Below are 144,179 nucleotides of genomic sequence, written 5' to 3' on the forward strand. Positions count from 1 at the left end.
TTTCTCTACAGAGGCCAGCTTGGTTGTCTCTAAGCTTATCATTCCCGAGAGTCCTTAGTCTCTCCATGATGACTCTACAAAGAACCTTTTCCAGTCGCTCGCGCTCACCTCGTGGTTCACTTTGGTTTTGAAATGGCAGACGAATTAACTCGTAATAATACCTAAATTTGATGAAATCATTAGCTGTTCTCATCAAGGCAAAGCAGAATTCGTCCTTGACATTCATGGCAGTACATCGGCCGATCCCAAACGTTAATCCCACGGTTCTATACGAATTTCCAGTAGCTAACCTCCACAAAGCAACAGCCACCCCCTTCTCCACGGTGATTGCTTCACGAAGAATTGTATTCTGCCGCATTAACTGAGGGCCAACGAGACCACAGATGTATTCGAATGTATCCATGCTTACCCTGAAGTGCTCTTGCCATAAATGATCTTGAAATCGGTTTAAAACTAGAGGAGCTGTTCAAACCAAAACTGTGGTCTTCGATAAACCCACACTGTCTTGTGCTTACGGCGATAGCGGGTGTTTTGCTGCTGGATTGCCCTAAGATCAGATTTATTTATTATTACCTCATCAGTAGTATAATAATGTACATCCTGCGCCGATTACGTAAGTGGAAGTCATTGCAAAGTTTGACAAGCGATGACGGGTCATTGATGCGTAACACTCCTTCATCGGAAAATTGAGACATGCATAGTTCTGTTGGTGTTCTGGTTTAATTTATAGTTAAACGACATTTCTGTCACAAAGCGGCGAGATTATGACGCCTTGCGGTAAGCATAATGAAGCAACCTGGAGCGTTACCAGATACTCCTGAAAAAAATCCCATACAAAGCCTTAGAAAAGTTTTCTAAGGCTTTGTATGGGACAACGGGAGGTACTTACAGTGCACGCGTTTTGCTTCCTGTCGTCTGGCCACCCTTAGTGGCAACTAATCGATTATATTTGGATATTCTGGGTATCAGAAACTGTCGGAAAGATGGGATTTGTAAGGAATTTTAGGATCATTGTGAACACCATGACCATTTTTATATGTCAGCAATCTACTGATATGTTCCATCAGCAAGTAGCCACAGACACCTGTCTTATGACCAGTTTTGGTCTGAGCTCTCCGAATTCTTTGTTTTGAAAGTGTTGAATAAGCTCGGTAGGGTTTTTTTTTTTTCTGTCAATAGCTCTGTTGGATATGTAGCCCGTGAAGACTGTGATAGAATGGCTGATGTGAGAGAAAGCGAAGACTATAGTCACAGAATATCAATATCTGAAACCAATCTTAGCGCACATGTCACATTTTTTACTAAATGCTTGTTTTTAAAAATCGTAAGAGAAGGCCACATTAATTTTCCTAAAAAAAAATAAATAAAAACGAATTCTCATAGGATTTAATTGGTTAATTGGTCAAGAGTTTTGACGGAGCTCCCTGTGCAGTATTTTGTCCTCGAGAGTATTCTTCCTCTGTTTGTTTCCTCATTTTAATTGAAGGTCACGGCTGGCAGTGTTGAAATGCACATGGTTTCGACAGTCACGCTTGTGAAATCTCGCAGAGTGATACACGTGGTTAGTAGTCTCGACTCTGGCACCTTCTATCATCTCACTTGGTTCAAAAGTCAATAATTGAAATCATTTTGACGTGCAGCCGAACGGAAAATAATGATTAAACTAATTAAAAACAGCTTTTATCTGTTCACTAAATAGGCACTTTCTTGTGGGTGGAAATGTGACGTCAGTCGTCACTTGATCATCTCAAGTCATATCACTATCCTAGCAATTAAAGTCGGTTCAGTAGAAGCCTAAACAAGAGATAACAAATGTGCTTGAACGTGTCATATATGAAGGTTAACTCTCATGTTTGTTCCACTTCAGTTTAAGATTTTAAACATGATTATAAGCTATGCAGGTCAATCTACTTGTAGTTCTAAACTTTCACGGGCGTCTAACGGTTTTTAAACCTGACGTATATATCAGAATCTGGTCTTTAATTAGTATTTGATTCGCAAGTTTTCCATTGGCAATTTTAGTAGAAAAAAAGAGCTCAGAGTTGTCGTCACCTACAATCCTTTAGCTCCGTTAAGTAATCAAAAGAAGCCGACCTAATTTATCTTCTTCCTGCGTAATGGCCGTCTATCCACGTCATTCATTAACCTGCGAGTGAATCGTAACAGATCAGTTTGTCTCGTAGAGTTGTCAAGATGCATCTATCCGCGAGAAGCTAGACTGCATTCATTACTTATGCTTCGGTACCATTCCGAGCCTTTTTTCACCCGCGAATAAGTGTAACGTCTTGAGCAATACCAGCCGGCGAGAGGTCTGTAAAGGCTGTATCTGTGATACTCTCCCAGATGCCTTTCGGGCCTGCTGGCAGGCTAAGATGTATCAGCGCGTTTGCACTGTGGTTTGAGCAAGTCCATCAATTCAGTTATTGAAATATGGAAAATATAAAGGCGATAGTATCTAATTCTGATGAGTGGATGATATATTTCCCTCCATTAAAACTTCTTTCCTTACGTTAAAAACTAAAACCATCGCGGATAATTTACGTGTATTGTGACTCTAAAGAAATGGTTTTATCTGTGAAATTTTTACAGATCACGGTAATATGAGGACATCTCAACAATCTTTATTCCTTGACTGTTCTTGAGCCTACACTGAGTTCCAATACTTATGATGTGGTAGCTCTGGATTCGGTAGTACATGTATCAGTGAAGCTTCTTAGCAAACAATGTCTTGACAGTCACGCATGACTTTACTATGTGACAACTGAAAATCATTTTGAAAAGTAGTCTTGGTTCTGGCAACTCCACTATTTTAAGAAGCTAAAGTACGAGTAAACTGATGTATGAACTGTGTGCAAAGACACATGGAAATAGTGTGAAATTTTGGTATTTTATCAACAAACGGGCATGAGCACATTCAGCAGTTCCACTTGAATTCCCAAATTCAAAAGACTCCACATCCTGTAATTAAGGCATACGAGAATTGATGTCACTCAGTGATGCTAGCTATGCTGTATAATGCTTAAGGCAGTTTTTAGTTGATGTGTACTCGGTAAGTCAGGTTTTACAGGAAAACTTCTTACAGGAAAACTGTTTTAAGAAGCTAAAGTACGAGTAAACTGATGCATGAACTGTGCAAAGACACATGGAAATAGTGTGCAATTTCGGTATTTTATCAACAAACGGGCATGAGCACATTCCACTTGAATGAATGAGCAGTTCCACTTGAATTCCCAAATTCAAAAGACTCCACGTCCGGTAATTAAGGCATACGAGAATTGATGTCACTCAGTGATGCTAGCTATGCTGCATAATGCTTAAGGCAGTTTTTAGTTGATGTGTACCCGGTCAGTCAGGTTTTACAGGCAAACTTCTTAAATCTGTTTCACGAGGTAACTATATTTTTAAAATTTATGTCCTTTTAAACTAGTGCGACCTTATCCAGTCGATATAGTGCAATCAGGTATTAACTTTGTGCGATAACTTTCGTAATGCCTTGAAGGGATGTATACCAGGAGTTTTTAACACTGACTTTCAAGACATCTTAATCAGATTGTAAAAATTTCTCCCTTAAATTGACGTATTCAGCTCTAAGATAGAAGAGAATCCGGCGCATTTGCCGCTTAAAATTGATAAGGTCGGCACCCACGAGGAGACTAGTCCCAGCGACCAGTTTCATGCGACTAATCCCTTCGTGTGAACTACACATTTCTCTGGTCGCAAGGACCGAAATTTGGTCCCTTCGACTGGTCGCACGAATTCAAATCGGTTTGAATTCGTGCGACCAGTCGCAGGGACTTGTCGCATGAAACCAATGTTTGTCCCTTTGTGTGAACTGTTTGTGCGACCAGTCCCTGCGACTAAACGGTAAAAGAGCCAATCACGGGTCAGTATGGTGCGTGACTTCCGGTATTTGTAAACATTGCAGTTTCTATGAATTTTCCCTGAATTCTAGATTTCTACAACTGAAGAATAAAAAACTATTTCTGGTTTTGTAAACATATACAGATGACTTGAAGCCGTTTTGATGGAATTTTTATCCTATTTGACTATGTGTCTGTTAAAAATAAAAAAACAAAAACAAAAAAGGAACACATAAAAGCATGAATAATCTGACTGAGTAAGTGTAGTTCATTTGCGTTGATGTTTAATAGTGCTACAATGAAAAGTTACCAAATTTTCATTGTTTTCGTGTAACGCCCCAGACTAAGAAACATCTTTTGCCTCTTAATTTTCCTATGTTCTTGTGCAATATTGAGTGCCCTCGTGTGTACTCCTTAAGGGACTAGTCCCTGCTACCGGTCCCCTCGTGTAAACCTTTCAAAGACTTGTCGCCGGGACTAGTCGCACCGACCAGTTGCAGGGACTAGTCCCCTCGTGTGTGCCGACCTTTATGTTTGGTAGGGGTGACGTTGCCATAATGTCGAGATATTTCTCCGCTGTAATGCCCCAACGTTTCCAATGGCTGTTCACTTGATTGTGAGAACTTAACATGACATTATGTATTGTCTCCGCCATCAAATCGCAGGAAAAAGCGACTCGCTTACTATTAAAGGTCTAAGAGATATTCCTACCAAACTGTAATCTTACTTTGTTACCTAGAAAGTCTTTTCTAACTCGGACACAATTAATTAAAAACAAAAGCGAAAATGTTGACTATTCTGCTTGTATATACTTGAAAAACGCTGTTCGTTAAAATTTACAAAAAGGAAACTTGAAAAAAAACTCCAACGAACAACCCGCTCTTAAGTTTAAAAAAGAACTGTTTTGAATGCGGAAACATTTCAAAAGAATGAGAGCCAAATGTATAAGATGCAAACTTAGCATTTTAGTAAGTTAAAGATTATCTTTCATTGTTTGTGCATTGCAGAAGGCGGCTGCAGAAAGAGCTTTAAGGTCGACACACACGAGGGGACTAGTCCCTGCGACTAGTCCGTGCGACTAGTCCCGGCGACAAGTCTTTGAAGGGTTTACACGAGGGGACCGGTAGCAGGGACTAGTCCCTTAAGGTGTTCACACGAGGGCACTCAATTGCACAAGAACATAGGAAAATTAAGAGGCAAAAGATGTTTCTTAGTCTGGGGCGTTACACGAAAACAATGAAAATTTGGCAACTTTTCATTGTAGCACTATTAAACATCAACGCAAATGAACTACACTTATTCAGTCGAATTATTCATGTTTTTACGTTCCGTTTTTTATTTATTTATTTATTTATTTTTAACAGACACAGAGTCAAATAGGGTAAAAATTCCATCAAAACGGCTCCAAGACATCTGTATATGTTTACAAAACTAGAAATAGTTTTTTATTCTTCAGTTGTAGAAATCTAGAATTGAGAGAAAATTCATAGAGACTGCAATGTTTACAAATACCGGAAGTCACGCATCATACTGACCCGTGATTGGCTTATTTACCGTTTAGTCGCAGGGACTGGTCGCACAAACAGTTCACACGAGGGGACAAACATTTGTTTCATGCGACAAGTCCCTGCGACTGGTCGCACGAGTTCAAACAAGTTTGAATTCGTGCGACCAGTCGCGGGGACCAAATTTTGGTCCCTGCGACCACAGAAATGTGTAGTTCACACGAAGGGACTAGTCGCATGAAACTGGTCGCTGTGACTAGTCGCAGGGACTAGTCCCCTCGTGTGTGCCGACCTTTAAAGTTTATTTTGGCAAGTACAAGCTACTCATTTCATCGGCTGAAAGTCAATCAACAAGAATCATCCAGCTGCATCACAAGATAAGAACGGCGAGGGCCAGGTATTTGTGCTCAACTTTTAAACTTCTTCTTCTTCTTTTAACAGTTTCATAAGCATACTAATCCTTTACAGCTGGAACCGCTTCTGCCAGCTTTATGAAGCGACTTAGGGAATTGTTTCAAAACTTCTCGACGCTTGTAACGATCTAGTTTCCCTGAATGTTCGTATATTTGTTTGAAATATCTCACTCGATAAAGTGTGAAGCGAGCGCGAGGGAGATACGGTGTTCATTTTCCCTACTCTGCTTCTATTAGTACAGCATTGGTTTCATTAAGTTGCAGATACATCTATCATGGAAAAAGAAACTAACAGATTAGCAGACTGCTTCGTGGCCAGACATACGACAGACCTTGCCGTACGCCTTGAGCTTACTTCTTGTAATCAAAATGGTTCTCGCCATGACCATGTCAAAGAGATGGGGGCAGTGGTAAGAAAGATTGATTACAACACAATGAGGAGTGTTCAGCCTTTAATTCAGGAGACTGATATTGCTTGTCCGGGACTACGTGGCCGATAGGCTCGGGCACAAAGGGCGTGGCCACGAGTGAATCAAGAAGCTTGAAGCTGAGATCGCACCTTTCATTGACTGTAACCTAAAAACCGAAACAGCAACGAGCCCAGATGATCCGGCTAATTCAATTACACAAGCTCGGTCACTTTTTATTCCCTATATGAAGGTTTCAAGGGGAGTAGGGGGGAGGGAATTTGTCACGTTGACGGTTGACGGTTAAAAATAAGCCCTTTTGACGGTTGACGTTTAAATTTTTAGATAATTTGACGGTTGATAGATAATTTTTTGGAATATCATTTATAAAGCGAGCTGAACGCGCGAATTTGGCTGTAAGTTTTCATAATGACGCGTTTATAAAGAGCTGTTAAGTATAACACCTTTTTTTTATTGAATGACCAACGTTTTAAGATACCGGAAGTGTTTCATAAAATACATAAATGTATTTTTGCGATATATCAAAACTTTTAGTCATAAACAAGAGAACTTGACCCCAATTAAGGCAATCGTTTAATTCTTAATTAAGGATATCTGAGACATCCGACGGCTAACACTGGCTTGCTAATTTGACGTTTGACGATAAAAATATTGCGTTTTTGACAGTTGACGGATAATGTTTTGGTCCGATTGACGATTGACGGTTAACCCCATTGAGACCCTCCCATATGACAAAAGTTACTTTAGGGAATTGAAAAATAAACTCACGAAAACTGTCCCCCAACGGTATTATGAGCAGAAAAATACTGCCGATTTAAATTCTACATGAAACAGATACAGCTTATAGATTAATGAGGTATCTACACTGTTTCAATCTATTTCTCTTAAAACTACGACACAAAAACAAGCATTCCAAGCGATTAAAATGGAATAGAATAAAATAATAAAATGGAAGCTAACCCATCTATACGACAAAATTTTTTTTTAGAATTATCCTATTTCGTTTCATTTTCCAGATTGCAGGGTCAAACAGCATTGCTAACGACTCGCCTGCAGCAGGTTCCCCTCCGGCTGTAGTCTTCTCCTCGAACTCTCCAGATACAAACGTTTTAGCATTATATCCACTGAGCATAAGACCCTGGAATGTTGAGTCTTTAGATTCGACCAATAACAGTCCTATAGCATTGGTCCAAGGAGTTGCCAGAGCAACAGACAAAATGAAGAGGGTGATGCAGGAAAAAAAACAGCGGGAACGATTTCGAATGGACCAGGACAGAAGGGAAACAGATATTAGAATCAGAAGAAATAGAGAGACGAGAGAAAGAGAAAGAGGGGAGATAAGATCTAATGGATGGAGAGAATGGCAAGAGGCAGTTCCTGGATCTTTGTGCTCATGCAGCCTTAATGAGGTGACTAAAATGTTTTTATTTTGTTTATTTCCTTCTAAATTAATCAGGTGATCGTTTTTCCTTGCCCTACTCGGGGAAAGTTGCGGCAGTTTCAAGCGAGTAACAGCGATATTTAAAAATATAAAAACTGCCAACCGATAGATGAGACACACCCCATTTGTAATGTCTTATTAAAGAATTTGTTTGCTTTTTTCAGTTTTTAGGAGACATCATTTGCAGAGGATGTGGCAGACAGAGATACTTGTAAGTCTTTTGACTTGCTCAGCTCACTTATAATAATTAATTATTGTAATAATTATTGTAATAATTAATAATGTTTATAATTTAGCGAAGTTGATGTTACATTTTATGCTGCTGCTGGTTAAACCTAATTTGGCGGGAATTTTGCAATTTTCAAGGTGTTTGATTTTGTGATTGTAAGAAGGACAGAAGTAGTCTCTTGGTACCAGTCAGGAATTCTGGCAGTTTTGCATTTTACTAAAGAAGTGATCCCTTTGGTCTTGTCGCTAACAGAGGAAGAGATGGTGTTATTACCAATACAGAAGAAAATTTTGATCAACGTTCTGGTCAATCTGACGGCTCAGTGAGGAACACAAGCAATCGCAGCTCTCTGCTTGATATGAAACGAAGACTGGAAGAAGCGAGCGCCATAGTGGAAAGAGTGCTGAGGGAGAGAGAAAGGGAAGAGTTTGGTCAGGAAAAGAAAAGAAAAGAGCAAGAAATGCGAGCAGAAAGGGCACGTAAGAAGAGAGAAAGATAGGCAAGAGAGCTCCAGGAAGTCGACGTGTGGCCTCAGCACAATTTTCCTGTACTTCTGTGTCACTTTGATGAGCAGAGTGAGGAGGCAAGTTAACTAAAGGACCAGTCATTATATATTACCCGGCGGGGAGGGGTCGGGGGATTTTGGTTGGCGATCACAGGGTTTTCAGGATCAGTCATCGCTAAGAAAGGAAATAGGGGGCTCTTGAAAATTGAACGCTAACGAGGGGGTAACATGGGGAATACTTCGTGGACTTGGAGGGAAGGGGAGTCAAGTGCATTTTATTGCTACACATCCAAAACCCTCCGCCGTCCACCCTCCACCTCCAGGCGATAAGTAATTACCGGTCACTAAACACCACGATGAGCGAAATGGAAAATATTTTGCACAAGAATTAATTTACGCCTCTTGGTTGCGGCCGTGAAATATTCTCCGTACATGGGTGACTAGAACAGGAGCGGTCATTCTTGAAATCATTCTTTTCACGGATATTTTTATTTCATTTCAGAATTTAAGAGGCGAGGGTTCTACAAGACAGAAGTAAGTACAAGCAGGTTGACTATTGAACTTATGCACGGCCTTTGGTCTCCTTTGGCTGCATCAGTCTTCTCAGTCTGACTCATGTTAAACGTTAATTAATCAGTTTGTTCCTTAATCAGTCTGCTTGGGAATGAAGGAATTTTCATACGCGAGCTGGCTAATTATATCTTTTCCTTTGTTTAGAGGAGAAGAAAAACCCAAATGCAGCTCACAGTCAGGACAAGATGAGTGTTTTATTTTTTTAGAGGTAATTGCTGAGATCAATATCCCTGACTTTAGCAACTGCTTCAAAAAACGTTCGATGAACGCATTAAGAGTTATTATTGGCGATACTAATCTACGAACACCCGTGGATACATCAAAAGCAAAATTTTATTCCTCTGGTCTTTATAATTACAATTATTTTAGACGTTGGCGAACGGACATATAAGCATTGGCGAACTGACATTAAACGATGGCGAATCGACCCCTTAGGTCGGCGAACTGTTCGTTGGCGAACTGACACGTTAGCGAACCGACCGGCCCTCAACTGGTCACTTCACGTGCAGGGAACGAGTCTAATTGTAGTGCCATAAAATTATCATTGACACATGTACTTCATGCATGAACTTCCAAGTATCGGCAAATGAATCGAAGTTTCCTGTCTGAGCAACGGGCCTTCATACCATCATATTGCCTCTCTTAGAGGAAGTACTTTTTGACGTGATTCAGATTTAATGTCAACACTAATTGGTAGCTTAACCCTTCCTTTTTGTCCTCTTTTGAGATCATCTAATCGATCACTCAAACGAAGAACTAATTGTTCCCCTTCCCTCTCATAGTGTCGTACGCTGCATTTGTCTCAACACTAGCTATTGTAACCTACAAAAGTCATTTTCAGGACTGCATCAAGACAATGATTAATTAGGTGCATGAATGACAAAACAAGTCGCTTTTATCCTTAACTTCTTGTTCTTATCTTCAGGACACGTTCAGCGGTTGTCAGATCCTTCCATGCTCACACAAGGTTCACCGAGAGTGCGTTCTTACCACGATACAGAATGGCGTGTAAGTGCACCCGAAAAGTTCTTAGTAATAAGTGAGCGATAAGCATTGCTATTATTTTGAAGAGATTATCTTTTATTTTACTTTCTGATCTGATGTCCAGCCATTCTTTGTCATTTTTCCTTCAGCCGCCGCTGCCCCATTTGCCATCGTCTGCTGTTTGGTCTGACGTAATGCACCAAGTAGAAAGTAGCAGTTGACCCATCATCTGACAGGTTTATTAGGAACCATCATAATGACCAACTCCCAGTTGGCTTGTTAGCTCAGTTAGTAGAGCACTGCACCGGTATCGCAGAGGTCATGGGTTTGGATCCCGTACAGGCCTGAAATTTTTTCAGGTTTTATTTTCCCTACTGCTTAAGTAGTGCTCCTCACTGCGAAGATCGTTCTCATGTGCGTTTCTTTAACCGGAGTTCAAATATATGATTTTCATACATTCCTAGCATTAGTTTGGATATCGTTTTGAAATCACAATCGATTATCAAAAAAGACTTTAATGCTTTCGTATTTAAAATGATTGAAAGCTATTTTTAATAGCATAAAGAAAACATAGTAGTTCAGTATACAATGCTTTCGAGTGTTACACCGACGAAAATGCCCCCAGTTACTTCTATTTTTGCGGAATGGACATGTAATGGGATACTCAACAGTGTACCACGATAAAGTGTGTCAGTTGAAAGAAAGTACAGTTGCTAAAATAATCAATACGACAAGCCCGCAGACTTTATTTTGAACTACTTGGAGCTGATTCCTTATTGTGCATGATCCTGGAAACGCATTCAAAGCTCTTTCAAAGTGGTTTATTGTTTAAAAACTTTGTACTGTGATGGATATTATATAGTGTCCGAAGAAAAAGATTTAATCTCATGTACTAAATTAATCTTAATTTTGTTATGTGATTGGATTAGGCACTATCTTAAAAATACAAACTGTCTTACTTTCCAAATGTGACGATGTTGTCAAGGGGGCCACGGTTTTTGCGCTAAAATTTTCATTTGATTATTTTTTTTAAACTGCTTCACTCAAACATTTCCAAAATTGTATGCATTGAGGAGAAGCTGATGACTTAATAGAAATGCATAAACCGATTACTGCGAAATGTTAACCGTTTAACTACATAGCTAAATTTAACATTCTACTGTCTAAACAACTTGTTTTTAACCACCAATCGTCAAAGATATTTTCCCATTAACCTTTTCACTCGACAATATTCACTTCGCCTTCGACGAATAACTGTTAACTATAAAACATTTGTATGCATCACTTTCCGCTCAGAATGATTTTCGTTTTCATAATTTGTGCAGTCGAGGAATTGAGACTCTGTGAGAATCAAACATTATAAGGAAGTAAATATATGACTTGAGGTACATGTTATTTTGTAGTTACGTCCGGTAGTCCTAAGTAAAAGCCGATCAATTTCTGTTAAAATATTACAGCTAGATGCAATAGTTCTCTCCGAGATGTTGCTCAGAAGATAACATTCTCTCAAAGCTATGCACATTCCACTTGTCTGAAACTTTTGTTGTTGAAAACATTAGATGTAAATATCGCCAAAATATCCAATATCTGATTTTTGAGCTTCGATCACAAATTGCCCCAATCAAAAGTAGAAGCCGACCCCCAGAGAATTTAACATATTAAAAAACTAGAACATTTTATACGATTAGGTGTTTGGTTTCAGTTCCAGAATCGGTGTACATATGGAGATATTCAGATCAACGTTTTCTCTGTTTTTACTCTACATCAAGAATGTTCCAAACTGTACCAACAGTGGTCAGTGCGCTGGACTCTGGGTCAGATGGCCCGGGGCTTGACGTTGTGGCCTTAAGCAAGGCGCTTCACTCACATTGCTTCGTCTTCTCGGATAGGACGTATAGCCGGAGGTCCCGTCTCCTGCATCTATCAATTAGTTAATTTCGACAGGGGACGTTAAAGAACCCACATCACGTAATTACTGTGAGGTGGTCTGGTCTGGTTACTGGGAATGGGGGGGAGGGGGGACATCTGTAGAATTTCTTCTTTATTTATTGTAAACTGCCGCCAGCACTCTGGAAAAGTCCCCCGCACAGTGTTGTAAAGCACATGAGAACATTCCATGGAAATGCGCTGTAGAAATTGATATATGTTATTATTATATTATCATATTACCAAAATAAATATTACTCGATTAGTACTCTGGAAATGCCACCAGGAGGTCCTTTCTGATGAAAATAAAACTTGTTTTTATCTCACGTGAGTATGATAGAATTGATTTTATTAGATCTTGAAATTAATATCGTTTATGATTCAAATGATATTTTTGGCTCCTTCCTCCCTGAGGGGGCAGTACAAAGTAAGCTCTTAATTGCCTTGAATTCAATAGAGAGCGGATATTTGCATGATTGGTAAATACAGCTGACTTTTCGATTCAACTGAAAACGGGTGACGTCTCTCGACACCTCCCTGCAGGGCAGAGAGAGATTGGAACTCCAGCCGTAGTTTCATGAAATTTGGAAACCAAGGTAGTAACTTACTGCAAGAAGCAAAACTATAGAATTTAGGGTCGCTTTTTGCATCTCGCTGGATCACAGATATTTTTTATCTCGCTGAATCACAGTAGAGCGGCCTTTGGTGTTATCTTTGTTTTTCAAAGACTAACTACAATGTGGATATTAGTGACCCTCTATTTTGTAGTCGTTTATACTTCTAAAACGCCATTAGGTTCTGGCGTACGCGTGTAGTCAGTAAGTTTGGGTAGGTAACGGAAAACACCAAACGGATTGATATTAAATATTAGCTTCTTGCATTGCAGGACCGTTTTCCTTTAATCTCAATGGAATTAAGACGTAATCGGTTTCTACATAGGACTAATATAAATTATCTTTTACTGGTTTCTTTGGATCCTACTTTTATAACGGTGAGTTTTTCTCCTATTCCACATCACTCGATTTATCACAGCGGGAATCAGGTTTTAAACGCAGTGAAATAACGAAAGATCAGCTTGAATAATTATTTAAGCTTCATTGCAGTACGTGCCATTGAGGTGGCATATGGATTGCTTTTTTTTCGACCATCGTTTTGCTTCGAGCACACGGCAAAAGAGTTTCCGTAAAAAAAAGGCTTTATGGGACAAACATCAAATTCTCGAATAAGTAATTAGAGTGCATGAAAAATTAAATGGAACTCACGGTATTGTTAACCGCCTCCCGGTTAGCTCAATGGATAGAGCGCTGGACTGTTGTGCGGGAGGTCGAGGCTTCGAGCCCCGGCCGGACCAACACTCAGGGTCTTAAAATAATTGGGAAGAATATGCTGCCTTTCTATAACATCAAGAAATGGTTAGATATTCTAGTCGGATAGGGACGAATAAATGGAGGTCCCGTCTCCTGCAGGGTTAGGGGCAGGAGACGTTAATTTCCCACGCGCGAGATTACTGTGTGATGGATGTCCTCCCCTGGGGTGGGATGGGTGGTTAACAGGACCCCCGTTGATACCAGTGTTCACTACACTGAAGGGGCTATCCTGTATAAATATAGATGTCTACTCTACTCTACTCTACTCTATTGTTTGAATTGTTTTTTAAAGATTATCCCTACCATGAAAAAAAGATATAGTAATCATAAGCGAAAAAGGGAAAAAAAAAGAAAAAAATTTATAATTACAGATAGGTAAAAACAACTTGGAAGTGGAACAATGTCAATTGCAAGATTCCTTCATACGTGTATGTAAACGTAAATATGTCATTTGTACCGGAACGGACCTCTATAAAAAGAGCACCATAGCAAAAAGAGCACAGTATTTCAAAAATCGACGTTTGTTGCTGAAAGTGCCATGCTATGCGAAGAGAAAGACAGTAAGTGAGATTTTTCGCGGACTAGCACCTTCAGCAACTAAAAGACTATTTCCTCTCCGATGCAAAGGGCGAGGAATTTTTTTTCTTTTACCGCTTTTGTCGCTTTTGTCGCTTTTGATGACAGCTTTATGACAACACTTGAATTACAAAAACAATCCCTATTGCTCTCTGAAAGAACTCCAGTAGGTAGGCTAAATAACGAATGGGCGAGTTCGTAAATGTCTAAAAATGTACAGTATGGGTGTGTCATTGTTAATCAAAAGAGGTTTCGTTTATGAGAAGGTGACATGAAGCATCGTCAATCACGCGCTTTTCTTTAGGTGGAAAGTGCTAACCTATGTTTACCTCTGTCATTGTGCTCATCATGGGCCCGGATGGTAGTCAAAGCGTTTTCGTGTGAAGTAACAAATTGCTGTGTTTATATTAGAATCCCAATAGATAAGTTTATGTTATGCAAAGAAATCGCTAAAAATATTCTGAAGACCATTTATTACAAACACCAAGGATGCATCAGTTACGCAAAAAATAACATGACAGACTGAAATGTTATTTACAGTGTACGATAAAGACATATTATACTGAGCTATACTTAAATTTCTGCCTACTTAAAAAATTTTTCCTTATGGGAAAATCACATGCCAATTTTTCAGCAGTACAGTGAAACTTTAGGTAGCTTTGTGCGCCAGTAAAATCTAAATTACTTCCCTCCATTTTACATTTATATATGGAAAAACTTCACCACTAAAATAATTCAGTTCATTACATTTTACAAGGAAAACATTTTGTGTAGTCCAAGAGAACAGATTTAATGGAGAACTAGACTACAGTTTTTGTTTTCTCCCAAGATCCGGTCACAACACCAAAAGAGGTGCTCTATGGTTTCATGTTTACTATCACAGAAAAAGCACTCATCGCGATCCTTAAAATCCACTTTCGTAAACAATACATTTGTGCCAATAGTTCTATGAAATTTCCTAACTTGAAAGCTTTTCAGTACTTGCGCATAAGAAAGGAATACTGTATTGAGTTGAACTGGAGTTCTTATTAATGCACTTCAGATAAAAAAAAAAAAGGTTGGATACAGGAGCCCGTAACATACTAACATCGATGATATTAGTTCCATTTTGTTTTTTTCTTCTGGAGTCTCGTTCCAAATGAGTATCTTATGATCACATTCACTACTAAATGAACCACGACGTTCATTCAGATCAAGAAAAAAAAAAACATGTAGTGAATCCATTCAAGTCATTGAAATAAAACGACCGACTAAATTTTGCTGACTCAAGAAGTGTTTCTGAACAAGAGTCATGTCTGTCACTTCAAGTTATAATTTATGAAAATGAAGTATAGATACATAAGGTTGGGGAGATCTGTCACCAGAATTTCTTCACTGAAGAACAAGATCGACATCGACAAATTATTTTTCCACATCCATCTCAGGGTAGACAGTGAAAAAAATGTCCATATTTGACAACCGGCGATAAACATTTTTGAGTGCTGAGATCCCAAATCACCTGCACATGTTTCACGTAGACCTTTTTTTTTTTTTATTCCTATTTGAAATGTCAAACGTTAATCAGTATAAAAAAAAAGTGCTGATCAGTCCAATTAGATAAAGGTTACACAGTAAATGGATTAGAAACCGGAGTAAAATATGAATATGAAGGCTAATCGTCCGGGTCAGAGAAGTCCCGAGTAGGTACTACTGATATTTTGGCAATCATAGCGTAAGTCGACTCTAATGATGAGTTCTGGTTGTCGAAACGTCAGTTTCTACTGCCACCAACAGTCCTTCTCAGGACTACTCTCACCTGAATGAGCAGACCACCTATCCTCAATCAAAGGCTGTTATAGAATTTTTAACACTATATGAACACGATATGAACATTAAACAATTAAAAAAGGAAATTTCGTGAACATTACTCCTTGGAAAATGCTCACGATTAAAAACATCCACCACGCTTTGTTCCCTGGATCCTCTCTAATTTCTTGAAGGAACAAGAGAAGGGCCTGGGTAGAGGCTGTCAATCACTCATGCCACCTGTCTGACTGTATAGAGGATGACGGCAGATTGGGCAGCTGCGACTGCGAATTAAAAGGAAAGATTTCATGAATCCAACTTTCTTCGAATAAGAGTGAAAAAATATAGGTCATAAAATTAATTGTAACATCACGGTTAAAACTAAAAGAGTCTGCAAAACCATCAAATGACTTAACATTACTTTGAATTTAAAACTGTTCCAAGGCTGCAAACAAAGAGAAATATTTTCTCGAGTGTCGTTGACCAAAACCAACATGATCACAACAGCCAATCAAAAGTGAACATCATAAGGAACCTGTGAGGTTTGATCTAAACAAACCAAAGCTGCCACAGAGAGAGGAAAACGCGAAAAAAATCGAGCAGCTAAACTGATCGGATAGGAAGCTGGGGCAAAATCAATGCGAAACAAAACTAATTTCGACACTCAATAACAAATTGCTTCATGAACACCTCCCGTTGGCCAACTGCTCCTCACCCAAAACTCCACATACAAACCCAATTCAGAGCTAAAGTGGACTTTAAGCGCTTTTCACTACGTTAGTTCATTGATGAAAAAATCATGTCACTTTGAGCATACTTACACGCCATTTTGTATCATTGCTATTGCACACTCTCTGTGAACCTTGTGTGAGCATGGCAGGATTTGACAGCCACTGAACGCATCCTGGAAATACAGGTTCGGAACGTGTTAAGTATACTCAGGTATTATCAAGTTTGTAAAAGCCCGCGCTCCTACTATACGCAAATAAAAGGAAACGTCAACGGTTAAGATTAAGATTGGTACGAAGAACATTTACCTTAATGATGTCCAGACTCAACTGTAGTGACAAGTCTTCAGCTTCTCTATATTAACTGTACATATATAATGATCTAAAACTCTAAATCTATAGATAGGACAAAACAAATAACATAACATTTCACAACGATGCAATATAACCTGTGACAGTACAAACGATGACAAAATCTACAAACATTGACAATTAGCAGACGCGACAAACACAAAACCCGGTGAAACGAACAAAACAGAGAAAACCCCTTCTCTAGAAGTACTGCAGCAATACAGAGTTAATACGAAGAGTAAATCATTACCTCCAAACAGATGCAGCACTCGTCATGTCCAGAATTTTCTCGACAGGAATGTCTGCCTTCCAGCCGTTTGTCCAAACAAACGTTACACACATCACAGTGGAAGGAGCGGTCCTTGAAGATGCTGAACCGAAAATAAAAACATTACTTCGTAGGCAAATACTCGAGCAGAACTCACATGACTCAATGAGAAATTAAATTCTGATGCAAAATAAAACACTTGTATTTTTACTCGATTCGATTTACGAACTGCTGAAAAGGAAACTGGATGCCTATGAGGAAACAAAAGCTGATATTCAGTCATGCTCAATATCTTATGAATAAGACTTCGCAATGGCGAAAGTAAAAAACACTGGTAGTGGTAAGTTTCATGCGCGGATCGATCTGGCGTTCTCTCATGCTAAATTTTGCTCTCGCCCTAAGGCTGGCACCAGAATTCTTCATTCCAACGGTAATACTTGGTATTGAAGCAGGCAGGTCAACAAACAAGCAAAAAACGCGGAATGACGTCTTAAATATCATTTCACGTACCGGCAGATCCCACATTTTGTGCAGTGATATGGATTTTTGTCTGTGCTTGTGAAGTGTTTGCATACAGAGCAGAAATATGCCGAGAACCTTGTTTTACATCTGGCACAGGTGTGGGCGTCCTGGTTGATCTAAAAAAAATCAACCATAAAAAGCAAATCACATAAAGTTTAAATGCGACCCTCTGTACACAATTACAACATTTTGCATCAGTGACATGTCTGCATACCTCTTGTTGATGGCCACAAATAGAGCACTCAAGAAAGTATACCTCTCTTGCTTTGGAATTATCATTTGAACACCCAGAGTTGTTGTGGCAACGATGACAAGGAAAGAACTTTCCGCAGCATGGGAACTTCACACGGCAAAGCCGCTGATAATGTTCACACAACCATTGTTGACCCTCAGCACCAGCCGTGTTTTGCGAAGGTGTTTCTCTTCCACCGCTCGTCGGGTTTCTGGCTTCTTCTGTGTCATTGCTGCATTCCGTTTGTCGTGCTTCCCTTGCCTCCCTCTCTCTTCTTTCACGTGCTTGTTGCTCTTTCCTGGCTCGCTCTTCTTTTTTTCTTCGCTCTTTTTCCTTCATCGCCTTTTCTTTTACTTCCCTTTCTTTCAAGGTTTTTTGGACAAAGGAACAAGTGTCAGCCACTCTTCGCTCCAGGTCAGCTATGGAATCATCACATGACTGTAACGAATTATTGTTCAAGACACCCAATGGCCCTTGGTTATCAGTATCCTGATTTGCAAATGTCCTTTTTTCCCATGTCAGATTTCTGTTCTTGGCTCCTTGTGGTAGAGCAGAGATTTCCATTTCAGGAGAGACCAGGCCTTGTGTAATTGGGGTGGTATTAGATACACGCGCAGGATTTCCATTCATTACTTTAAAATCACAGTTTCTCTCCCGTTGTACCACAGGATCAATACATTGATTATTGACTTTTCTCTGTTGTGGCGAAAGGGGTGTTTGGGCCAACAGCGTGTCATCATTGACCTCAGCATACGGAGGTACCACTACAATTCCCGGGACATCACTGGAAAGGGTTTGGAGATGTCCAGATCCAAACGATGGCGCTTGAAAGGAGTATATACTTTGATAGCCCTCCTCATTGTTGAAACAAGACGACCCTTGATGCCTTGAGCAGGTGTTGGAAGACCATCCATTGGCGTTTTCCTTTGTATTCCCTATATCATCGATAGGAGTGTTAATGCTACTGTCGTCTGTGTGACGAGCAAGAAAGCAAGGATTTATACCAAAGAAATTTGATTCTTTTTCATCCATGGTGTTTTGTATATCACCTCCTCGTGGTCGAACCTTCTCAGGCTTTGCCTCTTTATCGTTCCAGTAAGTAATTGATTCAAGATTCTTGTAACTTAATCGCCTGTCAGAGCAAGATGGATCTTGTCCTCCACCCTCCAAGCCTAGAAACGTCCCATGCCTTGTGTTGTGGCTTCTTTCTGATAGATCCCCTGTATTCGTGCTTTTCCTCTCTTGAGAAACCTTCAGCGACCTCGAATGGGTTTTACGTTCTTTATTTCGTCGGTCTTCATCCATGGCATCATTACACCGACTTGTTATGGCAGCGGCAACAGCACCACCATGTCGCTTCATCTTATCGGTATTCAGTCGTGGGAGGTTGTCAGCTACAGCACCTTCCCCTTGAAAAGGTGGTTCAACAGATCCTGTCGAGGAATAAGGTTGACAGTTTTGGATTTCAGCTATATTACGCACGGCGCTTTTGACTGAACCATCAACTTCATCATCCATAGAATTCCCTAGCCAATCATCGGTGTGAATAGACTTGTCAAGGTGTTTTTTACTCACACGTAATTTACCATCCGTCTGAACTTTCAAGTTTAATGGTGATACTGGTGGTGGTTGATTTGTTTCACCTTTCTCTGTGTCATTGCTAGTGTATTTGAATTCTAAAACACTGGGATAAGCCATGCTAAGGCTCTCTTCCTCTGAATTTGCAAATTTTGGAACTTCTCTTCCGCTTTTCTTCAATTCTGAGGCACAGGAAAAGACGGAATGCACTGAAGATTTACCTTTCTCTGCTGGTTCTGACCTTGGCCCACTTGAGACCTCTTCAGTACTTTCTTCACCGGAAGATGATGATGGTGAAGGTAATGATGACAATGAAGATGATAATGACGATGACGATGAAGGTAATGAGGATGACGAACTTACTTCACTAGATGATGATGTGGGATCTACCGGGTTTTTAGACTCATCAGAGTCACTGAGATCCGTTTGGGTGCTAAGATCAGATGTTGAAGGAATACTCAAGGAATCTGTTTGTGTCCATGATTCCGACAGGAACGATTGTCTGAGAGGCAAGGGTGGAGGAGAAGTAATACGGCCCGGACGTTCGGTTTTATGCTGCAGTTCCAGCGTCTGGTGCCCCTAAGAACGGAACGAATTAAAAATTATAACATAGCCAAACATTAACCTCTGATCTTACTGTGAGGATTTAAGGTAAAGAAAAGCTCTTCCTTCGTTTAAAAGAGAAAAAACTTTGCACGATCCTCGCAGTAAAGCACTATTTAAGCAATAGTGAGAATTAGACCTGAAAAAAATTCAGGCCTGTACGGGATTCGAACCGCGTAACCTCGCTTTACTCCGAGGATCGTGCACATATACGTTTCATAACCGCAGTTCAGATATATGTCTTTCATATATATTCTTTGTGTTTTATTTATCACCTTGCGGGTTTATGTCGAACTAATATTATGGCCTGCTCCCAGTTTACTTGTTAGCTCAATTGGTAGAGCGCTGCACTAGTATCGCAGAGGTCAGTGGTTCGAATCCCGTACAGGCCTTAATTTTTTCAGGTCTGATTCTGACTATTGCTTAAATAGTGCTTTACTGCGAGGATCGTGCACACATACGTTTCATAACCGCAGTTCAGATTATATGTCTTTCATATATTCTTTGTTTTAGAAAAAATTTTAAATTTCTTTGATGTAATGCATAAATCCTGGAGGAAAGCTGATAAAGCCGAAGGAAACATTTTCACTCCGACCTTGTCATTATTGCGATTTTTTTACATCGGTAAGCAGCTGGATTTTGCATTTAGTAAATACACAGTCGTATAACAAGGGTTCGGCGTCACCATTGTTAAAAAACAAATTTTATGCCTACAGTGATAAAGACAACGTTCAAAACACTTACTCTCATTGAAATATCCCTTGCTTTTCCAAGAAGATTTGAAGCAATATACCAGGACTTATCACTTTGTGTCTCGAAATGAATTCCAAAAGCACGAGCACATTTTTCCATTTTGTCAGCGATGACCATCTCAATGAGAGAGCAATTGCACGGTGGAACTTCTTGGACAATCTCATTTTTTCCTCGGTTTTGAGACAAGTGAATAAACTGGGTCCTCACTTTGATGGTGTTTTCATGGCACTGCATTACGATTTGCCCAATGGGTGGACCTTGGACTATCAACACGAGCTGGCTATCTTTGACAACCACATTCAAAACCTCACCAAGCTCGTCCTCGTTGGTTAAAATTCGCTTTAAAAGCTTTGTGAATAATGACTTCACAATTACTTTGTCTTGTAAAATAAATTCTAGGTTTCCTTCGCAAGTAGTCTCTGTGTTGACGAGAAGCGGAGATTGCGTTTCAAATTCTGATCTATCCTTGGCTGCTGATAGCAAGAGTTGCAAAAGGGAAAAACCACCAGAAATCTCAGAAAGAGAGGTCTCCGAAGAGTCAAGGAGTTCCAATTCTATAAAATACTGTGTCGCAAACTCTATATTCTGATGACTGCATAAGATCAAATGAGGCAGACTGTCTTCTGCTGCGTTCACACTACACGCATTTATGTGATTAAGTGCTGAAACATCAACTCCACGAGTTATTGGGCACTCCACGAGGAAACTGGAAGGTCCTTTCCACTTAGTATTGTCCGATTTGAGCAACAAAGTTTTGAAAGTTTTCGTTGATCCCCTTTCTCCCAAGTTGTCATCTTTATGTAGAGATTTTGTAAGCTCCTTACTTTGAAAGTTACGGGGAGCATCTTCATCTTTTTTGCCAGTGATTTTTCGATTGTACATCATGCCAAGAGGCGTCAGAAAAATCAGATCATGCATGAATTTTTTGCCGCCACATTGGATATTTGAGATAAAAAACGCAAACCGAATCTCTTCAACGAGCAATACATGAGCTACCTGCGTAGACTGTTCATTTGACAGTAAAGTAAACAGACTATGCACAGCGTCCATCATCTCGTAAATTTCCATTTCTATAACATACTGAAGGATTACTGCTAAAGAAATCATCAAGTTTGTATTTTCGTCAAAAAATATAGTTTTCCTTTTCAGTTCATCAACCCTCTTCGCTTTTTCTTCGATGAAGTTCTTCAACCGTCCGAATTCAGTTTTTAATCTCTCTTTAACTTCCAGGAGGGTTTGATTCGTCTTGGATTTGAGATGACACACAACAAAAATTACTTTCAGTAAAATGACTTCAGAACACTCACAATTATCATAAAGCATACTTGCATATGTACACGAGAGAAAGAGAAACGCGACACTTTGTTTTGCTCCAAGATTGAACAAACAAAGACCAGCTTTCAGCCAGTTCAAACACAGCTTTGTACATAGATCCTCGCCAAACAGCTGAGAGACGGAGGAATCCAAACAATCCTCACTATCTGAGAGTACTCCTGGACAGTCGTCAAGATCACCCGATTGATGCTGGTTGACAACCCTGGCTATTTCTACCCCAAACTCGGAAACCAGATTTTCACATTTTACTTGCTCTTCGCTTTCTGTATCAGGAGAAAGTGTTCTTCCACTTCTTTGAAACAATTCTATGACTTTTGGCTTCAGTTGACGCTCAAAAGACACCTGGCAAATCCTCTCTACAGTTTCCAGAACTCTTTGACTATGTGTTAAAGATTTTTCTTCAGATCCACATAGCGATTCCAGCCTCGCAAGACCTGCATTACATTTGAGAACATCAGGGTGAACAGCACCAAAAGCTTCGGTGAAAATCTCCAATGCAGCGGTGAAACATTTCCTGGAGTCTGCAACGTTTTCCAAGTGTAGGAAAATATGTCCTTGCTTTGCCAGTATAGAAGCAACTGTTGGGTGATCCGCACCACAACGTTCACGAACAACCGCTTCAAGGTACGAGAAATAGCTACAGACAAGGTCAAGATTGCCTTTATAAAGGTGAATGTCGGCCACAATCTCCACAATCGTGACTAGTAAGTCTAAGGAAAAGTTTACACTCCTATCGACAAGTTCCTTCAGCCCTTGCAAGGTCGAAATCTTAGTATCAATAACTGTCGTGGTCCCACTAGAGGCTTTTAGCATCAAACGAATTAGATACATTTTTAACAAAATGCAGGTTAACACTCTCTTACTTTGGTCTAATTCTGTGTCGCAAAATATTTTCAAGTTCTCCAGTTCGTCCAAAGCTGTTCTTAAATTTCTGTTATTTACAGAGGTTAGGGCTTTATTGTAGTCAACAACTGCAATGATTCTTGGTTGTATGGTGCAGCGGCTTACATTGGAAAGGAGATCACTTTGTAATTGCAAGTCAGCTATGTGGTTCCTCTGAGCCTGATACACCAGTCGTAAGTTATTACCTATTGCTACGATTGTCTCCTCAGCCGTGACACGCTGCTTTCCTTTTTTGACTACCTCAAGAGCTCTTTGAAGACTAACTTTTGCTTTTTGAAAACTTCCTTTGATCATATACACGCAACCTAAGTTATTAAGGGCAACTCCAGGGCTTATAACTGATTCTTCGGCTTGCTCAATGTACTCTTTTGATTGCTCAAGTACATTCTCAGCTATATCTACACAAGTCATATTCAAAGCAACAACGCCAAATGCGTTGGTAAAGCGCACAAATAGGTCAGACGACGTTTGGGGCAACAAAATAGCTCCAGTTCGAAAACTCCACGCCACATTCTCTACCGATATCTTCTCTGCCTTGCTTATTATTTCTATCTCTTGCAAACTGAGGTTTGAAAACTCACGTGGCGCCAAGTGTAGGAAATAACAGTGAGTTTTTTGCAATGATTTCTTCGCTTCAACTAAGTTCCCCTCTTGCAGATCGCTAACTGCTAATGTAAAGAATTTGATAAGCGAACTTCTGTCGCTGACTCTGTCAGTGTGATCCATTTTTTCTTGTTTCTATGACAGAGAAAGAACAGCTGATTCATAAGAGGGAGTAACATCCTTTAACTAAAATGATATTGATCGTGATGTTGATAATTGTAAAGCACATCTAAGGGTTCTTTTCTTCATTATAACATGACACTTATCCTCATTTAAACGCTTGGACTAGTCTCAACTTGATGTAAACCTTCGATTCAAATTAAAGTAAACCTTTCGATTCTTCGAAAGAGTTCCCTATAACTTTTTAAGTGAACGCACCCTCCAAACACTTTGCGTGACCTATCATCAAGTTGTTCCCCCGATGCGGGAAAAGAAAGCGAAAGCCTGAAGAAGGAATACTGTTCTGTAGACGCCATGACAACCATTTATGTTTATTTGAGTGTTAGATTTTACACTGATTTGACGTAGAAACACAAGGCAAAGTATCTTCATTCGCGCTCGTCCACGATTGGACTCCCATTACTCGGCTGTTACGTGCCGTTGGTAGCGAGCAAATTTGTCATAGAAGTATAATGGATTGGATGTCTCGACTATGGCGCGTCAACAGGGTCAAAATTACTATGCTAAATTTGTTTTCAGTATTAATTTCGAAAACCTTATTTCCTCGTCTTTAATAACTTTCGAAACCAGCTTTCTCCAGCCAATTACATAAGCAATAGACAGCACTTTCTATCGGTTTACCGGCGTGATATTGGAAGAAAATTAAAGGGAAAAATCTCAAATCACGAACCGAAAGGCTATGGGTTTAAAGGTGCAATAAACGAGAGGTTCTTGACCCATTGTACGCTCTTAGGATTTGTTATTTCATGATTTCAGTGTAATGGCAGCTATTGTTTCATGCATATTTGCGAATACACTTTTTGATATACTTTTCGACATCTCTCGACATTTCGTATTAAAATTTCCATCTTACGATGTGTTTATCTTGGTGAATGATATAAACGCAAGATCCGCGTTTCGAATTGTAATATCTATTGTCCACGCATGATTGCTTCCGATGCGATCAAAAGTTTCTGCAGACTGATTAACCGATCAAATATCCGGCGGTTGAAAGCCTGTCAAATTTTGTGCGAATTCCCTACTTGATCAGTTGTCTTTTACCGAAAAAATTCAAAAACGCGCGCAGTGCCTGCATCTATCCTACAACAGGCTGAGTGCTAGCAAAGACGTCGTTTTCATCTAGTTGACATCTCCACAAGATTTGAGCAAGATTCAAGTAATTATGTGGCCTATTGCGTGTTGTATATTCTGCAGCAAGAAGGCTGTCATTTGACAGGGATAACAGAATGTATGCGATAACGTTCAACAGCCACATGCTGAAGTGATGTCACTCAGTTCTGGTAGAGGCAGAACGAAATTGGAAGCCTGTGTCCTCGACCTTTGAGCACACATCAGTGTATGGTATAAAAATTCCGTATATCACTCGAGTCCTCGATTTAATCGTCGGCACTTTCAAGAGGCGACTCTGGGAATTCGACATTTTAGTTCGGGGGACTGTGGCGTAAATTACCTATGCTGATCTTTATTCTCTGTTGTGCGGATTGTACATGTACATGCAGAATTTCCAAACGCTGGGTGAAAAGAGTATTTACTGTCCCAGCTAAATTTGCGCTGGGTCGAAGTGTTTTAACGCAAGGTTCGGAATCGTTACAAAGGATTGACCCATACGGTCTGAAAATTTTTATAACGTTCATCTCATCGTTTTGTCAACACGAAGGCGTTTGAATGCATCCACCCGCTATAAAAAATCTGGGATCTGGCTATTTCGTGTATGTTTGATCTCGCCAATCAGCTGCTGTCACGGTTGATGACTGAATGGCAAAGTGTTCATCTTTCTTAATTCAAGGTCGTTTGTTGATATTTTCTCGGATCATGGCTGCTAAAAACACAGAAAAATTCGTTTCACTCGCAGACATGGACCTTCGACATTATTTTCCTAGAGGCGAAAGGAAGCCAAAATACGAAATGAAAAACTGAAGTTACTTGGCTTGGGTAGTGGCAATTTTGACGGCTGGATGAGAAAGAAAATCAACAACTAGAGTATTTGCAACCGGCTGATTTGGACAGGTACCAGGCCTGATTTATTCTGACACTTCAGGAGAGTCGATAACTGAATTTTTTTAGTTTAAAGTTACGCTCATCGTTGGTTTTTTAATTTTTTCATTAATCTTACGCATGGGACTGGTTTCGAGAATCATTCAGAATTAAAAGATGGGTTTCGAAATTAAAACTGAAATGTAGTTAACAAAGACATTTTGACTCTATTCATAAACGCGTCACACTAGGCAACATTATCATCCTTATATACATACCGGTTCGTCACTCCATGTCATCCAACACTCCTGGGTTTGTTTACGTTTGAATCATTTGATAGGATATAACCTACAAAAAATAGAAACCGAGCGAAAAGCTTCGGACGCTCTTTTTTAAGAAGGAAAGAGAACTCCTCCTACGTTCTATACAGATTAAGAAGCTTAGCTTGGCCATTATTCAAATTACTCATATTGTTTATATCTAATCGAGTCAAAGGGCTATCAATGGGCAGCAATTCTCACGCAAATGAATCTTTTTATACTCAGTATAGTATATGATTAAGTCAACTTGCTGATATTTCGACAGAACATGCTGTAAGTACCACACCACCAGCGGGCATAAAACAGAAGATTGTCACTCGCTTGTGGAACGCTTAAGTGAATTTCCCTTCGCATGTTTCAAGATTGCAATCACTGAAACATAAGGAGAATCACGAGTAAGCTTTTGTTGCAAAATTTCTAAGTTTGCTACCTCGTTTGTCCGTTTACTCGGAACGCATGAGCAGCTTCTGTCCATGTTCAGTTACCTCCGTACTATAAGGAAAGATCACAAAATACAAAGTTCGTTAACAAGTCTACAACACCTCAAGTTCCCTTCTTAAATGTGAGATTAGATTGGCGCCAAATCTGTTACACTCTTATAAGCACGCGTTTGAAAATGTGCATGATGAAACTCAAATAGAGTGTCTCGTGAAACAGGCTACGATGTTAGATATACAAAGCTTTAGATAACATTATTAATATCTACCATAGAGAAATCATTAGCGAGGAGGTCGTGGCCATTGTAACGTGCTGGTGCGGAATGGTGGACTTCTAATGAATAAAAACGATTTTGGCGCCGAAAATTAAAATTATTACATGATGAATCAAAAATATCAACTTAATATGCAGCTGACATTCACCGCCATTCAGCCAGCTAATGTGGTTGCTATTATTCACAAGAGAGGTACTTGTTATTGTAGTGACTTGATCAGCCGATGGCTATGTGCGCGCTTTGACAAGCTGTACGACAGAGCCGTGAAAACGAATGGCTGTCCTACGAGAGGTTTGAACCTCTCTGGCTTGCTTCCAAACAATAACTGGCAAATGTCCACATCATGGCCCCAAAAATACTAGAGGCTTGCAAACTATTATCCAGAGTTTCCAAGACTGTGCGGAAGTTACTTACAAAGGACCGGAAAGGGTTCAATTAAGTCTCGAAATCCTCAGTTTGCCAACATTGCTGCATTATTGTATCAATTAGTTTGAAATCGAGTGGTACTTGCCAGAATGTATTTCTTGTGGTCTCTACGTATTTCTTGATAATTCCCGTTAAAACAGGCTAACTGCAGATAGATAAGCTTGTACACCGCTCTCAGTTCAAGCCTCGTGATTACGAGCTGATGGCTGCATGATGATCACATGATGGAATATAAAACAAGCAAATCTTAATAAGACTTGAAACCGAAATGAAGCCCCCTTGAGACCAAGTCGTTAGATGGGGAAATGACATCTTAGAACTAACCCTTATTATCACATCGTAAAGGAAAGTCTTAAGAGCTTCTTGATGAGAGCTTCACTTTTAGGGCAGAAGATTTAAAAGCGCTAGAGAATGGCAGGAGTCGCACAGGCCTATCAAACCTCTTTTGCTTTCCGGCTTACCGGCGTGTCAACTTACGCAAGGTACAATTATTCATTGATCAAGTGACTCCTTTTGTTGCTCTGATTCAACTGTCCTTCATTCAGTGGTCAAGATAGCAGATTTGCCACACAAAATTCGCGAAAAGTTAGTTTGCCTTTGTTTAGGAAATTAGATTTACAAGACGATTGAAATATATAGAAATGCCCACACACTAGTAACGCTATGTAACGCAACACACTGAACACAACAAACGTGACGCAGTAAACTTTGGTTAAATGCTGTGTACCCTAGTAAAATTACTGAATTGGAGAATTCACTCCCCCTTTATTTTCTTCTTAAGTCCCGATTATGTTCCTGCTCGCTTGCTACGCTCGCTACGCGGCAATGAACAAAGAGGGTACGTTTCTATAGAAACTGTGTTGCTGCGTCGGTTGGGGGTAGAAAAAGATAATTTGGTCTCGCCAACTGAGTTGATAATGTAAATTGGCCACCATAAAGAGTTTCTAAAGCTGACGTTTTCATCGTTAGCCCTTCGTCAGAGCGAATTGAGGAATTGTGGATTATATGTGTTTGTATGCAGAAAATGGAGCTAGCTATGCTATTAGTGGGAACATGGTGACGAGAAAAAGAAGAAATTAGTTGAATGAAAATATTTCGTCGAGACCGTGAGAATTAAGAGTGCCCATTTGAAAGAAAAATTTTTGTTCTAAGGCTTTGTGGCTTTCCTTAATGCCTAGATGAAAGGAAATAGGGCAGACTTCCTTATGCTATATGCTTAGAATGATTAGGGAGATTTAAGTGTCTAGCCTCTAGTTTGATGCGTCCTTATCGTTCCTTTATGCGTCAAGAAGGTGTTCACGGAATCCGTCACCTAGTCGTCTTCCTGTTTCACCAATGTATAGGTGCACGGGGAATGATCATTAATCTTAATGGATCGCTTGGATCCCATTGGTTTTTTCGACGTCATAAATGAAAGGACAAGTTTTGCATCGTGTGGCCGTACATTTGAAATTAAAGTTCCGGGTTGACCATTACTTTGTACTGAGATGAATGCGTTTAGTAACTATGAATTAAAACCCTCTGATTAATTGGCTGACACGATTTTCATCAAGAAATTATCTTATTCACACACTAGCAGTTGGATCCAACCGCGCATGAAATACTGTTGCTGAAAAGTGATCTTGAGCCTTTTTTAAAATCTTAAAAACTAATGGAATTTCCTGTGAAGGTGTAGTCTGATCGTCCGGGTGAGTGTAGTCCTGAGAAGGACTGTTGTCGGTGGCAGTGACTGACGTTTCGACGACCTGTGCGGAAGTCATCATCAGAGTCAAGTGATGACTTCCGCACAGGTTGTCGAAACGTCAGTCACTGCCACCGACAACAGTCCTTCTCAGGACTACACTCACCCGGACGATCAGACTACGCCTTCACATGTTACCCCCGGGTTCAAACCATTTACTGCATAATGGAATTTCCCTTTAGCCCATCTTTAATTTCACGCCACAAAACAATCTTGCGTTCACAAAAATGGGTTGTGATGTAAATCGTTTGAATATGTAAATATAAATAAGAGACTGAATATGGCAGGTGCAAGCCAAAGAAAATCTAGATCTTGGGGTCCAAACATTTGCATTCGGAATTTTTGTTATACTCTGGTTACTGTTTCGTCTACTCACGGCTTCAGGGTGAACTATTTAATTCATAGGGAAAAGTAGCCAATCAAAATTTAGTTTGTAATTGAGAATGTAAACAACCTAGAGCTGGAAAAACAAACTTTTGAAGACACGATCTTCATTTCAAAACGTCAACTTCCACGAGAAGCCTCAAGACATATTCTGATTATTTGCATTCTGTTTATTTTTCTGTATCTTGCCAAACCTACAACTGTGTCGAACACCTGAAATGAATGGTCTAAAAATTCTTGGTGTGTGCTTCTTTGTTAGCGAAAGAAAACGACTAACTTACCCGGAAAATCCATCGAATGCGTTCGGTTGGAAAACCATAAGTCCCTCTCGCCGCGTTATATTATTCATGTCTATTCAATGATGCTTTGTTGGCGTCTAATTTCCTCGTGTGCTGTGCTCGGCTTAATTTTCGAGAGTCTTCTCGGCGATGACTTCTAATTCTCTTAACACTTAGACTCCAGTTGTGGCATAAATCGTTCACTTATTCATTTTAGTTAGATTGTTTTCCTGGAAATAGTTCACTTCGTATTATCAGTGAATCCAGGGAACAAAGGCCCCGCGCTTTTTATATATATATATTTTTTTTTATTTTTCAAAAGGGATTCAAAAAAGAAATCGAAATTTTTCCAGAAATTTTCTCCGAGGTAACTCTATATCGATTCTTAGGTACTCTGCTATTTATCTTACTGTCGTATTTCGCCCTCCGGTTTTCTTGACCGACGCGGAATGCGAAGTTAGCGAGACAGACGCGGTTATATTATTTACGATTTGTGTAGACATATAATTATTCGGAGCGTCTTACACTGTTCGATGGAGAGGTAGCAATGTTCTATTATGATGATGAACCAGTTGGTGTAACTCTTGCATTGTTTCATTACGATCATTTGATTGGACAACTTTACTGCGCAAGAAATATCCGCGTCGAAGAAGATGCTAGTCGGGGCCTGTTTGGATCATGTAAACAACACTGTTAGCGTCACTTACATTACAGAAATTTCCTTTGGCTCACCTATCTGTTCTTCGCAAGTTCCAGTTCCTCATTCAGTTTAGATAGAGGGTAAAAAATAATGTATCATTGAAAAGGGAGGAAACATTAGGAAGGTTTTTCTTGTGCAGTCCTTTTAGGTGCGCGGAAGCCGTACATCGTAGCCAATAATTAAAAATTCATTACTTTCATAAGTGGGTGTCCACATAGAAACGAGGAAGTCCCGCGGAAAATCACTACAGGAAACTGTTGAACAAGCCTCTCTTTTATCGAATTCTAGAAAAATTCTTTTTGCGATTATGGTCTGTAATCCCTCTAACCTCGAGTTGATCCAGCAAGAAAAATAACACAGAAGACACAGAAGAATATAAACCTGTTAAACTTAATTCCTCGTTCAAATTTTTTTGAAGCCTGATTCGTCACCGCGATACCACGCTCTTAACCTCCCAATTATCTAAGAGCTCTCGACAGATTAGACCGTGAGATTGAGCCGGTAGTCTTTCTAATATTCCTTGGAAGGTGTTCTTAAGAGGTAAACGAGTGCGAGGCATTCCGATACTTTGAGAAACAGAATATTGTGACATTTACCACGCAACGTTGTTAATACTGCGTCCAAATGAATGCTGGAATATGCCTACCTTGTACCAAGTCCCTAGAGGGGCATGTTGTTTCGCACGGTCCCGATCTTTGTCGTTGTAGTGTGAGATGATGAGGCAAAAAATTTTCGCCAATTATTATAAAGTTGTTTGTTTTTCAAACCTTTTTTTTATCAGTTATGGGCCAAGGCATCACTGTGAATGTGAAAATGACCGTAGCCATCCCGAAATGTACAAATGTTAACGAAAACCTTTATTTTCCTATTAATGGGTTCGTGCAGAAGTCCATATAATAGGTTGTTACACCTTCCGTTCCATCCCGTTTCGTGCAGCCTCGAGCTTTTCTGTTGTAGAGTATTGAAAAGCTTTACGAGTGTTTTAAATAAAAGTATGGTTACAAACCTTTCGCTCGATGATGGGCCGTGGAGAACATGTGACAATACTAATTAGAAATTATAAACAGCTTATAATATCTTGCTTGACTTTTGTAATGAGGTAGTCTCATGTGTGTCTACTTTTTGCGCTTCCAATTTGTGTGACACGCCCTCTGTAAGCTTCTTTTGCTTTATCAGGACAGAGAGACTCAAACTTTTAAGAAATACAGTGGAATCCCGATTTCTCGAACCTCCAGGGGAAACGCAAATTGGTCAGAACCGGGAGTTCGAGATATCGGGGGTGAAATTACAAGTAAAGCAAATCCAAGGGAAACAAGGTGTGGTTCGAGATATCAGGAGGTTCGAGAAACCGAAGGCTCGAGAAGTCGGGATTCCACTGTATAAAAAAGGTATAAAACCGTTTGTGCCTGATCCGTATACATACAAAATGGAGTAATATCTTCTAAGTCTGTTGAAATAGATAATTGAATGGCTACGTCAACAGGTTAAAGTTTTGATAGGCCATGAACAGTCATTCACTTTTGGTAGGACAATAATTTAGTTCTGTTTAACAAATCAGACGGTCTCTTTTCGCCCCATAGCAAAGAGAATTTAAGCAAGAATCTTGAAACGTGATGTCAGCCCGACTCTAGACCTTCCTGTCGATATTTTATTGACAACAACTCAGTTTAATTTTTAGATCATTTGTAACTTATTGATGTAAAGCGCCATGGACAAAATCAAAATCAAAATATGTATTGGCATGACAAAACTTTTAAAAGTGTAATGCTGCAAGTATGTGAACCATGCAAGACATACGGTTCATTCACTTTCACAACGAACATCCATAGCTGAATTTCTCGCTGAAGGAATAAGGAGATCGAATTAAGTATATTATAGCTCGTTCTGTACGCATTCCAAATTGCCTTCGACATAAGTTGATTACCTATAAAAACTTCACATCTGTCATGCTGTTCACTGTTCTTAGACAGGAAAGAGGAAATGAGCTGTGGCGAAACGAGTTTATGAAATGGTCGTAACGAATAGTCTGTTCATTTCATACTAATTGTGGAAAAGTTCTTCCTTTATCTAAGTAACCGTCCTCTGATTTTAATGAAGGTGGTACAGTGGGCTAATTTGGCCCATTTTTGCTCTGTTTGTCAACATTTAAAGCGGTAACCATAATTCCAGAGAATGTACAGATTCATCATAGATTCCGAAAGTAATATCAGGTTTGTGCTGACGGTTATGGATTTCGTGGATTGTAAGAAATTTAAGGGGGTACTGTGGCGGCCATATGGAGAGGAGTCTGTCACCTTTTGTCTGCAGCCGTTTGCAAAGGAAAATACTTCTGGATATTTCACATACACTGCTGAACATGTTCACCAAAGTGTGTCAGGTGATAAAACAAGTTTTGATCAAAGATATAAACTTTTCATTCGTCACCTCATTATGTTCACATTCAACAGCCAAAATTGGCGCACTCCGGCGAAAAGATTCGTAGTTGTCAGTAGTTTCGAAATACTAGACCATGATCAAACCACAAGAAACTCAGTATGTATTCTTGTTTTTCGCGGATGAATATATCTTATTAGACGTTTTGTTGTGTAGTATCGCTGAGTATTTTTACGAGTTGTGCCGTATTTTGACGAGCCCGTAGGGCGAGTCAAAATACAAATAACGAGTAAAAATACTCAGCGATACTACACAACAAAACGTCTAATAAGTTATTTATCATCCAACACGCCAAACTGTTATTTCAGTGCGGGCGACTTTCGCGGATATGTATTTACGGGGAGTGCGTGACATAAGTATGCGAACCGGAACGGAATTGGCGCGTTGTTGTGTTGCTGTTTCTATTTTCTTCATTAAATGAAGAAATTTTCTGGTCGCCAAGCTGTTTTTCTTCGTTCGATTCATCTAATGAACTTGGATCTATATTTGCCAGCCATTGTGACTCTTCGTCGTCGGAAATATGATTCATGTTGTCCGCCATTTGTTTTGTTTTTTTTTTTTTTGGTAACTACAATCCAATTATTCTCGCGATGCGAGAAAACCTGTTTAACCGGTACTCTACAATAGACGAGTACAAATACCGCGTGATATCTGTAGTCGTCTAATGGCGTTATTTGTACTCGTCTAGGTGTAGTTGGATAATAATAGCTCATATTTTATATTCTATATCTATAAACGCATCGCTCCCGAAACTTCAAATTTAGAACAGACCTTTCTTCTTAGGTAATATGTAATTATCAGAAAATAAAGGCATGAAGTGAAATTAGCCTCCAGTGACACCTAAAGCTAGTTCTGCAATAACTTATTTTTAATGCAAAATTTATTGAAAACGATATATGATATCTCACTTTTATGATACGAGAATGTGTACTTTTAGATTTTTGTACTTTGAATGTTTGTTCTTTAAGCCTGTCATGCTTGATTCAATCACTAATTTCCCAAGGCTTTCGGTTTCGGTTTCGGTTTCCGAGATTAATCGCGAAGTAAATCGCCTACGGGCTACATTATTTCTGAGCTGAGCCAAACATTCAACGTTGTGACCGTGCCCGGCGGTCTGATCAGAATCGTACAATTTCGAAATCATGTCGACAACCGAGCGATATTGTAGGGTGCACAACTCGCATAATTTGTCCAATAAAAAAGCAAATGAATTTTTGGAATTGCTTGACATTTCTAAACAAACATGTGATATTCTGAAGAAGTTTGAAAGAACCTTTCAATAGAAATTCTGTGAAAGTTTCTGACTGCCGGGCATTTAGTCTATTTGAGACCGCGCACGGCTACCGGGCATTTAGTCACAGGAATTACGTAAAAATTTCGAAGTAGATCTATTCAATGAAAGCTAAATTTGGAATGACGAAAATACAGACAATAACGAAAATTTTCACTAGAATGCTCCAGTTTTCGCTGGTAAAGGTGAACATGATGAGATGACGAAGAACAAGTTTATTTTTTGATCAAAAACATTTTTTTTTCTCATCACTTAGCGCACTCGGATGAAAATGTTCAGCAATCTATGCAAAATCTCCAAAACCGTTTAAATTATGAAAGGTTAAATTCTCTTGCGGCCCGGAATAATAAAAAAAGACAACCTCTTTAGAGCTTTGTTTGAACTGGTTTGACTGGCTGTCTGCGGGATCGTATAATCTATAGATTTAAGCGCAATTGTTTTCAGTTCGAAGAAACTCTGACCCCCTACATACCCTTAATATGTATTGTATTGTATTGTATTGTAATCTTTATTTATGTCGCTAGAGGGAGCGGGTATTCTTTTCAGATGCCATAACTTGGGGCTGTTAAGTGTTGATGGCATCTGCCTAGCGATTTTAAAATACTAGCAGAAACTTCAGCTTCTAAAGCAAGTGTTCATGCCACCATATCAGATTATATGGATCTGGAAAAGCAGAAATTGGGTTGTTAGATCGAGTCAAATCATGCCTACCCGACGACAAGTCTACTCGAATATATTAATAATGGATTCAAATTCGCCAGGGAACAGATTACATACCTTATCTAAATACTTTCTTGTTACTGCACATACAGTGGATATTCGGGATCTCCTTAATATAGAAGCAGTTTCTGTATTAGAAGAATGATCAAAGCCATCATTTACATATGATTTTCACCCCTTGAAGCGAATTCAAAAATCTGCAGTCCTACGGTCGATGTACAAAGACCATTTAACAAGAGGTATTAGTGTATTGTCTAAGCTAACGTCAGCAAGCATTATTCAAATATTTCGCTATGGGTAACGCGATGTCATGAAAGAAAAATAATTTCCGAGCAAAAAAGACAAAGCTCAAAAATCATTCTACCGACGTTTCTCCACCGTTACCCTGGCACAATGATCAGTTCAGCAGTATAAAACGTTTTCATAACTTATATGATGGCAGTTATTGCGTTCACTGGGAAACCCTTTCCCCGCTACTCGTAGATAGCTATCGCAAAGATAAAGCGGTTTCCAAAGCATATGTCTGGTGACGGGAAGACTCTAGGAAACAGAATTAGCGCGAAGCAACGCGATTTATAATCTGGTTATGAATTGATGAAGCTACAAGAACTTTCTAATTGGCTCTTTCCTTCCTTCTTTTGGGTGTTTCAGACTCTTAATTTTTTCATCCTGTCCATCTTATTTGCTGCGTTTGTTTTCTTGAAGTCTTTAACGTTCAAAAATACTGTCAGATCCTGTTTATTGACACCCTACGTTTGGCTGAAATTGACGCAATTAAAATACCTCTGAATGTTCTCGAAGTCCTATTGACAAAAATTAAACTCTGCTTGATAGCCTGCTCCAGACGCGTGGGCTGATAGATAAAAAAAAAACAAAAAAAATTTAATTTGCGTAACTGTAATTGTGGTCGAGAGAAGCAAGGGGGGAGGGAGGGGGTGCCTAGCAGCTCAAAATAAAGAACTGGTTTAAGGTGGTACCGAAGGCAAATTTGATGAGTTTTGCCAGTTTTGAGAATAAAATATCTCGTGACAGATTTGTTGCAGTGACTTCCAATTTTCACATATGATATATGATTTTACATATCATCTGGAAAAAATATTTTGCTGGGTGTCACGAAATTTGTAGAATTTCATGGATATTAAGCCTTAAGGGGTGTGTACAAAGGTCATATTGGAAAAAAAATTCTCTAAATCCGAGCCAATTTAATGTTTCTCATGGTGATTTGGCACATGCACAAAGGCACAAAGGTAAACAAGCGAAAGGTTTTCACCACAGTCCACCAAAATATATTTTATTTTGACAATTTTATCGCCAAAATATGTAAAAAAAATTAACGTTGGGATCCAATACCTTCGCATTCGGTCAATTTGTGGCGGACCGTGGCAAACTGCAGTATAAATTTCGTCATCGTATGTAGTTTTGGTTTGCCAAGTTTCAGATCAAAACAATTTATCCTCCTCAAGATGGCGCTATTGCAATGGCATGGCACGATGTAGGTGCACGAATCGAATTAATTAGCGAAAAGCGGCAATATCTTTAGCAGAATTCGTCAGAGTAATAAATGTTTACTTTTCTTCTTTCGGTCGCTAACTTGTGTAAGCCAGTGATACGTGGCTGCAGCGGTAAAACTCAAAATAACGGGATATAAATGGTCATAATCGCCATATTCGTCTTGCTACTATTCCCGCGAAAACCTAACAGAACATGAGACTATGAACATTTGCGTTATATTTAGCAACGACACCTATCCTACGGTGTTAAAACAACTTTGGCGCTCGTGCTGTGCATTGAAGAGAGATGGAAAAAAAAACAAAAGAGAGGTCGCAGTGCATGTTTTAGGCTTTCCCTTTCTTAAATAAATTTACACCGCTTGACTGGGAAGTGAAAAGAAGGAAAGTGCGTCACAAGGATCCACAAAAATACGACGATGTGGAGGCCTTTGAAAAACACAGCTGTCAATCTATTAAACGTGGTGTGACAAAATAGAATATGCGATTATTCGCTTGCTTATGGCTTCGACGCCCCTCGAAAATTAGAAAATACCATCATACATTTTTTAGAATAAAAATGCTAACGTAGACATATTTGTGTTATGGTTGAGGTTAGTTAAGTTTTTTTGGAACTTGAATGATTTCTTAAACCTGGTTTTCATAAGCGCGCAAACATAAGCGCGCAAGCATAAGCGCGCGAGCATTAGCGCGCAAGCATAAGCGCGAGAACAAACGCAAGCATAAGGTAATTATGCCAAGTAGAAACGGACGTCGACAAGAAGAGATACTAGCACAAGGAAAAGTAAAAATTGTGAGCTCTGAGTTTTTGTTTATGCTTGCGTCCAAGCAGTTTTCATAGTGAAATAAAAACTGTTATGCTAGCGCTTGCGCTTGCGTCGCCAATGAAAACCAGGCTTAACCTGTTCAACAAAATGTAATGATTCCCACTACACGGGGTGTGAGACCAGTAACATTTCGGAGGCATTTTAATTTTCGAAGTCCATGTGTAAATTACTAATACTGCCGATGAGTATTTTTACAAACTAATGACGTGTACAATGAGAATTGCATTCGCGTCGGAAATTGTCTAGGAGATCATGTGGGGTGCCCAGACGAAATCCGATTTTACGTTACAACTGAAAGGAAGTAGCAACAGAAGAATCCGGTCTTGAGGGCCTCCACAACGATGAGAACCCACCAACAATCTATTTGTTAAATAAATGAAAAAAAAAATGAGTGACTCCTCAAGTTTCCTTAGCGCTAAGTCTTAATGAACCGATAGAAAAAGCAACGTCATCCTACATTGCAATTACGAGTTCCAGGTGCAGATGTGGTAAATTTGTCTACCTTGTCACTGAAAAGGCCGCATGTCAAGGAATGATTTCTAAATCAAGTGTTATATTCATGCCGGAAAAAGGATTATAGGGGGAAATATTTTTTTGTTACCCCGGCTGGCAGGAAATGAAACAAAGCAGACAAATATGAAATAGAAATTCATGTCTAAAATTGAAAAACTTAGGCTTAAAATAACTTATGTTTAGGCTGTTTGGTCTAAGTCTGTTAATGATACGAACACGGGTGACGAATAACAGACAAAATGAATAAGTTAAAATAAAGACTCTTGTAAAATTATTGAGATAAAGCGAAGAACAAATGGCTAGTTCTTAAACTGAAATAAACCCAATATTCTTAAACGAAGATAAACTCGATATTCTCTCCGGTTTGAGATTTTTCCCATTTAGGTAGCTGGCAGTGCTGCTACAGAACTCGCCTTCTAAATCTGTGCACTCGAGGACTGGGGACGTTTGACGCGAAGAAATAGAATGAGCCGCATACTTTTCGAGAGAAATGCGCTCCTCTCTGGATGCTTCTCGAATTCGCCTCCATTTTCCGCAAAATATGCACGGAAAGAGTAGAATTGATGGATTATGACGACATAACACTGCGCCTATCGAGTGAAACAGCCCAAAAATGAGTGGATCTTAAATAAGTGACACAAATGATACTTCTTCCATGCAAATTTGGTTCACAAATTCGTCTGAACGACAAGTTGCCCGTGATACATTTTTTACGACTCTTTGATCTAGAAAACCCTCCCATTCCTTTAAATTGCTGTCTACCTTTTAACAATTTCCCTATAATTTGGATGACAAGCTCGCTTAAACTTTCATTCCAAACCATTGGGAAAGTTGTAAAATTTAAACAACCAGTTCTCTACATATACATAGGAAACAGTGATCTTAGTCAATTAATATTTCCCAAAATGATTTCTGAACCATAAACGAGAATAACTTTGTAACAGTTACCTTAATCTTCACGATGTGCACGTTCAAATTCAGTGGATGGGAGCCTTTTCACAATCATCAAGAAACAACTTCTTATTTTCTACGAAGCCACTGCACTTCCCAGAAATAGAGAAAGTGACGTAATGCTTATTGGTCCGCATCGTTGGGATTAAGGTCGGTTACTATCGAAAAGCTATTCCCTTTTATGATTCAGGAAATTATTCTGGGAAAGCTTCGTTAATTAGGATCACAGTCTTAACCAAGGCAGTGTGTTATGTATGCATCTAAAGTTAATTAAGACATATCAGTTTGGTTCCCTCAAAGGCGTGTCAACCACCTTTTGTCTACTTGATATGCTGCATAACTGGCTATCAGCTCTTGAATCACCTGGTAGGTACCTGAGAGTGTGCTTTTTAGATCTCTTTAAAGCGTTCGACCATACTGATCATAATATTCTGGTATGGAAGCTTTTGAAAATGGGCGTTAGAACCATTATCGTCAAGTGGATTTGTAGCTTTCTATCACAGAGAGACGACAAGCTGTAAAGTTTGACGGGCTCCTTTCCGAATGTGCCCCGGTGCATGCCGGGATTCCACAAGGGACCAAGCTTGGTCCAGTTCTCTTTCTGGTTATGGTCAACGATTTAATTCGTAGATCGAGTTACTGGAAGTATGTCGACGACATCACTATTTCCGAGGTAGTTCTCCATGGTTCTCCATCAACTATACAAGATGATCTTGACAGCATTACAGCCTGAGCGGAGGAAAACTGTATGAACCTAAACCCGAAGAAGTGTAAAGAAATGCGCCTCTCCTTCCTTGCTAAAGATCCCGACGTACTCCAGCTCACCGTCAATGATACACATCTTGAAAAGGTGAGCGCGCACAAAGTGCTTGGTATTACTCTTTGTGACAACTTAAAAAGGGGCCAAAACACCAAAGAGATTGTGGACAAGGCGTGTAGACGTCTACACCTGCTAAGGGTTTTGAAACGGGCTGGAGTCCACCAGGATCACCTTATCACCATATACTGCGCCCTTGTGCGATCAGTTTTAGAGTACGCTTGCCAAGTTTGGAGTAGCAGTGTACAGTCACACCTCAAGCAGCAACTAGAGGGTGTTCAAAAACGTGCCTTGAGGATTATTTTTCCAGGAAGTGACTATGAAACGGCACTTTATAGAGGCTCCATTCCTAGTCTCTCAGAAGGAAGGTTGTGCTTATGCAATAAGACCTTTGAGAAAGCATGCAAGCCCTCCTTGCGCTTATTTTCGAATGTTTCCCCCGCCCTCGGCGTAACGCTGTATATGGGCGTAATTGTAACCTGAGGTCTAGCCCCCGAATATCGTTGCCGAGATGCAGGACGGAGCGTTTTAAGACCAGGTTTTTTCCGGCGATGAACTTTTTACAATAGTGATGCATTTGTTTATAGCTTGTATACTATATATATATATACATGCATACTATACAAGCTATACTATATCCCTGATACTCAGAGGAGCGCTTATCAAACGCCTCGTCGGTGGAACAATTCCTTCGAAGTCTGGTAGCAACTCCTTAGGGAAGTAATGGCCCTGGTGACATGAGTAGGATGTGCACTATTCAGTAACAAGTACACATGATTATTCGTGGGTTTAGGGTAGCTATCAGTCTGGATGAAACCGTTCACCAAATTAAGAGCGTAACGCGTAATACGTTAGAGCGTAACGTCTAATAATACGTTTATACGTTAATACGTAATACGTTAAGAGCGTAACGTCTAATACGTTAAGTGAATTAGGAGATGAAGCTAAAGTAAATTTAATAGTGGGATACAGGGAATTGATAAAGTTGATGAATTCATTAAGTTTGGCATGCCCTTGGGTCCAGAGATCAAAAATGTCGTCTTTGTACCTCCACCACAGGTTGGGTTTAATTTCCCCTAATTTGGCTTTTTTATCAATCATTAATCATTTACATAACCGAGACTACAACCCTAGTTTGGTTTCACAACAATTTGAGAAAGCCCAGTCCATCCCTAGAAAAACGTTGCTCCAACCTCAACCCAAGAAGTCCAAAGAAATCTTTCCACTGGTGCTTGATTTCAACCCCCGCTTACCCAGCACTGGAAAAATTATCAGTAAGCACATGCATCTTATTTATGATTCACTATCTCTTAAAAAAATTTTCCGATAGGGTCTATCATCCCAGCTTTTCGTAAAACCAAAAATCATAAAAGAAATTTTGAGAAGAAGCTTCGTCAACAACATCGCGCCCCAGATAATCAGCGGGATTGCTTTAAGTGCAAATCCAAATGCGATCTTTGTAAAAATTATTTGAAGGAAACGAATTGTTTTACTAGCACCAGCACAGGCGGGAAGTATCCTATCTCGCAGTCAGTTGGCTGCAAATCTAAAAATGTAATCTACTTAGTTACGTGCATCAAATGCAATGTTCAATATGTAGGTTCGACAAGTAATGAATTTAAAAATTTAAAATTCGTTTTCACAACCATAAGTCTTCCATGACCACCACAAAACGGACTTGTGAAGTTGCTATTCATTACAACAAAGAGTCTCATATTTTAGCAGATTTCGTATTTTTAATAATCGAACCGTTACATAACTCTAATGCTAGTAATAATAGCATGGTTGATCGTCTGCTCACTAGAGAGGCGTTTTGGTGTGCCCAACTATGTACCCTCAAACCACATGGTCTCAAAAAAAGGTGTGAGTTCAATTCTACGAAAAGAATTCGGTACAATTAACATCACCTCATCACCGGATTTCATTATTTTATTGTTAAACTTTAGCGTGTAATTTCAATTTCTATCATCCTTGTCGTTATATTACTCTAATGGGATTTTATGTAAAACATTTTTATACCACGTATTTAAGATTTTTGCATTGCTTGCAAAATTTACTCCATATTGATATTTAGTGCTGAGGAAGCCCGAATGGGCAAAACGTACACATATTAAAGGCCACAAGAGAAAAGTTTGCTTCTTCTTCCGTTTATTCCACTTATCAGAGCTGTCGTAATAAAACGATTAACTACCTCTGAAGTCCTGCATATATATATAATTATAATTATATATATATATATACATTTGTATATATATATTTATTAAAAACTAGATCATTGGATAATGCCATTCAAGAGTTTTTATTGGTTTAGCTATTATGGTATATCAGCCAATATACCATAATCTACAAATATGGTAAGCGTACTTGTCAGCGTAAAATTAAAAGAGAGCTAAAAATTTAATAAAATTTCATAATTTAATGTAACGTTTTTAATAAAACAATTATTCCACTCGCACTTGTTGGATATGAGATGATTGATAGCCAACTCGGCGCTACGCGCCTCGTTGGCTATCTATCATCTCATATCCAACGCGCCCTTGTGGAATAATTGTTAAATACATATATATACAAATATGAAAGAAGGAAATTATTACTAGTTACTCGAGTTTCACGCTCTAGGTGATCATCAGACTGAGAGTTGTCTAGACAACTCTCAGTCTGACAGTTAGACAACCCTCAGACAACTCTCAGTCTGATGATCGCTTAGAGCGTGAAACTCGAGTAACTAGTAATAATTTCCTTCTTTCACATTTGTATTTTGCTCTGCACATTTCTGCATCGAGCACTCCAAGGATAAGTGAAACAACTTTATTTCTTGTCTATTTTACAATTGGTTCATGCTTTAGCGTGCACTATCGAGTTATGGAGCACGCGGGAAGTTTGGAGAGCACGAAAGAAGCGTAAGAGTTGCCCGAGGCGATAGCAGAGGGCAAATCTAGCTTCTTGAGTGCTTCGAAAGTTGCATTTCTCGAAATTTTTTTGGCGGTTAGCGCTTGGATTTTGAATGGATCTTCGATTAAATGCGACGAGAAGAAGCGTCAACCTTTCAGTTTATCTGGTTTTCGATTTGGAATCCGGGCGATTCTTAGTTCTGGGTGGAAATCGGCTTCGCGCTAGAGCGGTCGAAAATGAGCTTTCCACCCTTGTCTCCTTCTTATAACCATATGTATAGTAACAGTGGACGCAAAACCCACCAAATCGCTCAAATTCGCCATTTAGAGCCACAGAAACGACAATGCACAGCAAGTGAGGTAGGTTTCCATTTATTTTGAGCTTTAACTCAGACATTTCATGATATAATTTTAGATAATAACACTCTTCAATATTTTCCCATACATTCCTTTACATTTCAAATAAACAACCAAACTCGTCGCTTGTCTGGGCTCCCTGTGGTTACGGAAAGATGCTTTGTGGTTTCTGTAACGCTCTTTGAAGTTTGTTGCAAGTCTGACGTAGGATTCTGTTGTTGTGTCGGTTGTTACGATTGCTTGGTAAACAACGTTTGTTTGAAGGCATTTTCCTTCAAGGGGGCATTCCGTTTTTAGGCTGATAGTTTCGAAAGAAACTGTTTGGGGCTGCGTCGGTGGGAGTAACGAAATAATTTGGATTTATCAGCGAAGTTGAAATGGTAAATTGGCCACCGTAACAATTACAAAAGCTGACGTTTCGAGCGTTAGCCCTTCGTTGCAGCGAATAGAGGAATTGTGGGTTGTGTGTGCTTTTAAAGGCAGAAAATGGAGCTACGTTATTGGTGGGAACATGGCAAGGAGAAAAACATGAACAAATTAGTGGAATGAAAAGCGTTCGTTGATCCCTGTGGGATTTAGACTGCCGGTTTGAAAGATGAGCTTTTGTTCAAGATTTTTACCGCTTTCCGTGCCACCGTGCAAGGAAAGACCGCAGATTGCCATATGTTGCTTAGAATAATTAGGTAAATTACATTGCCTGCCGGTTTGTTGCGTTGGGGTCGGGGTGTGAGCTGAAAGAAGTATTTTGTTATGCGACGCGATGATGGATTTCATGTTTGGCATACAAGAGTAGCTGAGTTTGAGCGTATGTCTATTGAAGATCTTGTGAAGCGGATGCTCCTTCGAGAAAAATTTTACAACAATGTTGAAGAACTTCCTTCCTAGGTTGGTTTTGACGCTGGAGTTCCATGGGGGGTTGTACCAAGTGATGTTTCTTTCGCGATTTCTCCTGTGGTTTTTCGCCGATGTTTGGGTAGTTTGAGGGTTGTATGATAATTTGTGTGTATACCCACTATCAGCTAGTGCCTTTTGGTACGGGAAAATGGCTTTTTTGAAAACGTTTTCGTTAGATGAGATGCTCTTCAGTCTTTTGTTAATGTTTTCTGGGATGTTCTTAAGTAGGGCTGGGGGGGTGGTTGCTCTGTCGATGTTGATTCTGGGGTACGTGGCCGCCCAGTGTAACAAAACAGCAATTGACACCTTTTCTTTTAATATTGAGTGAACTCAGCTGTAACAGGTAAGCATTACAGGTTACTACCCTCGTCAAGACAGCCGTGAATCTTGTATTAATGGAATGGTTATCATCTGGGATTTTGTGATAAATTTAAGCCCTGCAGTTCGAGAAAATATGTATTCAAAATGGCCGATCGATATTCCCGAGAAACTACAAAAGTGTGAGCTATCAACAATTGTAACTCTAAATCATTCCAAATTAAGTCGTTCTTTAACGACAATCCTCGAAGAAAACGAAAGCTATCGCAATTTCAAGTGAAGTTACAATTAAATTTACGTATCTCAGTTCTAAGATTTTTTATTCTCGGAACGTCTTTCGCTCCGACGAGAGGCTAACGCTCGAAATACCAGCCTTCTAAACTCTTTACGGTGGCCAATTTACCATATCAACTCAGTTGATAAAACCAAAATTTCTGAATTAAATATCGACAGCTCATTGCAATACGTCCAGTGGTTAGGTTTTGAAAAAGAAACTTACATGTCCGCCATCATATGTTTCCACAAAGGCTCTCTCTATCTCCCCAATTTGTCGGATTGCTGTCAAATAATTAGGCGTTCGATCAGTAAAAATCTGGTTTCTTGATAAATATAAAAAAATTAAAGGATACGTACATATCATGCTCGCCTTCAGCGATTTCAGACGAATCTTTCGCTGTCATCTTCCCTCCACAAAAAAAATGTCGTCTGCAAATATTGTGGGGGATGGGGTGGGGGTTACAAGTTCGGACTGACAGACAAAGGCGTAGTATATTTTCCAATCCAAAACAATGACAGAAACTTTCGTGCAAGGTATTTCTCTCGTAAGATACCCACTATAGAACTTTTTTTTTCAGTGAGAGAAAAAATTGAAGCAGCTACAGAATAGATTTAAATGTTGCGTTCAAGTATATCATTAATCATACCCATGAGGTCACTTTTGTACAATATAATTTTATTCAGTAAAAGAAAGCCAGAAAGCCAATGAATAAGCTTCGAAAAGCCGCTTTGGAAAGAGGACATTTTTATACGATACTGTATGTATAAATTAGAGTGAAAAAATTACACTAGCTAACCGTTTAGTGGGAAAATAAATGTATGGTGAAGGAACCTTGTATCCATTTTATGAATCGACTCAAGTTATTTAAGTTGAAGTTTAGAAATACGAACACTTAAAATAAAGCCCAAAGTCAGCAAATAAACGTAGAAATCCCACAACATCTTGATTTAAATCATTTTCACCTTCATTTTAGTAAACATATATAATCAAATAAATATAACACAATTTATCGAAAAATATAATTTTAACTAGGAATAAAAGATCCTATTCTGTAAAATTTCATAACGCACCAAAAATAAACGATTCTATGCTCTTCAATACTTTTTTTTTTATTTTCTGCGAAGCCACTGCACTTCCCTAAAAATAGGAAGTGACGTAATGATTATCAGTCCGCATCGTCGGCATTATGGTCGGTTACTATTGCAAAGTTATTCCTTTTATGGTTCAGGAATATATTTTGAGAATAAAAGATCTCATTCTGTAAAACTTCATAACGCACCAAAAATAAACGATTCCATGCACTTCAATACTTTTTTTCGCTTATCTAAAAATGCTAACAAGCCAAACACACAAATATAAACTTTTGGCTTACTGGCTAATAAATCTGAACTTCTAAAGCCTCTCTGATTAATTGTAACATAAATATACATCATAACTTTGTAAACTATAGCCTTCTAATTGATTAACGCATTAAATCAACAGTTGATCAAACACGTTTAGGTTAACAGCTCACCTCTTGACAGATGCAGCATTCATCGTGGCCATAGTCAGATCTGCACTCGTGTTTCCCTTGAAGCCGTTTGTCAAGATATAAATTAGACACAAGATAATGGAAAGACTCGACTTTGTGTATCCTAAGAAAACAAAACCAAATCACTCAATCTTTCCCACAGAAGTTGATCCAATAAGAGATAAACAAAAAGTTTTACTGTAATAAGTATGTTAACAAGGTTAACTACTGGGAGCTTAGCAGACATTCTAACTCAGTATCCATTGTCAATAGTGAAGGCTTGACTGCATTAGAGAATTTTTTTAAAAAAAGATGGAAGTAAATCTTGGACATGCTTACCTCGTGCACTCTTTTTTCAATAATAATAAACTTTTTTAAAGGAACTTTGAGGCTGAGATTAATCAAAATTTTAAGAACGTATTAAGAACATTTATCAGGCTGAGAGTCGATTAAGAACGTTTTTATTTTGCTAATCTTTATGTTAAATAACAAGCATGAAGTCAAGGTAACGAATTTAAATTAACCAAAATCATTTTAAGGGCATAATTTGGATATATCAACAAAGTTGAAATGGTAAATTGGCCACCGTAACGATTACAAAGCTGACGTTTCGAGCGTTAGCCCTTCATCAGAGCGAAATAGTGTACATGTGTACCATATAATTTAAGAAAATCTTAAGGGCGTATTCAGTCTCAAATCGCAAAAAAAAAAAAAAAAAAAATAGGAACCGTCGGCCTCAGCTCCAAATTAGACGTTCTCATATAAGAAAAAGCCAGTCTGGTTTATATGACTTGGACGATGTTAATGACGCTTGTGGTATCTCAATCAGTGATACGCTCGGAATTTTCAAAGTTTCGTCGAATAGTTTGGTTCAAAAATCTCTAGTTACTTCAGGAAAAATGTTAAAAAAGCGTATCTGCTTAGCAACAGTATCTTAATTAAGTGTCAGTATGCTTGGCTGAAATGGCTTGAGTCGGGTTTTGATTGTGTTAGAATTTTCTCTCTTGATTTCAGCAAAGCTTTTGATTCGGTCCGTAGCTCATAATATCCTCTGCTCTAAGTTGAAAACACTTGACATAAATCCATACATATGATGCACGATCCTCGCAGTAGAGAGCGCTATTTATGCAATAGTGAAAATCCGACCTGAAAAAAATTAGGCCTGTACGGAATTCGAACCACTGACCTCTGCGATATTAGTGCAGTGCTCTACCAATTGAGCTAACAAGCCAACTGGTAGCAGGCCGTTAAGTTGATTCGTAATAAACCCGTGATGATAAATCAAATACGATGAATATATGAAGTTCATATATTTTGAATATATGAACTTCATATATTCATCGTACAAATCCATACGTGACCAATTGGATTATTAGTTTTTTACAGAACAGAAAACAAAGAGTTGTTGTTGATGCCATTGTTACGGATTATTTATATATCAATAGGGGTGTCCCTCAGGGGACAGTTTTAGGCCCTATACTATTTTCTATTATGGTCAACGATATTAAGGCCAAATCAGAATTTACTTGTGAAATATGCAGAGGATTTAACATTAAGTATTCCTGTAAAACCGCGGGCTAACAACGGCAATTCAGTAGCTGAGGAGGTCCGATCGATCGTCGCATGGACATCTGCTAACCGTATGCAACTAAACTTCAAGAAAACGTGGGAGATGCTTCTTAGAGGCAAATCCACTAAGGCTTTACCTGCTCCTCTGGTTTCTATAGAGCGTAAACCCGATATCTGAAGTCGTTGGGTGTAACTTTTCAATCTGATCTGTGTAACTGGGATTTGCATTTTGATAATATTATATCGAAAGCCGGTAGTCGTCTGTACATCTTACGTGTTTGTAAATCCTATGGACTGCCGCCGGATCATCTTCATCAGTTCTTTTTATCAGTCTTATTCTACCTATATTTAAATATGCTGTAGAAGTATGGGGCTGCGCGTATTATCATAAGTATATGAGTCGCATAGACAGGCTGTTCAAGAGAGCTTTTAAGCTTGGTTACTGTAAAGAGCTTTTTTCCATTGAAAATATTATTACTCTAAAAGATAAGAAGTTGTGGGCCAAGATCACCGACAGCGATTTTACAACAGCTTTAGATGACCTTTTGCCACCAGAGCGACCAATAGTTACCCTACGTAAGAGGCGCCATAATTATATTCTCCCGCTTGTCAGAACTGTCATATGGGCAACAGCCAATAAACCTTAATCTGAGTCGAAGCACTTGCATTATAATGGCCATTTTTCAATAATTAATGTATCGTGAGCAACAATATTCCAAAAATCACCTGAATATTATTTCATAAGCGGTCTTCGGTGGATATATCTCCCCTAAATTCTTGGCCACCTTCATCACAAACTTGCTAAGCCAGTAATTCATGGTTACTGCATCCATTTCTTCAATGCTGATAGAAAGCTGTGCGACTTTGAGTAAATCATAGTCTTGAAAGAGCGTTCCTGAATCTAAACGGGAGCTACAACCGACTGAGAAATTTGCCATTCGCGAAAAATTGTCACTGTCCATTTGTTAATAATTACATTTGCTATACGTGGGAATAGCTGTTTTCGTTCTTTGTTTTCCGCTCCCAAACTAAATCTCGCCGCATCATCTTCGTGCACGAATGTTTGAATTAGTACTTCTCAAATTGATAACTTATTCATAAGGTAATCATCCAACCGAGACACGGCAATTTTATCACGTGCATGTGGTTCGAAACCCCGGTGAAACACTGCAATGACAGGTTTCACCAGGGTTTCCAAACACTCGAAAATAATATTTAAAAGCACTCGGCCTGCGATCTCATGCTTTCCTCAGTTTACTCGCGCTTGGAAACCCTGCTGAAACCTACGCACCAGTTTATGAAATAGTACATCGATAATTTGTGTCAAGAAGACGCAAGTTAGGAGTGACCAACTTCCTTGGATTACTCCAGACATTTAAAGCCCTATTTTTATCGAAATAAACTTTACAAAATACGAAAAGAAATCCTTCTTCTTCCATATGGATGCTTGCAAAGTCCAACGTAACAAAGTTACATCACTGAAAGGAAGGCGGTTCCTACCTTATGTCAACAAACCTCTAGTGACGCGAAACACAACAATTAATTCTTGAAAGAATGAGGCCTCTTCAAAGTTTTAGTAATGAATATTTATATTTAACAATTATTCCACGAGTGTGCGTTGGATATGAGATGATAGCCATTTCATTTTCATTTTTGGATATGAGATTATAACCATTTCATATTCAACAAGCGCGAGTGGAATAATTATTTTATTAAAAAAAAAACGCCCCAAGATGTTAGACAAATCTTCTCGACTTTATTTTGTGAGTAGAAACCGGATGTTACAATGTAGAGATATTAGATTATGGTATATTGGCTGATATACCATAATTGCTAAGCCAATAAAAAGTCTCGAATTGTATTTTATTATATAGATACTGATGAAATACCAGGATTTCTCCTTTTACTAAAAAATCATATCTTCACCGCACGCAGTGAAGATACTATTTTTATCTTTCACTTGGGAGGATATTGGTGTGGCCATGGTTACCAACATAATTACCCAATTGCTGTTTCGAAAATGAATAAAAAAAAGTTGTCTTTTATGTGGAAATTTCATCAGTATCTATATAATAAACAGAACATTACATGGCCGCTTGGGGATACGAATTTTATCTTCTCGTGCTGAAAGTATCTCTCATTCGTTCGCTGCGCTCACTTGTGAGAGATACTTTCAGCACTTGAAGGTAAAATTCGTATCCCCGCGCGGCCATGTAATATCCTCTAGATCCAATGATCCAGTTTTTAAGAATAGTTTTTATTAAAAACTGGATCATTGGATAATGCAATTCAAGACTTTTTATTGGCTTAGCCATTATGGTATATGAGCCAATATACCATAATCTACAAATATGGTAAGCGTGCGCGTCAGCTTAAAATCAAAAGGGAGCTAAAAAATCCAGTTTCTTCTTACAAAATAATAATTTCTTGGGGGCGTTTTTAATAAAACAATTATTCCACTCGCGCTTGTTGGATATGAGATGATTATAGCCAACGAGGCGCGTAGCGCCGAGTTGGCTATCTATCATCTCATATCCAACAAGCGCGAGTGGAATAATTGTTAAATATCTTGCATAGGCTTTAAGTTTCAAATTTCAAAAAATTTCTCTAGTCTATTTCACTTTTTGCTATTATAGTTTCTGTTTTTAATGAATATTAATGCAAAATTTTTTTCTCCTTTTGGATGAAAGATTTTTATATAATGATATACAGCCAAAAACTAACGATAAAAGTCCGACGTTTCGGCGACATCTTGGCTCAATTGTTTTAAGGTGCTGAAAAAATTCCATAACAAGTTTGATTGTCTCGTTAATGAGATGTTACTTATTAATTAAACAACTACGACCGTGCTTGAAAGTACAATCAGTCAGACTCAATTCGCGCCAAGGTCTTTGGCTGACCTATGCAAATAAGTGACTCTGGATTCTCAGTTACTCTTGAAATCGAAAGATTAATTTAGTTTTCTTTGACAATGGCGCCAAGATGCCGCCGAAACGTAGGACTTTTTTCGTTAGTTTTTGGCTGTATATGTTTAACGAAATCATTGTTGATTATATAATGATGCATCGTTAATGTAACATGTATCACATCTTAATGTAGTTAAAGTTTTATCACTTTTTTCACACAAGTGTAAGTTCGATCGAGTTTTTATTGACTTGTAGGCGTTTACGTATCTAGATAAAGTATTTGTTTACTCACCTACTATATGGATCCTGGCTTCGGTCGGTCGAAGCTTAAAGTTGAATAAGTCTCTATCCGGTGAATAACGCAGTACGTTTTGCTCTCACTAATCCCTAGGATAGCGTTGTCTGCCCTTTAAACAACTGGGCCCTGGCATGGTGTTTAAAAGCAGTCTTTGTAAATTTTTTTCTTTTAGTCTTACATGTTAGTGACCGGTATCAATGATTTTTAAGGATTACCCTATACATAAGTTGCAGGGGTCGCAATGGCGACCGGTTGTGTATTTTCGTCGTCTTTGCTTTTGCTGACCCGTTTGATCTTTCTGACATCCTCTGGACGACAAAATGATTTTAGTAGTTTTTCCATTGACTCGTTTTATCTGCCTACGAAATCTGGCTCTCCTGTGGTAAATTTTTCGCTGAATTTTCATCACTCCTCTTCGAGGAATCATGTCCGCCATTTTGCCTTTGCTATACGTAGGAAAAGATATCTAAACTTGCGGGTGAGCTACTATGCAAATTCCGACAGCAGTTTCCAGCAAACTCGTCTTTACAAAAGCGGTGACGTTTCTCTCAACCCTGGTCCGATTTCTCATAAATGCTCAATCTGTAGACGAACCGTGGCTCGAAACCATCGAGCTATAAGCTGCGACTCGTGCTCTCTATGGTGCCATATAAACTTTGGAAGTGTAAATCCCCGCCAATATAAACTGATGCACCAAGCCGGTGATATCTGTTGGACTTGTCCTCGCTGCCTTCTATCCACGTTACCTTTTACCGACGTCAGAGAAAATGAGCTTGTAAATCACTTCTCCGCAATAAACTCCACACAGACCACCGAAACTATGGCCCAGCTACTTCATTCTTCTTCAGTCTAGCGCCAGCCTTCCAAAGCCCGCCTCTGGATCAGGAAGGCTTCGTTGCTTACTCACAAATGCTCGATCACTGAAAAACAAATTGCTGGAGTTTCAAGCTGCAGTTTATAGTGCTGACCTGGATATCATCGCCGTGACTGAAACATGGCTAAACTCATGTATTCTTGACCATGAAATCCTTCCCTCGGGTTACCAGCTACACAGGAAAGATAGTCAGGATCGTCAAGGTGGAGGAATTCTGTTTGCATCACGGAATGATTTTGTGGTAGTCAGAAGATACGATCTGGAAACTGACTGTGAGCTAATGTGGAATGAACTGCAAACTGCCTCCGGTCTTAAGCTCCTGTTTGGTGTCTTCTACCGTCCCCCAAATACTGGTATAGAATACATGCTTCTCCTTCAAGAATCTTGCTCCCGTATTAACAACTTGACTTTCAATAAGATTTTCCTCGTTGGAGATTTTAATCTGCCTAACTTTGACTGAATAAATCCGATACCCCTCTCCACTGATCAATTTTACCTGAAGACCTACGAAATCATAAACGACCTATTCCTCACTCAACTAATTACTTCTGCCACTCGTCGTAAAAATATTCTGCACTTGATTTTGACTTCTACGCCTGTCTTAGTTACTGATCTGTCCTTGAGTACGGGTTTCTTACATTCCGACCATCTCAGTATATCCTTCAGTATCTCTATCAAACCTACATGCTTCAGAGCCACGCCAAAAGAAATTTTAAACTTTAAAAAAGCAGACATGGATGAACTGAGGAAAACCCTATCCTACATACCTTGACATGTTGCTATGTTAGATGATGACATAAACATGAACGTAATTAAGTGGGAGGACCTTCTCTGGGCAGCAGTGAATGAATTGGTTCCTCGCAAAATGGTCAGGGACAAGCAGACACCCCCCTGGATAGACTCTGAAGTAAAGGCACTGTGTTGGAAAAAAGGTCAAGGCCAATCGAAGAGCATTGAAATAAAAAAACCAAGACCATATCGACAATTTTAAATCTCTTAGAAGAAACGTAAAGAAACTGATCCACAAAAAGTACGCTGACTACCTCAATAACCTTGCTGATTCTGTTGAAAAGGAACCCAAGAAGTTCTGGAGCTTTTATAGCACTAAAACAAAATCTAGAAAACTTCCACTGGCTATAAAGAGAAACAAAGACGACAAAAACCCAGTCACGTCATCCTATGGTAAAGCAAATCTCTTTAATGAATACTTCCACTCAGTTTATAGTCATACTTATGCTGAACCTCCACCACCGGGATCTCACCCTGTTTTACCTATTCATGAAATTTCAGCTGTGGCTGTTTCTGTTTCCGAGGTAAAATCCATCTTCGAAAACCTGGACCCATCAAAAAGTCCTGGACCAGATGGCATAACTGCCAGGCTCTTGAAAGAGTTTTCTTCTGAAGTAAGTGACTTGGTTACATCAATGTTCAACCAGTCATTAACGAGTGGTGTTTTCCCAGAGAAATGGCAAGACTCAAATCTCACCCCTATTTTTAAATCTGGTCAAAAAGATGAAGTTACCAATTATAGAGATAACTCACTTTTGTCCATTATGTCAAAAGAACTTGAAAGATGTGTCCATACCCACATTTACAGCCATGTCGAAGACCTTCTTCGCCCAGAACAACATGCTTTCAGAAAACATAAATCATGCGTCACCCAACTTGTTCAATATATTCATTCACTGGCAAAAACACTTGACTCGGGTGGTCAAACTGATGTCATATACCTGGACATGGCAAAAGCTTTTGACCGGGTACCACATGAGAAACTTATGTATAAACTCGAAATGCTTGGCTTTCGAAAACCATTTTTAGCCTGGATCAAAGACTATCTTACAAATAGACGTCATAGAACCCTCATCGAAGGCATTGCGTCAGACTGGAAGCCAGTTACTTCCGGAGTTCCTCAAGGATCTATCATTGGCCCCATTCTATTTCTTGTATATATAAATTACATTGCGGAAAACCTTTCTACTGGTACCAGTCTTCCCCTCTATGCAGACGATGCAAAGTATGCCAGAGTGATTAACGACCTCAATGATTGTTACACCCTCCAAAACGATCTGTCAGCTCTATATGATTGGAGTAAACTGTGGGAAATGAACTTTAATTCACAGAAATGCAAACATCTCTGTATAGCAAGGAAGAAAAAACCAATCCACAATATCTATCATCTTGGTACGGAACAATACTCCTATCTGACACGGAAAAAGATCTAGGTATAATACTACATCACACACTAGCATGGCATGACCACATCTTTACAAAAGTAAATTCTGCTAATAAAATCCTGCGGCTGATTAAACGGACGTGTGGAAATCAGACACAGTCTGCTGTGATTCGCAAGCTTTACATACACCTTGTGCGGGCCTCACCTTGAATACGCCTGTGAAATATGGTCCCCTCACCAAGCCTTTTTGCGGGACATGATTGAAAGCGTTCAGAGACGAGCCACGCGACTCATGATCAAAGGAAAATCTTACATCGAGCGGTTGAAATCTCTCCATCTTCTAACCCTTTAGTCTAGAAGGACTCTACTTGACTTGATCTTCTTTTACTAATGTTTAAAGGGACTCTTAAATACTAACTTATCTAGTTTTATTATTTCCAGAAAAAAATGCAGCATATGAACTAAGAAATGCTGATTTGTCAATTAAAACTCAAGATGCGAGAACAAACATGCTAAAATATTCCTATTTCCATAGAACAGTTACAGCCTGGAATTGTTTACCTATGCATGTCAGAAAGTCTGAGTCTCTTTCTGATTTTAAGAGTCTTTGTAAGGCTTATTTATACCAGTTAGACACAGAATTAAACTAATTTATTATTATAATTATTATTATTATTATTATTATTATATTATTATAAATATATAAAGGTCTGTGTAGTGTTTTCCTTTTTTGAGTGGCCTTTTGTAAGGGAACCTGTTCCTGTTTCTTGGCCTACCCCTCAGTTTTGTATATATGTTAAGTTTGTTCAGAAAATGATTAAAGTAAAGTAAAGTAAATAAACTGTGGTGCTGCGTAGGTGTGGGTAAACAAGGTAATTTGGTAATATCAACCAAATTGAAATTGTAAATTGGCCACCGTAAAGAGCTACAAAGCTGACGTTTCGAGTGTTAGCCCTTCGTCAGGGTGAATGGAAGAATTTTGGTTGTTCGAGGCCCAAACACTTGACTCGAAACACTTTAGATTCGAAAGTCTAACTGGACTCCGCCAGAGGGCCAGTTTGCATCATTAGATTTATTTATCAAGAAATGTCACCACGACTTTAACAAGCTTACTTTCAATTGTAGTACCAAATTTTCCAATCTTACCTCTACCAGAAAGAAGCTTTGTGGCAACTTTCTGACACCTCTTTTTATCAAAAGGTTAACAAAGATCTCCCTTCCATTAATCAAAACACTGTCAAAAATACAATTAACGAACTCCTAGACAAGACTAAACAAGACAAGACTAAACAAGAATTGCTGGCCACTGCAAAAAATCTCAACATAACCACTCCTAGAACTTCTTGTATTTACATTGTACCTTAAATTCACAAACATAGCAACACAGGTCGGCCCATTGTCTCGGCTTGCAGTTGCCGTACCGAACTTATTTCCAGCTCTTTAGACAAAATTGTAGCTCCCATCGTCAAAACTTTACCATCATATATCAAAGACAACCAACAAGCTCTTCAATTTTTTGGCGACTTTAATTTCCTTGGCCAAAACATACTTGTTTTCACTATGAACATTACATCTCTTTATACTGTCATTACTAAGAGCGAAGGTCTTTTGGCCCTCAAACATTTTCTTGATCAACGCGCTGTTAAGGAACCTAAATCTGAAACAGTACTTCACATAGCTGAACTAGTGCTCACACTCAATTTTTTTTCATTCTGGGACAACTTTTTCAAACAAACCAATGGCGTAACAATGGGTACCAAAAGGGGTACCCATTGGCTATGCCGATCTCTTTGAAGGTTTTGTCGAACACCAATTTTCTGCCTATGTAACGGCCCCAAACTTGAATTATACGGTCGCTACACTGACGACTGTATCGGCGCTACCTCCTCTACTAAAGAGGAGCTAACTCAATTCTTAACCGCAGTCAATTCCTTTCACCCCACTCTAAAATATACCTGGAAAATTTCCTACAATTCTTTATCCTTTCTAGACATCAAAGTTTCAATTGAAGGCAACGGTTTATGTACTAGTGTGTACTTCAAACCTACAGACTCACATAGTTACTTGTTGTATTCATCTTCGCATCCATCTCATATCAAGAATTCCATTCCCTTCTCTCAGTTTCTAAGACTTCGTCGTTTATGTAGGGATGACTCTGATTTTTTTCCACAAATCAGAGTCAGTCCTTTCATCATTTCACAACGCTGAATAAATGTCAGGACCCAAACGATCCATTAAGATCACTGATCACTTCACGTGCACCTCAGCCAACGTCATCCATTGCATAACTTGCACTTATTGCAAAAAGATATACATCGGCGAAACAGGAAGACGACTACGTGACCGATTCCGAGAACACCGTGACGACGAAGAAAGGAATGACAAGGACACATCAAAACCAGTCGCTAGACACTTTAATCTACCTAATCATTCTAAACAACATATGGCAATCTGCGGTCTTTCCTCACAGTTGGGTAGCTCGGAAAGCCGCAAAACTCTTGAACAAAAGTTTATCCTTCATATCGACACTTTTAGTCCCACAGGTATCAATGAACGCTTTTCATTCTATTGATTTATTCGTGTTTTTCTCGTCACCATGTTCCCACCAATAGCGTAGCTCCACTTTCTTCATATAAACCCACACACAACCCACAATTCCTCCATTCGCTCCATTTGTTCTTGTTCTTACTCGAAAACATGGAGAAAAGTTTTCACTGTAGACTATTTGTTGTGGTTGTTCCGATCGCACCTGTTTATCGCCTCCTATTTAGTTGAAACAAAATTGCTCAAAATTTGCAACACTTTGTGATTAAGATAATATGATTATTGACTGAGTTCCGTCAGGCTGGACGGAAAAATATTTGGATCTTGGTAATGTTATTCGTGACTAACCGCATGACCTCTGGCCTTTCACTCACTCATTTATTAGCAGGTCCGGAATCTGCCTTTGTCGTTATTTTTCCTATGTCATAGACTAGCTACGTTACTTTTTTTTAGCATACGTTTCATGATCGGCTGAAATACCGATGGTAGTTTACAGGTATTAGCTCTTAAGGGCGTGTCTCTGTAATTTCCAACCACTCGAAATTGGTTCAAAAATAAATCTTGCCTTAAACTTTGCATGTGGATAAGGAAACCATTGCCTATCATTGGGACAAAAGTGGTTTCCCTCAGATTTCAAAAGTTTTTTTATTTTTAAACAATTTTCCGCACGTAGGTCGAATCGTGAGATTGACATCATTTGTGTACACAAAATGAGCAATCTTTATTAGGATCTCACGCTGTCAAAAATGATTTAATACGAGAGATATTCTGGAATACAACAGTTTAATACATTAACTTTCCAAGTGTGATCACAATGGTAGAGTATCTTGATAAATGTATATACCGTCGTCACGTCAAATATGCCACTACTCGACTAAGCCGAGAAGTGGTACTTTTTAAATTGCGATTTCTCCGTTCTGGGACAAAACTAGATATCAGGAGTTACACACACTCAACAACCGTGCATGAGAGCACTATATTCCGTAAAAATGTCCATGGCTTTTATCGCAGGAAAAAAATAAAGCGAAGTAGAAATGTGGGATTTTCACATACCTGTACAGCGCTGCTTTCGGTAATTGGCATTCGTAATTATCCACAATGAATCACAAAATAATCGCAAATGAAAAGCTCGGTGCACTTAATAATACTGTAGAATGTCTGTAAATCAGGTTTCATTGTCCGAAGGTCCAATGATTCCAAGGATTTCTTTCCGGGTGCGAGTCTGTAGGGATTTATGTCATTCATTCTGAGTGACGATTCAGCGGCACCGAGTATTTGTATAGTGTTGCCTTCTGTGGATAGCAAACAAACAATAAACTCATTTGAAAACCATCAATGAACAGCTTTGAGAATTATTTAGTCCAGATAACGAGCGCGCAGTCTACACGGTGTTTCAAGTGGAACCATTTTACAAATGCTCCAGACACACTTGTTTTGTTTTCTTTGGTTTTCCAGTGGGATTTGCAGGGAATCTCCATGGTGCTAAGTTTCGATGAGCTAACTGCAGATATGGGTATGTAGCAATTTGAATAACACGAGAATTTTCCATAAAGGCTTTTAAATCTGATAAGCGAGCGTGATTGCATAAGGTGGAAATAATTTAATAAGTGTTAGTTTAGATACTGAGCTTGGTACTGGAAGCAGATGATCTATGAATATTCCCACCCATTGTCCTACTTTTCCCTTTTTTTCCGAAAATTGTGAATAACGGCAGTGACTGCGACAGACAAGCATTTAAATATTTCACAGTTGCAGTCCTTGACAAGCTTTTAGCGATTATTAGTTTGACTAAGCATGAACTTGGTCACATATTAAGATTTATTACATCGCTGGCAGCACCTGTGGTCAATATGAAGCGAATCCTGTGTTCTTATTCTTGGGTTTCAGGTGACGTCACAAGCTTTGCTGAAGTTAGTGTCCGCCATGTTGGTGTCCCTCGGATGTCAAATTTATGAATAATTAGTCTATATCTATAGTGAAGCCCTCTCTCTTATCGCCGTATTATTTCGCCTACTACATGAATATCCAGAGAGTTGAAAGGAAAGATGTTTGCAAAAGATCTCGGTCATCGGAGTTGACCCTGCAAGCATACCAGCCGAGAAGTTCAGTCCAAAATGCTTGCCTCCTGTGGAAGTGTCGGACTTGCTGAGTTACCTCGTTCTTGAGACCAGCTTCTGCAGTTGGAGCGAGCGCATTTGATCCAGTTAACTGTGAATGAAAAGCTCAAAATTGACGGCAAAAATGGAGGAAATCTAAGCTAAATGAAGTCTTGTGTTACTCTAAAATGTTTTAGTACTCAACGATCGGACGATTTTGCGAAACGTGCAACTTGCGGCCCTGTTTTTGCTGCTTCAGTTGGATCAAGACCCAAAAGGTCAAAATACACGTGGCATTACCAGGAGTGATCATGAGTCGAGTTTATCTCTTGAATTTTCGAGGGGTCTAAGTTTTCGGGGTCTTAGGTCTGAGTTCTAAGTTTTCGGGGTGTGAGTTTTCGTGACACCCCAAGCTCGCTTGCACTCAGGTAAAGTGCTCATGGATTTTGCCGACATATGTCAATGAAGTGCCGTATGCGAGGGCTAAAGACATCAATTTTTCATCGGCCAAGAAGCTCAAAGAAAAGCTCGACCAAAAAATCGAGGATCTACAACAGCCGCAAGCCTCGAACCATACAACAACTTTTAGTTCCTCCTGTTCTTCCCCTTGATTTGTAATGATCTTAGTATAGCGCATTAGATCATATATCTAATGAATTTTGCGCTAGAGAAATATTAAATATATTAAATCATTATGCGAAAAAATCCTTAGTCCTTATGCTTTCCACTTTTGTTCGAACAGCCAACAACAATGCATAAAACCATCCCTTCTTTCTCACATGAACTCTTCGTTAGATACGGTTTGTTTACGCTCGAGGGACACCAAGATGGCGGATAGTAACCGTTGCTAAGCTATTGGTCACGCGGGTGAAACCCAAGAATTGGCTACCCTAACGGGCAAGATGGGCCCGTCTTGTCAGCTAGGGATGCCTGCATTGATACGAGCATGAAAAAAATTGAATTAGTACTAAGTTCGTAAATATTGGGCAATGTCGGCAATGGAGACGCAAAAAGCGGGACAGATGGTAGTCAAAACAAAGAAAACAGAAACGACTCTCGTGGGTTTATTGTGCTACAAACATAGTTGGTTTTCTTTCCCGGCTCTCGAAGTAAACAAGTCATTCTAAACTCTTAATAAAGGGAGATCTTTTGCTAGATACAAAATCCTTAATTTATTGACCAAGCTTGTCACCCGCGGTCAGGATGGCTGGATATTAGCCTCGTTCTATTTTTGCATTTTTATGGCCGGGACGAAGTCGAGGTTCATAAAAATGCAGAAAAAGAACGCTTTGTTTGGGAAATGTTGCTTACTTCTTAATGGCATATGACGAGCAAAGTCAGGATAAACCTTGCAAAGACCAGTTTTAAGTAATTGATTAATTACTTTTTGATCGGTTATTTTAGTTTTTCCCGCATCTCGCCAAACCAATACGTATTTCACTTTCTTTCGTAAGTGCGGATGACAGGTCGCAAACACTTGTTGTGTGATAATGAAATGTCATGAGGTAAGCTATCGCCTCGCGTGACTCTTACGCTTCTTTCGTGCTAAGGAACCTCCTGCTTGTATCCATAACTCAATAGTATACGCTGGGGTGTTTACTATTTGTTAAATAGAGCCATTTCTAAATTTGTAATTTTTCGTCGTTCGAACTTTGTAATGTGATGCACGTAACATGAAACAGATTTAATCCCAGAAACATCTGAATAGATGTTTACAACGCAAATCGGAAGTTACCTTGAGGAGCCACGAGAGTGAAAGCAGTTACTTTCTTCCCGTTATGGTGGCAGTTAAGAATCCATTCTTCATCTGTTTTTTTTACTAGTGAGAAAATCGTGCATTATTTCCTTCTTTGAACCCCACCTTGGGCAATTTAATGACAGTTGCCATACTACGACGACGATTTCAAACTTTAATCCTATGATCAACAAAGGTAAAAATCGTTCGACTGTGGAGCTTGGTTATGAGTGCTTTCTGTTTTTACAGCCTTGGTTTCCTTAAATTACAATTACATTGTGATGGAAAACGAAACTAACGGTTTGGCAGACTCATTCGTGGTCAGACATACTGCAGACCCTGCTTTACGCTTAGAACTGCTTCCTCGTAATCTAAATGGCTCACGCCATGAACAAGTCGCAGAGATGGGGGCTGAGGTAAGAAAGATTGAATCCAGCATTGCCTTCGGGACTACATGGCCCATCGGCCGGGCTAAGATCGCAGCTTTCACTGACTGACATAGAAAATTAAAAAAAAATGAGGACAAATGATCCGACTTATTCAAGAGCACAAGCCAGGTAAAAAATTTTGCAGAAACTACTTTAGAGAATTGCAAACTAAACTAAAAAAATCGTTGTTGTTTTCGTTGCTGTTACTGCCTCCAAGAGGTGTTTTGTTATATCTTTTTTAGCAAAAATACTGCCAATTTTTTTTATTAAAAAAAAACTCTTAGTTTTATGAAGCATTCAAACAGCTTCAAGCGATTTCATTTAAAACTGTGGCATAAAAGGAGCATTCCAAGCGATTAAAATGGGTCAACATCGCCCGCTCGAGCTAACCATATAACAAACATTTTTGAAAATTATCTTATTTTGTTTCATTTCTCCAGATCACGAGGTCAAACAGCACTGCTACCGACTCTCCTGCGGTGAGTTCTCCTGCCGTAGTCTTCCCCACGAATTTTCCAGATACAAACCTGTTTGCAAAGTATCCACTGAACATGAGACCCTGGAATGTTGAGTCTCTAGATTCGACCAACAACAGCACTCTTGCATTGGTGCAAGGAATTGCCAGAGCAATGGTCCAGATGAATAGGAGAATGCGGGAAAGAGAACAACGGGAACAACGTCGAAGGAAGATTAATATGATTCTTGTCATTTTTCATTCAGCCGCCGCTGCCCCATTTGCCGTCGTATGCTGTTTGGTATGATGTAATGCGCCAAATAGACAGATTGGATATTGTTTTGAAATCACAATCGGTTATCAGAAGACTTAAGTGCTTTGGTAATTAAAGTCATCGAAAGCTATTTTTAATAACATAAAGAAAACATAGTAGTTATAAAACGGTTTCGAATATTACACCAACGAATATGCCCCAACTCAATTCTATTTTTGTGGAATGGACATGCAATGGGATATTCAGCAGCGTAGCACGATATGGAAGAACAGTGGCTAAAATAATCAATACGACAAACCTGCAGACTTCATATTGAATGACTTGGAGCTCAGATTCTTTATCGTACACGATCCTGGAAACGCAGTCAAAGCTCTTCTAAAGTGTTTTATTGTTGAAAAGATTTCTACTGTGATTGATAGTATCCAGTGTCCAAAGAAAAATATTTTAATCTGGTGTACTTAATTGATCTTAATTTTTTTATGTGATTGGATTAGGCACTATCTTAGAAATACAACTTGTCTTACTTTCCAAATGTGACTTGGTGCACAGTTGTAATATTTGGTAATATTTGTGTTTACCTTTGTCATTGTGCTCATCATGGGCACGGATGGCAGTCAAAGCGTTTTTGTGCGAAATAACAAATTGCTGTGTTTATATTAAAATCCCAATAGAAAAGTTTGTGTTAGGCAAAGAAATCTCTAAAAATATCTTTTAAGACCCTTTATTGCAAACACTAAGGATGCATCAATTACGCAAAAAAAACAAAATGATATACTGAAACATTATTTACAGTGTACAATAAAGACATATCACAGCTATACTTAAATTTGTACTGACTTAAAAATTTTTCCTTATGGGAAAATCACATGCCAATTTTTCAGCATTACAGTGAAACTTTAGATAGCGTTGTGTGCCAGTAAAATCGGAATTACTTCTCTCCATTTTACATTTATATATGGAAAAACTTCACAACTAAAATAATTCAGTTTATTACATTTTACAAGGCATACATTTTGTGTAGGCCAGGAGAACAGATTCAATGGAGAACTAGACGTCAACTTTTGTTACCTCCAAAGATCCGGTCACAACATCAAAAGAGGTGCTCTATGGTTTCATGTTTACTATCACAGAAAAAGCACTCATCGCGATCCCTAAAACCCATCTCTATAAACCGGCAATACATTTGTACCAATATTTCTATGAAATTTCGTAACTTGAAAGCTTCTTAACTTGCTGGCACTTGTGCATAAGAAAGGGACTCTGTATTGAATTAAAATGAGTTCTTGTTAATGTACTTCAGATAAAAAACAAAGGAAATTACATGGCCGCGCGGAGATACGACTTTTATCTTCGAGTGCGGTAAGATACTTTCAACACGAGAAGATAAGATTCGTATCCCCAAGCGGTCATGTAATGTTCTGTTTATTTTATAGATACTAATGACATTTCCACATAAAACACAACTTTTCCACATCACTTTCCGAGACTTCGGCAAATCTTCCTGGATGTTCTTCAAGCTCGGAAAACATATCGATGTGAAAATTTGGCAGCTCATCGAGAAAGTCACCAGTAACTGTACCGTCTCCGCACGTCGAAGCCATTTTGTGAATGAAATTTCAAAAGAACCAGCCATGCGTCTGAGCGGGAACCTCTCTTGTACTTCTTAAACCTCTGATCGTGTTAGTAACCATGGCGACACCAATAACCTCACGTGTGAAAGATAAAAATAGTATCTTCACTGCGCGCGTTGAAGATCTGATGTTTTAGTCAAAGAAAAAACTGAATTCTGGTATTTCACGAGTATGATCTATATCATAATGTTGGATACACGAGCCCGTAACATGCTAACATCGTAAAGAAATAGAAAACTACTTGATTTGTATTTTTTAAGTATGATTTTGAAACATAACCGACAAGTTAGTAGCTTTGGCGAGAAACAGTCCCCCTTGGCTGAACCTAATCATCATGGAATACATGCAATATTTTATAAATAATCGATGATATTAGTTCCAATTGTGGTTTTTTTTTTCTAGAGACGGTGTCGTTCCAAATGAGTGTCTCATATTCATTACCAAATAATAATAATTGAAATTAATATAGCGCAAACTCCATTTACATGATCAAATGCGCTTTACATGAAAATAAAGAATATGTAGGAAAAAATATATGTATATATGTAAAATTACAATTTTCCTAATGAGACAAGAAATTAAAAAGCACTAACCAAATGAGATAGAATATTAAAAAGCACTAAGCTAATGAGATAGAATGTTAAAAAGCACTAACCAAATGAGATAGAATATTAAAAAGCACTAAGCTAATGAGATAGAATATTAAAAAGCACTAAGCTAATGAGATAGAATATTAAAAAGCACTAACCAAATGAGATAGAATATTAAAAAGCACTAACCAAACGAGATAGAATATTAAAAAGCACTAAGCTAATGAGATAGAATATTAAAAAGCACTAACCAAATGAGATAGAATATTAAAAAGCACTAACCAAATGAGATAGAATATTAAAAAGCACTAACCAAATGAGATAGAATATTAAAAAGCACTAAGCTAATGAGATAGAATATTAAAAAGCACTAAGCAAATGAGATAGAATATTAAAAAGCACTAAGCTAATGAGATAGAATATTAAAAAGCACTAACCAAATGAGATAGAATATTAAAAAGCACTAAGCTAATGAGATGGAAGATTAAAAGCCCGTTTAAAAAGGTAGGTTTTCAGATTACGTTTAAAACTAGAGAAGGAGTGAAGGCCAGTGATGTTACTTGGTAAGTCATTCCAGAGACGTGGTGCAGCATAGGAGAATGCCCTCGCTCCCAATGTGGGTAACATCTTACCACTTAGGACGTTGAGCAGAAGTTTTTGATTCGACCTTAGCTCATATTTAGTGGGAATTTTAAAGCTAATAAGCTTAAAAATATAGCCGGATGCCATACCGTATATTGCCTTAAAACACAATAAAAGAATCTTAAATTCTACACGGTGCCTCATTGGTAACCAGTGAAGCTGGCAATATGGCTAAACTTAGGTTGTTTAAAGATTAGCCTAGCGGCTGCATTTTGAACCCTTTGTAGTTTGTAAATTTGTACTTGTGGTGTACCATAAAGCAAGCTGCTACAGTAGTCCAATCTGCTGGTAATAAAAGCATGGATCAAAGTCTCTGTAGAGTTTGGCGATAAGTACTTCCTAATGCGTCAGACAGTATGAATATAATAAAATGATACATTACAGACTTTGTTTATATGAGCATTCATAGATAGTTTGTCGTGAAGAAAAGTACCAAGGTTTTTGACAACAGATGATCTTTCAATCTGGGAACTTCCAACAGTAATCGAAGAGATGTTAATTTTTGACAGTTGTTGCAGGGTCCCCAGAATAAGAAACTCAGTTTTTTCATCGTTGAGAAGAAGTTTATCGTGCTCCATCCATAAGCGGATATCATCTAAGCAATTTTGACCGAAACTATCAGATAAGGTACCACAGATGGAAATGCGTTGTCAACGTGCCGTCAGATAAGAAGAGAACCATTCAAGTGGTGTACCAGAAATTCCAAACGAAAATTGAAGCCTACGTACAAGTACATTGTAATCAACCGTGTCGAAAGCGGCTCTTAATCGTTCCTCTTCATATAAAATTATCAACTGGTAGAAACACAGCTCGTTCGATTACTTTGGAGATGAACGAAAGATTACTCACAGGCCAGTAATTCTTATAAACAAGATCTATTTTGGCTTTTTTCAGAATTGGCAGAACAAGAGCTTCTTTCCATACTGGAGGAAAATAACCGCTTTGAAGTGAAAGATTGATTATTTTGGTTATAAATGGTAAAAGAACATCGATAGATTTAACAAGTAAAGGTGTCGGAATTGGATCGAGAGCGCGTGATTTCTTGGCCATTCCCATGATGACGTTGTAAACCTCGCTTTGTGTGAGAGGTTCAAAACAATTAAATGGCAACGAACATAAATGTGAGTTCTCTGATAGCTGACAGTTCTCACGTTCTTGAATGGTACATTCCTTGAATTTAGATCTAATATTGCTAATCTTTTAAACAAAGAAGTTTCCCATCTCATTTGGCAACATAGATCTGTTTTTATGAGGAGGGAAGGGCACGTCAGACTGATGATTTAACAGCTGTTTTTGATGCCTCGAATAACTTTCCACTATTTTCTTGCATAAAGCCTTGATAAAAATCGAAGCGCGCCTTTCTCATTAAGTCAGTAGCGAATTTACGTGCAGATTTATATCGTATCAAGTCATCCAAAGATTTCGTGCGGCGCATACATACACACATCCTTTATTTGGTAAAGCAGGTTGAGGAAATGGCAGCTAATGCTGATGTGAATTTCATTATACCAAGGTACCCGCGGTCTTGTGCCAATTATCTTTCTTTGAAACGGTGCATGTTTATCTAGAATAGCCCCCAACATCGCCAGAAATCCAGGACATTTTGCTCCCGCATTCATTGGTCAGCGGATTGCAGTCGGATGAAAACAAAGATGGCGGTCAAGACAAATTCAACATAAAATATTGAACGATTTAAGTTCTGTGGACCTTCTTTATTGAGAAAAAAGCAAAAGAAAATCAACTTTGAACTGATCTCTTGGTATATTTAAGGCAGAGCGACTTATAGCAATTTGCTGTCTGATGTAATGCAAGGGGCAGTCTGTACTCTGTACTAAGCTTCAATGTCCACTCAAACTGGCTTTTTTTGTAATCGTCTAAGATGTCCGAAATTTTGGAAATTGTATCTTAAACCACTTGCATTAAATAATGGGAAGATCTAGGCAAATCGTACTTTTTCTCCCAGTTGAAAACACAGTTCAACGAACGTACTAATACAGATCTCTCTGATCTGCTTCTTAATTTTCGCCCTAGAAAATTTTTATTCAAGGCTCTACTTTAGTATGAGGGAGTCTGGATTGAGTTTATTTCCCGTCAAACATTGCTGAATTAGAAAAACAAATATGGCGACAGTTTGAAAGTTTCGCGGAGGGTTTTTCTTTTACCGCTTTCCCTTCTGGTGCGTCCTCAATGATGGTCTCAGATCACAGACTCCACAGAGCAAAAATAGCAGTTTTCAAGCTCTTTTGGAAGTATCTCATTGTCAAGAAATGTCTCTTTTTATGGACGACTTGCTTACTTCGAACTTCCCTTTATTTAATGCGAGTCGGAGCTAGTTGACTCCCTGGAGGGTTGCTCCTCAAATCGGCGATCCTTTGCCATGGATTACGCTATATTTGAAACAGAATAGAGGTAATGGCTAGCCTCGAATATCGAACATTGCTGACTTTGCTGGAAGTAAGTAGACAATCAGCTTTTGAATTATTTTTATGTTAGAAGTACAGCTTAATCTCTACTGAACATGTTTCGAGTCGGAGCTAAGGAATAATCTTACTCGTATTTGTGGTATTTTGGATTTTTGTTGAAATCCCATACGTTTCCTTACACGATTTGGCCGCCATTAACTTCTCAATACGCACGCGCGTCCGGCATTTTGACCCAAATTTCTGGCAATGTGTGTTGTTGTAGCAATTTACAAGTTCATCCAGCACTCTCGGGGTATTTTGGCAAAGTTCAGAAGCCGTTAAATTTTCGAAAAACGAGTCTAAGTCAATTGAATTAATTTTCCTGTAAACTCTTTTCATTTGATGTAATTTCTGTTTTGACCATTTGGAGAGTTGTTATGACAGAGGAATGATCCGAAAAAAGATGGTCAATAACAGGTGATCCCCAGATAATAGAATTTGATGCACGAGTAATCATTAAGTCAAGTGTGTGACCATGCTCATGTGTTGATTCATCAACGTGTTGGCAAAGGCCCATCGACTCAAAGAGATCCAACAATCTATTTGCATCGGGGTCATGAGAGTTGTCGACGTGAATGTTAAAATCACCAGTTATCACCAAAGGTTCATTCGAAATGATTAAAGTTTCCAAGAGTTCCGTAAAGTCCAATAAAAAAGGAGTTGGTAGTTACCGAATTCCTAGTTGAGTCAGGCGGACGGTAGAGAACAACGAGTCGAAATTTGAGTCCACCAGAGGAAACTATCAGCTCTAAATACTTGATTGAACGAAGTTCCCTTGCTGCAATTGTTTGAACATTTAAATGCTCTTTGAAGAGAACTGCTGTTCCTCCGCCTCGACGATTTTGACGTGAATGACGTGAATGATCAACAATGATTAAGGTTATGTGGTCTTGTTCTTCAGGTGAGAGTAATCCTGGGAAGGATTGTTGGCGATAGTAGAAACTGACGTTTCGACAAACGGAACTCATCATCAGAGCCGACCTACGCTATGACTGTCAATCAACCACGTCGGTTATTCAGATCAAGTAAAAAATATTTGGTGGATCCATTCAAGTCATATTAAGAAAAACGACCGACTAAATTTTGCTGATTCAAGAAGTGTTTCTGAACAAAAGTCGTGTCTGTCACTTCAAGTTATAATTTATGAAATGAAGGACACATACATAAGCGTGGGGAAATCTTTAACCGGACCTTCTTTAATAAAGAACAAGATCGACATTGAAAAATTATTTTCCAAATCTCTGGGTTGATAGTAAAAAATGTCCATGTTTGACAACTGTCGATGACATTTTGAAGTTTGAGTATTGAGATCATAAATCACCGGCACATGTTTCGCCTAAACCTACTACTTTCTATTCGTATTTGAAATGTCAAACGTTAATCAATATAAAAAGGGCTGATCAGTCGAATTAAATAAAGGTTAAATAGTAAATGGATTAGAACCCTGAGTAAAATGTGATGATGTAGGCTGATCGTCCGGGTCAGAAAAGTCCCGAGTAGGTATTACTGATATTTTGACAGTCATAGCGTAAGTCGACTCTGATGATGAGTTCCGTTTGTCGAAACGTCAGTTTCTACTATCGCCAACAATCCTTCCCAGGATTACTCTTACCTGAATAAGAAAACCACATAACCGTAATCAAGGCATGTTAGAGAATTTTTTAACACTATATGAACACAATATGAACGCTAAACAATTAAAAAAGGAAATTTCGTGAAGACTATTCCTTGAAAAATGTTCACGGTTAAAAACATCTACTCAATTGTGTTCCCTGGGTCCTCTCTAATTTCTTGATGGAAGAAGAGGAGGGCCTGGGATAGAGGTTGTCAATCACTCATTGCCACCTGTCTGACTGTTTAGAGGATGACGGCAGATTGGGCAGCTGCGACTGCAAATCAAAAGGAGAGACTTCGTAATCCAACTTTCGTCGAGTAAAGGTGAAAAAATGTGCAACATCACGGTTAAAAGTAAAAGAAGCTGCAAAGCTCACTATCGACCTGACATTGCTGTGGATTCAGAACTGTTCCAAGGCTGCATGCAAAGAGAAATATTCTCTCGAGTATCTTTGACCAAAACCAAACTGATCACAACAGCCAGTTAAAAGTTAACTCATAAGGAACCTGTGAGATTCGATCTAAACAGATCTGCCCTGAGGAAGGAAACACGCCCAAAACAGCCTCGATGGCATTTCGTTTTGTGCTTGAATGATCGAGAGGTTGGATCGAGCTGCTTGACCAATCGGATGACATAGTGGAGCAAAATCAATGCAAAGCAAAATCAATTTCGACACTTCATTGACAACTTCCGTTGGCACAGTCGGAGTTCGAGAGATAGACAGAATTAGTCAACTGCTACCTTACCTCCACCACAACTCCACATACGAACCTGATTCAGAGCTAAAGCAGACTTTAAGCGTTTTTCGTTATGTTAGTTTATTGATGAAAATAATCATGTCACTTTGAGCATACTTACACGCCATTTTGTATCATTGCAATTGCACACTCTCTGTGAACCTTGTGCGAACATGGCAGGATTTGACAACCGCTGAAGGCGTCCTGGAAATAAAGGTTGAAAGGTGTAAAGTATCTTCAGGTATTATCAATAGTACTTTTAGTACAATTGGTTCTTCCCATGGGTCTAGAAACGCCTTCATATACGCTGAGAACCATGCTAAGAAGAATTAAAGTGTTCTCCTTGTATGTTGCCAGATTTCTTACTCGTATGTATCAGATGTCAATTTCTGTGTCCAAAGCAAGACTATTTTTACGAAAAGAGGGAGAAATTTATTGGCAAATGTTCATTCTGGCCAGTTGCAGTCAGGCGTATTTATTCTCTATGAACAGTTTTTGAAAATCCACACTTCTATGTTTAAAGAAAAGAAAACGGTCAAATGTATGAATGATACAAAAAGAAAATTACCTTAATAAAACCCAGACTCGTCGGGAGTGAAAATTCTTCAGATGCTTAATATTAATTAAGCATAAACACTGACCTACAATTCTAAATCTATAGATGGAGCACAACAGATGACGTAACATTTGACAACGATTTGAAAACAAAAGATACATCTTATGACAGTACAAACGACGACAAAATCTACGAACATTGACAACCGATAAGCAAGCAGACCTGCAAGGAAAAGACGCGGTGAAACGAACAAAACAGAGAAAACCCCTTATCTTGAAGTATTTCAGTAACACAGTGTTAGTACGAAGTGGAAATCATTACCTCCAAACAGATGCAGCACTCGTCATGTCCTGAATTTTCTCGGCAAGAATGTCTTCCTTCCAGCCTTTTGTCCAAACAGACGTTACACACATCACAGTGGAAGGAGCGGTCCTTATAAATACTGAACGGAAAATAAGAACATGACTTCGAAGGTAGATACTCAAGCAAAATTCCACATAACTCGCTGAGCAAGTAAGTTTCCGTTCAAAGTGAAAGCCGTAAATGCGTGCGAAATTTTGAATACAACCTAGAAAACTTATATTTCTACGCGCGCATCGAACAGGCGTTTCTCTCCCTTATTCAACAATACTCTCGCCCTAAGGCTAGCGCCAGAATTATCCATTCCTACAACACTTTGAATTAAAGCAAGCCAATCTTTCCATTACTCTTTTTAAAAGCAAAAATATCATCAAACAGAAAACGTGAATTTCGTTCAAATATCGTTCCACCTACCGGCAGATCCCACATTTTGTGCAGTGATATGGATTTTTGTCTGTGCTTGTGAAGTGTTTACATATAGAACAGAAATATGCCGAGAACTTTGTTTTACATCTGGAACAGGTGTGGGCGTCCTGGTTGATCTTAAAAAGAAATCAACCATTAAAAGTGAATCGCATAAAATTTAGATGCAACATCTCTATTTCCACATTTATGAAACATTTATAAAAATGAATGTCATATCTACATACCTCTTGTTGATGGCTACAAACGGAGCACTCAAGAAAGCATCCCTCTCTTGCTTTGGAATTATCATTTGGACAACCAGAGTTGTTATGGCAACGATGACAAGGAAAGAACTCTCCGCAGCATGGGAACTTGACACGACAGAGCCGCTGATAATGTTCACACAGCCATTGTTGACCCTCAGCACCAGCCGTGTTTTGCGAAGGTGTCTCTCCTCCATCGCTCTTCGGGTTACTAGCTTCTTCTGTGTCATTCCTACAATCCGTTTGTCTTGCTTCCCTTGCCTCCCTCTCTCTTCTTTCACCTGCTATTTGCTCTTTCCTGGCCCGCTCTTCTTTTTTTCTTCGCTCTTTTTCCTTCATCGCCTTTTCTTTTACTTCCCTTTCTTTCAAGGTTTTTTCGACAAAGAAACAAGTTTCGGCCACTCTTCGCTCCAGGTCAGCGAGGGAATCATCATGTGAGTGTGTCGAATTATCGGTCAAGACACCCTGTGCCCCTTGGTTATCAGTGTCCTGATCTGCAAGTGTCCTTGTTTCCCACGTCAGATTTCTGTTCTTGGCTCCCTGTGGGAGGGCAGAGATTTCCATTTCAGGAAGCACAAGACCTTTTGTAATTGAGGAGGTATTAGATACACATGGTGGATTTCCATTCATCACTTTAAAAAAACAGTTTCTCTCCCGTTGTACTTCAGGACCGGTACATTGATTCTTGACTATTCTCTGGTGAGGTGAAAGGGTTGTTTGCGCCAACAGCGTGTCATCATTGACCACAGCATACGGAGGTACTACTACAATCCCCGGGTCTTCACTGGAAAGGGTTTGGACTTGCTCAGCTCCATTGCAGGGAAGAGAAAGAAGAGGACGCGCAGGCACTGGAAGATCACAAACTGTAAGATCGGAACCGAAGGAGCCATAAGGGTTTGGACCTTGTACGTTAGCAAATACCTTTGAATTTTCAAAATGAAACGGTAGGGCTTGAGAGGGATTAAGACCTTGATAGCCTTGCTCATTTGTGAAACAAGACGACCTTTGCTGCCTTGAGAACGTGTTGGAAGACCCTCCACTGGCGTTTTCCGCTGTATTGCACATGTTATCGATAGGAGTGGTGATGCTACTGTCATCTGTGTGACGAGCAAGGAAGCAAGGCTTTATACCAAAGAAATGTGGTTCCTTTTCATCTATGGTATTTCGCAGATCACCTCCTCCTGGTCGCACCTTCTCAGGCTTTGCATCTTTGTCGTCCCAGTAAGAAACTGATTCGAGTTTCTTGTAGCTTAGGCCCCTGTCAGAGAAGGATGGACTTTTTCCTCCACCCTTCAAGCCTAGAAATGTCCCAGGCCTTGCGTTGTGACTTCTTCCTGATAGATCCCCTTTGTTCTTGTTCTTCCTCTCTTGAGAAACCTTTAGCGACCTTGAATCGACTTTACTTTCTTTATTTCGTCGGTTTTCATCCGGGGCATCATTACACCGTGTGGTTGTGGATGGATGACGACTTTGGATTTTCGTTTTATCAGGCGCGGCGTTTTTGACTAAACCATCAACTTCATCATCCACACAATGTCTTAGCCAATCATCAGTGTGAATACGCTTCTCAAGGCGTTTATTACTCTCACTTAATTTACCACCCGTCTGAACTTTCAAATTTAATGGTGGTACGGGTGGTGGTTGATTTGTTTGCTCTTTCTCTATGTCATTGCTACTGGGATAAGCCATGCTAAAGCTCTCTTCCTCTGAATCTGCAAATTTTGGAACTTCTCTTTCGCTTTCCTTCAATTCTGAGGCACACAAAGACACAGAATGCACCGATGATTTACCTTTCCCTGCTGGTTCTGACCTTGCCCTTCTGAAGACCTCATCAATACTTTCTTCAGCGGAGAATGACGATGACGATGACGATGATGATGACGATGACGATGAGGGTAATGATGATGACATACTTACTTCACTAGATGATGACGTGGGCTCCACCAGATTTTTAGACTCATCAGAGTCGCTGAGATCTGTTTGGGTGCTAAGATCAGATGTTGAAGGAATACTCAAGGAATCTGTTTGTGTCCATGATTCCTTCAGGAACGATTGTCTGAGAACCAAGGTTGGAAGAGTAGAAATACGGCCTGGACGTTCGGCTTTATGCTGCAGTTCCTGCGTCTGGCGTCCCTAAGAACAGAACGACTTAAAAAATTATAACATAGCCAAACATTAACTTCTGATCCTACTAGGGGGATTTCAGGCAAAGAAAAGCTGTTTCTTCGTTTAAAAGAAAAAATGTTTAGATTTCTTCGATGCAATACATGCATTCCTGAGATTAGCTGATAAAGCGGTAAGAAACATTCCTACTCTGACCTTGTCATTATTGTGATTTTTTTTACATTGGTAAGCAGCTGGAGTTTACATTTAGTGAATGAACCAACACATGACAAGAGTTCCTCACCATGGTTGAAAACAAGTTTTATGCCTACAGTGATAAATATAACGTTCAAAACACTTACTCTCATAGAAACATCCCTTGCGTTTCCAGGCTGATTGGACGCAATACACCAGGACCTATCACTTTGTGTCTCGAAAAGAATTCCAAAATCACGAGCACATGTTTTCATATTGTCAGCGATGACCATCTCAATAAGAGAGCAATTGCACGGTGGAACTTCCTCTTGGACGATCTCAAATTTTGTTCGGCTTTGAAAAAAGTGAATGAACTGGGTTCTCACTTTAATGGTGTCTTCATGGCGCTGCATTACGATTTTCCCAATGGGTGGACCTTGGATTTCCAACACAAGCTTGCTATCTTCGACCATTACGTTCACAACATCACCAAGCTCTTCCTCATTGGTTAAAATTTGCTTTAAAAGCTTTCCGAATAAAAACTCCGCAACCACTTTGTCCTGCAAGATAAATGCTAGGCTTCCTTTACAAGTGTTCTCTGTCATGACGAGAACCGGAGATTGCGTTTCAAATTCTGAACCATCCCTAGCTGCTGATATTAAGAGTGGCAAAAGGGATAAACCACCAGAAATCTCCGAAAGAGAGGTCTTCGAAGAGTCTAGGAGTTCCAATTCTATAAAATATTGTGTTGCTAACTCTATATTCTGATGACATAAAGTCAAATGGGGCAGACTGTCTTCTACTGCGTTCACACTACACACATTTGTGTGATTCAGTGTTGAAACATCAATTCCACGAATTATTGGACACTCCACAAGAAATCTACAAAATCCTTTCCATTGATTATTATCAGATTTGAGCACCAGAGTTTTAAAAATTTTCGTCGATGCCCTTTCTTCCAACTTGTCATCTTTATGTGGAGATTTTGCAATCTCCTTGCTTTGAAAGTTACCGGGAGCATCTACATTTTTTTTGTCAGAGATTTTTCGATTGCCAAGAGGCGTCAAAAAAATCAGGTCATGCATAAATGGTCTGCCAACATATTGTATGTTTGAACTGAAAAACGCAAACCGAATCTCTTCACCGAGCAATACATGAGTTGCCTGCGTAGACTGTTGGTTTGACAGAGAAGAAAACAAACTATGCACAGCGTCTATCATCTCCCACATTTCCACTTCTACAAACGACTGAAGCATTACTGCTAAAGCAATCATCAAGTTTGTATTTTCTTCGAAAAATATAGTTTTGCTTTCCGGTTTATCAACTCGCTTCGCTTTTCCCTCGATGAAGTTCTTTAACCGTTCGAATTCAGTTTTTAACCTCTCTTGAACTTCCGGGAAGGTTTGGCTCGTCTTAGATTTTAGATGACACACAGCAAAAATCACTTTCAGTAAAATGACTTCAGAGCAATCAGAATGACCATAAAAGATACTTGCATATGTACACGAGAGAAACAGGAAAGTGGTACTTTGTTCCACTCCAAGGTTAAACAAAGAAAGACCAACTTTCAACAAGTTGAAGCTTAGCTTTGCACATAAGTCCTTGGCAAACAGCTGGGAGACGGAGGAATCCACACAATCCTCTCTTTGTGAAAGTATTACTGAACAATCACAGAGAGCGCTCGGTTGGTGATGGTTGAGAACCTTGGTTATTTCCACACCAAACTCAGAAATCAGACTTTCAAACTTTAATTTTTCTTTGTTATCTGTATCAGGAGATGGTGTCCTTCCACCTCCTTGAAACAATTCAATGACTTTTGGCTTCAGCTGACGCTCAAATGAGACCTGGAAAATCTCCTCTACATTTTTCAGAACTCTCTGACTGTAAAATAAAGATTTTTCTTCAAATCCACCGAACGACTCCAGCCTTCCAAGACTTGCATTGCATTTGAGTACATCGGGGTGAATAGCACCAAAAGCTTTGGTGAAAATCTCTAATGCATCCGTAAAACATTGCCTGGAGCGTGCAGTGTTTCCCAAATGAAGGAAAACAAGTCCTTGCTTGAACAGAATAGAAGCAAAAGTTGGGTGATCCGCACCACATCTTTCACGAACAACTGGTGCAAGATAGGAAAAAAAGCTACAGACAAGGTCAAGATTACCTTGATAAAGATGAATGTCGGACACAGTCTCCACAATTGTGATTAAGAAATCTAAGGAAAAGTTTGAACTAACATCAACAAGTTCCTTCAGCCCTAGCAAGGTAGAAATCTTAGTATCAATAGCTGTTGTGGTCCCTCTAGAGGCTTGTAGCATCAAACAAACTAAACGTATTTTCAACAAAATGCAGGTTAACAGACCCTTAATTTGGCGTAATTCTGTTTCACAAAAGGTTTTTAAGTTCTCAAATTCGTCCAAAGCTTTTCTAAGATTTCTGTTACTCAAAGAGGTAAGCGCTTCATTGTAATCAAAAATCGCATTGATTCTTGGTTGTATGGCAAATTGGCCTATACTAGAAAGGAGATCATTTTGTAATTGCCTATCAGCTACGTGGCTCCTCTGAGCCTGATGCACTAGTCGTAGGTTGTTAACTGTTGTTAAAATTTTTTCCTCAATAGCGACATGTACAGAAGGTTTTCCATTTTTGGAAAATATTTCAAGAGCGCTTTGAAGAATTGCTTTTGCCTTTTGGAAACTTCCATTAATTATATACACGCAACCTAAGTTATTAAGGGCAACTCCGTGGCTAACTTCTAATTCTTCGTCGTCGGCTCGCTCAATGTGCTCTTTCTGCTGCTCAAGTGCATTCTTGGCTATATCAACACAAGTCATATTCAATGCAACAGCACCAACTGTGTTGGCAAGGCGGACATAGAAGCTAGGAGACTTCTGGGGCAACAAGACTGCTCCAGTTCGAAAACTCCACGCCACATTCTCTACCGATATCTCCTCCGCATTGTTTACTATTTCTCTTTCCTCTAAACTGGGATTTAAGAAGTCAAGTGGCGTCAACTTTAGGAAATAGTGGTGAGTTTTTTGTAATGATTCTTTCGCTTGAGCTAAGTTCCCCTTTCGCAGATAATTAACTGTCGATATAAGGAATTTAATAACCGAACATCTGTAGCCGATTCTGTCAGGGGTATCCATTTTCCTTGTTTCTAGCACAGAGAAAAAACATTAGGAGTAAACATTTGAAAATAAAATTGTAGTGATGGTCATACTGAGGGTTATGGGCTTATCTAAAGAGTACTTTGCTCCATGATAATTACTATATTCTCATTTAAAACACTCAGATTAAAAAGAAAATTTGAAGTAAACCGATCCACACTTGTGGATCCACACCCGTGGCCTATAATTAAGTTATCTCCCACGTTAGATGAGAAAGACACGAAGGCCTGAAGGAAAAATACTGACCATCCTCTAAAAGCCCGGACATCTGTATATGTTTACTTGAGAGTTACAGGAGACAAAACTCTGGTTTGACGAGGAAACAAAGGGGCAAGTTTCGTTCGCGCTCGTCCCTGATTAGACTCCTATTCCTCGGTTGCTTCATAGCACAGTGGAAATGAAACGGATATAGATGTCTGAGCAATCTTATTATTCTTATGTCAGCCCATGTCACAAAACACTCCTGAGTTTGTTTACGTTTCAATCATTTGACAGGAAAAAACTCAAAAAAACTAGAAACCAAGGGAAAAAACTTAAGCTCCTCTTGTTCGGGAAAGGAAGAGAGCCCCTCCTACTATACTGTTTAAAAAGCTTTCCTTGCAGATTCTTTCTTAGATGAATACCATTACACAATTTACTAAGTCAACGGGTTACGATGGGCAATAGATCGTGAAAACTTATGACGCAAATCGATCAATTTATAATTTCATATGACTTCGTGATTGATCTTTCAACAAAGCACGACTCAAGCATGAGAGTTAAGTTACCAAACCACAAAAGAGAAGCTAGTCAATCGCTTGTGAAACCCCCAAGCTGAAATTGCCCGTAACATGGTTTAATAAAGCAATCATTGAAACAGACGTGGAATCATTAGTCTGATAGAATTAATTTTTCAAACACAATAGAAAGTGTCTGTTACAAATATTCAAAGTTTATTACCTCCTCCGTTCGTTTTCCCGGAATGCATTAGCAGCTTCTGGTGCAGTAACCCCTCCTAGCAAATAAAGATCGCAAAATACAAATTTTGTTAACTAGTGTGCAAGACATACTCCTAAACTGAGGTTAAGTTGGCGCCAAATCTGTTACAATATTTTCATGTGTTTGAAAAGATAACGATGAAATTTCACTGAATGCATTGCAGTGGCGGATCCAGGGGGAGGGTCCGGGGGATCCGAACTCCCCCTATCAAACCTGACGCTTACAACTTTGAGACAGGATCGTATATCACTTTTAACTGGCTGATTGTTTTAATGAATCCAAATAAACGGTAAGCAGCCAAGGAATTATAACGTGCAACCGCGACTGGTGGGAGGGGGTGTGGGGGAGAATTAATTTGCCTCAAAGAGTCCAACAGTCCTTTCTGAACCAAAGTTTGGACTCCCCAATCAAACATTCCTGGATCCGCCTCTGCATTGTAATATTACACAAGCTACGAAGCTGAAATACAAAGTCTTAGATTATTGATATCTACTATAGAGAAATCATCAGCTAGGTAAAAGCGGCCATTGTATAACGAGCCGGGTCGGAATGGCGGACCTCTAATACATTGTACTTCTGTTTTCTTACAGGTAACGAGTTCCCGCCAAAATTGAATGTCTTACGTGAATAGTTTAAATATCCCGCTGACCTGCCAACTCTGACTGTGGATGCTAATTACAAGATGGGCATTTGTGGTTGCAGTAAGCTGGAGCCCTATTCTGAAAGCAATTCTGTACCCTCCGAAAAAAAATGGAGTTGTCGCAGTATTTGCAATAGCATCTGATTGAATTGATAACTAGAGGAAAATAAGCTACGCGAAAGAGACCGAACCCTGTTTTCCATTCTGGGAAAGATTCCTAAACGGGTCCGCAAAGTTGTTTCATGATCTCTACCCCGTACAAGTAATTAGTCAATATAAACTTGAACTTGAAAGAAAAGATGTCAAAATCGATCAAGGAATCAACACTCGCACTGATTCGATTGGGTTTGATGTTATCCTGTTAAGCTAGGTCATCTGAAGCGATGTGCTCTGTGAACTGCTTAGGCCTGCTTTGTCATCACCGTTCGTCGAATTTGCATCAGTGCGGATAGGCCCAGCCAGAAAGAGGATTAATTCATGAAGAACAAATTTACCAGAAGATGAATAAAAACGAATTGGTAAATGTTCGCATTTTGGCTACAAAAATACTAGAGAATTGCAAACTAATCTAGAAGTTCCGAGAATGTGCGGAAGGTACTTGATAGAACCGGAAATGGATTCATCCATTCGCTCAGACTAGTCAAATGCTTAAAATCTTCCGCCAATTGTTGACATTCCTGTATCACTACGTTGGAATCTATAATACCGCAGTTCAAAATATATGAACTTCATATATTCATTGTATCTGATTTATCATCACGGGTTTATTACGATTCAACTTAACGGCCTGCTCCCAGTTGGCTTGTTAGCTCAATTGGTAGAGCGCTGCACTAGTATCGCTGAGGTCAGTGGTTCGAATCCCGTACAGGCCTGATTTTTTTCAGGTCTGATTTTCGCTATTGCATAAATAGCGCTCTCTACTGCGAGGATCGTGCATCATACGTATCTATAATACCGCAGTTCAAAATATATGAACTTCATATATTCATTGTACCAAGGTATATTTCTGTTACAAATGCAAATTTTCTCTTTTTCTGTTATTTGGTGGCTGAAAACATCTCTGCAAAATTCTGAGGGTAGTAACCAAATTCGGCCTCTAGGTTAGTCGTTAGCCATCATTGTTACGGGAGCAGATTGTCGGGGTAAACGCGTTCACGACATGAGTAAGCTCGTTACGTGACAAGAGGGAATTCACTGAAGGTGTCTGAAATATATGGTCTCGTGTTCCGTCCTCCGCAGAGTTCGAAGGTTATTTACGGTTAGCCTCTAGACAATCTCTGATTGTTTGCATTCAGGTTCTCAACAAAAGCGCCCAACATCTTAAAAACCCATATTTGTCTCGAACACCTAAAATAAATTTATGACGATAACGAAAGGAAATGATCAACTTTCCCGAAAAATTCGCCGGATGCTTTTGGTTGGGAAACCACAAGTCCCTCTTGAAGTGATATATTCATTATCCATGTCAGTTTAAAAATGCTTTGTAAGCGTCTGTTTATTTCGTTCTCGTTTGTTGCGCTTAACTTGGTTTTCGAGATTCTTCTCTGTGGTGACTTCAAATTCTCCAAACAAAGAGCCTTCAGTTCTGGCAGGAATCGTTCACATATCCCAACTTAACTTGTTTTCCTAGTACTAGTTCACTTTTATGTTCAGTGAATCGAGAGAACACTGAAAGGCCTCGTGGTTTAAAAAAACAAAGTAGGGAATGAAACACGAAATCGAAAGTTTTTCGGAAATTGTTACCAAAGTAATTCTAATCGGCACTGCGGCACTCTTCTATTTCCTCGTCCCAATGTCGCTTTTAGCACTCCGGTTTTCTGGACCAACGCAGAATACGAAGTTAGCTAGACAGACGCGGTAGTATTGTCTACGATCAATGTCGACATGTAATTGTTCGGAGCGTAATACACAGTTCGATCGAGAGGTAGCAATGTTCGATTAGAACGATAAACCAATTGGTATACCTCTTGTATTGTTTACTGCGATCATGTGATTGGACAACTTTTCTGCGTAAGAAATAGTCACATCGAAGATGATGCAGGTCGGGGCCTGTTTGGGTAAATGTTGACAACAGTCATAAAGTCACTGATATTCCAGAAATTTCTCTTAGCTCACCTATCTATTACTTGACAAGTTCCACTTCCTCATCCAGTTTAGATGGGTTTTAGCAGTGAAAAAGGTAAAAATAATATACCACGGAATAGGGAAGAAACATCAGCAAAGTTTTTCTTGTATAGTTCTTTTAGGCGCACGGAAGCTGTACATGACAACCAATGATTCAAATTCATTACATTCATACGTGGTTGTCCCCATACAAACGGGGAAGTCCCGCGGAAAAAGACTTGCAGGAAGTGGATGAATAAGCCTATCTCTTAAAGTATTCTGAAACAATTCCTTTTGTTCTTATGGTCTGTAATCCATCTAACCTCGAACTGATCCAGCAAGAAAATTTAAATTGAAGACACGAACGACTAATATTTAGATTTAGCTAAGCCTAAAAGCGGAGCTCCCAATACGAAGTGAAAATTTTGCAGTAAAATTTCTTTACATATATTGAAAATTTTTAGCCAAAAATTCATTCAGTATAGATTAAACCCATTAACACTTACGTGTAAAGCGTGCCTGTGAAAAGTCAAAATTTTGAAGAAACCAAGAAAGCAAACACAATGCGTAGTAAATTTTTAAAAAATCATCTTTTCCGAAAAACAAGCTCAAAAGAATGAAGACTAATTAATTTATTTCCGATGAAGAAAGCGATAGGTCCAAGCTACGTTTTAACTAAATTTCAAGATGAAAGTTAAAAATCGCTAAATATTTTCGCATGTGTGCAAATAGGCATGTGTAACATATTTCAAAATGGAATATGCGAATATGTCCGTGAGTGAAGAGATCTCAAGTTCAATGGAATGGGAAGCAAGACTAAAATGGCCAAGAAATATTTCGGGACGACAGATTTATTCAAAACAGTTTTTTATTTGCTATTATAAGCGAAAAATGTACGAATTTCTTACGCGTACAATGCCCACGCGGTAAAATTCATCGTTGTTTACTTGCCTTCAAGGTCAGAAATTGTGCAGCGTTATATTGAAAATTCTGAAAAAACTTCGATTTGACGCAAAATCTTCTATCAAACAATACTTTTTCAACATATTGTTACTCGAACATAATATTTACCTGGCCATCGAATCGTCAAATTGTCGCTAGGCCCTGCTTGAAGTCGGAAAGTTCGGTTTTCGCTTTACGTCCATAATTCGCATCGTCTTAGAGAATCGTAGTGTCGTTGACTCGAGAGCTTATTCTGTCACCTTTAAGACCTTGAAATCCATTCCTTTCCAAGAAGAGTATTCTATAGTATTGTTACTTTACATTCTGAGTTCCACAAGGTCTAACTCGATCGCAAATGAACGAAAACTCCGACCTGAAAATTTTTGAGGGTCGACCGCGCGGACGCCATATTTTCAAATTTGATCATACAGTATTTTCGTGATAGCATACATGACAGAGGGCACGTACGTACGTACGTACGCTCAGTCAGTCACTTGACAACCAAACGAAAATAGGTTCACCATATTCCATGGGAATGGGGCTCTGCTCGCGCGTGGGAGCCCTGCTATAAACCCGCTTAACTTGATTTCTCGTTCAAATTGTTTTGACGCCTCATTCGTCACGGTGATACTTCGCACTCAACCTCGCATTCAACGGTGCGAGGTTGAGTGCGGCCATAGTCCCCTCTACTAACTATGGTGCGGCCGACAGTCGAAAAGTTGAAAGAGTTTTCAAAGAACATGAGTCTACATGTCCGTGGCAAAAACTTTTTCCCGCTATAACCCCTAAACTTGTCGAGGATCGCGAACTAAGTGAATCTTTGAAAAATCTTCCCGTACTTACGTATTCTAAATAGCTCTCGAGATAAGTTTTATACTTAGAAAACTTCATAGTAATGTGTACATCCGTTTCCTGAAGTCCACTGTTCTCAGAAAGGAAAACGGAAATGGGCTTTTTATGGAGCGGCCCTAGCAAACAATATTTCTGTTACATTCCAAGTTCGTTCATTCCAAACCAGTTGATGAAAGTTCTTCATTAGTATAGTTAACTATTCACGGTTTGCAGTTAAGACAGCCTGCAATAATAGTTCTGTTATAATTGCAAGTTTCCATTAGAAGAATAAATGATCCTCAATGTTATGATACAAGAATGCGTACTTGAGATTTTCGTTCTTTGAATGTCTGTACATTAAGCTTATCATGTTTGATTAAATCAGTAATAGCCCAAGGTGTTCCAGTCCGGTTTCTGAGGTCTTGCATAATTCCTAACTCTTTTTCTAATTTGCTCAGTGTAAGAAGATGAGCTGATTCAGTCAATTTCCGGACTGGAAATTTTCCCGAATGAATACTAAACTGGAGAAGGAACTTGAAAGGTCACACATTTTGTTCATCACGGTAACCGAGCTTAATTTTTCCTTACAGAACAATTTTTTCAAGGCGAAAATAAAACGACTGAAATCACAATTAGATATCCCGATAAAATCATAAACAGGGCACGAAACTTGGTTTAGAATGATGTATAAAGAGAACCTTTTCGTACTATATTTGAAACGGTTTGTCTGGCTGTCTGCCGGATCGTGATAATCCATAGAATTAGCCGCATTGATTTACAGTTCGCAGAAACTAGCCGGGGGGGTACTACCTTATAAGGGCTTAATAGGGACGTGAAGCCAGGGTATGTTTTTCGAGATTTCTGTCTTAAACAGGGTAAGGAATTTATCATTTTTTGTCTTAAACAGGATTTATCGATTTATAAATTTTTGTCTTAAACAGGATATCTTTTCTCGGAAGATAAACAGCAAAATTTTTACAAGCTCTAATTTTAATTAAAATTGAATTCCGTTGATTTTGGCATTGATACCAGGCACATTAAATGTCTTAAACAGGGTATCAAAAATCGGAATTTTGTCTTAAACAAGGTAGGAAAATCAGCGATATTTGTCTTAAACGGGGTCAGGGTATGAGGGGCCGCGCCGCACCTCCCCACCAAGGAATATATCGAGTACCCCCCGGGGAAACTAGCCAGAGTTGCATGCCAGACGGAGGTAGTCTTCTCACCAGCCATGACCGAGGACTGTTAAGCACTGATTGTACCTGCCACACGATATCAAGATCCTGGCTGAAAATTTATCTTCTAAATCTAGTTTGCATGCTACCGCGTCTACAGTAATTATGTAACCCTAGAGAAGCGGAATTTTGTATCGTAAGATCCGAGTAAATCATGCTTACCCGAAGACGAAAATCTGCTCAAATACATTAGTACCCAAAATAATTGTGCAACTTAGTTAGGCCACAGATTACATACCTTATTAAAACACTTTCTTGTTACTGCACATATGCTGGAAATCCGGATCTCGTCACTACCGACGTTCTTGGGTTGGAAGAATAATCAGTGCAACCGATCATGCAATTTTCGTTTTTTCACCCTTGGAAGCGAATTCCAAAACCTGCAGTCCTGCGGTCAAAGTACAAAGACTGTATATCAAAGCTAACATTTGCAGAAATTCTCGACATATTTCGCACCGGCTGTTTGTCAGATAATGGGCAACACGATCGTATGAAAGAAAAGGGTTAATTACAAACCAAAACGACAAAGCTCAAAAATCATTCTACCATTTTGAGTCTCTTATATCTCCACTTGCCATGGCTTGATGATCAAATCGTTTTCCTAACTTATATGATAGCAGGTATTGTGTTCACTAAGCAACCTTGTAGACAAATAGTGCAAAGACAAAGAGGTTTCCATAACATAAGTTTGGTGACTGTAGAAAATAGAATCAGCGCGAACCAAAGCGAAATGACTCGCTAACAAGTTCTAAGAAAGGATAAATTTTAAGTTTTGGATTTAACTGGTCATGGATAATGAAGCTACAAAAGCTTTCTAATTAGATTTTCCTTTCTTCTGTTGAATATTTCAGATTCTTTCTTCCATCCGGTCTGTGTCGTTTTCTGTGTTATTAAACACAACTCAATTAATGTCTTACCAAAATATAATAAATGAGCATGGCCTATCAAAACTTTAACTTGTAGACGTAACCATTCGATTATTTCTTTCATCTTCGGAATGATCGGTTTGTACCTAACCCATATAATACAACATGAAGAAACATCTTTAAAGTTTATTAATCCCCGATTGAAGTTCAACAGCCAACGAGGAGCACGCTATTTACGGACCAAAGATGATGGCATGATGCAATTCTAACAGCCGAGAAAGCCCTGGGGACGTGACTGCGGGACGGCTGTACACAGCTATTGCTCGAAATCGATCGATATTTCCACGTGCACTTTACATGATATCATCACAAGCACCCCGGATATAAAAACGCAATCGACTGCGCATGTCTCCAATCATCCATCCGACAAATTTTGGCTTTTTCTCACTATTGCAAAGAATAGGCTGCTGCCTCGCTAGGGCTAGCCAGCAATAATTCTTTGTTTCCTCTGCCGCCAGGAAGTGAAACAAAGCAGACAATTTCGAAATAGAAATCCATGTCCTAAATTGGAAAACTTGAGCTTAAAATAACTCATGTTTAGGTTCATGTTCGGTCTAAGTCTGTTTATGATGCGTTCATGGGTGACGAATGACAGATAAAACGAAGAAGTCAAAACAAACGACTGTTGTAGAGTAATTGTTACAAAGAGAAGAAAAAATTGGCTGGTTTTTAGAACGAGATAAACCCCAACATTCTCATTGGTTTAAGTTTGCTTTCCCAGTTATGTAAAGCAGTGCTGCTACAGAACTTCGACTTTCTGAAGCTGCGCACTTGAGGGCTTGGGACATTCGACGCAAAGAAAGGAATGAACCACATACTTTCGAGTGGAAATGTACTTCTCTGTGGATGCTTCTCTAATTTGCTTCCATTTTTCGCAAATAATGCACGCAAAGAGTGGAATAGATGGATTACTGCAACATAAAACTACGCCCATCAAGTGAAGCAGGCCTAAAACAAGTGGATCTTAAATAAGTGGCACAACTGATACTTCTTACATACAAATTTGGTTCACAGATTCGTCTGAGATTGGTCGTCATACATTTTAACGACTTTTTGTTCTAGGAAAAGGTCGCATCCTTTTGAATTACTGTCTCCCTTTTAACAAACAATTTCATGAGAAACTAGATGACAAGCTCGCCTAAACTCTCGGTTGAAACCGTTGGGAAACTTTTGAAATTTAAACAATCTCTCCTCTTTACATGCACAGGTAACAGACTACATTGACTTGGACAGTGATCTTAGTTAACTAAGATTTTCTAAAATGAATGATAAAAAATAAAAAGGAACAAAAAAGAATAATTTTGTGATAGTTACCTGGTGTAGCACGATCACATGCAGTGGATGTGATCCTCTTCGCAAACATTAAAACACAATCTATCAATTTCTGCGAAGCCACTGTACTTCCCAGAAATAAAAAAGAAGTGACGTCAGTAATCTTTAGTAGCCCGCATTACCTTTCATGATTCAGGAATGTATCTTGGGAAAGCTTAGTTAACTAAGATCATTGTGTTAACTAAGGTAGTGTGTCATGTGTGCATGTATAATCGTCAAGGAATAAAGCAAGTCGCCGCCGAAGACCGAGTTGTTGGATGCCATCTATAATTTATTCGAAGTTTATTGTTTAATTCTCAGAAATATGGAGGAAGCATCTTTAAGAGTTGAAGTCCGTGGGGTTGGTATCCGGAAATACTATGACCACAAGGTAAGTGGAGGGCGCGGAGATTGTGTATATGATAATAAATTCCCCAATATGATCATGACATTTTCACTTATTCTCTTCCCATCACACTCCATGCTTTCCTCATGCGACATAAGTAAACAGAGACTGGGTCTGAATTTTGTCTGTGGCTGAGTCTTTAGCCCAATAATACAAAATTTAGCAATGAGCTTTTTTAAATGAGTAAGGGGTTATTGAGAGTCTGGAACTATTTCCCGAACTGAATTGCCTAAAAAATAGGTAAAGCATATCTTTCCTTAGGCGCCTCGTTGGCTATCTATCATCTCATATCCAACGCGCGCTCGTGGAATAATTGTTAATTGTTTCGCATCTACGTAAACATGACAACTTTAAGTAGTGCTGTTTCCTTTTTTTCTCATCTTTATTCAGTTATGCGATCCAAGGAAAATCTATTACTTCACTCGTGAATTCTGCATTAAATTGCACTTGAAAATCGCATGCAATTTAATGCGGAATTGCCTCGTCAAGTAATGAATTTTCCTATAGAATCACATCATTGAGTTATATCTCTCATCCTGATTGGTAGACGAAGCGAGGTATTTAGCATGGAATTGCGAGTTAAAAACGAGGCTAAGTGATATTGTTTCGCATCTACGTCTACATAATAGCTATAAGTAATGCTGTTTTTCTCTTTTTGTCAATTTAATTCAGTTTGCGATTCAAGGAAAATCCGACATCGTTATCTCGCTCCTCGCCTCGCGAAATTCCCTCGTCAAGTAATGAGTCTTCCTATAGAATTAGACAACACGAAGCAGAGTACGCTACAGCAGCGCGTGCTCGTGACGTGTATACTGTCCAATAACACAGGCATGGTGCGTACACTATCCTCTTAGTGCCCCTATCAGGCCGGTGATAATCACTCACGTTGGGGAATTTCTTTAAAGTTTTGATTACTTCATGAATTGTACTCAACTCATTCCTATTACCACACTACGAATGCACGAGCAAGCGAATGCAATTTTTGTGGCTTCTACTTCCAGTAAGAGGCAAAGCTACATATGTTGTGGAGATGAGTGAGTGAGTGAGTGCAACAATAGAATTCCGATCTTCACCCGATCAATCTTGATCCAAATTTGACCCGATGTTTCCCGGTGCTATCGTAGTATCTTAGTATTTCGACATTTGCACTCGATACAAAGTTGAGTTTTTTCCGTTTGTGATTTCTCGCTTATAGTCACTGGCTCATTTTGTTCAATTTCAGCAATTCTTGCCATGACAGTACGGAAGACAGCAAAAGATGATAAGCATCTCACAGTCATTTTTAGGATTGCGCGCGATTGTAAAAAACAATACAAATTAACACCAATTATATTAAGTCACATTGTATATAGATAGAGAGAAGAGGGGCTCGTCTAGATTAACTAAATTGTGCCCCTTAAGTTAAGTAGTTATAACAAAAACCTTGTAAATTTTTGGTAAAAAAGTAAAGGAAATTTTTTATAAAATAGCTCAGTAAATTGTCAAGAGATGATGTTCCATTTGTATCGAGCAAAGCTTTCTACACATCTTTTTATAAGGTTTGTCTCTGATCAATTGCGGAATACTATTCCAAAAGAATCTTTCAATCAACTCTACCTCCTAGCATTGCTATAAAAACTCTAGTCTAAACTCTTTTCACTGGTATAAAAACTGTGCTTTAACAGTAGCCACATGCAGTCTTTAACTGTCTATTTTTTAAATACTGTATACTAGACAAATTTACTCCTTACCTGCGGCGTCAAAGACTTCACTGGTTTCCCTAAAGTTTACATGTTTTACATGAACCAGTCAGAAATATAACATCGTGACGAGGCAAATAATGTAGTGTTCAAGGTGCTTTTGATTTTAAAATGCCCTTTATCTTTCTCGACGATATTTTGGTTTGACAAAAAAAAACCGGCTGTTGGCCAGCGGTTTAAAGTTGGGACTTCCATGTGTTTCCATAGCAACTTTTGCATTGTACTCGTTAACCTTTTTATCTATTCACCATTAACCAATCAGAGACGCAATATTTCGTTGAAAATGCAAAAGAGTATACATGAAATAAGCCCGTGAAAGAGCAATATGAGCTATCCAAGCGAGTTTTACAGTTCTCATCTCCGCTGTATGATAATGTTTTAGCTCTTTCCCTCTCATTTTGTTTGATATTGAAAATATAATATATGGTTGTTAGTTAAGGAAGGGAGAAGTCCCAAACTAAACTGTTACACCCCCAACTCCTCAAATATGTTTTCCGATTGAAAGAGAAATTGTCCCGTGCCATGGGTAGAAACTCACCAACTCTCTAGGAAAAAAGCAACTTGAAATGAATAAGAGTACCGCAAGGGAGATATATATGGTTGTTTTCAGAAAGGTTGTCGGAAAAAAAGGACAAAGTGCACACGACAAATTTGACAGGTAATCTAGGTATCAGATAATTAATTATAATTAATTTTAATAAGTGAACAAAATTAATTTGAATAAATAAACAGGAGATAAATGCAAACAGGTACGTGAATACGAGAGGAACAAAAATAGAAAATTAGGTTGTAGACTTTTTTTCTTCAGGGTACTGCATCATCATTTTTATTAATTTTTCATCAAGTTTATAATTAAAGTTCAGTCTTCCGAATATAGTAAAGAAAAAAGCACGCTATGCCTCTTCCTTTCAGTGATGTTTTCTAAGATTTCCCTGAAATCCTGACGTCAAGAAAACTACCCACAATGCCTTTGGGGTTGTCGCCAGCCGATTTTCAGATTACCTTTCTGTGAACTTCTGTATATTTTTTAAATCATCGCTCCGAATACTAGCCAACTGACTAACTAAACCCTCTTTAGTTGTCAGAGGCTCGATCGGTTTTGCTTGTTTGAATCAAAGGATCATTTATGGCCTTTAGTACAACAAGCCTATATTGTCTATATACTAATGTTATCGTCCTCTAAACTGTGGGTTCCTGGCTAATATCCTCAGCCTTGCATCTCTAACACCTTGTACTTAAGCCAGAAAGCTGTTGTGAGTGCAGTCTAATGACTCCACGACACAAGTGGTTGTTTTCAGCCTTCTTTCCGCTTCAAGATCCCCCTCCTGTAGAGAAAATTCAGTACTACTAATTAACCTCCCTCAAATTTCTTTGGTATCTGAAAAGTATCTTACTAAGGCCCTGCCTCTAATCCCAAATGGCAACTCCAAATGATAGTCTGCCCTCCCATAGTAAATTCTGAATTAAACTCTGTAATCGTTTTATGTATTCGTCATGGACCAATCAGAAGCGCGATATTTCGTTTAAAATCTGATAAAGTAACAATAAAATAGAGCCTGTGAAAGTCATATGGGCTATCCAAGTGAGTTTCACAGTTTCTCTCACCACTGTATGATGATAATCATCATCTTCATCGTCATCATCATCATCGTCATCATCATCATTTCTGCCTCTCTCGTTTTATTTCATATTAAATAATATATGGTTGGTGAACCTCATAAGGAATAGGGGAGTCCCAAACTAAATTGGCATACCCCCCAAATCCTCAAATACGTTGTCCGATTGAAAGAGAGCCTGTCACGTGCTATGCTACGACTCACTAACTCTCTTGAATAAATACAACTAGAACTTTTGAAAATTACTTTATAAAATTGTACGCTTTGTAACAGTGATATAAACAACATATCAAAATGAATTAAAGTACGCTAAGAAGATATAAACGGCTGTTTGCAGAAAGGTTGTTAGAGAAAAGAACAAAATACACGCGACAATCTCGAAAGGTCATCTGGGTATTCAGTAATCAATGAATATTACAAATAAATACAAAATTAATATGGACAGAAGACCTAATGAAAAGGGGCTGAATACGGACATGCATAATAAAACGAGGAGAACAAAAACAATAGAAAATTAGGTTGTACACAGTATTTTCCTTAGGTCATTGCAATAGGGTCAGTTCGTTCTTCCTTTTTTTTTTTTTGTTTTCTTCATCAAGTTTAGAATTAAAAGTCAGCCATGCCAGCGTAATGAACAAAAAAAAAACTCGTTATGCCTCTTCTTTACAGTGATGTTTTTAGATTTTCCGGAAATCCTGAGATCAATGAACCGTAACCTGAAAACTACCCACAATGCCTTTGGGAGTTGTCGCCTCCACTCTTTTTTCAGACTACCTCTCTGCAAACAGCTATATATATTTTAATTTCATCGCTACGAATACTAACCAGCTGACTACCTAAACCCTCTTTAGTTGCCAGTGGTCCAATTCTGTTTGTTTGAATGAAAGGGTTATTCATGGCTTTTAGTGTAATTAGTCTATACTGTCCATATTATAATTATAATCTGTTCAGAATATCCACGACTTCACCATAGTGTCACTTTGATTTTCCTGTTTTTTGTGTTTCTTCTGGCATCAAATAGGAATCAAGTTCAAAAAGTACAAAAGGGAAATAAAGATCAGAATTTTGTTATTTTTTGCACCTGATTAATACTTACAGAGATTGAGATTCACATGACATTTAACGTAACACTTGAAAAACGGGCATAATTTTGTCTCAAGACCTTTCACTTTAATCAAGTTCTCCGATATCAAGAGCTAGTTTTCACTCGGGAAATTGGCTAATATTATCATATTCACAGATGGTTCGTCTAACAATTGGCTTGATGCTTTCTTAGTAAAATAGGAAACAAAACAAAATGTAAGTGCAGCTAAGCTTTCTTATGCCTGATTGTTTTATTTGTTTTTTTTTCTTTTTTTTTTTTTTCAACCAGATAACATTCCAGAAATGGGTCTGACGTCTATGGTTTACTGTGCTTCGCAATAACAGCTTAATCTGCTATTTTTTAACACGGTTACTAGATGATTGGTAAAACCTATCAATCAATTAGTAACACCACAATACAAGAATAAAATCGATTGCTAACCTCTCGACCAACACAAGTATGCCGCCTTCTTTTAAGCTGTGGGTTTCTGACTGAGATCCTCAGCCTTGCATCTCTTACACCTTGTACCAAAGCCAGAGAGCTGTTGTGAATACAGTCTAATGACTCCACGACACAAGTGATTGTTTTCAACCTTCTTTCCGCTTCAAGATCCCTCTCCTGTAAAGAAATTGAATAAAAACTAAAAACCTCCTTAAAATTACCTTGGCATCTTAAAAAGTATCCTACATGTCTCAGCTGATTGCAAATGGTAGCTCCAAATTATGGTCTACCCTCTCATTTCCTATCATTTGATCATAATCACTAAATCCCAGGGTTGTCCTTGAGTTTAGAAGCAGGCATTACTTGACCCAGTATAGCAAGACAGCAACTGACACCTTCTCCCTTAATATTGAGTGAACGCAGCTGTAGCAGGTAAGCGCTATAGGTTATTGCCCTTATCATGACAGTCCTTATTCTTGCATTTACGGAATGGCCTTCAACTGGACTTATGTGATACATTTACGCCCTGCAGTTCTCAACCGAAAACTTTTTATGTAGATTATTCAATGTTTGGAACTCTGTGTTTCATCCCCTGTACTTTTTCACCTCTACATAATCTGGACCAAACTTGAAGTTGTTAGCAGATAGATTTTTTTAGTTGCAGGATCATTATCAAATAAATGTTGTCTGATTAGTTCTTAACTTTCAAATTGATTTACACAATAGCCCCAATAGCACACCACTCTATCCAATAACCTACATATTCTTACCTCTTGACTCAGACAAGGTGCTCCCACTGTTTCGGGACATAGCTGCCGCAATTTTCCCTTTCGTAAACGGCCGTTGCCATTTGAAACGGTCGTTGCCATCTTTAAACGGTCGTTGCCATTTCCGATAACAGTCGTTGTCATTCATTACAAAATAGAACGACTGTTTCGACAAATGGCAACGGCCGTTTACGAAAGGGAAAATTGCATCGGTGCCACCCCTTGGCTTCCCCTAGCTCCCCTGCCTCTCGTTCTCCCTTTTTCTGAGCTCTTTGTATTTCACACTCCTTTTTTTCAATTTTTCCACCACACTCTCTTCCTTCTTCCCTCTCCCTTAGCACTTTCTCTACCACATTACACACATCGCAAGGCGAGGGCTTGTTTTTGTGTATTCCATTAAAAAAGAAAAGAAAAAAATCACTCTTCGGTAAAGTGATGTACGAACTTATATCCAAAATTCTAAAAAACTTTAAGCAACAGAATAAAACAAAATCAAAAAGCAAATAGCAGTGTAATGAATTTTGATGAAAGACAAAAAGTTCATCCTACAGGCGTAATTTGAATTGACAAGAACACAAGGTAAACCATTAGGGCTTGTCATGTCATATATCTTTTTCAGTCACCAAAAAACAACAGCCTGTTGTTTTTTGGTTACTGAAAAAGAGCTTTAGTTAAACTGACCTGTGTCATGAAAAAGGTAACAGTTTTATCAAAGTTAATTCTCAACATTATAAACCGATAAACTTGGTCAATATACAAGCGTTATTAACCAGGCTTGAGGTCAAGATGGCTGGATATTGGCAAGATGGGCCCTGATTTGCATGTCGACGATCAGATCGTCCACCATTAGCTCGTATCGTAAACGATCTGATCAATATCTTTGCAAAAGCTGAGATCGAACACGTTGTTAACATCGAGCACGATGTTACCAAAGATCGCTGCATCGAGCTCATTGTATGATGAAATCGCATAAACGATGGTTCTTTTTAACGTCCTTGTTATGTTCGATCTTGTGTATAACGCACTGGTTTTTGTAATGAGGTCGTTACACTATTTCGTAAGCCGTGCCCAGATGGCAACATTAATTCGTTGCTTCTTTGTGTTAGTTAATAGGTAAGACAAAATCATGACATTTTGAGTGTAGATACAAACCATTTTGTATCATCGCAACAGCACTCTCTTTGTGAACCATGTGTGTGCATAGCGAGATTTGACACCCTCTAAATGCGTCCTGGAAATGAAGGTTCGAAACAGGCTTTAAGATAAACGAACACTTTGATATATATAAATAATGCTTTAAAGGAATCCAAAATTAACAGAAGTTAAAAACTTTGCAGCTTCATTATAATGGTTGAACATGAAAATTTACCGGCCTGCAGGTCTGAATTTATAGACAGAAAGTGACAAGTAACGAAACATTTCACATCAATATGGTTACGCAAAACAAAAAAAGTAGTACACAATACAAACGATGACGAAATATGACTTAAAATAACTAGATAATTCACTGTAACTCATCCACTTCAGAAATTCATAGAAACAAAATTTTGTTTTACACGAATAGCGCTTGATCATGATCACAGCTCAGGTGTTCCTTTCAGCACGTCTCATTTCTTCTACACATAATTGACAGGCGAGTCTCTCTAAAAGCGGTAGATGCATTTCGGTTCAGTATATCGATGTCTTTCAAAGTTTTCCCGTGAATCTGTCTTAGTTTAAAATAAATGAAACCACTCTGGTTTTTCGAAATATTGTGAAATAATTTTTTCCGAGCGCAAGTCACTTTTAAAGGCTCGTTTTTGACAGCGCCAGTCGTCAAAAATGGCGCAAATTGAATTACTCGTCGTTTCACAAAACTTGTTTAGGGATTTTTTTTACTTCGCATATTTACACTGATCCTTTGTGAAAAACATGTTTCTGAACTAGCGACATTCCGTTTACGTTTGGTACGCGGTTCGGTTGAAGACCTATATTTAAACAAAGATCTCTTACTTGAAGTAATTACAGCCTCCTTTTCAACGGAATGGGAGTAGAGAAACCCCGAAATACGCTTTGTAAACAATCATTTTCAGGAGGTGTTAACTATTCTTCCAAGATATATCGCTACTATGAGAGCGATGCAACCATTTCAGGACTGCAATCCTCTATTGTGATACAGCAACATCGAGGATAAGTGGATGTTATGTAGAAAAAGCTGCACTTTGGATGTGAAATGCCTAACAATCGTGTTTGCGTGTGGACGTGTACATTTTCGACTAACTGACTGCACCGTCAAATCAGCATATTTCATCCAGCTTTCAAACTTAATGAAATCGCACTGAATCAATTCCTCAAAAAATCCTTCGGAGATTGAAAACAAGTACGCTGGAGAAAGAGAAACTCTTTAAAAGTACCTTTGAAATGGAATTTAACAAAGGATCAGGAAACTAGAATGTAGAACAGACCTCTCCGATAGTTAATTTCTGTTGCTGGTACTTTCAATTTCAAGTGTTTTTCTGCTCTAATATTAATTTGGCGCTAGCAATCTTCACTCTACGGTGAAAGAAGGCTTGTAGTCCCATGACCGCTGCCTTCGCGAAAATCAAGCTAACAAAGAAAGTTGTACAGAAATATTGTTCGACCTAGCGGCAGATGCTATATTTTTGCAGTGGTGTTGATCTTTGTCCTCCCTAGTAAAAAGCGCGCTTTGTTTCACATCTGGCACAGCTTCGGGCGTCCTGATTAATTAATCTTAAAATTTTGAACATAAAGAAGTAAATCGCTTTGAGCTAAGTGTAACAAGGTAATTTTATATACTGATATACAATTTTGAGTCAGTAGCATACCCACCTACCTCTTGTTGATGGCAACAAGCCGAGCACTCAACAAAACAAGCTTCTATTGCTTTGGTTTTATCATTTGGACACTCAAAGCTGTAATGGTAATGATGACAAGGAAAAAATCTGCGCAGCATCCCAGTTTAGCTACAGCGCTTTCCTTGCCAGGACCTAGAGCCTTGAGCGGCTTTTGTTACAAACTGCGATGATGAGGACGTTAGCCCTTGGGCGTGCTCATTTGGTCTGTGGAGGTCTTTGATGCGATTCTTGTATGGGCATCACGGCGGAGACGGTTGGAAGAACGTCTTGGCTGTTGACAGCGCCCTCAACAATACGTGTTCTTTTTTAATTGGCTGTTTTATTTCTCGACTTTGCACTCTGCGTGTTTACTACGTGCAAATATGTAGTTTGTCTAAAAGGGACTGAGAGACTGATTCAAACAGAAGATCACATGATGAAGCGTGGTCCCACATTATAGTTGAACCAGTTAATAATTTTAATATATCAACAAAGTTGAAATGGTAAATTGGCCACCGTTACGATTATAAAAGCTGACGTTTCGAGCGTTAGCCCTTCGACGTTTCGAGCGTTAGCCCTTTCGTTACCCCCACCGACGCAGCCCCAAACAGTTTCTTTAGAAACTATCAGCCTTTATTCAGTTGAACCAGTTAGACTGGAATAGTTAAAAAGTGTCGTCACCATAGTTGAATTATGATATATTACGTTCATCTGGTTCGATGATCTTATATGGGGCAAGTTAAATTACTTCAAAGGAGGTGTATTTGTAGTTTCTTCGGGCGAGAATCACTTCAATTATGAAATGTAAGTCCTTGCTATTCTACTAAAAGGATCAGCAAACGAAGAACGTCGGTTATCGGATCGAGACACCTGTCTGTGATTCTATGCAAAGAAAAGTAGAACGTTCTATAGAATTATGAAGACATTATTGTCGACGATACAACTTGTATCGTGAAGATTTTTGCATCCCGGATGCAAAAATCTTCACGCTTGAGTTCATTCTCTTATACTCTCACACCAGCCTTAAACTGCCACGTTGGTCTTTGTGAAAGTTCCAGAACATCCAGCTCGGTCGGAAGACGAAAATTAGTAATTTCGTTGATTCCATAACATTACGACTTACTTGGCATTAAAGACAAACGAAATTAAGGGCAGAAATCGCTTTTTTTTTGCATCAGTGCTATTGCGAGACCGGAATAAATCACAGTTAATACATGCAAACTCGTCGGGAAAAAACTTCCCACCAAAAAGCTTCGCACTCGAAACTCAGAAGGCTTACCCCCTTATTCAATCCTATGGCTTTACATTTAGCTGGAGAGGAATACCCTCTCATCTTACGGATAGTTTGAGTTATCTTGCTTCCACAACAAGTCATTGAATATTCCTGACTAGCATGGCACTTGTGAAATGTTTAGATACTCCACGTGATATGTTTCCCAGTGGCCTTGGGGCCACTGCCCTGGCACCTCGTGAAGTGAAATGTTTCGTATCCCAGTTTTTATAATGGTATCAGTCGCGGCTTTCAATGGACCAACATATAACCAAGAGAAAGCTGATTAGGAGAGAGTAAAATAGCCACGTCAAACTTTTCGAAAATATATGAAACTGCCAATAATTAAAATTCTTTACAGCTGGATCTTATGTAACGAAATTCAATTACAATTGTATACTGGGTTTGCCGTTGGGTTGGTGAGACAAATAGCACGTTAATTGTGGCTTGAAAACAGCACTGCGTGTGCTCGACGAACTGTGCTTGTATTGGAGAGACGATGCGACTCGACACAGGATTGCGGGAAGCTCCGGAGAAACTTCAAATCGATCGTGACTTAAAGCTGACAACAGCATTAAAAATCAGATGTGACAAAGCAAAGCCACGCAACAAAAAAAAAAATTCAGTTTGGGATGACTTAAGAGAATGAACGGATGCCTTTAGAAACGTCGATGAAGCAAGACCCTATTTCTCTCTAACTGAATTAATTACGTATGCAAGTCAATTAAACATAGAAAAACCTCTTGTGCTGTCAAAGTCCCTATGCATATCAAAAGTAATTGTTTTGAAATCATCGCTGAACCATTCAATCAGATGGTAAAACCTTTCTATCGCAAAAGGCATATTTCCCAGTAAACTAATCATCTAAAGACTGTACCTATTTATAAAACTGACGATGCTGAATCTTTCTCAAATTCTAGACCAATTTCCATATTGTCAATTTTTTAAAAATTTTTTATTAAATTAATTGTGCAGTTGCAAATACCTTAGAAAACCTATATTCTCTTCCGTTCGGCTTTGGTAAAAATCACGCACTAACCTTGCACCTACCCACCTAACATACAAGTTCAAGTTCAAGTCAAGTTTATTGTGCATATACACTTGTGCATTTGTGAGAACAATCTCACCGGCTAGTTTGCAGGTATAACACAGAAAGAAAAATAACTAGATTTAAATGAAGATAATGATCTACAGAGACTAAGATGCCCTAAAGTTTAAATTAAGATTTAAAACTGTTTACATAAGACTAGATGTATCATTTCATGAAATGAGGAAAGCTAAAACTAATTGAAGATACAAGCTGTTAAGTATGACGATCATATCAAACCTGACAAGACTAGTTTTCTAATAGTATTTTTTAAACACTGTGAAGGATCGAATAGTTCTATATGCGTCATGAGTAAGTTCCATAGTTTTGGCAGGTATAGCACAAAGTAAAAGTAAAATAGAATTTGATCAAGATAATACAATCTATAGTAACGGGGATGATATAGGGTTAAAGTTATTACTTAAAACTATTTACATAAGACTAGATGTATCATTTCATAAAATGAGGAAAGCTAAACTTAATTGAAAATACAAGGTGTAAAGTATGACGATCTTATCAAACCTGACAAGTCTAGTTTTCTAACGGAATTTTTTAAAAACCATGTAGGATCGAATAGTTCTATATGAGTCAGGCATTAAGTTCTATCGTTTTTGGAAGGTATAGCACAGAAGTAAAAGTAAAAAGAACCAAATTGAAATAATACCATCTACAGTATCTAAGATAATAAAAGACTATAATTAAAATTTAAAACCATGTACATTAAATTAGATATATCATTTCACGAAACGAGGAAAGCTAAAACGGATTAAAGATACTAGGTGTAAAGTAGGACGATCATACCAAACCTTACCAGTCTAGTTTTCTAACGGTATTTTTAAATACCTTGAAAGATTGAATACCTCTGGAGGAGAATTGCACCTTCCATCGAGATTACTGTGGGTACATTTTTAGACTTTTCTGACGAATTTGACACTGAGTCATGAGATCTTATCATTTAGTAAAATTTTTTGCGTATTTTCTTTCTAGATGAAGGCGTTTCTTGGAAATCTCAAATTAACTCTATTGGCAGAGAGATTTCCAAGTCCACTGGAATTTAGAACTCTCTGCTTTTTGATATTACTAGTTCTGAGTCTCTTCTTTCTATCTGGAAAAAATGCTTACTTTTACAAAAAATCACTGCAATCAATTCTCTTTGTAACTCGGACTACCATGCATTTTCACTTTCGTAAGTGATGTCATGTCCCAAGGGGGTTCCTTGTAAAAGCCATGTGGATTCTGGCAGCTTCCCAGCCGAAGGTATCGCTTATTCTGATCGTACTATTCCATAGGAAAACTCATTACCTGACTATCTGATTCCTCAAGTAAGATTAAACTAACGATTACGATCTTTAACCCTCTACACCCTAAATGTTCGGAAGCGGAAACGATAAATCAAACAAACACGTTTATTCGTAACACAGTAAACGGTAAACTCACGGTAAACAAGGTAAATACCAACGACCGCCAAAAAACAAAAACTCAAAAGCTTTCAACTTCTCTAAATAAAAACTTGCACACGTCAAGAAAAGGTCCGCGTGATTTGCTGACGACATTTTAACTTACATAGTCTCAAAGCAAGGAAGCGCACAAGTTCGGTAACGTCTTCTTAACACTAGCAATCCACACTGTTCTCTATAAATTTCCTCTGGTACTGACAATGAGAATTTGTTTATCAGGAGCTTCCTAAATTGATGATCTTTGCCTTTATTCTCGTTATATTTACCATTTGATTCAAGGATAAGACAGTAAGGAAAAATTAAGAGCCACCTATTCTTTGGGGCAAACGGTAAAATTCGCGGCTAAAATAAAGAGTGAATACGTCAGTCACTGAGGGCACTTTGAAAAACATCTCAATGGGGAAAAATGTGTCTTCCCTTGAAATTCTGAACATTGGAATCGAGATTTTTTTTCACTCATTCATTCCTGTCTGATTGTATAAAGGATGACGGCAAATGGGGCAGCTGCGACTGCAAATTAAAAGGAAATATTTCAGGTAACCTCGAACAAAACTAGTGTGGGATTGCCACAGTAACATCTGGCCTACATAAAATTAAAATTTTATCGAAGTTTGCCGATGAAATGATATCGCTTTAGATTTAAGAGGACTCTTGAAACCAAAATTGAAACCATCTCTGGAGCAAAGAAAAGCTAAGGGGTACAGGAAGAACAATCAGGGCGTTACACGGGAGTTATTAGAAAGCTTAAGCATCGGACGTTTCTGATTCACGGACGTCAACCGGAAGTTTAAATATGAGCTTCGCAATCAGTACGCATGTGCAGACGTTTTTGACGTGAGGTCGCAGACGTGAAAGTGGGATGTTTGCCGTGCGTGTTGTTTTGCTCTGTTTCAGGACTGTCTCAGTACAAGACTGACACCATGTCTTCATTTTCAATCGTCAAATCAAACCCGTAAGTACATTGTATGTTTCATAAGAAAGTAGTTTTTTATCTGCACTTAAACAATAACTTTTAAAAATGGGACAAAATGTGCCTAACTTCGTGTTTGGCACAAGTTTCCACAGGTTCTGTTACTTGGTTTTGTTTGATCGTGAATTCCTTTTTGTTTGTCGCCATTCTTTTAGTTATCCTACGAGCAGAGGTTTTTTCCAGAACAGGAAAAATACTATATAATAGCAAGTTATCTTGCCATGTGTTTGTTTTTGTTATTAGTTGTTTTCTTTTTGTCGAGAGGTTTATGTCGTTGCCGTATTTCACGTTCAAGAAAGTGCATTAATTTCCCCGCCATTAAGCTTTTTATTTTTAGTGCTGAAATGTGATCGACTATTTTATACAGCTACTACCTACAGTAACACTCGCTTCTATCTTTTTTCTTTTATGTAGTGGGCCTATGGAATGGTCTGAACAGCACGACGTAGCACTAATGAAAGAAGTCAGAGTGCAGAATCCGTTTAAAGCAAAGAAGAAAACGAGCAACCGAGCGCAAATATGGCTGTCGATCGCAGAGGCGCTATGTGGATTACAAGATCCGTTATTCAAGGATTCAATGACAAAAAGATCAGTGCAAGATCGTTACGTTTTGTAGTGCAGCCCCTTTATTCGATATAGCATCCGTGTAGGTGTTGAAGTCACGTGGATTCAGTAGATTATGATTCCACTGACACAGTTTGTGACCATGTATATCGTAAATATAATTCATCACCGTATTTGATATCATGCTAAGTTCAGGAACCGGTCGGCCGAATCGTGCGAGCATGTCGCTATATCGGCAAGGAAACGACATTCGCCTGAGCAAAATACATAGCCCCTCTAACTTGTCGGCAGTGGTTCTCTGATTACAGTGGAAGGTGTCCGGTAGTCGAAGCGCATCAGCCAGCAGTGGAAGGTCCTTTTTTTCAACTCTAAACTCGGACTTGCACTCAGGTTCCTCGATACTCTCGATACTAAACCTCGCGTATTTTTCGTACGAAAACTCAGGGTTTTTTGACGAATTCTCTTTCAGTAATAGCAACAGTTCCTCATTTGACACCAGTCCTTGGTCATGAGCGATTAAAAGTGATTTTCTCACATCCCTTAAATACGGCATGTTACAAATTACGGCCACATTTCCTTTGTAAACAATGACCAAAAACGTGACAACTGTGATCAGCTGTCACGTTCGTGGTGACGCAGGTGTCCAGCTTAAGTAAAAAATTTCGCGCCTAAAACGCCGTTGTCGATCCAGTCTCCCCCGGTATTCTGACGTCCGTGACATCAAAAACGTCTGATGCTTAAGCTCTCCATTACCAGACTTGGACGGGAAAGGAAGGCTGTTTGATCGAACGTCCGTAACGTGGATTCTTAATGTGGTTTGCTAACTTTTCGGAAGTTATTTTAGTCGAAAAAGACAATTGCTGTTCGTAAATGTATCACTCTTACTCACTCGATCCAAATGAGGAAATGGAGGTCTTTCGTTTTACATGTAACTGAAAACTACTCCTTGCGCACTCATAGCTTGAGCAGGTCCACACACCCAGTACAGTATTACATGAATATCGACAAATTTTCAGCGCAGCAGTGGAGCATTCCCCCATCTGTAAGTTCATTAGCAAAAGTAGATATCACGACATTCCATGCACACTTACACGCCGTTCTGTATCATAGCAATAGCACACTCTCGATGAACCTTGTGTGAGCATGGCAGGATCTGACAACCGCTGAAAGCGTCCTAGATATAGAGAATTGATCAACGAAATCAAAATATTGAAATTTGGATATACAGAGTAATCTAATTGCCCTGCTTCCAGATTTCGACTCAAGAAATGCGAGCACCTGACTTCACTGTACGTGATAGGTGAATAAAACCAAATTGAGTGCTGGGCGTTAATTGCCTCCACTAAAGGGCAAAATCGTTTGGGAAATATTTTTCCCATCCCCTACTCTTAGCATTCATGATTAAATTACATAACTACCTCCAAACAGATGCAGCACTCATCATGTCCGGAATTTTCTCGGCAAGAATGTCTGCCTTCCAGCCTTTTGTCCAGACAGACGTTACAAACATCACAGTGGAAGGAGCGGTCCTTGTAGATGCTAAACGGGAAGTAGAAAAATCACTTCGCGCGTATTTACTCGAGCAGAACATAATTTGTTGAGAATTGAAATTTCTAACTCATGCTGGAAAACGCTGTATTTCTTCTCGTTAAGCTGAAATAATCGCTGAAAAAGAAACTTGATACGCATGAGGAAACCAATATTTCTTTACTCTCGCCTTAAAGATGCATGGTGCCAGGATTCTTCATTTCTACTCTAACACAAGCCAATAACTCCCTGACTTGGTACTGAGGCGGGCCAATAATTCCCAGAGAATAAGCATATTATCCAAACAAACGAAAACAATACCTTCGATAATATTGTTTCACTTACCGGCAGATACCACATTTTGTGCAGTGATAAGGAGCTTTATCCTCGCCCGTGGAGTGTTTGCATACAGAGCAGAAATATGCTGAGAACTTTGTTTTGCATCTGGCACAAGTGTGGGCGTCCTGGTTGATCTTAAAAATCAAACATTCGAAGTTAACACGCTTATAACGCTTATAACCTAAGCGTAACAATATCATGTCTATTTACCTCTTGTTGATGGTTACAAATAGAGCACTCGACATAACACGCCTCTCTTGCTTTGGAGTTGTCATTTGGACACCCAGAGTTGTTGTGGCAGCGATGACAAGGAAAGAACCTTCCGCAGCATGGGAACTTAACACGGCAGAGTCGCTGGTAATGTTCACAAAGCCATTGTCTAACCTCAGCACCAACCGAGTTTTGCGAAGGTGTTTCTCGTCCACCACTCGTCGCGTTCCCTTCAACTCTTTCATTCCTGCGCTCCGTTTCTCTTGCTTCCCTTGCTTCGCTTTCTTTTTTTTCACGTGCCTGTTTTTCTTTCCTTGCCCGCTCCTCTTTTCTTTTCTGCTCAGTTTCTTTCATCGTTTCCTCTCTTTCTTGTCTTTCTTTCAACGTTCTTTCGACAAGCGAGCAAGCTTCTGCCACACGTCGCTCAAGCGCAGCCAATGATTCGTCAGCAGATGTGTTTGAACTACTGTTTAACAGACCCACACCAGCATCTACACTATCCCGGCCCGAAAAAAATCTCGGGGCGTCATCCTCTCTTTGAAACTGCGATGAGAGCGTTGGCCTTTCGGCGAGTACATGTACATCCGTGTAGATATTTGGCAGAGTTCTTGCTTGTACATCACCATTGGTAAAATTTTTGACTGTCAATGGGAAATTCGCTTTAGATATTGATCTAGATTTTGCTTTAGGTCCATCCTCGAGGAATCTTGAAGATCGAGGCAGTTGTAAGGTCTTCGCTGGAACAGCTTTGGGCATCAGGACTAAGTTTAGGGATGACTCTTGAGGTTGATACCCATCGGGACCTAAGTATGTTTGTGGAGGAGATTCCGTGGTGCTAGTGAAGGCAGAATGATCTCCTGCGGAAAATTTTGTAACATCAGGACATCCAGGATATGTCAATGAACTTGGGGGAGTAGGATTGCACACCTCACGCACATACCTAGATCTACTGTACTCGGATTGGATACCTGAGGGCACTTCTAAATCTTCATACGGGCCACAAAAATCCCAGTGCTTATCAGATTCATTGTACTCATAACAATGGCGTTCGAGAAAACTGGGATCTATTCCGATGTGATTGGTTCCAAAGTCATCTTTACTGGGACCCCTTTGTGAATTGTGGCCCGACGAAAAACTGCTTCGGCGTCCACCTTTTAAACCAAGAAATCTTTTTGCTTTGGAATTAATCTCATGGGAATCTCCTTTTGTTTTCGGAGAGGCAACAAATTGAGTATTCCACCCTCTGTCAACGCCATATGCTCCCGGGCCATTCGTGGTGAGTGCATCGGAGTGTTCACCGCTGTCCGAGACCACATCTCCTCCATGAAAAGAAGCTCTAAGAGGGTCATTCCGTCCATCACAGACTCCATTTTGTGTTTCCGACATCTTCTGTAAGATGCTGATTCCTCTGTTCTTATCCTTTTGGGATGCATTTTCAAGACGATCATCGTGCTTGTCTCTACAGTTCCCTTGAACAGAAATTTCATTTTGTTCTAGTTCTTCGTTGTTGTGCCAATTGTTACTGTTTTCTCTATTTGATGAAATATCAGGATTCACAACACTATCTGTTGCGTCACAAGAATATTCTCGCCAGCAACGGTCAGGGAACGACTTCAACTGCGGAACCTCTTGAAAGTTCTCGCACAATAATAGCCTTGCAAGAGCAATTTTACATTGCGCTAATTCCGGGTGATTTGGCCTGAAGTCATAACTTGTCAAAATACTTAATGCTTCTTCAAAGCAACTCTTTGATGACAAGTTTCGTTCCATCTGAAAGAATCTAACACCTTGCCTATAGAGAAACGATGCATATGTGGGGTGGTTTTTCCCTAGCGTTTCTCTGCAACTTGGTACAAAAACGTCAAGGAAAGATACAAAGTCTAAGTTTTCCTCATTCAAGTGAAAATCGACTAAATTCGATATCATTGCGAACAAGAAGTCCCAACGGAATTTTCCATAGAGTCCCAAGAAAGCTTCAAAATCGGGAAGAAAAAGGGAAAATGAAGACATAACTGACGAAGCAGAAAATTTAGATGACGATGATGATGATGATGAAGATGAAGGTGACGATGATAAAAGTGGTGACGATGATGATGACGACCCTGAACCTAATGCCGAAGAGGACGATTTTGAGGAAGGCGAGAGTGGTGGTGATAACGATGTGGGAAAAAGAGGAGGGAAAGTCAAGCACTCAGCTATACTCTTTGCACGAACCACCTCTCCAATCATTTGATACACCAAACACATTTTAGACGATATAAATTTCGAGAATATCCCATCTTCGTTGTTAATCCTCTCAGAAAGTGAATCCAAAGTCTTCAGCTCCTTAAGTGCTTTGGCAGGTTCTTTGAGCTCCAAAAGCAACTCTGCTCGATTATAATGTATGGCAGCTACCAGAGGAACGGGAAGATTGAGGTCTTTTGCTTTCAAAAGAAGACGGTCTTGCAACTTCACTGCAGCTGGGTAGTTTTTCTGCCACCGGTAAACTAAACTTAAGTTGGTTTGTATAGCAACAATGTTTATTTCTATAGAGTTCGTTTTGTTTTTGTTTTTGTTTTCAAATGTTTCAAAACTCTTTAGCGCACATTCTAGATAATCCTTAGCCTTGTCCATGACTCTCGTAATCAGATAGACACAGCCTATATTAGTCTTGGCTACTGCTGTTAAGATATCGATAGCTTGCGTTTTGTTTTCAGGATCTGACGTGGCATCAGCTGTGAAAAGAGAATCACAGCGCAGAAATAAGTCTATAGCTATTTTATACTCATGCAGCCTGAGTGCAACAGCACCAAAGACAATAGTAAAGATGGCATAAAAATAGTCTTCCTTATCTGCGATCAGCTCGGTGTTTAGCAAAACCGCACCAAAGAAAGGAGGACCGGGGCTTTGACTCAAACACATCTCTCTACCTCGATTCACCAGCTCCTTCTCGTAATCAGTTGGGTTTCCGAAGCTAGATGGATTTAGGTTCAGGAGGTGCTTATACGCAGCTTTGAAAGACCCTGTAGCCATTTTCACTTTGCATAGCTGAATCTGATCTATCATTTCTTCAAAGTGTTTGAATGTGTTGCATTTGGCCGACTGATTATCATCACATTCCAACTCATCCTCATGATGGCGTCCTGAACAAGCGTTCTTAGCGATCTTAGGGGCTGTTCCTTCCATCTCTCTACGTCAAATTTATCACGGCTGGAAATATAATAAAACAAAAATTCATCTAAATGAAGTATCAACAAACTTTTGATGATAAAGCTGAATAATGCTATAAGTCAAAGCTTTAATCAGCTCCCTCGCAAGTGTTTCTGGCGAGAGAGCAAGACTAAGAGAGTGGACTTAGCTAAGAGTTTGACCTGGCCCGGCCGGGTAGTTTTCAGACGTAAACTTTTAATCTTAGTCAGGCGTAACCGATGAGATTCGTTATACAGTCCAACCTCGATCATCTGGACCTCGATTTTCCGGATTTCTCGATTATCCGAACTTTTATCCGTAGCCATATTCCTTTTTAAATTACAGCATTCAAAAGCAATTAAAGGCGATGTTCTTCTATAAGACAAACTGACTACCTTCAACATTTAAGGCCAATGTAAAAAAATTTTTTAATCAATTTTAATTGTTAATACACGCGTGTAGAGGTATTCATGTAGGAGAGTGAAGATGTAGACCATATCTTTTTCAAAACGATTGGGAAATGTTCGTTTCAGGATTAAACGTCGCTTTCTTAATTAAATCAGTTTTTGTTTCTCATTAATATTCATATTCTCGATTATCCGGACTATTTCGTCTAGTCCCAACGAGTCCGGATAATCGACGTTCGACTCTACTAATTATTATCGTTATTTGTTTTGCGCCCCTCGCTCTTGACTCGCACTGATCATTTAAGCTGATCTATTTCGGATGAGACTTTAATTTCATCGAAGTAGTTCAACCAGGGAAACATTTCAGCGTTTTCTGAAAAGACTAAACGATTTATTTTTTCACTATTTAATTCCGTATAAGAAGAGTTGTCCATTTCTATTTTAACAACATCTCAAATTAATTGTATTTTTGGCGGTAATGGCTGCCCACAGAAAACCACTCAAGCATGACACAGGTTATGAGTAACTAAAATTAGAAGTGTCTGGGAACTACTAAAATTAGAAACGTTCTGGCTCAGTGTTCCGGAATTGTCTAGGCTCGTAAGATTATCTTGAAATACTTATGCGAGTGTTGTGAGCCTTGGTCTGTTTTGTGCTGCAAGATCAAACATTTATTTTAGCTTTTAAGTGATGTATCCTTGACCGTTGTAATAGGGCTTAATGCTCGTACGATAGTTGTCATCACTAGCCATGTTTGGGTTTGTACTTGACCTTTCTTAGAGTCCTGAATGGGATGCTTTGTTTAGGTTTTGGTTTTCGAAGATTGGTTGTTGTTTAATACTTTGTTGTTCATTTCGAATGTCCTGTGGAATTGTTTTGTCTAGCTTTCTAAAAATATCTTTCCTCTACCAAGGTCAGTTGCCCGGTATGCCCAAACATGCCTGCCGATATGGTATTTGAGAGCGTGCGCTTACAGCTGTACTTAATAGCAAAGAGACAATCTAAGACAGTGAATTAAACGGTTCCGGAATAGACTCATGGTGCCTCCCGTTTGTGCGTGGTGCTCGAGCTAGTTTACCCCAAAAGTCCAACACAAATAAATAATGCAACGTATGGCGCTTAATTACATGAGCAATTTTCAATCGGGTGTTGAAAATAATCCGGAATTGCTATCTTTTTACTTTACTTTGGAGGGTGACTGTTTTAGGCAACTCACGCCATCCTCTCAGCCAATCAGATTTAAAACTCCCTTATTACGTCTTGGTCACTTGCGTATCACGCGAGTAAAGCACTCTGGTCAGTTTTATTTTCAGTTCCGATTGGTTCCCTGTGACAGTTTTCCTTTCCACCGCCTGACTGTCACGATTACTTTAGTTTTGGTTTCTAGTAACACTTGATCGAAATGCGCATTAATTTTATACATGGCTAGCTCAAAATGAAAGCAAATCACGAGTACTCAAGAGAAACGCACTCACATCTCCTTAACTTCTAATACCTAGATCGCAGGTTATGCTTCTCAAACAAGAATATCTTGGCTTTTAGCGAGCATCTGATTCTTTACCTATTCAACCCAATCCAGAAGCTGTTCGTGAGCGGTTATCATGATACTTTTATCATCATAACGTTAATTACAGACTTGCATAGCAAGGTGTGCTTTTGACTTGTATGGAGCATATCTCGACTGATAACGAATGTCTCCTCTTTAATCGAATTCGCAAGCTGTTAAAAGTAATCAATTCTGTCGTCCATTGGGACCTTCAGTTGGTCATTTCTTTCTCAGCTCCGAAAGCAAAGGCATGTGATTGACGACCTGATTGCTGATTTTCCCTCCATTAAGTTTACCCAAGAGTGCATCTCAATTAACATTATGTTATGTACACACTACTAGCACTGACTACTTCACTGCACAGGAAGTTAAACTTTCAACAGTAACCATAACAATTGAAAGGGTTAGATTTTTTCAGCCGTCGTGACATTCCGATCATTTGTCTGCCAGATTGCAGGATGAACAAGTTCCGGTTTTGTTGCCGTGATACGTGCTGTACCAAACAGACCTCTCCGTACGCATTCATATGAAGTACCGTAAGAAAATTCTGGGCTTACCTGGATAAACTGGATTTAGCTGATGTTCAGTTCAGGATAGGTTCTTGTTTGAGCGGGCCGTGTAAGCTCAATTTTGTCGTTGCGCCTGGCAGTTTTTACGCGCTAGTTTAGGGCCCATCTACATCTACTTTATTACTTCGCAAGGCCTTACAGCATACAAGCGAAGGGTCATACAAATAAAATATACATATCTACATGACGATATTCTTAAAATAATAAAATAATAATTACTATAATAATAATAATAATTACTATTATTAAATACAAGCGAAGGGTCATATAAATAAAATATACATATATACATGACGATATTTTTAAAATAGTAAAATGATAATTACAATAATAATAATGATTACCCAATTATCTAAGTTTTCTACTTATACATGCTATTGAAGTATCGAAGGACAGCATCTTTAAACTTAGCAGCACTTGGCTGGCATGCAATACTTGCAGGTAATGAATTCCAGTCTAGAGGTAGAGGTCCATAGGTCAAGTAAGATATTAAAAAACGACAAAAACAACGAGAACAATGACATTTCTAGTGAGTTTATTTTGCGATTCTTTACTAAAGGTATCTTTTTGTAATACAGGGAATCAATTTTAGACTAAGCTTGTGTGATCAAATTTGCTGGATCATTTTGCTTCATAGTTTAGTTTTTTTCTAGTTTTTATGTCGTAGTCCATGCAAGATGTTAGCTCAAAATGGTGTCAGACCGGCTTGTATATTATTCTTTTAGAGATCATTTTTAAAATACTGAGCGGAAGTTATTGTTGACGTAGCAGTTTAAAAGTCATAAGAAAAACAGCTTACGTTGCCTCTTCTTCGGCTCAGTCCGGAAGCTTTTCGAAAGGTGATGAAGAGTAAATACGTTGTAGGTCGGGATCTTCATTAAGCCCAGCTTCTCGGAAATAAAATGATATTAAAGAACTGATCTCTGCGTTTTTCCTGCACTACTCAATGATCCCTCATGCAATAATTATGATATTTAGGTGTTTCTATCTGGATTTCACGGGTTACCTCAGTCGCAAGACCTTTGTCGGAAGCTGCTGCTGACGGACCCCCCCCCCCCCCTTTAATCATCTAAAGCACCTCAGGAATTTTTTTGCTTTACCAGATTAAACTGGATTGAACTGATATTTAGTTCACGGTAGGTTCGTGATAAAGGTACTGATATTGAAGGTGTGAAAGATATCACATGGACGAAAGCGAAAGTACTCATCTGAGTAAAGTATACATTTCAAAGGGTCATGACCTTATTTTGTAAAACTTCTTGTGCTATTGAACACAGTATAGCATCACAGAGACATGCAGTAGCTTATAAAGAGAAGAGTTTCTCTCTCTTCATCGCAAGCCTCACTTTAATGGCGGGCGTCTTAATTCAATTGCAGTCTCGCAAACGATGCTGGGTTTAGGTGCCTTTTTCTCCAATGGACGCTTGTAATGAGTATCATAAAGCGAATAAAAAAAAACACAGAGAAAAATTATTTGAGACGAGTTAGGGTTCCTGCCATATTGTTGACCCCACTGCTTCTCCCACGTTCAAAACTTCCAATTTCTTTGTTTCCAAAAATTTGCAAACGATCGTCATTTGATGGGCTGGTATTTTTCACTTTAAGACTCATTTTAGTTGCAGTCCAAGCAGTTACACCTCGCTGCTCGATCATTTTCTGCTGGGTTAGGCGTTTTAACTGTTCGTCCCACATGTCGACTTGTGACAACTTCTTTGTAATCAAGCCTACGCCTAATTCTTTATAAATGAACCATGCTATGCGGTCAAAATGGACAAAGACTGGCTTTCTGCACGAGAAAAACAATTGAGACGCTTAACAACTGTGCTTGTCGACATGAATGCGACCAGTTTATAATTTCCTCGTTAACAGTGTTTTTTCGTTTTCATCTTAGTCCGAGATACGAGCTATAGCACCCCTGTTTACTCAAACATCATTAAACATTTATAAACGATGATGCATTTCTTTAAATTAGAAAGACACCTTCTTTTCATGCATCCACACGCACTTAACTATCTTGACTACAAACGCGTTGTAAGTTTACAGCCAAACCATCATAGACTTTAACGAGAATAATTGGAATAATTACCTTGAGCTCTGTAGCGATGTATACTTTTAGCTTCGGTGGGTGAAACAAGCTCACGACAATTGTTACTAAGACGCGAATAACTTACTTCCGCGAAGCCCGGATATTTTCCCGAAGCCAACAACACTCGAGCTAATCTTCAATTGGGCAAACTGCCATAGCAAAAACCCCATTCAGCGCACAGATTTGCTTTTATTTGTTAAGTCAGATATCGTCGTTCAAGTTCGACCACTTTTCTTTGTGAGACAACCTGAATGGCGTAAACGTCCTTTTCCCTCTACGGCTAAACGTTCCGGCTGCCCCCTCCCTCCCCTCCCCCCTTTTCTCTTTCCCTCTCTCTCTCTCTCTCTCTCTCTCTCTCTCTCTCTCTCTCTCTCTCTCTCCTCCTCTTCCTAGCGCTTCTTTTCTAAGCCCCCTACAGACTGAGACTATTGTTTAACACGTTAAACTCATAGCATCGTCATCTAATTTTTCATCGAGTTTATGCCCAGACTGCCTTTGTTCGGGGATTACTTTGTGTAAAATCACTCTACATCACGATCCCCGATCTAGTCCCTAAGCGTGGTCCAGACTGGAGCTTATTGTGCCGACTGTAATGTCACGGAAATACTTGCCAAGAAAGAAGTTGAGATCGCTCAGACTAGGAAAAGGATACTGTGGCGACAGAGAATTCTATGGAACCAGTCAAAATTGTCAAAATTTATTCGCCCGGCCGTGAGGGGTCGGAGGATTTGTTTTGGGGAATGCCATGGTTTTCAGGGGGAAGAAAGGGAGGGGTGATCAGTTATCGCAGTCAGAGTATAAAGGGACACCATAGGAAATCGTCTGCAGATTAATTTTCAAGGAGGAGGGATCAGAAATTTATTAAACAGTCTTAGTCAATTTGTCTTAAGACAAGTCGAAAAAAGTTTAAAAAGATTGCAAAATTTGTTCACTCACAAAACATGTTTCGACGCGTTACATCTCTGTTAGTTTTGAAATGATTAGAAGAAAATTAAGTCATTAGAATACATAAAAAAATAAATTATCACAAGAGAAGGCAAACTAAAATTTATAATCTCTTGATTATTATGACTCATAAGTGTTTAATTAGTGGGATTTAGGTAGATTTTGCGTGAAAAGGGAAAGGAAGGTTAAAAGGTTAAAAAAGCAGAGTTCTTTTTTGCCAAGAGTTGGGTTTGCATGTTATAAACATATGCGAGAGAATCGTGCGCATTTGTCAGCCCCGTACCACTGGAAACAAGCACGTTGATCCTCTTTCTTTTGAGAGATTTTCATCATCTCCCCGATATATTTTACAATTGTGCACAAAGTCTCAATGGAAATGTATGATAATTTACATTTTTCTATGGAATTTCCCAGTCCAATCAATACTAAAATCAAGCACAACCAAAAAAAACCCTTTGTTTTCTTTCGAAACGCAACCCTAACCTACACAGCGCATATGACAGCGTAGAATGCATACTTTCAATCGGAATACAAAAGTGTTTCAATTTTGAATACGTTTTCAGCGGTGACCTTACACAATACCGTGGCAGTTCCAGGTCATTTAAAATAAAGTCTGCGAGTTTGTCGTATCGACTGTGTTAGCCACTGTACTTCCTTTCAGATGGCACACTCTCACGTGGTACACTACTGAATACCCCAATGCATGTCCATCCCGAAAAATTAAAAGAGTCTCGTGGCATTTCCATGGTTTACAGAAACACAAGATAGCGTTGCATAACTCGTGTGTATTCTTTATCTAATTAAAAATAGCTTTCAATCAGTTTAACTACCAGAACATTTAAGTCTGGTAATCAATCCAGACTGTCTACTGGTGTATTACATCGAACCAAACAGCGGCTGACGGCAAATGGGACAGCTGCGGCTGAAAGAAAAATGAAAAGAGATTGAAATAAACGGAATCTGACGTAGTGTGAGGACTTTTAAGGTGTACTTACACGCCATTCTGTATTATGGCAATGACACACTCTCTGTGAACCTTGTGGGAGCATGGCAGGATCTGACAACCGCTGAAAGCGTCCTGACGATAAGAGCAAGAAGTTAGAGGGGAAAACAACTTTATTAACTTTTCCATGGACTCACACGTAGTCATTATGTTGATGCAGTCCTCAAAATGACAGTAGCATTACTGTGGTGTCGTGACAAAAGCAGCGGACGTCACTGTGGGGGTCAAGGTAACGATTAGTTCTTCGTTTGAGAGATAGATTGGATGATTTCAAAGAATTAAAGGATGATAACGAAGGGCTAAGCTATCGATAAGTGTTGACATTGACGCTGAATAATGTCAAAAAATTGGCTCCTCTAAGAAAGATAATATGATGGTATAACGGCCCATCACTCTTACAGGGAACTGCTTAATTAATTCACCGGTGCTTGAAGTTCATAAAGTGCATGTGTTAGAAATAATAGTTTTTGTGGCACTGCCATTTGACTCGTTTTACACGTAAAGGGAACAGGTTACGTAGAACGTTTTATTGAGTATTTTTGCTCTATTAGCCATCTAGCCTCCTAAACGCCGATAATGACTCTCAAATGCGTTTACCGATCATGCTTTGCAGCAGTTGCTTAAGTCAGGGTCATTACCTCTAAACAGATGCAACACTCATCGTGTCCCGACTCTGGAAAGCATTTGGGTTTTCCTTGAATCCGTTTGTTCCCAAAAACATCGCATTTGGAAATGTCGTGATGTAAAGGTTGACCCATTGAAATTCTAAACGAGGAAGGAGATAAATTTATCTTCACGATTATGAAAAAAAAAATCCTTCTTTCCAAACAGGATGATAATGAACAAAATGATTAATTAACCTTTAGCATGGGCCAGACTGAAAAGAAAAGACTTATACAGCCAAAGGAGACAAAAGAGCGCGCATATTACAGTAAATTAACCAGCTTTTACTTACCTCTGTCTTCCAGAACCCTCGCCTCTTAAATTCTAAAATGAAATAAAAATCCTTCTTTACGTTGATCGAATTTTGTTAAAAGAAAATTTTTCATTTCTAATATACATGTTGCAAATAGAACGCTCCTGTTCTGGCCACTCGTGCATGCAAATATGTAAACATGGCGGCTATCAAGACTTGTAAAAAATATTTTCCATTTCGCTTATCCGGCGTGGCCCCTAGAAACCGGTAATTACTTATCGCCTTAGCTAGAAGGTTTTGTGTAACAATAAAATCTACTTCCCTTCCTTCCCCCAAGTTTTTGTAGTATTCTAATATTCCCCCCCTCATTGGCATTCAATTTCCTAAAGTTCCCCCTTGTTGCCTTTGTTATCGACGACTGATCCTGAAACCATGGGATCGAGATTCCCCTGACCCCTGCTCCCCAGACGATATATAATGACCGGTCCTTTAGTTAACTTACCTCCTCACCCTGCTCACTAAACTTACACAAAAGGGCAGGGAAAGGTTGCTGAGGCCATATGCTGACTTCTGGGAGTTCTCTTGCCTCCCTTTCTTTCTTCTTCCGTGTTTTTTCTGCTCGGATTTCCTGCTCTTTTCTTTCAATATCCCGACCAAACTCTTCCCTTTCTCTCTCCCTCAGCACTCTTTCCCCCATGGCGCGCGTTTCTTCCTCGCGTTGTTCCGATTCAAGCAGAGAGCTGCCATAGCTTCTGTTCGTTACTAAGCCGCCGGACTGACCAGAACGTTGGCCAGAATATTCTTCTGCATTAGTAACAACATTGTTTCTTTCTCTGTTAGCGATAAGAGCAAAAAGATCACTTCTTTAGTACAGTGCACTATTGCCAGAACTCCTACGTTCAAATGTACCCATAACGATGCTACTTTACCTAACTGGCGCCAACAGACTACTTTCCTTTTGGAATCATAAACTCAAGCACATTGAAAATTGCAAAAATTACCTCCTGAAACTGTGACATCAACTTTGCTGAATAATGAGAATTCGAATCATTATTAACTAGTGAGCTGGGCAGTGATAAGGACTTACAAGTATCTCTGTCTGTCACATCTTCTGCAAATTGTGTCTCCTACAAACTGAAAAAAGGAAATAAGGGGTGTGAAAAGAAGTAACGATGGACAACAGTCAGAACTGAAGTAACTGGAGTTTGGAAAATGGGATCGACAGAAATTTTATTACTTTTTTTATCATTTTTATTCAAATTCTCTCTATTTCATAGCTACTTTCTTTCTCATTTGTCGGTTCGTAGTTTAATTACTTCTAAACACCGCCGTTAGTCCGTTGAACCTGCCGCAACTTTCCCCGAGCAAGGCAAGGAAGGACGATTTACTGATCAATTCATACGAAAATAAACACTGATTGGGACATGTTAGTCACCTCATCAAGGCTGCATGAGCACCAAGGTCCAGGAACAGCCCCCTGCCACTCTCTCCATGCTCCAGATCTTCTTATCTCTCTTCTCTCTCTTTCTCTCATTTCTCTATTTCCTCTTATTCTAATCTCTTTTTCCCTTCTGTCCTGATCCATTCGAAGTTGTACCCGTTCCAATTCCCACTGTTCTCTTTCCCGCATTACTCTGTTCATTTGGATTGTTGCTCTAACAATTCCTTGCAGCAATGCAAGGGGACTGTTGTTGGTGAACTCTAAAGACTCAACATGCCAGGATCTTATGTTCTGTGGAAACAATGCAAATAAGCTTCCGAAAATCTGGAAAAATGAAACAAAATAAGCTAAGATGATTTTCAAAAATATTTGTTATACAGATTGGTTAGCTCCTCAGGAGGGCGCTGTCGACCCATTTTAGTCGCTTGGAATGCTCGTTTTAATGCTACAATTTTAAAAACAAAATTGCTTGAAGCGTTTTTAGACACTTCATAAATCTATGAGCCGTGTCGTTAAAAAGAAAATTAGCAGTATTTTTTCTGCTCATATATCGCAAAGCACCTCTAGGGAACAGTCTTAAACAACAAAAACAACAACAATTTTCGTGCGATTATTCTGCAATTCCCTTTAGTACCTTTTGTCATATAGGGAATAAAAATTTACCGAGCTTGTGTGATTGAATTAGCCGGATTATTTTGACTGATTGTTTTTCCAATTTTTACGTCGCAGCCAACGAAAGCCTCGATCTCAGCTTCAAGCTTGTTGAATCACTTTTACAACTCCTTTCGTACCCGAGCCGATCGGTCGCGTTGTCCCAGACAAGCAATGTCAGTCCCTGTTTTAAAAGCTAAACAGTCCTCATTCAAAGGCTGTATTATATTCAAACTGTCTTACCTCTGCCCCCATCTCTGTAACTTGGTCACGGCGTGGACCATTTTGATTACGAGAAAGCAGCTCCAAGAGTAAAGCAAGGTCTGTAGTGTGTCTGGCCACGAACGAGTCTGCTAATCCATTAGCTTCGTTTTCCATGACACATTTATTTGCAACTTAAAGAAACCAATGCTGTACAATCAGAAAGCAGAGTAGAAAAAATAAGAGTAGCTGGCAATAGTTTTCCCTCAACATTCATTGCTCTCAAACACCAACTTCCACCATTTGCAGTCACGATTTTCTCACGCGTTAACCGAAAGGTTGAAGTTTGAAATATTTGGCATTGAACGATTCCCTAACAAGAAAAAAGGAGATAATGAAAGGATTCTTAACTGCCACCATAACGGGCAACAGGGAAAACATATCATTGATCATAGATTCAGGTAACTTAACTTAACTTTGGCCCGTTTATTGTAAACATTTTACAATAAAAATCTGCGATAAAATATTGGAAAACATTACACGACGTTTCGACGTTTCCAGAGCGTCATTATCAAGTGAGAATAAAATAACAAAACTAAGTCACTTGATAAATTAAAACTAACTCACTTGATAATGACGTTCTGGAAACATCAAAGCGTCGTATAATGTTTTCCAATATTTTATCGCAGATTTTTATTGTAAAATGTTTTAACAAATCTTTAATTTTCAAAAGCTGATATATATATATAGATAAAGAGTTTGTGATCCCACATAACAGACAAGACTACTTGGCCTTAACATAACATTCCTCAAACGAAGTCACTCCTCTTCTGACCTACTACGAAAGTGCCGCGTTGTGCATTCACAAGACCATATGCCCTTAGGACAGGAGAAACTGTTTCTGTACCTGCCTCTCCAAGAACTAATAGATTCAGACAGTTTTGCACCATAAAATACCAGAAACACGTTTAAAATACCGAATTACCATTCGTCCTAATACTCATATTATTTAATATTCACATAGTATTCAATATTTACATTTAATTGATATCTATCATAGTTATATTTAGGTGTAACGTAGAAGTATTTGTAATTAATTACCTGCCTTGTAATTCAGTGTAGGCTGCAAAGAGGTTGCATAAACGATTATTATTATTATTATTATTATTATTATTATTATAACATCGTCAAATAATCATGAAACCTAAAGTTAGTCAAGTTTTTTTTGGTGATCACCTGATAAAGGTTTATTGAGGATTACAGCTTGTTTATGTCGGAATCCGGTTACAAAAAACTTACCGCTTAGCACAGCACAATTTCTCATCAATTATCTCTAATTTAGCATAACAATTACATCGTAATGTACTAAAATCATTGCGGTGCAACACACGGCTGCGATCTTTGTTTTCACGGCATTTTCAAACATTTTTGAACAGCAGTTTAAAAAATGTGTTCTCATGATTACTGCTGCCAAGTAAATCGTTCACTGAAAATGTGTCATACAATTCAAGAATATAATAAAGAGAATGATCACAAAACTGATGCCACACGCTCTTTTTGCCAGACTACCGTTGAAATCCCTCCTAACATCTAGCCCTTGGCTAATAACGTTTTCGTTTTGTTTTGTTTTGTTTACATAAATTTCTTTATGGTAATAAACCGCTCAAAATCAGCCCCAAGAACTCAACGAAGCATTACAACAAATATTGCAGCGTGGTAATTAAGTTTGTTTTGATTCAGAAATTTCTTCACGCAGAATGAATGATTGTTAATTGGCTGTCAAAGCATGTGACTCAAAATCGTAGAGTAATTACCACAATCTGTGTTCATATATTCATGCGTCTAAAACTATTCTAATGTTTTCTTTAACGAGTAGAACATGATGGTCCACTTGTCTCCTTCTCTTCTCTTATGACTCCAAGCCGATCCTTTGTTGCGCTTTTTTTTGTTTAATTGTTTAAGACTTAACACAGAGGGCAATCGAACTGTGACCCGTGGACGATCTGCCGGACAGATAAAGCGAACATTCAAATAATTGCTGCGATCAGCTGCAACCCATGGAAGATCTGACAGATAGAGCAAATATACCATTCGTCAGAGTCGTACCGAGGTATATGTTTTCGTGAATGATCCCGATATTTTAGTCAAAATTTGGATCCCTGATCCCAAAAGCGATGAGAATTTTGATAAGACTAAGCGAAATCGATGGCTACGGATTTCTACATCGTGCATCTAGTGTTCTTAGACTGAAATTATTTTTTGTAATTTTTTGGTCATCTATTTACAAATCAGTAGATTCGAATCCACCAGGACTAACTTTATCCTTACAACCCAACTATTTAATTAATTTATTGTAAATACTCACGTAGTTCTTTTCTCTCCGAAAAATGCGACACTTCTATTTTCAAAATATGTCCTATCAGCTACTGAATGCAATTGTTTGACTTCTTGTTGGCAAGGAACTACTTACCTTTGTTCGGTTTGAGAAGTAGCCTTAGAGGTATCTAGTGAGTAATTTAGGCGCCGTATACAAAATTATGTAATCGAAGTTTGTATTTCTCGCTAAAAGAACAAGGAAATGAAATCAAGTATTACTTAACACACTAATTCCTGGAAAAAAATTTAAATAACCCTAAACTACAGTTTTGCCTCGGATTTACCTGAAATTAATGGATAAGTGCGTTGAATCGAGTGGTAAAGACCTCACCCTTCAGTATTTAGTAGCGTTAACGTTGTTCTATCTCATATCCCTCATGTGGACATTATTCAGCGCCACAAATCTAAATGTAACAATGCGTTATTGACAACCCATCAGGCGTTGTGTAAGTATTGATGATTGATTGTGCACATGATTAGCTCAAAATGGTCTCAGACCGGCATGTATATTATCTTTTAGAGATTATTTTTAAAATACTGAGCGGAAGTTATTCTTGACGTAGCAGTTTAAAAGTCATAAGAAAAACAGCTTACGTTGCCTCCTCTTCGGCTCAGTCCGGAAGCTTTTCGAAAGGCGATGAAGAGTAAATACGTTGTAGGTCGGGATCTTCATTAAGCCCAGCTTCTCGGAAATAAAATGATATTAAAGAACTGATCTCTGCGTTTTTCCTGCTACGTGCTGTACCAAACAGACCTCTCCGTACGCATTCATATGAAGTACCGTAAGAAAATTCTGGGCTTACCTGGATAAACTGGATTTAGCTGATGTTCAGTTCAGGATAGGTTCTTGTTTGAGCGGGCCGTGTGAGCTCAATTTTGTCGTTGCGCCTGGCAGTTTTCACGCGATAGTTTAGGGCCCAGCCCGCCGCAAATAAGCCACACGTCTTATGGTTGCCATTTTTAGTGACGACCTATCTACATCTACTTTATTACTTCGCAAGGCCTTACAGCATACAAGCGAAGGGTCATACAAATAAAATATAAATATCTACATGACGATATTCTTAAAATAATAAAATAATAATTACTATAATAATAATAATAATTACTATTATTAAATACAAGCGAAGGGTCATACAAATAAAATATACATATATACATGACGATATTTTTATAATAGTAAAATGATAATTACAATAATAATAATGATTACCCAATTATCTAAGTTTTCTACTTAAACATGCTATTGAAGTATCGAAGGACAGCATCTTTAAACTTAGCAGCACTTGGCTGGCATGCAACACTTGCAGGTAATGAATTCCAGTCTAGAGGTAGAGGTCCATAGGTCAAGTAAGATATTAAAAAACGACAAAAACAACGAGAACAATGACATTTCTAGTGAGTTTATTTTGCGATTCTTTACTAAAGGTATCTTTTTGTAATACAGGGAATCAATTTTAGACTAAGCTTGTGTGATCAAATTTGCTGGATCATTTTGCTTCATAGTTCAGTTTTTTTCTAGTTTTTATGTCGTAGTCCATGCAAGATGTTAGCTCAAAATGGTGTCAGACCGGCTTGTATATTATTCTTTTAGAGATTATTTTTAAAATACTGAGCGGAAGTTATTCTTGACGTAGCAGTTTAAAAGTCATAAGAAAAACAGCTTACGTTGCCTCTTCTTCGGCTCAGTCCGGAAGCTTTTCGAAAGGTGATGAAGAGTAAATACGTTGTAGGTCGGGATCTTCATTAAGCCCAGCTTCTCGGAAATAAAATGATATTAAAGAACTGATCTCTGCGTTTTTCCTGCACTACTCAATGATCCATCATGCAATAATTATGATATTTAGGTGTCTGTATCTGGATTTCACGGGTTGCCTCAGTCGCAAGACCTTTGTCGGAAGCTGCTGCTGACGGAACCCCCCCCCCCCCCCCCACCCCCCATTAATCATCTAAAGCACCTCAGGAATTTTGTTGCTTTACCAGATTAAACTGGATTGAACTGATATTTAGTTCACGGTAGGTTCGTGATGAAGGTACTGATATTGAAGGTGTGAAAGATATCACATGGACGAAAGCGAAAGTACTCATGTGAGTAAAGTATACATTTCAAAGGGTCATGACCTTATTTTGTAAAACTTCTTGTGCTATTGAACACAGTATAGCATCACAGAGACATGCAGTAGCTTATAAAGAGAAGAGTTCCTCTCTCTTCATCGCAAGCCTCACTTTAATGGCGGGCGTCTTAATTCAATTGCAGTCTCGCAAAAGATGCTGGGTTTAGGTGCCTTTTTCTCCAATGGACGCTTCTAATGAGTATCATAAGGCGAATAAAAAAAACACAGAGAAAAATTATTTGAGACGAGTTAGGGTTCCTGCGCATATTGTTGACCCCACTGCTTCTCCCACGTTCAAAACTTCCAATTTCTTTGTTTCCAAAATTTTGCAAACGATCGTCATTTGATGGGCTGGTATTTTTCACTTTAAGACTCATTTTAGTTGCAGTCCAAGCAGTTACACCTCGCTGCTCGATCATTTTCTGCTGGGTTAGGCGTTTTAACTGTTCGTCCCACATGTCGACTTGTGACAACTTCTTTGTAATCAAGCCTGCGCCTAATTCTTTATAAATCAACCATGCTACGCGGTCAAAATGGACAAAGACTGGCTTTCCGCACGAGAAAAACAATTGAGACGCTTAACAACTGTGCTTGTCGACATGAATGCGACCAGTTTATAATTTCCTCGTTAACAGTGATTTTTCGTTTTCATCTTAGTCCGAGATACGAGGTATAGCACCCCTGTTTACTCAAACATCATTAAACTTTTATAAACGATGATGCATTTCTTTAAATTAGAAAGAGACCTTCTTTTCATGCATCCACACGCACTAAACTATCTTGACTACAAACGCGTTGTAAGTTTACAGCCAAACCATCATAGACTTGAACGAGAATAATTGGAATGATTACCTTGAGCTCTGTAGCGATGTGTACTTTTAGCTTCGGTGGGGTGAAACAAGCTCACGACAATTGTTACTAAGACGCGAATAACTTACTTCCGCGAAGTTCGGATATTTTCCCGAAGCCAACAACACTCGAGCTAGTCTTCAATTGGGCAAACTGCCATAGCAAAAACCCCATTCAGCGCACAGATTTGCTTTTATTTGTTAAGTCAGATATCGTCGTTCAAGTTCGACCACTTTTCTTTGTGAGACAACCTGAATGGTGTAAACGTCCTTTTCCCTCTACGGCTAAACGTTCCGGCTGCCCACTCCCTCCCCTCCCCCCTTTTCTCTTTCCCTCTCTCTCTCTCCTCCTCTTCCTAGCGCTTCTTTTCTAAGCCTTCTACATACTGAGACTATTGTTTAACACATTAAACTCATAGCATCGTCATCTAATTTTTCATCGAGTTTATGCCCAGACTGCCTTTGTTCAGGGATTACTTTGTGTAAAATCACTCTACATCACGATCCCCGATCTAGTCCCTAAGCGTGGTCCAGACTGGAGCTTATTGTGCCGACTGTAATGTCACGGAAATACTTGCCAAGAAAGAAGTCGAGATCGCTCAGACTAGGAAAAGGATACTGTGGCGACAGAGAATTCTATGGAACCAGTCAAAATTGTCAAAATTTATTCGCCCGGCCGTGAGGGGTCGGAGGATTTGTTTTGGTTTTCAGGGGGTTGAAGGGGAGGGGGTGATCAGTCATCGCAGTCAGAGTATAAAGGGACACCATAGGAAATCGTCTGCAGTTTAAATTTCAAGGAGGAGGGATCAGAAATTTATTAAACAGTCTTAGTCAATTTGTCTTAAGACAAGTCGAAAAAAGTTTAAAAAGATTGCAAAATTTGTTCACTCACAAAACATGTTTCGACGCGTTACATCTCTGTCAGTTTTGAAATGATTAGAAGAAAATTAAGTCATTAGAATACATATAAAAATAAATTATCACAAGAGAAGGCAAACTAAAATTTTTAATCTCTTGATTATTATGACTCATAAGTGTTTAATTAGTGGGATTTAGGTAGATTTTGCGTGAAAAGGGAAAGGAAGGTTAAAAGGTTAAAAAAGCAGAGTTCTTTTTTGCCAAGAGTTGGGTTTGCATGTTATAAACATATGCGAGAGAATCGTGCGCATTTGTCAGCCCCGTACCACTGGAAACAAGCACGTTGATCCTCTTTCTTTTGAGAGATTTTCATCATCTCCCCGATATATTTTACAATTGTGCACAAAGTCTCAATGGAAATGTATGATAATTTACATTTTTCTATGGAATTTCCCAGTCCAATCAATACTAAAATCAAGCACAACCAAAAAAAACCCTTTGTTTTCTTTCGAAACGCAACCCTAACCTACACAGCGCATATGACAGCGTAGAATACATACTTTCAATCGGAATACAAAAGTGTTTCAATTTTGAATACGTTTTCAGCGGTGACCTTACACAATACCGTGGCAGTTCCAGGTCATTTAAAATAAAGTCTGCGAGTTTGTCGTATCGACTGTGTTAGCCACTGTACTTCCTTTCAGATGGCACACTCTCACGTGGTACACTACTGAATACCCCAATGCATGTCCATCCCAAAAAATTAAAAGAGTCTCGTGGCATTTCCATGGTTTACAGAAACACAAGATAGCGTTGCATAACTCGTGTGTATTCTTTATCTAATTAAAAATAGCTTTCAATCAGTTTAACTACCAGAACATTTAAGTCTGGTAATCAATCCAGACTGTCTACTGGTGTATTACATCGAACCAAACAGCGGCTGACGGCAAATGGGACAGCTGCGGCTGAAAGAAAAATGAAAAGAGATTGAAATAAACGGAATCTGACGTAGTGTGAGGACTTTTAAGGTGTACTTACACGCCATTCTGTATCATGGCAATGACACACTCTCTGTGAACCTTGTGGGAGCATGGCAGGATCTGACAGCCGCTGAACGCGTCCTGAGGATAAGAGCAAGAAGTTAGAGGGGAAAACAACTTTATTAACTTTTCCATGGACTCACACGTAGTCATTATGTTGATGCAGTCCTCAAAATGACAGTAGCATTACTGTGGTGTCGTGACAAAGGCAGCGGACGTCATTGTGGGGGTCAAGGTAACGATTAGTTCTTCGTTTGAGAGATAGATTGGATGATTTCAAAGAATTAAAGGATGATAACGAAGGGCTAAGCTATCGATAAGTGTTGACATTGACGCTGAATAATGTCAAAAAATTGGCTCCTCTAAGAAAGGTAATATGATGGTATAACGGCCCATCACTCTTACAGGGAACTGCTTAATTAATTCACCGGTGCTTGAAGTTCATAAAGTGCATGTGTTAGAAATAATAGTTTTGTGGCACTGCCATTTGACTCGTTTTACACGTAAAGGGAACAGGTTACGTAGAACATTTTATTGAGTATTTTTGCTCTATTAGCCATCTAGCCTCCTAAAGGCCAATAATGACTCTCAAATGCTTTGCAGCAGTTGCTAAAGTCAGGGTCATTACCTCTAAACAGATGCAACACTCATCGTGTCCCGACTCTGGAAAGCATTTGGGTCTTCCTTGAATCCGTTTGTTCCCAAAAACATCGCATTTGGAAATGTCGTGATGTAAAGGTTGACCCATTGAAATTCTAAACGAGGAAGGAGATATATTTATCTTCTCGATTATGAAAAAAAAAATCCTTCTTTCCAAACAGGATGATAATGAACAAAATGATTAATTAACCTTTAGCATGGGCCAGACTGAAAAGGAAAGACTTATACAGCCAAAGGAGACAAAAGAGCGCGCATATTACAGTAAATTAACCAGCTTTTACTTACCTCTGTCTTCCAGAACCCTCGCCTCTTAAATTCTAAAATGAAATAAAAATGCTTGTTTACGTTGATCGAATTTTGTTAAAAGAAAATTTTTCATTTCTAATATACATGTTGCAAATAGAACGCTCCTGTTCTGGCCACTCGTGCATGCAAATATGTAAACATGGCGGCTATCAAGACTTGTAAAAAATATTTTCCATTTTACTTATCCGGCGTGGCCCCTAGAAACCGGTAATTACTTATCGCCTTAGCTAGAAGGTTTTGTGTAACAATTAAAATCTACTTCCCTTCCTTCCCCCAAGTTTTTGTAGTATTCTAATATCCCCCCCCCCTCATTGGTATTCAATTTCCTAGAGTTCCCCCTCGTTGCCTTTGTTATCGACGACTGATCCTGTAACCATGGGATCGAGATTCCCCTGACCCCTCCTCCCCAGACGATATATAATGACCGGTCCTTTAGTTAACTTACCTCCTCACCCTGCTTGCTAAAGTTACACAGAAGGGCAGGAAAAGGTTGCTGAGGCCACATGCTGACTTCTGGGAGTTCTCTTGCCTCCCTTTCTTTCTTCTTCCGTGTTTTTTCTGCTCGGATTTCCTGCTCTTTTCTTTCAATATCCCGACCAAACTCTTCCCTTTCTCTCTCCCTCAGCACTCTTTCCCCCATGGCGCGCGTTTCTTCCTCACGTTGTTCCGATTCAAGCAGAGAGCTGCCATAGCTTCTGTTCGTCACTAAGCCGCCGGACTGACCAGAACGTTGGCCAGAATATTCTTCTACATTGGTAACAACATTGTTTCTTTCTCTGTTAGCGATAAGAGCAAAAAGATCACTTCTTTAGTACAGTGCACTATTGCCAGAACTCCTACGTTCAAATGTACCCATAACGTTGCTACTTTACCTAACTGGCGCCAACAGACTACTTTCCTTTTGGAATCATAAACTCAAGCACATTGAAAATTGCAAAAATTACCTCCTGAAACTGTGACATCGACTTTGCTGAATAATGAGAATTCGAATCATTATTAACTAGTGAGCTGGGCAGTGATAAGGACTTACAAGTATCTCTGTCTGTCACATCTTCTGCAAATTGTGTCTCCTACAAACTGAAAAAAGGAAATAAGGGGTGTGAAAAGAAGTAACGATGGACAACAGTCAGAACTGAAGTAACTGGAGTTTGGAAAATGGGATCGACAGAAATTTTATTACTTTTGTTATCATTTTTATTCAAATTCTCTCTATTTCATAGCTACTTTCTTTCTCATTTGTCGGTTCGTAATTTAATTACTTCTAAACACCGCCGTTAGTCCGTTGAACCTGCCGCAACTTTCCCCGAGCAAGGCAAGGAAGGACGATTTATTGATCAATTCATACGAAAATAAACACTGATTGGGACATGTTAGTCACCTCATCAAGGCTGCATGAGCACCAAGGTCCAGGAACAGCCCCCTGCCACTCTCTCCATGCTCCAGATCTTCTTATCTCTCTTCTCTCTCTTTCTCTCATTTCTCTATTTCCTCTTATTCTAATCTCTTTTTCCCTTCTGTCCTGATCCATTCGAAGTTGTACCCGTTCCAATTCCCACTGTTCTCTTTCCCGCATTACTCTGTTCATTTGGATTGTTGCTCTAACAATTCCTTGCAGCAATGCAAGGGGACTGTTGTTGGTGAACTCTAAAGACTCAACATGCCAGGATCTTACGTTCTGTGGAAACAATGCAAATAAGCTTCCGAAAACCTGGAAAAATGAAACAAAATAAGCTAAGATGATTTTCAAAAATATTTGTTATACAGATTGGTTAGCTCCTCAAGAGGGCGCTGTCGACCCATTTTAGTCGCTTGGAATGCTCGTTTTGATGCTACAATTTTAAAAACAAAATTGCTTGAAGCGTTTTTAGACACTTCATGAATCTATGAGCCGTGTCGTTAGGAAGAAAATTAGCAGTATTTTTTCTGCTCATATATCGCAAAGCACCTCTAGGGGACAGTCTTAAACAACAAAAACAACAACAATTTTCGTGCGATTATTCTGCAATTCCCTCTAGTACCTTTTGTCATATAGGGAATAAAAATTTACCGAGCTTGTGTAATTGAATTAGCCGGATTATTTTGACTGATTGTTTTTCCAATTTTTACGTCGCAGCCAACGAAAGCCTCGATCTCAGCTTCAAGCTTGTTGAATCACTTTTACAACTCCTTTCGTACCCGAGCCGATCGGTCACGTTGTCCCAGACAAGCAATGTCAGTCCCTGTTTTAAAAGCTAAACAGTCCTCATTCAAAGGCTGTATTATATTCAAACTGTCTTACCTCTGCCCCCATCTCTGTAACTTGGTCACGGCGTGGACCATTTTGATTACGAGAAAGCAGCTCCAAGAGTAAAGCAAGGTCTGTAGTGTGTCTGGCCACGAACGAGTCTGCTAATCCATTAGCTTCGTTTTCCATGACACATTTATTTGCAACTTAAAGAAACCAATGCTGTACAATCAGAAAGCAGAGTAGAAAAAATAAAAGTAGCTGGCAATAGTTTTCCCTCAACATTCATTGCTCTCAAACACCAACTTCCACCATTTGCAGTCACGATTTTCTCACGCGTTAACCGAAAGGTTGAAGTTTGAAACATTTGGCATTGAACGATTCCCTAACAAGAAAAAAGGAGATAATGAAAGGATTCTTAACTGCCACCATAACGGGCAACAGGGAAAACATATCATTGATCATAGATTCAGGTAACTTAACTTAACTTTGGCCCGTTTATTGTAAACATTTTACAATAAAAATCTGCGATTTAACAAATGGTAAACACCACAGCATACACTATTGAGTTATGGATGCACGCGGGAGGTTGCTAAGCACGAAAGAAGCGTAAGAGTCGCTCGAGGCGATACCCGAGAGCGACTCTAGCTTCTTGAGTGCTTAGCAAACCTCCCAAGTGCATCCATAACTCAATAGTGTACGCTGTGGTGTTTACCATTTGTTTCATAACATAACATTGACACATTGTAGCTAAAGAGTTCCCTTTTATTTAACAAATCTTAGGTGACCAGAAAAAAACAAGCGCGCGCGGAAAACTAGTCTTTGCATATGCTCACGTCAGCAGCGTACACCCATGGGCAAATGGGGGACGCTCAATTGACCAATCAGAGCGCGCGCTTTACTTTTGTTATGTTATAAAAAATATTGGAAAACATTACACGACGTTTCGACGTTTCCAGAGCGTCATTATCAAGTGAGAATAAAATAACAAAACTAAGTCACTTGATAAATTAAAACTAACTCACTTGATAATGACGTTCTGGAAACGTCAAAGCGTCGTATAATGTTTTCCAATATTCAATCGCAGATTTTTATTGTAAAATGTTTTAACAAATCTTTAATTTTCAAAAGCTGATATATATATATAGATAAAGAGTTTGTGATCCCACATAACAGACAAGACTACTTGGCCTTAACATAACATTCCTCAAACGAAGTCACTCCTCTTCTGACCTACTACGAAAGTGCCGCGTTGTGCATTCACAAGACCATATGCCCTTAGGACAGGAGAAACTGTTTCTGTACCTGCCTCTCCAAGAACTAATAGATTCAGACAGTTTTGCACCATAAAATACCAGAAACACGTTTAAAATACCGAATTACCATTCGTCCTAATACTCATATTATTTAATATTCACATAGTATTCAATATTTACATTTAATTGATATCTATCATAGTTATATTTAGGTGTAACGTAGAAGTATTTGTAATTAATTACCTGCCTTGTAATTCAGTGTAGGCTGCAAAGAGGTTGCATAAACGATTATTATTATTATTATTATTATTATTATTATTATTATTATAACATCGTCAAATAATCATGAAACCTAAAGTTAGTCAAGTTTTTTTTGGTGATCACCTGATAAAGGTTTATTGAGGATTACAGCTTGTTTATGTCGGAATCCGGTTACAAAAAACTTACCGCTTAGCACAGCACAATTTCTCATCAATTATCTCTAATTTAGCATAACAATTACATCGTAATGTACTAAAATCATTGCGGTGCAACACACGGCTGCGATCTTTGTTTTCACGGCATTTTCAAACATTTTTGAACAGCAGTTTAAAAAATGTGTTCTCATGATTACTGCTGCCAAGTAAATCATTCACTGAAAATGTGTCATACAATTCAAGAATATAATAAAGAGAATGATCACAAAACTGATGCCACACGCTCTTTTTGCCAGACTACCGTTGAAATCCCTCCTAACATCTAGCCCTTGGCTAATAACGTTTTCGTTTTGTTTTGTTTTGTTTACATAAATTTCTTTATGGTAATAAACCGCTCAAAATCAGCCCCAAGAACTCAACGAAGCATTACAACAAATATTGCAGCGTGGTAATTAAGTTTGTTTTGATTCAGAAATTTCTTCACGCAGAATGAATGATTGTTAATTGGCTGTCAAAGCATGTGACTCAAAATCGTAGAGTAATTACCACAATCTGTGTTCATATATTCATGCGTCTAAAACTATTCTAATGTTTTCTTCAACGAGTAGAACATGATGGTCCACTTGTCTCCTTCTCTTCTCTTATGACTCCAAGCCGATCCTTTGTTGCGCTTTTTTTTGTTTAATTGTTTAAGACTTAACACAGAGGGCAATCGAACTGTGACCCGTGGACGATCTGCCGGACAGATAAAGCGAACATTCAAATAATTGCTGCGATCAGCTGCAACCCATGGAAGATCTGACAGATAGAGCAAATATACCATTCGTCAGAGTCGTACCGAGGTATATGTTTTCGTGAATGATCCCGATATTTTAGTCAAAATTTGGATCCCTGATCCCAAAAGCGATGAGAATTTTGATAAGACTAAGCGAAATCGATGGCTACGGATTTCTACATCGTGCATCTAGTGTTCTTAGACTGAAATTATTTTGTGTAATTTTTTGGTCATCTATTTACAAATCAGTAGATTCGAATCCACCAGGACTAACTTTATCCTTACAACCCAACTATTTAATTAATTTATTGTAAATACTCACGTAGTTCTTTTCTCTCCGAAAAATGCGACACTTCTATTTTCAAAATATGTCCTATCAGCAACTGAATGCAATTGTTTGACTTCTTGTTGGCAAGGAACTACTTACCTTTGTTCGGTTTGAGAAGTAGCCTTAGAGGTATCTAGTGCGTAATTTAGGCGCCGTATACAAAATTATGTAATCGAAGTTTGTATTTCTCGCTAAAAGAACAAGGAAATAAAATCAAGTATTACTTAACACACTAATTCCTGCAAAAAAATTTAAATAACCCTAAACTACAGTTTTGCCTCGGATTTACCTGAAATTAATGGATAAGTGCGTTGAATCGAGTGGTAAAGACCTCACCCTTCAGTATTTAGTAGCGTTAACGTTGTTCTATCTCATATCCCTCATGTGGACATTATTCAGCGCCACAAATCTAAATGTAACAATGCGTTATTGACAACCCATCAGGCGTTGTGTAAGTATTGATGATTGATTGTGCACATGATTAGCTCAAAATGGTCTCAGACCGGCATGTATATTATCTTTTAGAGATTATTTTTAAAATACTGAGCGGAAGTTATTCTTGACGTAGCAGTTTAAAAGTCATAAGAAAAACAGCTTACGTTGCCTCTTCTTCGGCTCAGTCCGGAAGCTTTTCGAAAAGCGATGAAGAGTAAATACGTTGTAGGTCGGGATCTTCATTAAGCCCAGCTTCTCGGATATAAAATGATACTAAAGAACTGATCTCTGCGTTTTTCCTGCACTACTCAATGATCCATCATGCAATAATTATGATATTTAGGTGTCTGTATCTGGATTTCACGGGTTGCCTCAGTCGCAAGACCTTTTTCGGAAGCTGCTGCTGACGGACCCCCCCCCCCCCCCCTTTAATCATCTAAAGCACCTCAGGAAAATTTTTGCTTTACCAGATTAAACTGGATTGAACTGATATTTAGTTCACGGTAGGTTCGTGACAAAGGTTCTGATATTGAAGGTGTGAAAGATATCACATGGACGAAAGAAAAAGTACTTATCTGAGTAAAGTATACATTTCAAAGGGTTATGACCTTATTTTGTAAAACTTCTTGTGCTATTGAACACAGTATAACATCACAGAGACATGCAGTAGCTTGTAAAGAGAAGAGTTCCTCTCTCTTCATCGCAAGCCTTCCTTTAATGGCGGGCGCCTTAATTCAATTGCAGTCTCGCAAAAGATGCTGGGTTTAGGTGCCTTTTTCTCCAATGGACGCTTCTAATGAGTATCATAAGGCGAATAAAAAAAAACACAGAGAAAAATTATTTGAGACGAGTTAGGGTTCCTGCCATATTGTTGACCCCACTGCTTCTCCCACGTTCAAAACTTCCAATTTCTTTGTTTCCAAAATTTTGCAAACGATCGTCATTTGATGGGCTGGTATTTTTTACTTTAAGACTCATTTTAGTTGCAGTCCAAGCAGTTACACCTCGCTGCTCGATCATTTTCTGCTGGGTTAGGCGTTTTAACTGTTCGTCCCACATGTCGACTTGTGACAACTTCTTTGTAATCAAGCCTGCGCCTAATTCTTTATAAATCAACCATGCTACGCGGTCAAAATGGACAAAGACTGGCTTTCTGCACGAGAAAAACAATTGAGACGCTTAACAACTGTGCTTGTCGACATGAAAGCGACCAGTTTATAATTTCTTCGTTAACAGTGTTTTTTCGTTTTCATCTTAGTCCGAGATACGAGGTATAGCACCCCTGTTTACTCAAACATCATTAAACATTTATAAACGATGATGCATTTCTTTAAATTAGAAAGAGACCTTCTTTTCATGCATCCACACGCACTAAATTATCTTGACTACAAACGCGTTGTAAGTTTACAGCCAAACCATCATAGACTTTAACGAGAATAATTGGAATGATTACCTTGAGCTCTGTAGCGATGTATACTTTTAGCTTCGGTGGGTGAAACAAGCTCACGACAATTGTTACTAAGACGCGAATAACTTACTTCCGCGAAGCCCGGATATTTTCCCGAAGCCAACAACACTCGATCTAATCTTCAATTGGGCAAACTGCCATAGCAAAAACCCCATTCAGCGCACAGATTTGCTTTTATTTGTTAAGTCAGATATCGTCGTTCAAGTTCGACCACTTTTCTTTGTGAGACAACCTGAATGGTGTAAACGTCCTTTTCCCTCTACGGCTAAACCTTCCGGCTGCCCCCTCCCTCCCCTCCCCCCCTTTTCTCTTTCCCTCTCTCTCTCTCTCTCTCTCCTCCTCTTCCTAGCGCTTCTTTTCTAAGCCCCCTACAGACAGAGACTATTGTTTAACACGTTAAACTCATAGCATCGTCATCTAATTTTTCATCGAGTTTATGCCCAGACTGCCTTTGTTCAGGGATTACTTTGTGTAAAATCACTCTACATCACGATCCCCGATCTAGTCCCTAAGCGTGGTCCAGACTGGAGCTTATTGTGCCGACTGTAATGTCACGGAAATACTTGCCAAGAAAGAAGTTGAGATCGCTCAGACTAGGAAAAGGATACTGTGGCGACAGAGAATTCTATGGAACCAGTCAAAATTGTCAAAATTTATTCGCCCGGCCGTGAGGGGTCGGAGGATTTGTTTTGGTGAATGCCATGGTTTTCAGGGGGAAGAAAGGGAGGGGTGATCAGTCATCGCAGTCAGAGTATAAAGGGACACCATAGGAAATCGTCTGCAGATTAATTTTCAAGGAGGAGGGATCGATTTCAAGAGAAAAAGAGGAAAAGAGGATTTCAAGAGGAAAAGATTGCAAAATTTGTTCACTCACAAAACATGTTTCGACGTGTTACATCTCTGTCAGTTTTGAAATGATTAGAAGAAAATCAAGTTATTAGAATACATAAAAAAATAAATTATCACAAGAGAAGGCAAATTAAAATTTATAATCTCTTGATTATTATGACTCATAAGTGTTTAATTAGTGGGACTTAGGTAGATTTTGCGTGAATAGGGAAAGGAAGGTTAAAAGGTTAAAAAAGCAGAGTCCTTTTTTGCCCAGAGTTGGGTTTGCATGTTATAAACATATGCGAGAGAATCGTGCGCATTTGTCAGCCCCGTACCACTGGAAACAAACACGTTGATCCTCCTTCTTTTGAGAGATTTTCATCATCTCCCCCATATATTTTACAATTGTGCACAAAGTCTCAATGGAAATGTATGATTATTTACATTTTTCTATGGAATTTCCCAGTCCAATCAATACTAATATCAAGCACAACCAAAAAAAACTCTTTGTTTTCTTTCGAAACGCAACCCTAACCTACACTTCATGACAGCGTAGAATACATACATTCAATCGGAATACAAAAGTGTTTCAATTTTGAATACGTTTTCAGCGGTGACCTTACACAATACCGTGGCAGTTCCAGGTCATTTAAAATAAAGTCTGCGTAAAGTTGTCGTATCGACTGTGTTAACAACTGTACTTCCTTTCAGATGGCATACTCTCACGTGGTACACTACTGAATACCCCAATGCATGTCCATCCCGAAAAATTAAAAGAGTCTCGTGGCATTTCCATGGTTTACAGAAACACAAGATAGCGTTGCATAACTCGTGTGTATTCTTTATCTAATTAAAAATAACTTTCAATCAGTTTAACTACCAGAACATTTAAGTCTGGTAATCAATCCAGACTGTCTACTGGTGTATTACATCGAACCAAACAGCGGCTGACGGCAAATGGGACAGCTGCGGCTGAAAGAAAAATGAAAAGAGATTGAAATAAACGGAATCTGACGTAGTGTGAGGACTTTTAAGGTGTACTTACACGCTATTCTGTATCATGGCAATGACACACTCTCTGTGAACCTTGTGGGAGCATGGCAGGATCTGACAGCCGCTGAACGCGTCCTGAGGATAAGAGCAAGAAGTTAGAGGGGAAAACAACTTTATTAACTTTTCCATGGACTCACACGTAGTCATTATGTTGATGCAGTCCTCAAAATGACAGTAGCATTACTGTGGTGTCGTGACAAAGGCAGCGGACGTCACTGTGGGGGTCAAGGTAACGATTAGTTCTTCGTTTGAGAGATCGATTGGATGATTTCAAAAAATTAAAGGATGATAACGAAGGGCTAAGCTATCGATAAGTGTTGACATTGACGCTGAATAATGTCAAAAAATTGGCTCCTCTAAGAAAGGCAATATGATGGTATAACGGCCCATCACTCTTACATGGAACTGCTTAATTAATTCACCGGTGGTTGAAGTTCATAAAGTGCATGTGTTAGAAATAATAGTTTTGTGGCACTGCCATTTGACTCGTTTTACACGTAAAGGGAACAGCTTACGTAGAACGTTTTATTGAGTATTTTTGCTCTATTAGCCATCTAGCCTCCTAAACGCCAATAATGACTCTCAAATGCGTTTACCGATCATGCTTTGCAGCAGTTGCTAAAGTCAGGGTCATTACCTCTAAACAGATGCAACACTCATCGTGTCCCGACTCTGGAAAGCATTTGGGTTTTCCTTGAATCCGTTTGTTCCCAAAAACATCGCATTTGGAAATGTCGTGATGTGAAGGTTGACCCATTGAAATTCTAAACGAGGAAGGAGATATATTTATCTTCTCGATTATGAAAAAAAAAATCCTTCTTTCCAAACAGGATGATAATGAACAAAATGATTAATTAACCTTTAGCATGGGCCAGACTGAAAAGAAAAGACTTATACAGCCAAAGGAGACAAAAGAGCGCGCATATTACAGTAAATTAACCAGCTTTTACTTACCTCTGTCTTCCAGAACCCTCGCCTCTTAAATTCTAAAATGAAATAAAAATCCTTGTTTACGTTGATCGAATTTTGTTAAAAGAAAATTTTTCATTTCTAATATACATGTTGCAAATAGAACGCTCCTGTTCTGGCCACTCGTGCATGCAAATATGTAAACATGGCGGCTATCAAGACGTGTAAAAAATATTTTCCATTTCGCTTATCCGGCGTGGCCCCTAGAAACCGGTAATTACTTATCGCCTTAGCTAGAAGGTTTTGTGTAACAATAAAATCTACTTCCCTTCCTTCCCCCAAGTTTTTGTAGTATTCTAATATTCCCCCCCTCATTGGCATTCAATTTTCTAGAGTTCCCCCTCGTTGCCTTTGTTATCGACGACTGATCCTGAAACCATGGGATCGAGATTCCCCTGACCCCTCCTCCCCAGACGATATATAATGACCGGTCCTTTAGTTAACTTACCTCCTCACCCTGCTCACTAAAGTTACACAAAAGGGCAGGAAAAGGTTGCTGAGGCCACATGCTGACTTGTGGGAGTTCTCTTGCCTCCCTTTCTCTCTTCTTCCGTATTTTTTCTGCTCGGATTTCCTGCTCTTTTCTTTCAATATCCCGACCAAACTCTTCCCTTTCTCTCTCCCTCAGCACTCTTTCCCCCATGGCGCGCGTTTCTTCCTCACGTTGTTCCGATTCAAGCAGAGAGCTGCCATAGCTTCTGTTCGTCACTAAGCCGCCGGACTGACCAGAACGTTGGCCAGAATATTCTTCTTCATTGGTAACAACATTGTTTTTTTCTCTGTTAGCGATAAGAGCAAAAGGATCACTTCTTTAGTACAGTGCACTATTGCCAGAACTCCTACGTTCAAATGTACCCATAACGTTGCTACTTTACCTAACTGGCGCCAACAGACTACTTTCCTTTTGGAATCATAAACTCAAGCACATTGAAAATTGCAAAAATTACCTCCTGAAACTGTGACATCGACTTTGCTGAATAATGAGAATTCGAATCATTATTAACTAGTGAGCTGGGCAGTGATAAGGACTTACAAGTATCTCTGTCTGTCACATCTTCTGCAAATTGTGTCTCTTACAAACTGAAAAAAGGAAATAAGGGGTGTGAAAAGAAGTAACGATGGACAACAGTCAGAACTGAAGTAACTGGAGTTTGGAAAATGGGATCGACAGAAATTTTATTACTTTTGTTACCATTTTTATTCAAATTCTCTCTATTTCATAGCTACTTTCTTTCTCATTTGTCGGTTCGTAGTTTAATTACTTCTAAACACCGCCGTTAGTCCGTTGAACCTGCCGCAACTTTCCCCGAGCAAGGCAAGGAAGGACGATTTACTGATCAATTGATACGAAAATAAACACTGATTGGGACATGTTAGTCACCTCATCAAGGCTGCATGAGCACCAAGGTCCAGGAACAGCCCCCTGCCACTCTCTCCATGCTCCAGATCTTCTTATCTCTCTTCTCTCTCTTTCTCTCATTTCTCTATTTCCTCTTATTCTAATCTCTTTTTCCCTTCTGTCCTGATCCATTCGAAGTTGTACCCGTTCCAATTCCCACTGTTCTCTTTCCCGCATTACTCTGTTCATTTGGATTGTTGCTCTAACAATTCCTTGCAGCAATGCAAGGGGACTGTTGTTGGTGAACTCTAAAGACTCAACATTCCAGGATCTTATGTTCTGTGGAAACAATGCAAATAAGCTTCCGAAAACCTGGAAAAATGAAACAACATAAGCTAAGATGATTTTCAAAAATATTTGTTATACAGATTGGTTAGCTCCTCAAGAGGGCGCTGTCGACCCATTTTAGTCGCTTGGAATGCTCGTTTTGATGCTACAATTTTAAAAACAAAATTGCTTGAAGCGTTTTTAGACACTTCATAAATCTATGAGCCGTGTCGTTAAAAAGAAAATTAGCAGTATTTTTTCTGCTCATATATCGCAAAGCACCTCTAGGGAACAGTCTTAAACAACAAAAACAACAACAATTTTCGTGCGATTATTCTGCAATTCCCTTTAGTACCTTTTGTCATATAGGGAATAAAAATTTACCGAGCTTGTGTGATTGAATTAGCCGGATTATTTTGACTGATTGTTTTTCCAATTTTTACGTCGCAGCCAACGAAAGCCTCGATCTCAGCTTCAAGCTTGTTGAATCACTTTTACAACTCCTTTCGTACCCGAGCCGATCGGTCGCGTTGTCCCAGACAAGCAATGTCAGTCCCTGTTTTAAAAGCTAAACAGTCCTCATTCAAAGGCTGTATTATATTCAAACTGTCTTACCTCTGCCCCCATCTCTGTAACTTGGTCACGGCGTGGACCATTTTGATTACGAGAAAGCAGCTCCAAGAGTAAAGCAAGGTCTGTAGTGTGTCTGGCCACGAACGAGTCTGCTAATCCATTAGCTTCGTTTTCCATGACACATTTATTTGCAACTTAAGGAAACCAATGCTGTACAATCAGAAAGCAGAGTAGAAAAAATAAAAGTAGCTGGCAATAATTTTCCCTCAACATTAATTGCTCTCAAACACCAACTTCCACCATTTGCAGTCACGATTTTCTCACGCGTTAATCGAAAGGTTGAAGTTTGAAATATTTGGCATTGAACGATTCCCTAACAAGAAAAAAGGAGATAATGAAAGGATTCTTAACTACCACCATAACGGGCAACAGGGAAAACCCGCTCTCGTGGCCCTCAGGGTCACTTCCCATTTGCCTTGTAAACGTCTATTCAGGTTAAATCTATTTCCTGTATGAGTACATTATAAAACACGACCCTTGAATAACAGCACGAAATCTTTATTTGCGACTTCATGCCTAGTCAAGCTAGAGTCCACCAAGTCCAAACATTAAGGTCAGTTTTCGTCTTCTTTGATGAAATTTCATGGTCGTCTAACTGCTTCCCTTCGTTCGATTTATCTAATAGACTTGTGTTAATATTTGCCGGCCATTCCGACTCTTCGTCGTCAGAAAATAACTTAAATTATCCGCCATTTTTTTCGTAACTTCAATCCGATTCTTCCCTCACGCGATGCGAGAAAACCTTTATAACCGGTGCGCTGGAGTACAAATACCTCAAGATATCTGTACTCGCCTTGGGCGTTACTTGTACCCTACGGAGTGTAGTTGTATACTTAAACTGCATACTTACATCAACCTCATTTACGAGAAAACTAGTACTGATCGCCATTTCCAGCATAACAAAAGAACTAGGCTGATATCCAGCCATCTTGATCGAACAAGCTTAGTCAATAAAGGATCTGTTATGTAGCAATTCAAAAAGCCTCTGCTTTATTAAGAATTAAGAGGCTTGTTCGTGTCGAGAGACGAGAAACTGCTCCAAATCGTCAACGGGGACTGCCAGCGATTTGATGAACGATATCATTGATCGTAGATTCAGGTAACTCAACTTAACTTTGGCCCGTTTATCGTAAACATTTTACAATAAAAATCTGCGATAAAATATTGGAAAACATTACACGACGTTTCGACGTTTCCAGAGCGTCATTATCAAGTGAGAATAAAATAACAAAACTAAGTCACTTGATAAATTAAAACTAACTCACTTGATAATGACGTTCTGGAAACATCAAAGCGTCGTATAATGTTTTCCAATATTTTATCGCAGATTTTTATTGTAAAATGTTTTAACAAATCTTTAATTTTCAAAAGCTGATATATATATATAGATAAAGAGTTTGTGATCCCACATAACAGACAAGACTACTTGGCCTTAACATAACATTCCTCAGACGAAGTCACTCCTCTTCCGACCTACTACGAAAGTGCCGCGTTGTGCATTCACAAGACCATATGCCCTTAGGACAGGAGAAACTGTTTCTGTACCTGCCTCTCCAAGAACTAATAGATTCAGACATTTTTGCACCATAAAATACCAGAAACACGTTTAAAATACCGAATTACCATTCGTCCTAATACTCATATTATTTAATATTTACATAGTATTCAATATTTACATTTAATTGATATCTATCGTAGTTATATTTAGGTGTAACGTAGTTATATTTAGGTGTAACGTAGAAGTATTTGTAATTAATTACCTGCCTTGTAATTCAGTGTAGGCTGCAAAGAGGTTGCATAAACGATTATTATTATTATTATTATTATTATTATTATTATTATAACATCGTCAAATAATCATGAAACCTAAAGTTAGTCAAGTTTTTTTTGGTGATCACCTGATAAAGGTTTATTGAGGATTACAGCTTGTTTATGTCGGAATCCGGTTACAAAAAACTTAACGCTTAGCACAGCACAATTTCTCATCAATTATCTCTCATTTAGCATAACAATTACATCGTAATGTACTAAAATCATTGCGGTGCAACACACGGCTGCGATCTTTGTTTTCACGGCATTTTCAAACATTTTTGAACAGCAGTTTAAAAAATGTGTTCTCATGATTACTGCTGCCAAGTAAATCATTCACTGAAAATGTGTCATACAATTCAAGAATATAATAAAGAGAATGATCACAAAACTGATGCCACACGCTCTTTTTGCCAGACTACCGTTGAAATCCCTCCTAACATCTAGCCCTTGGCTAATAACGTTTTCGTTTTGTTTTGTTTTGTTTACATAAATTTCTTTATGGTAATAAACCGCTCAAAATCAGCCTCAAGAACTCAACGAAGCATTACAACAAATATTGCAGCGTGGTAATTACGTTTGTTTTGATTCAGAAATTTCTTCACGCAGAATGAATGATTGTTAATTGGCTGTCAAAGCATGTGACTCAAAATCGTAGAGTAATTACCACAATCTGTGTTCATATATTCATGCGTCTAAAACTATTCTAATGTTTTCTTTAACGAGTAGAACATGATGGTCCACTTGTCTCCTTCTCTTCTCTTATGACTCCAAGCCGATCCTTTGTTGCGCTTTTTTTTGTTTAATTGTTTAATTAATTGTTTTACCGTCGGCCTAGTGAAGCGTGTGGGCGGATGAGGTTAGGCAAACAAAAACACTCAATTGAGGCATAGGGTATTATATGGACTGGACTGGAATATTTTTTGGACGATTTTTTGGACTATTTTTGGACGATTTTTTGGACGATTTTTGGACCATTTTATAAGGGGAAAGGCACACCTTTAGTACTCAGGAAGGGGTGGGTGCAGTCTATAAGTACTGAGGGAGGAGTGGGGGAAGAGTTTTATTACTCAGGGAGGGGTGGTAGGTGGTTGTAATTGTAAACACTACTGGTTAATGGAGCTTTTTTCTCGATCGTAAAAATTATTTCAATCGGTTTTTCGACTGACTTCTTCTACATCAACATTTTGCGCTGGGCCGCGGCGCTTCTTTAATTTTTTAGCCATGCGAAAGCGAAACTGCCACGTAAACACTGGACTTTAAATCTTATTGAAAATATCGCGTTTACGATCCTCCACTTTTGAGTTACCAGTCTGGCAAAGGTTAAGCGTGTGCCTTTTGAGTCAACTTATGCACCATCATTTTTCCTTTGTGCAATTACCAGATTTATCTATCTGTCTTTTGTCATTGATGTTATCAGACGAGATCACAGAATTTCCGTTCCTTGGCCCTTGACTTTAGCCGCAAATATAGAATTCACAAGCGCTATTGCAATTTTAACGTTTGTGCGTTTACTATATGAAATCATTTTTGGTACAAAGCAATATTCTCTCAGATGTCTCGTTAACACAGACCTCGAAAACGCAAAGCGCAGACCGCACGCCTCGAAAACGCACACCTCGAAAAACGTGTATACAGTGTGTAATTACCAGTATCTCTCTTCCTTTTGTCATTGATGACGAGATCTCGGAATTTCCGTCATGCGAAAGCGAAACTGCCATGTAAACACTGGACTTTAATTTATATTTAAAATACTGCGTTTACGATCCTCCACTGTTGAGTTATCAGTGTGCCTTTTGAGTCGACTTGTAAACACTGGACTTTAATTTATATTTAAAATACTGCGTTTACAATTCTCCACTGTTGAGTTATCCGTGTGCCTTTTCAGTCGACTTGTGTGTGCACTATCAGTTGCTTCACGTTTTCCTTTGTGTATACAGTATGTAATTACTGAATTTATCTATCTTCCTTTTGTCAGTGATCATATCAGACAAGATCACAGAATTTCGCACTACACCGTAATACCTAGTTAAAGAAGGGTGTTTCTGTCGAGGAACTATCGGCTGATAGTTGCCCCGCGGAAATTTGATGTTCTTAAAACGAATAGAAAGATAGATAAATCTGGTAATTACACAAAAGAAAAAATATGGTGCATAAGTCGTCTCGAAAGGCACACGCATAACCTATGCCAGACTGGTAACTCAACATTGGAGGATCGTAAACGCGATATTTTCAATGAGATTTAAAGTCCAGAGTTTACGTGGCAGTTTCGCTTTTGCATGGCTAAAAAATTAAAGAAACGCCGCGGCCCAGCGCAAAATGTTGATATAGGAGAAGTCAGTCAAAAAACCGATTAAAATAATTATTACGATCGAGTAAAAGCCCCATTAACCAGTAGTGTTTACAATTACAACCACCTACCAGCCCTCCCTGAGTAATAACACTCTTCCCCCACCCCTCCCTCAGTACTTGTCGACTGCACCCACCCCTCCTTGGGTACTAAAGTTGTGCCTTTCCCCTTATAAAATGGTCCGAAAAATCGTCCAAAAAATCGTCCAAAACATAGTCCAAAAAATTGTCCAAAAGATCGTCCAAAAAATAGTCCAGTCCAGTCCATATCTTACTTTATGCCCTCCATTGAGGACACAGTCGCCTCACGTTTTGCTATCGACATTAGCCCTCGCATAGAACAAAAAATGTAAATCTCGTGACTTTTCCTGAAATCTTTTTATCAACATGGCGCTTTTTTGGAACAGCTCCAGCATGTGTTCCAGAAGCTCGAACTGCATAGCTTCTGCATTAAATAAGACAGCGTTTCTAGGAAATTAGACATGATTTAATTTTCTGTGTGAGTACCCAACCGAATGCTTAGATAAAAGATTTTAGACTGTGCCTGACAAAATGAAAGTAAGTTGCAAATCGATTACAGACACACTAAAAATTATTAAGATCGCAAAGAGATTTACCTGTGCCAACGAACAACACCAAGGGCAAACCGGAAAATTTGAGTAGAGGTATGTACGTGGATGAGTGAGAGTCCTGATCGTTTAGAAAAAGAAAATACATCAGTTGACTAAAACCAATTTCTTTCACCTCCAAAAGCCTACCACAGTACGATGCAATAGCCAGGAAAGGAGCTGAAAACTATGTTACTATCTTCCGTCATAAGCAGCCGTAGCTTTAGCAACAAGTTTGGATTTTGAAAAAAATCTTGTCAGAGTCTCATTGAAGAAAATTTCCGATTTCAGGCGGCTTTGTAAAGAAAGAGCAGTTGATGGCGCTAAGACCTACACACGTAAGGGCGAATCTGTAACGTATGAATCTGTAAGTGGTCTCGAGTCCACGGTCATTTTGGCTCCTTGTCAGCGGTATGGTCATCCTGCCGAGAAGAAGCCAAAATGACCCTGGGCTCGAGATTGCATAATGGCGATATAGTATTTATTGACCCTACCATTACTACCGCCGGCAAGTATGCCTTCTGGATAAGGGTAACGAGGGCTTGCACCGGTCGGCCAAGATTGTAGCCGTATACTACGAGCGTACTGATTTCTTAATGCGCTGGTAAACCCATAGGAAATTGAAGGTTATCTTGAAAAAGTAATAGACCGCACTTTCTATCAGTTTAACCCACGCAGGGAGTTAGAAAACACAAGAAAAGTTTGGAAGTCGACCTGATCCCGCTTGCACAATATGCAGTTGATTGCTTTATTTAGCCAGCTTTCCAATTAAATAAACATCCTGCATTAATCATTCCGCGCACAACGAGATCATGGCTGATAACCAAATGCTTTCCCGTCTAGTGCGGCCGTCTGTCAATATGACCACAGGGAAGTGATTCGATTTAGCGCCCTCATTCCAATAAGCGTCCCTTCTCTAATAAGCACCCCCCCCCCTTTGAGTTTTTTTTTGTTGTTGTTGTTGTTGACAAGCACCCCTTTACTAATAAACGCCGCTATCGCGAAATCACTCTGAGCAAAATTATTAATTGCATAGTTGTCTAAATATGGAACGAACAGGAGAGAATTTGATGCCCGAGAGAGAAACGAAAAGTGCCGGCTCCTCACATTCGCCTCCTGAGCCTTGCTTTAGCTCCAGTAAACACGTGCCACTTTGTTAGTTTTCATGTTAAACTTTAAAGGAAACATCATGGAAGCCTTAATAATTATATTCTAAGGCACCAGTTTGTTCACAATGAGTGGCATAAATTTTGTTATGAAAGTCATTACTTACAGCCACACTTATGGACAATAACAGTCAAGGATTGCAGAAGTATTTAAGAAAAGATAAAGTAACAGAACAGTACCGATTTTTCCATCTCTCGCTCGGCCTTTCGAAAATAATTCCATAATTCGATCCATTATTGCCTTCCCTTCTTCGATCAACCTTAACCATGAACGTCAACTCAAACATTTCGATGACTGAAACCAATTTCCTTTTTAGAAATAGGAGACTCCGATAAACTCCAATGAGTTAAACACGGTCATTGATGACTTTTTCAACTCGCGAGATATCAAAGCGCTAGTTTATGAAAATTCATTGCAAAAACAAGATCAATCCTAAACCTGGCGCGTCCAGAGTCTGGATTAAGCATTTAACAGGATGAAAACAGGCAAAACAAGTTTTTCTGGAATGGTCACAAGTTAATGCACGACATGCGATGTCACTCGAAATACATTTCCTACCCTAAGAATATTAAATATCGCAAACTAGATGTAAGACAACTCATGATCAGGGTACTTTAAAAGTTAAATCGTTACTTTTTTACGAAACGATCATCCGACATTTAAATTTTATACCTTTATTTCTCTGATAACGAAATTATACGATTTTCTTTTCTTGGACAGCTCCTTACACAATAGTAACTGTTTGTAGATTGCTCGTTATTAGGATTAATCTAAAAAATATTCAGCAACGGTTTTAAATTTATTCATTGTAAATAATGCCGTAATAGTTTGCTTCCCAGAATAGGCGATACTACTACCTTTTTAGACATTTCTTTTTAGTAAGTAATCAGTGGGAAATTCCCTCCGATCATGTTGACAATATATGTATACTTACCGTTGCTCAGTTTTAGTATTAGTCCCAGGTGTTTCGAGCGGTGGTCAGAGCGCCAACCAACTGTACCAAAATGTTCAAGTATTGTTTAATTTTTTCTGTCAAGTGCAACTCGATAGTCCACCATACGCGCAAATGCGTACATGTGAGCTATTCGTTGTAATGTCTTGATTAGCTAACGTCAAGCGTTGTTGAAATTGAAAAAAAATCAATTAACGAAAATCCCGTGACATGTAGAAAAAAGTGTAATCTGGCGTGGTGGACAAGGAGACACAGGAAAATGACATTGGCTTACCAAGCAATTTCATCCTATGATTTCCGTTAGAACCTCAATAAAACATCACATACCACAAATATTGTCAGTCTCACCCTCACAACTAAGAACAGAAAAAAAAATGAACACAAAAGCGTACAATTTCTGCCACGTTCTTGTTTGCAATTGTCTTCATAGGAATCCAAAGCGTACGATTTTCACCCAAACAGTAAGCAATATTCCACAACTGCTCCCCAAGGAAGTCACCTTGAACACTATATCTGTGTTGGAACACCAACACTGTAGTTTTTATCCTGATGATAGCTGAATTCCGTCGGAAACGTTTCATGATATTTTCTAAAACGCCTATTTTCAACACAAACGAATTGTGTCATGTTAATCGACAAATGATTATCATAGCCCACCTGAAACAATACACACAGCCATCATATCATCAGTGCACAATTGGTCAAATCGGTTGTTCATTCACCACAGAATAACGAGCGACAATTTGTGGTTAGCGGTCAACCCCTGTCTAGGACCTTCTACGTTTTGAAAATTATATTATTTTCATTTCGATGAGTCCGTTTGAATCGAGGTCCATTTTTAGTGATCAATAGCCTGCCCCAGACACGTGGACTGATAAGTAATTTAATATAAATACAAGACATTCAGTCCGGGGATTCCCCTGATTTCAAGTGCGGTTTTACCATTGTCCCTTGTTATGAAGACTTCGAGAATATCCAATGAATTTTTAAACTGTGTTAATTCTAGTCGCAAAAATCCTATCAGTAAACATTAGATCTATTTTCTGTTACATAAGACGTTCATTACATAAGACGACGTTTGCATAACAGCAAGATATCATACTGTCATCATGTGTGAGTTCATGCCTAGTCAAGCTAGTAATTGCTAAAAGCTAATCAAGCGCTGCAACTGGTGAAATATAATGAAATTAAGTGAGCCCCTGTCGCAATTACTGCTGTTATTGACAATTTTTCGAAAAAGGCAAAAGTACGACAATGGGAAGGAATATTTGTAGATCGTCTTCCTTCGGTCCCAAGCTCAATTGAAACGATAACATTTATTCAGATATATCCAACGGAAATAATATTTGTGTGTAAGTATTACTTGAAAATTAAGATAAAAGATAAACAGACCAACCATAAAAGTCACTCAATTGTTTTTTTTTTTTTTTTTTTTTTTTTTTACAGAGGTTCGGCGTCTCCGCTGGGTCTCTCTTCTGGTCTGTTCTGCTACTTATTGTTGAATGATTCTGTTCATTATACATATTTTGAGCTTTTCTGGTACTTATTGTTGAATGATTCTGTTCATTATATATATTTTGAGCTTTTCTGGTACTTACGGTTGAATGAGTCTGTTCATTATTTATAATTTGAACTGTTCTGCTACTTACGGTTGAATGATTCCGTTCATTAAAATTCACAATTAACCTATAAAACCGTGGACAATTAGTCCGGAATCACTTCACCTCGACTGACAACAACGTTGTTTCCTACGTCGAAGCGGCAAAAGCCCCGTTGAAAGCTATGTCACGTTGACATAGTGACTTCTATTGTCAGTAAAGTGCGGGCTTGTCTCAATTTATCTTAGCCGTTGCTTGACGGAAATGTCTTCTCCCAAACCGTGAAAATAAACTTAAGATCATATTAGATCAACTATGAACGTTGACGTTGTCAGCAGTTAACGAATCATGTTCTGCATTTTAAGCATAATTTGTTGCTATTCTGGTCGGTCTGTTTATTTTGACAAAACGTATTGTTCGGCTGTTTTTGAAATTAAAATCATTTCTTTTCGTGAAGGCAACTACCTTACATCGTGACAGTTATTCCTTCAGTGTTTATATAACGCAAATTTTTTATCTACTTGAATTTATAGGAAAGTTATATCAACACATCAGTGAGATATGGTTAGCCAAATGTTGCAAAATTCAACAACTTGCATATTTTTATTCAACAACTAATATTTATGCTCAACAAAATATATTTTTAGTCAACAGTTTACAGTTATATTCAACATTTTATATTTATGTTCAACGACACGCATTTTCTTTTCATATTCAACCAATATTATTTTCATTCAACAACAATATTTATTCAACTTTAATAGCTATATTTATTTTACTCAACAAAATTAATTGTTCAACTTCAGTCCAAACTTTTTACTCAACAAAAACAATTATTCAACTTCTACCATGCATAGTTATTTAATGACATACCTTCTATTATGACTAAGTGTTCGAAAGTTCCCGGACATTCAAAATATCGTCATTCAACAAAATCCCCGTCCAGTCCCCAGTTAAATTCACTGTATTGCGGACCCAGTGCCCCGACCATTAACGCCCATGAGTAGAGATGGCGTCGGAAGACGGATCAGGGCGTGATGTTAGGGAAGAACTGACACAAATTGTGAGAGAATGTGTTCGAAATGAGATCGCTCTTCAACGATCGGGAAGTAATACCTCGTTGTTAATGAGAACGCGCGACCTTATAACAAGTTCAGCAAGATCTGCGAGCCGAGAGATGACAAATTCTATCGCCCCGGGTATCGTTCCATCTTTTCCCGCCACAGCCACCCCGGTTCCTTCTTCTTCGTCTTCTTTTCACAAGGGAAAAAAGAGGTCCGCAGTTGCAACAAATCATCCATGGCGCCTCAAAGGTAAACAGGAGAAACAAATGAACCATAATCTTCGTATTGGAAGGAATGGGTTTCATGTTTGGGGGTAGTTAGGGGGTAGGGGCGGGGAATTTTGTTGAATGACTGACGATATTTTGAATGTCCGGGAACTTTCGAACACTTAGTCATAATAGAAGTTATGTCATTAAATAACTATGCATGGTAGAAGTTGAATAATTGTTTTTGTTGAGTAAAAAGTTTGGACTGAAGTTGAACAATTAATTTTGTTGAGTAAAATAAATATAGCTACTGAAGTTGAATAAATATTGTTGTTGAATGAAAATAATATTGGTTGAATATGAAAGGAAATGCGTGTCGTTGAACATAAATAT

The 144,179-nt window shown here is 38.9% G+C and overlaps 8 protein-coding genes and 2 long non-coding RNA genes across 13 annotated transcripts in view; 4 read left to right on the plus strand and 6 right to left on the minus strand.

Annotated features, from left to right (window-relative positions):
- The window catches only part of LOC111328758 (uncharacterized), a 209,563-nt gene extending 182,277 nt beyond the window's left edge, over positions 1-27,286 (minus strand). The window contains exons 1-9 of one of the 2 annotated variants that reach the window (XM_088731701.1): positions 27,166-27,286; positions 26,373-26,434; positions 25,901-25,970; positions 20,619-23,603; positions 17,676-19,850; positions 17,450-17,577; positions 16,922-17,042; positions 16,414-16,496; positions 14,264-15,876 (exon numbers count right to left, since the gene is read on the minus strand). In XM_088731701.1, coding sequence (XP_088587827.1) covers positions 15,816-15,876; positions 16,414-16,496; positions 16,922-17,042; positions 17,450-17,577; positions 17,676-19,850; positions 20,619-23,603; positions 25,901-25,921 — 5,574 coding nt within the window. In that variant the 5' untranslated portion in view covers positions 25,922-25,970; positions 26,373-26,434; positions 27,166-27,286 and the 3' untranslated portion in view covers positions 14,264-15,815. Of the gene's footprint in view, positions 1-14,263; positions 15,877-16,413; positions 16,497-16,921; positions 17,043-17,449; positions 17,578-17,675; positions 19,851-20,618; positions 23,604-25,900; positions 25,971-26,372; positions 26,435-27,165 lie in introns of those variants that run through there. The other variant, XM_088731702.1, reaches the window with a different exon arrangement.
- Positions 4,661-8,453, plus strand: LOC111328742 (uncharacterized). Its single transcript, XM_022933230.2, has 4 exons — positions 4,661-6,188; positions 7,223-7,615; positions 7,812-7,858; positions 8,129-8,453. Exons 1-4 carry the CDS (start codon positions 6,054-6,056, stop codon positions 8,373-8,375), a joined length of 822 nt encoding a protein of 273 aa, XP_022788965.2. The 5' UTR covers positions 4,661-6,053; the 3' UTR covers positions 8,376-8,453.
- LOC148724983 (uncharacterized) lies at positions 8,882-10,905 on the plus strand. Its single transcript, XR_015991194.1, has 4 exons — positions 8,882-8,915; positions 9,099-9,162; positions 9,880-9,962; positions 10,088-10,905. It is a non-coding gene; the product is annotated as an uncharacterized LOC148724983 (long non-coding RNA).
- Positions 27,287-42,504: 15,218 nt separating the features above from the next.
- Positions 42,505-48,119, minus strand: LOC111328760 (uncharacterized). The gene is made up of 3 exons (XM_022933265.2): positions 47,786-48,119; positions 45,494-45,614; positions 42,505-44,261 (listed from the first exon to the last, which is right to left on the minus strand). Exons 1-3 carry the CDS (start codon positions 48,019-48,021, stop codon positions 44,238-44,240), a joined length of 381 nt encoding a protein of 126 aa, XP_022789000.2. The 5' UTR covers positions 48,022-48,119; the 3' UTR covers positions 42,505-44,237.
- Positions 48,120-59,921: 11,802 nt separating this feature from the next.
- LOC148724984 (uncharacterized) lies at positions 59,922-61,225 on the plus strand. The gene is made up of 2 exons (XM_088731417.1): positions 59,922-60,155; positions 60,545-61,225. Exons 1-2 carry the CDS (start codon positions 59,967-59,969, stop codon positions 60,872-60,874), a joined length of 519 nt encoding a protein of 172 aa, XP_088587543.1. The 5' UTR covers positions 59,922-59,966; the 3' UTR covers positions 60,875-61,225.
- Positions 61,226-61,546: 321 nt separating this feature from the next.
- LOC111328759 (uncharacterized) lies at positions 61,547-82,634 on the minus strand. Of its 2 annotated transcripts, none has more exons than XM_088731703.1 (8): positions 82,535-82,634; positions 76,507-76,561; positions 72,568-75,557; positions 70,085-72,235; positions 69,849-69,976; positions 69,396-69,516; positions 68,640-68,722; positions 61,547-68,055 (listed from the first exon to the last, which is right to left on the minus strand). In XM_088731703.1, the coding sequence occupies exons 2-8, from the start codon at positions 76,532-76,534 to the stop codon at positions 67,998-68,000; spliced, it is 5,559 nt and encodes a 1,852-aa protein (XP_088587829.1). In that variant the 5' UTR covers positions 76,535-76,561; positions 82,535-82,634; the 3' UTR covers positions 61,547-67,997. The 2 variants fall into 2 exon arrangements, with proteins under 2 accessions (XP_088587829.1, XP_022788998.1); XM_022933263.2 differs by lacking the exon at positions 82,535-82,634 and adding an exon at positions 79,301-79,468.
- Positions 82,635-87,346: 4,712 nt separating this feature from the next.
- On the minus strand, positions 87,347-106,638 carry LOC111347189 (uncharacterized). Of its 2 annotated transcripts, XR_015991175.1 has the most exons (7): positions 106,523-106,638; positions 100,845-104,033; positions 100,641-100,768; positions 100,187-100,307; positions 99,860-99,942; positions 89,820-89,996; positions 87,347-88,003 (listed from the first exon to the last, which is right to left on the minus strand). XR_015991175.1 is itself a non-coding variant. In XM_088731719.1 (6 exons), the coding sequence occupies exons 2-6, from the start codon at positions 104,007-104,009 to the stop codon at positions 97,687-97,689; spliced, it is 3,555 nt and encodes a 1,184-aa protein (XP_088587845.1). In that variant the 5' UTR covers positions 104,010-104,033; positions 106,523-106,638; the 3' UTR covers positions 95,757-97,686. The 2 variants fall into 2 exon arrangements, 1 of the variants encoding a protein (XP_088587845.1); XM_088731719.1 differs by lacking the exons at positions 87,347-88,003; positions 89,820-89,996 and adding an exon at positions 95,757-97,744.
- Positions 97,962-99,516, plus strand: LOC148724985 (uncharacterized). The gene is made up of 2 exons (XR_015991185.1): positions 97,962-98,186; positions 98,619-99,516. It is a non-coding gene; the product is annotated as an uncharacterized LOC148724985 (long non-coding RNA).
- Positions 106,639-120,892: 14,254 nt separating the features above from the next.
- LOC148724986 (uncharacterized) lies at positions 120,893-124,392 on the minus strand. Its single transcript, XM_088731418.1, has 8 exons — positions 124,258-124,392; positions 123,358-123,687; positions 123,010-123,056; positions 122,425-122,755; positions 121,959-121,990; positions 121,642-121,768; positions 121,012-121,094; positions 120,893-120,938 (listed from the first exon to the last, which is right to left on the minus strand). Exons 1-8 carry the CDS (start codon positions 124,390-124,392, stop codon positions 120,893-120,895), a joined length of 1,131 nt encoding a protein of 376 aa, XP_088587544.1.
- A 6,246-nt stretch (positions 124,393-130,638) lies between these two features.
- Positions 130,639-134,150, minus strand: LOC148724987 (uncharacterized). The gene is made up of 8 exons (XM_088731419.1): positions 134,016-134,150; positions 133,116-133,445; positions 132,768-132,814; positions 132,183-132,513; positions 131,720-131,751; positions 131,403-131,529; positions 130,758-130,840; positions 130,639-130,684 (listed from the first exon to the last, which is right to left on the minus strand). The coding sequence occupies exons 1-8, from the start codon at positions 134,148-134,150 to the stop codon at positions 130,639-130,641; spliced, it is 1,131 nt and encodes a 376-aa protein (XP_088587545.1).
- Positions 134,151-144,179: the final 10,029 nt, after the last annotated feature.

Source organism: Stylophora pistillata, chromosome 8 (genome assembly GCF_964205215.1).
Source record: "Stylophora pistillata chromosome 8, jaStyPist1.2, whole genome shotgun sequence".
NCBI lineage: Eukaryota > Metazoa > Cnidaria > Anthozoa > Scleractinia > Pocilloporidae > Stylophora > Stylophora pistillata.

Excerpts from the sequence above, each read along its gene's own strand:
- LOC111328742 (XM_022933230.2), top strand. The coding sequence starts at position 6,054 with ATGGAAAAAGAAACTAACAGATTAGCAGACTGCTTCGTGGCCAGACAT. Across the intron at positions 6,189-7,222 it reads TCAAAGAGATGGGGGCAGTG|ATTGCAGGGTCAAACAGCAT; the intron begins GTAAGAAAGATT and ends TTCATTTTCCAG. Across the intron at positions 7,616-7,811 it reads GCTCATGCAGCCTTAATGAG|TTTTTAGGAGACATCATTTG; the intron begins GTGACTAAAATG and ends TGCTTTTTTCAG.
- LOC111328760 (XM_022933265.2), bottom strand. The coding sequence starts at position 48,021 with ATGGACAGTGACAATTTTTCGCGAATGGCAAATTTCTCAGTCGGTTGT. Across the intron at positions 45,615-47,785 it reads GCTTATGAAATAATATTCAG|GATACACAAAGTCGAGTCTT; the intron begins GTGATTTTTGGA and ends TTGTTTTCTTAG. Across the intron at positions 44,262-45,493 it reads AATGCTGCATCTGTCAAGAG|CAATCCGACAAATTGGGGAG; the intron begins GTGAGCTGTTAA and ends ATTATTTGACAG.
- LOC148724984 (XM_088731417.1), top strand. The coding sequence starts at position 59,967 with ATGGAAAACGAAACTAACGGTTTGGCAGACTCATTCGTGGTCAGACAT. Across the intron at positions 60,156-60,544 it reads CTACATGGCCCATCGGCCGG|TTTCTCCAGATCACGAGGTC; the intron begins GCTAAGATCGCA and ends TATTTTGTTTCA.
- LOC111328759 (XM_088731703.1), bottom strand. The coding sequence starts at position 76,534 with ATGCATTCCGGGAAAACGAACGGAGGAG. Across the intron at positions 69,977-70,084 it reads TTTGTAGCCATCAACAAGAG|ATCAACCAGGACGCCCACAC; the intron begins GTATGTAGATAT and ends TTTCTTTTTAAG. Across the intron at positions 68,056-68,639 it reads GCAATGATACAAAATGGCGT|TCGCAGCTGCCCAATCTGCC; the intron begins GTAAGTATGCTC and ends TTTGATTTGCAG.
- LOC111347189 (XM_088731719.1), bottom strand. The coding sequence starts at position 104,009 with ATGGAAGGAACAGCCCCTAAGATCGCTAAGAACGCTTGTTCAGGACGC. Across the intron at positions 100,308-100,640 it reads ACAAAATGTGGTATCTGCCG|CATCTACAAGGACCGCTCCT; the intron begins GTAAGTGAAACA and ends CTTCCCGTTTAG. Across the intron at positions 99,943-100,186 it reads AGTGCTGCATCTGTTTGGAG|GACGCTTTCAGCGGTTGTCA; the intron begins GTAGTTATGTAA and ends CTCTATATCTAG.
- LOC148724986 (XM_088731418.1), bottom strand. The coding sequence starts at position 124,392 with ATGGAAAACGAAGCTAATGGATTAGCAGACTCGTTCGTGGCCAGACAC. Across the intron at positions 121,095-121,641 it reads AGTGTTGCATCTGTTTAGAG|GACGCGTTCAGCGGCTGTCA; the intron begins GTAATGACCCTG and ends TCTTATCCTCAG. Across the intron at positions 120,939-121,011 it reads GCCATGATACAGAATGGCGT|CCGCAGCTGTCCCATTTGCC; the intron begins GTAAGTACACCT and ends TTTTTCTTTCAG.
- LOC148724987 (XM_088731419.1), bottom strand. The coding sequence starts at position 134,150 with ATGGAAAACGAAGCTAATGGATTAGCAGACTCGTTCGTGGCCAGACAC. Across the intron at positions 130,841-131,402 it reads AGTGTTGCATCTGTTTAGAG|GACGCGTTCAGCGGCTGTCA; the intron begins GTAATGACCCTG and ends TCTTATCCTCAG. Across the intron at positions 130,685-130,757 it reads GCCATGATACAGAATAGCGT|CCGCAGCTGTCCCATTTGCC; the intron begins GTAAGTACACCT and ends TTTTTCTTTCAG.